General features: G+C 49.7%; 2 protein-coding genes across 5 annotated transcripts; one reads left to right on the top strand and one right to left on the bottom strand.

Annotated features, from left to right (window-relative positions):
- The first annotated feature begins 13472 nt into the window (after window positions 1–13472).
- Window positions 13473–42801, top strand: VPS37C (VPS37C subunit of ESCRT-I). 4 transcript variants are annotated; one of them, XM_041774280.1, is made up of 6 exons: window positions 14355–14415; window positions 34849–35006; window positions 35359–35456; window positions 38808–38979; window positions 39620–39702; window positions 40459–42801. In XM_041774280.1, the coding sequence occupies exons 3-6, from the start codon at window positions 35364–35366 to the stop codon at window positions 41176–41178; spliced, it is 1068 nt and encodes a 355-aa protein (XP_041630214.1). In that variant the 5' UTR covers window positions 14355–14415; window positions 34849–35006; window positions 35359–35363; the 3' UTR covers window positions 41179–42801. The 4 variants fall into 4 exon arrangements, with proteins under 4 accessions (XP_041630215.1, XP_041630213.1, XP_041630214.1 ...); XM_041774281.1 differs by lacking the exons at window positions 14355–14415; window positions 34849–35006 and adding an exon at window positions 13473–13604; XM_041774279.1 differs by lacking the exon at window positions 34849–35006 and having other exon boundaries at window positions 14354–14415.
- Window positions 42802–43822: 1021 nt separating this feature from the next.
- On the bottom strand, window positions 43823–66201 carry CD5 (CD5 molecule). The gene is made up of 11 exons (XM_041774278.1): window positions 66111–66201; window positions 56479–56517; window positions 53826–54137; window positions 53336–53398; window positions 52724–53068; window positions 50417–50710; window positions 49638–49763; window positions 48867–48920; window positions 47902–48021; window positions 47271–47362; window positions 43823–46797 (listed from the first exon to the last, which is right to left on the bottom strand). Exons 1-10 carry the CDS (start codon window positions 66160–66162, stop codon window positions 47274–47276), a joined length of 1494 nt encoding a protein of 497 aa, XP_041630212.1. The 5' UTR covers window positions 66163–66201; the 3' UTR covers window positions 43823–46797; window positions 47271–47273.
- Between the last annotated feature and the right edge of the window lie 59197 nt (window positions 66202–125398).

Here is a 125398-nt window from a genome sequence, read left to right on the forward strand (position 1 = left end):
ATGTGTACATCTTTAGATCCTGATCCCTAATTCAAATCAATAAACTGTTAAAAGGCATTTTGAGAGAATTAGGGAAACTTCTAAATTTCCACAGACAGGACATTAGATGACATTAAAGCTATTGGTAATTTTGTTTGGGATAAAATAGCATTGTGGTTACATATATTTTAAAAATCTTTCACTCTGGACACCTAGGTGGCTCTGCGGGTGAGCCTTTGGCTCAGGTCGTGATCCCAGGGTCCTGGGTCTGAGACCTGCATAGAGTTCTCCGCAGGGAGCCTGCTTCTCCCTCTGCCTATGTCTCTGCCTCTCTCTGTGTGTCTCTCATGAGTAAATAAATAAAATTTTTTAAAAAATTTAAAAAAAATCATTACCTCTTGGAGGTATACAATAAAGTCTTAAAATAAGATGGTAATCTGTGCCTTAAAATGCACCAGTAAAAATGAATAACAAAAATTTTTTTAAATGAGCGCCTAGATAAAACAAAGATTTGCATAATTGCTATGGACTGAGTTGTGTCTCCCTCCTTGTCCCCCAAATTCATATGCTGAAGCTTAACTCCCAATATGATGGTATTCAGAGGTGGGTTGGTTGGGAAGTAGTTAGGTTTAGCTGAGGCCATGAAGATGGGCCCTCATGATGGGATTAGACCTTTAAAGAAGAGTCTCCAGAGAGCTTTCCTCAATCCCACCACCATGGGAGGGCACAGTGAGAAGGGGGCTGTCTGCAAGCCAGGAAGGGGGCTCTGATCAGGTCTAGCCTCTGGTCTGTGGTCTTTCATTATGGCGGCCTGGGCTAGAGAGTAGTGTTGTAATTTTTTATGCCAAGTGATGGTACATGGGGTTCATGACACTATCCTTTTTCACTTTTGTGAGGTTTGAAATATTTTGTGTAATAAGTTTTAGAAACTTGCATTCTGGGGCCCCTGGGTGGCTCAGTGACTGAGCATCTGCCTTGGGCTCAGGTCATGATCCTGGGGACCTGCGATGGAGTCTTGCATCAGGCTCCCTGCAGGGAGCCTGCTCCTCCCTCTGCCTGTGTCTCTGCCTCTCTGTGTCTCTCATGAATAAATAAATAAGATCTTAAAAAAAAACTTGCAATTTGAAATTTCTGCCTTTAGTGTTACTCCAAGAACACTAAGCCTAAGAAGAGCAGACCTGGATTGGACCTCTCTGACTGAGTCACTGGGAGCCTCCTCTGCTCATCCCCTCGGCTCTTCCCATGAGAACTACCCCCTGCCCGCCCCTCCTTGAGACTTTGAGGAGCCATGTCAGGGCCTAGATGTGGAAGGGATGAGGACGTTTTTAGGAAAAACCATCTGGACACCCCCCTCCCTGGATTCTTCTTCTTTAGGGCCATGGGCAGGGTGACAGATGGGCCTGGGTAGGGAGGGAGTCAAGGGGGGTGGTGGAGGTGGGGTGGGGGGATGGAAGTGGAGGGAGATTTGGAAGGGAAGTGGGGAAGGAGTAACAGAGAGGGGTCAGCTTGTGCGGGACCCCAGAGGGACTCCAGTAAATGATGGAGGTGGCATCTTGCTTGCTGGAATTCCTGCTCCAAACTTGGAGGTGATAAGAGCCATAGTCATTGCTAGTGAGCTGTAAGAGGGATAACCATAGCCGGTGGCCCTCCAATTACTGCTCGCTGTCGGCATCATCTCAAGCTGAACAGCAAAAGGGCAGGTCATCCAAAGCATTTAAAATATTGTCTGATTTCTCTGACCTTCCTGTCTTGTCTTGTACCCAGAGTCCTTTTATTGGTATTTATTCCTTTAGGAGAGGTGATTCATCGGCCTAACCTGTGTTTCTGCTGAAGGAATCCACAACCTTTCCGTCAATAACTTCTGCCTTTTAACTACCTGATCTCAGCCCATTCCAAGGGGTAGAATGTTCCGCAGGAGAGAGCCCAGGGGTCCTCCAGTTCATGGGTGGGAGTTAGATGGCATCTGGTCTGTCACACCCCACCCCAAGTTCAGGGAACACATGGCCAGGCAATCTGATCCCTCGATATGGCCTCAGCAACATGCCCGTCCTGAGCAGCATGCACCCCTCGGCCACTTGTCACGCTACTCAGCGTTGGCATGCAGTCTGGACCATCTGCTGTCCTAAAACGAGTCCAATCCACTCATCCTAGAATGAAGCAACTGGAGCCAGGGAGTGTCACTTACCAAAGGTTGCCAAAAGGTAAAATATTGAAGTGTTGGGACTCGAGGCATCTGGTCCTCAGGCTGGGAGAGCACTGAGCTGGGACAGCTCCGAGAAGGCTCAGTGGCATCCACTGCTGCCAGCCCCCATGGGCCCGCAGGTGCCAGGGCTGGAAGTGCTTCCCCTCCTTCTCAACCCTGGCCTGCTTCTGTCACCAGACCTGCTTCTTGGGACAGCAGAAAAGTGATGTTGAGAGCTGTCTCTCCCGGGTGCCAGGCACAGTGGGCACAGCCCCAGCTGGAGTGGCGGCAGGAGACCAGAAGCTGTCCTACAGACGGCACCTGACTCATGCCCAGCTCCATAGAGCCACGGCTCCTCGTTCATGCAACACCAACCCTGCCAGATCACAAGGCACTGGCCTGAATGTAGGGCAACGAACCATTTCTCCCCAGCCTTTGGCAACTTAGACCTCGGGTCATATTCATTCTTCAGGGAATATGTGGCTGAGTCTGAGGTTCTGACAAGCCTGTGTTCAGGGGACTTGTCTGATGCTCAGGAAAGACCTTGGAGCTTTGAGGGCCCTGACTGATGGAATCCACTGCTGGTGAGCTGAGTTCTAGCCACCAGGCCTCCAGATCAGGTACCGACGCCGATGCCCTGTGGCCCCCTTAGGAGAAGGAAACGGAGGGACCAGATTCGGCTGAGGGAGCGGCCACCTCAGGCGGCTCTATGATCACACAGGGGAAGATTAGACAAGAGTGTTTACTTTCCTCTGGGCCCTATCGGCATGCTGGAGGCTCCACCCAGGAGGACAAGCCGACTGAGAGTCTTTGGCGGTGGCAGTAACGTTCCCTGCATCCCCAGAGATAACCAGCTTAGCCACCCAGCCTGGTGCCTAGAGTCAACTTGGCAGCACCGCCCTGGTCTTCCTGCCTCGGTCCGCGGCAGCTCCCGAGGTTCTGGAAATGAAGGTGATGGCTCGTTGCTGGTAACTCACAAGTGAAGGATGTGACAAGGAGGTTATGCTGGGTGACCTGTGGCCTAGACATCTCCTGGTGGGTGCTGGTATGTCCAGGTGTGGAAAGGAGACCAGAGGTGGAAACATGGCCAGTTATGGAATTTGGTTACCTAGGGCTTCTGCAATTGCTCTTCTGTTGTTTGGAATGTTTTTCTCCCAGCCCTTTGCACAGCTGGCTCCTTCTCTGCATTTTGGCCCTTGTCTCCACAGTCCCCTCCTCAGTGAGGCCTTCTGTGGCTGCTCCAGCCTCCCAGGGAAAGAGCCTGAAGACCCAAGTACTCCCTTGAGGAGCTATGGCTAGCAGTGAGTAGTAGAGTCACGATTTGAACCCAGGTCTGCTTGACTGCAAATTCCATGCTCTTGACCACTCTGCTGCCAAATAGTGCTGGGCTTGGGGGTCAGGAAACAATGCAGGGGGGGCAATAGGAGGGGAGGGATGGGAAATGGACGGCATAATTTTAGATATGTTAGAGACTCTTCTTTTAGTGAACACTACTTTTTTTTTCTTTTAAGAGGGAGAGAGAGCTCAGGTGAGAGCAGGGGGAGAGGAGCATAGAAGGGGAGGGAGAGAGAGAGAGAGATAATCTTAAGTAGAATCCACACGCAGTGGCATTGCCTGACACAGGGCTTGATCCCACTACCCTGAGATCTTGACCTGAGCTAAAATCAAGAATCAGACGCATAGCCAATTATGCCAACCAGATGCCCTCAGGGAATGCTTCTTGAAGGTACCCTAAGCCAAGTCCATAAAATGCTCGCTGTGTGGAGAGGAGCCTGGTAGGTGGGGACAGAGTGCAGACTGTACCTTGGACACAGTTGACAGGCCCAGGGGAAGGTAGCCTAAAGTCCAGTCCATAATCTGTCACCAAGCCGTGCCCTGGGGAGCTCATCCACTGGAAGGGCCAGCTTTTTCTGAGTGGGCTGACAGTGGCCCTTGTGGTCCAGAAGTGTGACCAGATTATAAAGGAGGCATTCTCCAGGCATCCTAGGAAGAATATGCCTAATGCTGTGCAGGGGTCCCGGGTGGGCTGTCCCAAAATGTGCCACTTTGGCCTATTGATTATTTTAGTATTTTATTTTAAAAGATTTATTCATTTAGAGTGTGAGCAGGAGGAGGGGCAGAGGGAGAGAGAGAATCTCAAGTAGGCCCCACACTCAGTGAGGAGCTAGACATGAGGCTAGATTTCATGACCCTGAGATCATGACTTGAGCTGAAACCAAGAGTCAGATGCTTAACCTACTGAGCCACCCAGGCACCCTAGCATATTATTTTAAATAGAAATTACTTAAGAGACAGTCTGTACAAGAAGGACACTCAGATTCTCCTCTGTCCCCATAAAAGCAGAAAAATAAGTTTCCCTTGTGAAAGGTACCCTCCCTGCTCTAGGAGACCCTTATCTCCAGAGATGGGAAATTTAGATCCGAGAAGGATATATAGATGATCCTTGTTACTTTTTACTAATTCGCCCCAGTCCAAGTTCTGTTTAGAATTTCTAATCGAGCTTTCCAAGGTTGTTTTCTTTGTCCTGTCTATTCCTCACAGATTTATTGTCTCTTTGTCTAAAAAGTATAAAAACTGCCTGGCATGGTCATTTCTTTGTATCTTAATTTCATAATTTGGCCTCTGAGGGCATGTAATAAAATTTTTGGTTTTTTTCTCCTGTTGATCTGTCTCATGTCAATTGAATCTTAGTCCAGCTAGAAGACCTTAAGGGTAGAGAAGAATTTTTCCTTTTCTTCAGTTGCTTTGGGTGGAAAGTTAGGAAGGCTTCCTTGCACAGGTGGCAACTGCGCTCAGTCTCAGTGGATCAGAGGATTTTGCTGAGTGGGCATGGGGAGCAGAGAACGTCACTCAAAGAGGGCAGTCCTGCCATCCCAGTAAGCTCAAGGGATGGTCGGTTGCCTGGCAAGGTGGAATTGCAACAGTCATAGGCCCAACTGACACATTATATCAGTCAGAAAGGGCAGCAATAACCAACATTCAACTTAAAAATAATGTTTCTTGGGTGCCTGGGTGGCTCAGTTGGTTAAGCATCTCATCTTCTCTCTTGCTATGTCTGTCTCTCTCTCAAGTAAGTAAGTAAGCAAATAAATAAATAAATAAATAAATAAATAAAATCTTAAAAAAATAATTAAAAAAAAACAAAACCTGTTTCTTTCTTGGTCTTTTGTCTGTCCATGACAGGTCATATATATGGGGCTGTGATTGGAGATGTTGCCACTCAGGGATGCAGACAGATGGAGACGTCACCATCTGTAGTGCCCCTGGTTGCCATGGTGGGGGCAGGACATGTGCCAGCTTGTACACAGGCCATGATAAAGTTCACCAGGAGTGACATGTGCCTCTACTGCTCAAATTTCATAGGTGTGAACAAGTCACATGGCCACACTGAATTTCAAGGAGTGTAATCCAGCATGCATTTAGAAGGAAGTCTAGAAAAATCCGGAGGACAGCACCAATGATACAGGGGATAATGTGGGAAGGGAAAGCAAAGATCATGTCATGGGTGGGCCCTGAACACCATGTTCAAGAGCGTGGAATGTATCCCTTGAGATGGGGAGCGCTGTGTAGGTGAGTGAGATGACAGACTGTGGAGCATGAAGGAGGCCAGACCCCAGAGAAGGCTGCAAGAGAAGAAAGAGGTTTTTTTTTTTTTTTTTTTTTTTTTTTTTTTTTTTTTTATGATAGTCACACAGAGAGAGAGAGAGGGGCAGAGACACAGGCAGAGGGAGAAGCAGGCTCCATGCACCGGGAGCCCGATGTGGGATTCGATCCCGGGTCTCCAGGATCGCGCCCTGGGCCAAAGGCAGGCGCTAAACCGCTGCACCACCCAGGGATCCCCGAGAAGAAAGAGTTTAAGAGGAAGGGAGTGCATAAGACAGAGCAGGGGGGCTGTGGAGGTGGGTGGGGGAGCAAGCAGACAGGTCTCCGGAGGGGGGGTGAGGGAGGGTGCCAGGGAGGAGGGAGAGGGCACAGAGGTCCCAGAGGGCCATTTACCTTGGGAAGTCAAGGTTTCCTAGAGGTGGAAAGACCACCCTCAAATCTAAAAGGTTTTTGCTGGGGGATCCCTGAGTGGCTCAGCGGTTTGGCGCCTGCCTTTGGCCCAGGGCGTGATCCTGGAGTCCCGGGATCGAGTCCCGCATTGGGCTCCTGACATGGAGCCTGCTTCTCTCTCTGCCTCTCTCTCTCTCTATCATAAATAAATAAATAAATCTTTAAAAAAAATAAAAGGTTTTTGCCAACACAAGCGACTAGCCTTACTCTACGGCAAATTTTCACAGTGGAACAGGACCACATTTAAACTGTGCGAAGGCAGATTTAACCTGAATTTTGTAACAACTTCTGTTATCAACTTCTCCTTGTTCTTGAACTATTTGCTAAGCACTCTGCACAGAAAGGAGTGTGTGTGTAATATTTGGAAATGTTAATCTCCTTCCTGTTCTTACCGCAGCAGGAGAGTAAGCATGACAGCTTTGCTGAACACTAGAGCTACCCTGCAGAAAACTTGCCCCCTAGCCAGCTCAGTTGGGAGGTGAAGTTCAGTGGGTGCACCCACTGGTGGGCAGGTGGGCTCAGGGACAGGTGTGGGGATGGAAAGCGGGAAGAAACAGGGGTGGTGGCTTCCATGCATGGCCAAAGCTGGCTCTCCCCCACTCAGCTCTGCAGGAAGGGGCAGTAATTGTAGGTAGGTGGGTGCTGAGCATGTGGCCTTCTGAGGAGCTGGTGGGACCCCTGAGGACCGGCCCTTGTCCCTGCCGGGGCCCTGAGAGGGGCACCTGTGTGACCTGCCCAGAGACAGAGGGCATTGGCATGTCACTGTACATAGCTGGGGGAGCTCTGGCTTAAGAGTGACCCTCATGTTGTCTGGACCCCAACCTAATTTTTTCCTGGCACCACAGTAGTCTGCAAATCTCACTGGGTTCTGTGAAGGAGGAGGAAGAGTGGCCTGGAAGGAAGGGAAGCTTGCACGTGAGTTAGAGAAGTGGGAGTATGTGACCTTGCTTACAAAAGGAGAGGGAGGGGGATGATTCCTGGGTGGCTCAGCAGTTGAGTGCCTGCCTTCGGCCTGGGGTGTGATCCTGGAGACCCGGGATCAGGAGGGATCGGGATCGAGTCCTGCATTGGGCTCCCTGCAAGGAGCCTGCTTCTCCCTTTGCCTGTGTCTCCGCCTCTCTCTCTCTCTCTCTCTCTCTCTCTCTCTCTCTCTCTCTCGTGTCTTCTCTCTCTCTCTCTCTCTCTCTCTCTCTCTCTCTCGTGTCTCTCATGATTAAATAAATTAAAAAAAAAAAAAAAAGGAGAGGGAGCAGAGCGGAGCATTTAAGAACACAGCGCTGGAGCCGGATGGACTGGGTTCACATCCTAGCTTGGTCTTTAGTAGCTGTGTGACTTGGACAATTCACTTCCTCTCTCTGGGCCTCATGTTTACCATCTTTATTATTTATTTATTTTTTAAAGTAGGCTCTACGCCCATCATGGGGCTCAAACTCAGGACCCTGAGATCAAGAGTCCCTTGCTCTACCCAGCCAGGTACCCCTCACTATCTTTAAAGAAGGAATAATAGCAGAACCTCATGCATTTGTATGCATAGGGTGCTTCAAATCTTGGTAGGTGCTACGTAAATATTACACAAAGTTGATCATGTAGTTTGGACCTAGATTTATACCTGTTATACTGCTGTACGTGGGAAGCCTCTCTGGGATTTAGGAGTCAAGAAGGAGCTGTGTCTTAGCGCAATGTCATGACTGAGGGGCCATTTGGTTCCATCTCTAGCTTTATAGGTCAAGGCCCAGAGAACAGAAAGGACTAGGCCACGGTCACTTTGGACCAATGCCACTGAATTACAAAGCAACTGGAGCTCAGAGGCATTGTGAGGCCCAAGTCTGAGGCCCAAGTCAGCCTCTCACTAGCTGCTCGGTGTTGGGCTCTGTGGGGCTATCCAGCCTGGGATGAATGGGAAGCTGCCTGACTGCCCTCTGGTGGGGTCTGCCTGGGGCCTGCTGCCTGGAAGAGAGGCTGTCCTTTCATTCTGACACCAGCTGGCTCTAGGTAGGGCCTGGGGAGCTGTGGTTGACTGGGACCTTACCATGGCCCATCCCAAAGCCTGTGAAGATGCGAGTGTGGGGAGCTGCGGTGGGACTCAAGGCTTCACGTTTCTGGGGGCCCAAGCTGGAGACTGAGCCTGGCTTATTTTGCTGAGCACTTCATAACTGCATCGGCAATCACAGCACACCCTCCTTCTTGCTCTTAAAAAACTGGCATGTATGTGTGTGTAAATGAGTAAGCATGTGTATGAATGTGGGGTGTGTGGAGATTTAAGTGCTGAGGTGATATGTGCTCCTGCTCAGCTTATGGCTCTTCCCTGGTTCACCAGAATGTCTTACTCTAGAGGCTAGAAGAGGCTCTCCCCTTTGAGCCCACGCTGGCCAGAGCAGAGGTGGTACAGGATGCCTGGACATTATCTGAGGTTGCATTTTCCCTCGCTTTGGCATGCTTTTGTTTCCAGCAGTACCTGTGACTTGTCTCTGGAGGATCTACTACTACAGCCCTAGGGTCACAAGGTAGCAATCAGGCGGCCGAGGAACTTGTGGCAGTGTGAGAGCCCAGCTCCCTGGCCTTGGGTTGGGCAATTTTCAAGGCAGGACTTACTTTCCAGGGTTCCCTCTGGGAGCAGGCTAGAGCTTCCCTCTGCAGGACTTGCGCAGAATCACACCCAGACTTGGCTTGGTCACTTTCCTATTCTGCTTCCCCTGTCCCTTACTGGTTTCTCTGAGAGCAATTTTGAAATAAACCTCCCCTACATGAAACCTCATCTTTTGGGCTACTTCTGGGGAAGCTGACATAAGAAGATGTAAGATCGTTTTCTTTTTCAGGCAACCCGAGGGCAGGGATTTCACTTGACTCATTCATAAGTCCATGGAAGGAGAGATATGGTTTCTAAAATATTTTATTTATTTATATGAGAGAGAGAGAGTGTGTGTGCACATGCTCAAGCTGGTGGGGGTGGGGAGAGCAGAGGGGAGGGAGGGGGGAGAGAGAATCTGAAGCAGACTCCATGCTCAGCACGGAGCCTGATGCAGGGCTCCATCTCACAACCAAGAGACTGTGAACTGAGCTGAAACCAAGAGTCAGATGCTTAACTTACTGAGCTACCCAGGCACCCTGGGAGATATGGTTTCCATTCTCCACACTCTAATTGTCAAAACAAGGCTAACACATGGATTGGGTATTAGGTTGTAGGTCACCTTCTGTAACCAAAGTCTAAATAACCGAGGGTTAAATAAAATACAATTTCATCTCTCTCATGTAATAACACTCCAGGTGGTTCCCCAGTGAGGGGGGGGGGACCCAAATTCCTTCTCACTGCTTTGCCATCTTCAACATGTGATATTTATCTCTTGGTCTAATGTGGTTGCTCTAGCTCCTGTCATTACATCTGTATTCCACCTAGCAGGAAGTAGAGAAGGGGAGCAGGATATACCCCATTTCTTAAAGAACATAGCCAGTAATTGTAAATATTATTTCTACTCATATCTCATTGGCTCTAATGAAGTCAATGGAGTACTTTTAGGTAAAATAGAGGTTAGGAAATATACTCTTTAGCCGAGTGGCCCTAGGCTAGGGGTTTGATTCCTAAGGGAAGAACGAAACAATTAACATCTCCTGTTATGCTCTCCTCATTCAGTGCAGATAAACTGTTACTCTGTGAAGACATAACAACCCCCAGATCTCAGTGGGTCAACACAACTAAGGTTCATTGCTCATTCCCACCTGACACGGGTTAGCAGGGGACTGCTTGTCAGTCACATGGGGAGAGAAGCTGATGGATGTGCCCTCTTGATGCAAGAGAAATGGATGCACGGCAAATTGGACCCAATTTGTGAAGGCTTCTACCTGGAAGTGACATCCAGTAACCTCTGCAGGTTGCAGGGACCAAAGTAAATTCCATCGTCACAGTAACCTGGGGCAGGGGCTCGAGAGGGGCGGAAAAGCCTGATCCAGCTAGGTTTAGGACAAGTAGTAATGGTCCTCACCTTCATTCGTGTGCCTATACTTTACTTTTCTTTGCTTCTCTCTACCCTGCTCCTCAGCCTCTTTTGGCCAGTAGACTCAGATTTGGATGAGATTATATGAGAGGACATACACTAGGCTGTTAATAAAGGAGGGAGACCGAAGGCAAAAAAACGAAAAGAAAAAAAAAAATCCAAAAGCTATATTTTAAGAAAGCATGTATGTTTATAATCACAATTTTGCATTGATACAAGTGTGTGTGTGTGTGTGTGTGTGTGTGTGGTTTTTTTGTGTGAACTTAATAGAATAATAGAGGAAAGAAATTTGTAAAATATAAATTAATTTACCAAACCCAACCAAATAATAATAAAGCAGTACTATATTAACCATAGCATGTTTAAATTTGGGCACACATAACAAAAAAACCTAAAGTAACCATAACAAGATAGAACTAGATTTTTTCCCCCTCCCACTTAAACCAATCTGGGGGTAGGCCATCCACAGCTTCAATGGTTTCCACTTTTTAGGTCACCTCATGGTCCGATACAGCTGCAAGAATTCCAGCCATCACATCTGAAATTGAAGCAGCAGTTGAGAAGAAGGTGGGGAAGACAAAAGGACTCACATCTCAGGTGACTCAGCTCCTTTAAAGCAGCCTTCCAAATAACTCTTCTCAATCCATCTGTTTATATCACAAAGTCACTCAGTTATTTATCTGTGTATTTATTTAGCAGGGTCTCGACAGGAGGCTTGAACTAGGACCCTGAGATCAAGACCTGAGCTGAGATCAAGAGTCAGATGCGTAACCCACTGTGCCACTTGGGCACCTCTAGTCATCCAATCATAACTAACAGCAAAGGAGGTTGGTAAATGCAGCTTTTTAAAGCTATTGGGCATATTGCCATAAAAGAAAATAAACTCTATTTTTTAAGGAAAGCCAGAGAGTGTATGACTCTGTTGGCAGCTACCAACCCCTGCCTCAGCGGCACAGTTCCCTTCTGAGTAGTGCAGGCATGACTGCTGAGCATGGAGGGGGAGCCAGGAGGAATGGGCCCAAGTGAGAAGCCCAGCCAGAATAATCTGACTTTCAAGTCCAGAAAAAAAATAAGATCAAGTGTTCACTGAAGATCTGAAGGCCAAATTGGGGATTGTGTGTACCACATGGCGAAAGTTCCTTTAAAAACTGCTTATCCAGACAGTTCCTAAATACCACCCCTCCCCCCGCCCCATACCTCAGCTTCTCCAATATCTTCTTTGATACACCTCAAATTCTGACCTCCCTGTCCAGCCCTCCTCATTTCTGTTCACATCACCTTTCAACTAGTCAACCATGGACCTAACAAGATCCTGTTCTGAGGAGTTAAACAAACATACACTTTAGTAGGAGGTAGAGAGGAAACATAATGAATATTTCGACTTTACTATTTTTTTGTTCTTGATCATCTGAAGGACTGAGGTATCTTGGGGGAGGGAGATCTCCTGTGTCCTCTCAAATTCCAACCAGCAAGGCATCTTCCCTGGGGCTGGAGACGGTGTCCTTCTCCTTTGTATCTGCAGTCCTCAGCAGTGAATGAAATGTGGAATGAAAAAATGAGAGAAGAGTAAGGAGCAGTCTTCTCTTGCTCTCTCTCCCCCTCTCTTTTGCATGTTTCAGGGTCACTTTGAAACATGAACGACGTTGGGTATAACTGAGGCACTGTATAGGGACAGAAGTGCCAGGGATTGGACACCACCAGGACCAAAGGGGGTGGGCTAGAGCCAGGTGGGGATGAAAAGAGCCTGGAGTGGAAAATAGGAGGAAACATGTTAGGGAAAGCACCCTCTTCCGTTGCCATCTGCCTCAGATGACTGGAATTTTCTGCCATTTCTCCCTCCCTCCGTCCTTTGCCCTAATTCTCCATCTTTGGTTATTCAGAAGGCCCAGCAGCTCCCCTCACCCACCCACCCCAACGGATGACTTGGCAATGACCTGTTTGATATGGAAAGTAGGCAGTAGTTTGTCTTTTCCCCTCAACACCTTGGCTGGAATCATTGTGTCTGTCACATTTTCAAGTTATTACTGTCATTGTTTTAGGAGTTTCTAGCATTGGCAGAAAATGATGTATAAAATAGGTTCTGCCTGTCCTTACGGAAATACCATCCAGGGGGAGAGAATGGTCAGTTACACAAAAATGTAGTAAATGCTAAGAGACGGAAAAGTGGGGGGTGTTTGAAGAACATGCATGAGGGAACTTTCCCAGTCTTGAGAGTACAAGAAGGGCTTTCCAGAAGTGGAGTCTAATGCCCAAAGGGCATGAGTGACAGAAAACCCAAAACAAGAGTGGCTCACACAAGATGGTTTATTTCCCTCCCCTGTGAAAGTCTGGAGGTGAGCATCCAGCAGTGTCATGAAGCTCCACCGTGTCAGGGCTCAGGCTCTTTCTGTTCTGTTGTGCCTGCAGGTATGGCCACCATTCCAGGGTCAATTCACAGGTCAAGATGACCTCCCAGTGTCATGTACCTATCTCACCTGCCAACACAGTACCAGTGAGTGAAAGGATTGCTGAATGAAACTCAAGCTAATCCATCAGTAGTACTATTTTTTTTTTTTTTTTTTTTTTTAGAGAGCAAGAACTTGGTTGTGCACACGTGCAGATGGGGGACAGGCAGAAGGAGAGGGAGAGAGAAAGAATCCTAAGCAGGCTCCGTGCCCAGCATGGAGCCAGATGCAGGGCTTGGTCTCAAAACCCTGAGATCATGCCTGAGCTGAAATCAAGAGTCAGATGTTCAACTGTCAGAGCCGCCCAGGAGCCCTCTGTTTTCTTTTTCTTTTCTTTTCTTTTTTTTTTTTACTACCAAAGTAACATATGCACAAGATTAAAAATTATATAGCACAAAAGGTTTATGACACAAAGTTAATGCCATCCGCCCTGGTCCGCCCCACCACTCGGAAACAGTTCCAATACAGTTCTCTGAAAGCTGCTATCAACATGAGCTACTCTAACATTATGTGCAAGGCGAGGTGTTTGCCAAAAGCAACCTTGGTATCCCTCAAAGAAGTCAGTAGCTGGGGCTGCCTTCCTCATGATCCGATCTGTGCTCCAGGGGTGGACACTGAGTGAGGCCTGATCCTCTTGCCCAGGGGCCCGAGTCCACAGGCTACCTGGCAGCCGGGAGCTCTGCCCACAGGGGCAGTGGTGGTGCCACAGCCAATCAGATTGTTCTCTCTAGAATCGACATGGAAATTTTGAGACTATCTGCTGAGAAGAATTCTGATATCACAAGAGAGACCGAGTCAGACAGGAGGATGAGCCTGCACGAGCCTGCACACCGCCGTGCGGGGAGCGCTCCCGCCACTCTCCGGTCACGTGACCCAGCAATCCGCGTCCTTGAGGAGCTGCTCGGGGCTGGGTCTCCCTCGCCGGCGAGGATGGTCCTGATTCGACGCCTGAAGGTGGTGGGTTCTGCGAAGCGCTCCTCCTGGGGCCCCGCTTTTACAGGGCCGCTACCATGGGCCCTGCTGAGGGGCGGAGCAGCTCAGGACGGGCCGGCCGGGGAAGCCCGCGCTGGCCCGCTCCGGGGTCATTCTGGGTCCGGGGCGGAGGGTGCAGGAGGCGGCCCGTCCAGCACGGCTCACAGCACGGGCCGCAAGTGCGACCCAGGGCCTGGCCAACCGCGCGGAGCTGCTGCGGGGAACCTGCCGCCAGCTCCAGCCCGCCCGGGAGGACACAGGTCCGCGGCCGCTCGCGTCCCGGGGCCCAACGGCGCGGGCGCAGTCGCACCGCCTAGGGCGCTCCCCGGGTGCTGGGATCTCGCTCGTCTCCTCCCGGGCTCCCTGCGGGCGGCTCTGAGCCGAGGCCCCGAGTCGGGCCGGGGACACAGGACCGCGCCCCCCGCCCGCGGGGCTACACGCGGGGCGGCCGCGCAGGCGCACTCGCCCGGGGGCAGAGTCGGCCCGAGGGGCGGCGCCCCTCCCAGAGGCGGGCGGAGGCCGGCGGGGGCGGGGGCGGGGCCGGGGCAGCGGCTCGCGGGAGGGGGCTCGCGGGAGGGGGCCCGCGGGGACTCCCTCGGGTGTCTGCGGGGCGGGCGCAGCGCGCGGGGTAGACGTGCGGGGCCTCCGGCGTGCTGCGGGGGGGCGGCGCGGCCCCGCTCCGGCCCGGACGTCGGAGGGCGTCACTTCCGGCGGGAGGGGGCGGGCCGGCGGGCCCCGGAAGTGCGGGCGCGGGCGGTGGTTTAACCCGCGGCGGCGGCGGCGGCGGCCGGGGCAGGTGAGCGGACCCGGGAGGGGCGAGGACGGGGAAGGAGGTGGTGCTGGCAGTGGCTCCTGGCGCGCCCCCGCCTGTCCGGTGATTGGGCGCGAGGGGCGCGTGACTGCGCCGGCACCCCTGCCCCTGGCCGCGGGAGGGAGGGAGGGAGGCCGGCGCCCCCGCCCCCAGCGCCCTCCGCTCCCTTCCCGCCGCAGGTGGCGCCTGCGGCCCCGCCCCGCCCCGCCCCGCCCCTCTCCCGCCCCCCCGCCCCCCCCAGCCCCCCCCAGCCCCTTGCCGTCGCTGTCAGAGCCACTTTGCCCATTGCACACGCGGGAGCAGGCCTCGGAGCGGGCCTGACTTAGCAGAGGTCACGCAGGGGAGGCCAGTGCAGAGTAGGGTCACGGAGACTCCTGGCCGTGACTCCTGCCTGTGCCCTTCCCCAGGAGAGTGCAAGGGGCTTTCAGCCTGGGCTCAGTCCTGCTCTTCTGGACCCAGACCAGGAGAGCCCAGCGCCCGTCACTTAGCAGCCCCACTCCTGGACCTGCCGGGTACACAGGCCGTTGCTGTGCCTGTGCCTCGACAGACTGGACACATCTGTGTCCTGTATAGGTCTGGTGCCTCTTGGGTGCAGAGGGCAGTGCGGCGTTTGTGGGTCTGTGTATCCTCCATAGGGACCCGGTTCCTCCTCATTTCTTCCCCACAGCCAATAAAGGTGCTTATTTTCCCACTTTACGGCTGGGAGAAGGAGTTACCTGAGGCTCTGTTGTGAGTTATTGGCACAGATGAGTTTCAGTCCCCAAGGCTGTGCTTTCTCAGCACAGGGTCTGGCCTCACCCACCCTAGAAATGTATTCCTTTGGCCCAGTAAACTTCATAGACTCACTTCCCTTCACTCTAGCAGTGTCTCAGTAATCCTGTTGCTGACTCAAGGCTTTTCCACTTCTTTCATTGGCTCCTTGCCTCTTTTCCAGGAATCTTGTTTACTGCCAGTGCACCCAAGTTGCTGCCACCTGACTCTCAGGACTGTAGGCCCTAGAGCTGAAGGTTTCAGCGTCAGAGGGATTTGGGGAGGAAGGACTTCCTTTGCCTGTCGTGCAAAGCTACAGCCTTGCCCAGGCCTGGACCTTGGGGTTCTGGGGTGGGAGGAGGGGCCTGGTTGAACCTTGGCTGCTGAAGTGAGAGTCTTTGTTCTTGGTGGTCATGGTGCCCACAAAGGCTTTTTTCCTCGATTATCTCGGAAACTGGCTTGGTGCCTTTGTAATTGCCATTAGGTAGAAATTTCATTTTGGATTTCTTTATCTGGACAGCTTTTGCTGGCTGGTTTTTAGGTGGTAATAGCTCTGATATCTTGCTTGACTGCCATGTGCTTTTGGCACTGTTTTAGGGGCTTTGTGAACACAGTGAGTTCTGAGAATACTTCAGGGTAGGTGGTGATCCCATTTTACAGGAAAGCGAGTTGCAGAGATGTTATATAATGGTCACCCAGCCAGGAAGCACTGAGTTGGGATTTTTAACCTGTTAGTCTCATTTCAAAGCTAATGTTCTTGCTGGACCTTAAGAATCATCAGTGATGCTTAGGGGACCCTGGGTGACTCGAGCGTTTACCTCTTGGTTTCAGCTCCGGTCATGGTCTTGGGGTCCTGGAATGGAGCCCCGTGTTGGGCACTGCACTCAGGGAGTCTGCTTGAGGATTCACTCTCTCCCCCTCTGCTCCTCGTCTTGCTCACTCTCTTTCTCTAAAATAAATAAATACTTTTTTTTTTTTAATTATTAAAAATATGAAGCCAAACCTCTGGAGATTGTCTGGAGCAGCGGTCCCAGGAATCAAGTTTTTTCACATATGCACTGAGAGATTCTTTTTGAAAGTCAAATTTGGGAAGCACCAGTTTAAAGAGTTTGTAGATTTACTATACTGGAAACTGAGATTGTTTCTAAGGAATCTCTTTTGCCTTCTACATATTGCTGTGAAATCTGCTAATCTGGCATAAATCTGCCATTGAAAGGGCATTGGCCTAACTAGCCATGTGAATTATTTCCGAATACTTTGGGCCAGTACCAGTCAGCTTTATCCAGCCTGACAAAATCATTGAAAATCTCGTTGAAATCCCACTGGATCTCTGTTGTTCCAAAATTCTGTTAGTTTCTGCTCAGAGTCTAGAGTTTTCTTAAGGTTCCGGTTTGTTCCTGGATAGTTGCCCTATAACTTAGAGATCTCTGTAATGGCAATGCCTTTGAGGATTTGGGTGCTTTAAAAGGCATGTATACTTAGCTGGTGCTCCCTCTACTGCATTTCTCTTCCCCTTCGCTGGTTTCTGTGAGAGACTTAAGCAAAGACCAAACAGGTTCGTCATGATTTTGCTGGTACTGACAAGTGGGGCCCCTGGGGCTTAGGATGGGCTGGAGAAGAGAGAGAAGGAGAGACTCAACCATAAACACATCAAACAGCCCAGATCAGGTATGCCTAGCATCGAAGACGTTTAATGTATCTACTCTCCCCTTGGCTGGAATACAAGTAGTAGAAGATGCAAAGTCAGCATTATACTATTACTTTATTTTCTTTCTGTCCAGTAAACACTGATTTCTCACTTAATTTCTTTGTAAACAGAGGATGTACTTTGTATGATTTGAAATGTTTTAATTGACTGAGACTTGCTTTATGGCCCAGGATAGGGTCTTCCCTGGTCAATGCTCTGTGAACACTTGGGAAAAATATGTTTTCTGCTTTGTTGAGTGGAGTATTGGATCAATATCTGTTAAGTTGGTTGGTAGTGCTGTTCAAGTCATAACTTCTTACTGCTTTTCTGTCAGCTTGTTCTATCAGTGAAAAAGGGTCATTGAAATTTATGACTATAATGATTGATCTGTCCGTTTTTCCTCGTAATTTTATCAGTTTTTGCTTCATGTATTTTGAAGCTCTGTTATTAAGTACATAAACATTTTGGATGTTGTTTGTTTGATGAATTGACCCTTTCGATCCCTGGTAATAGTCTTTGTTCTGAATCTTTGTCTCCTATTAATATAGCCAATCCAGCTTTTAAAAAATTACTGGATTGGTATACAATATATAATACAGAACTACAACTAAAAAAAAAAAGTGATCTGATTAAAATAGGCAAAGGACTTGAATAGATGTTTCTCTGAAGAAGATAGACAAATGACCAATAAGTATATGAAGATATTCAACATCACTAGTCATTAGGGAAATGCGAATCAAAATGACAATGAGATACCACCTCACAGCCCTTTAGATGGCTGTTAAAAAAACCCAGAAGTATGGGATCCCTGGGTGGCTCAGCCGTTTAGCACCTGCCTTTGACCCAGGGCGTGATCCTGGAGTCCTGGGATTGAGTCCCACGTTGGGCTCCCTGCATGGAGCCTGCTTCTCCCTCTGCCTGTGTCTCTGCCTCTCTCTCTCTCTGTGTGTGTGTGTGTGTCTGATGAATAAATAAATAAAATCTTAAAACAAAACAGAAGTGTTGGCAAGAGGATGTAGAGAGATTGGAACCCTCATTATTGCTGGTGGGAATGTCAGATGCACAGCCGCCGTGGAAAACAGTATGGCAATTCCTCAAACAATTAAATATACAGTTATCATATGATTCAGGCATTCCAATTATGGGTATATCCCCTAAAGAAGTATAAACAGAGACTCAACCAATATATTTGTACACTGGTGTTTATGGCAGCATTATTCACAATAGCCCAAAGGTGGAAGCAACCCAGGTGTCCATTGATATATGAATGGATAAACAATGTGGTACATATATAGAACATTGTGTATCTTTAAAAAGGAAGGAGATTTTGACTCATGCTACAACATGGCTGAAACTGGAAGAAATAATACTAAATGAAACAAGCCAGGGACAAAGGGACAAATATCGCATGATTCCTCTTATATAATATTCCTAGACTAGTTAAATTGATAGAGTCAGAAAGAAGACTGGTGGTTGCCAGGGGCCGAAGAGGCAAGAATGGGGAATTAGTGTTTAATGGGTGTAGAGTTTCAGTTTGGGATGTTAAAACAATTCTGGAGGTGGATGGTGATGATGGTTGAATAACAGTGTGAATATACTTAATGCCATAAAACTGTACAATTAAAAATGGTTCAGACGGTAAATTTTATGTTATATATGTTTTACCATGATTTAAAAATGGATAGTGTTTAAAGATCAACATTTGCTTTGTGTATTTCTTGATATTCTTTTAAGTTATGTGTCTTTAAAATGAGTTCTTGTAGGAAACACATAGATAGGTTTTGCATTTTGTAAAATTGAATTTTACAGTCTCTGCCTTTTAATTGGTATGTTTAGTACATTTACATTTAATATGATTATTAATGTAGTTAGGCATAACTATTATCTTGCTGTTTGTTTTCAATTTATCCAATAATCTTTCTTCCCATTTCCTTTTTTTTTCTCTCTTTTCTTCTGATCTCTTTGGGGTTGAGTAATTTTTTTGATTTCATTTTGTTTCCTATGCTAGTTTATTAGCTATAACTCTTTTTTTTTAGCAATTTACTAAAGATTCATAGTATGCATCTTTATTTAGCTTGTCACAGTCGATCATCAAGTGATATTATACCACTTTAAATCTAGTATAAGAACCTTACAATATGTACATTTATTTCTTCCCTCCTGGACTTTGTACTGTTGTTATCACACATTTCGCTTCTACATATACTATAAATCCCACAATTCATTGTTAATATTGACATGTAAACAGTCAATTTATAAAGAGATAAAAAAGAAAAGATATTTTATATTTATTTACACGTTTTTCTTTTCTGGTGTTCTTCATTCCTCTGTGTAGATCCATTTTGTTTCACATTCTTTCTTACTTGAGGACTTCCTTTAATTCTTTCAGAATTTGGGGGTCTAAGAAAGTCTTTATTTTGCCTTTGTTATTGAGAAGTATTTTCCCTGGGTATAGAATTCTAGGTTGACTCTTAATTTCAACATTTTAGTAAGTGGGTCCGGTGTTTCCTGGTTTGCATGGTTGCATATGCATAATCAGTTGTCCTTCTTATTTTTTGTTCTTCTATTTCTAGTGTGCCCCTTTTCCTTCTGCTCTTTCTTTCTTTTTTCCCCTAAGATTTTATTTATTTATTCATGAGAGATACAGAGAAAGAGAGGCAGAGACATAGGCAGAGGGAGAAGCAGGTTCCTCACAGGGAGCCCCATTTAGGACTTGATCCCAAGACCCCAGGATCACACCCTAAGCCAAAGGCAGATGCTCAACCACTGAGCCATCCAGGAGGAGTCCCCCTTCTGCTTTTCTTTTATTGCTGGTTTTAGACCATGTAATAATCATTATCATGTGCCTTGGTGTAGTTTTCTTCATGTTTATTGTGCTTGGGTTAGTTGAGTGTTTTTTGGATCTGTGGGGTTATAGCTTACATCAAATTGGGAAAATTTTCAGCCCGTTAATTCTTCAGATAGTTTCTCTCTTGTCCTTTCTCTCTCTTCTTTGGGGACTCCAAATACAAGTATATTAGAATACCTGAAATTGTTCCACAGCTCTCTGATACTTCATTCATTTTCTCCCCCAGTCTTTCTGTTTTTCTCTCTGTGATTTGTTTTGGATCATTTGTACTGTTTTATCTTCAAGTTCACCTATCTTTTTTTCTGTAGTACCCAATCTATTGTTACTTCCATCTAGTATGCTTTCTATCTTGGCATTATTGTTTATATCTCTGCAAGTTTGATTTATGTCTTTTTTATACTTTTCTATATGTCTCTACTTAACATGCTCAGTTTTTCCTTTAGCTTCTTGGACATATGGAATATTGTTGTAGTGACTATTTTAATACCCTTTTAGGCTAACTCTGTTATCTGTATTTCTGAGTCCGTATCTGTTGATTGATTTTTCCTTCATTATGGATTCCATTTTCTTGGTTCTTTGTATGTCTGGTAATTTTTTATTGATGTCAGGTGCAAATTTTACCCCATTGGGAGATGAATATTTTTGTATTTCTGCAAATATTCTTCGTGTTATTTTGGGACACTGTTAAGTTATTTAGAAACAGTTTCATCCTTTAAAAGCTTGCTCTTAGTTTTCGTTACTTGAAATCAGAACAATCTTTAGACCAGGGTTAATTTCCCCACTAACAAGGCAGTACTTTCTTCAGTGCTCCACGGATGCCATGTGGATTACTAAATTTTTTTGACTCTGGCCGAGACACAAATTATTTTTGGCTCATTTTGAGTTCCAAGGATTGTTCCCTCTAATCCTGATCCGTACTGTCAGCACTTAGCTGAAAAATGGAGGGGGACCCTTTGCAGATTTCCAGAGTTCTTTCTGTGTGTCGCTATCTCCTCTCTGGTTTTAGGCCCTGTAAAGTCTGGCTGCCTTGGCCTCCCAGGACTCCCAACTTCCTTTCCCCAACCCGAGGAGCCTGTTGGGCTCTGAGACTGTCAGGCTTTGCCTAGGCACTCTATCATTGTATCATGGCCTGGAACCTCTTTCTAGGCAGTGAGCTAGGGGCAGTTGTTTGTTCTCCCCTCTCAGAAATCACTTTTCTACACTGGCTGATGTCCACTCTGTGAAAACTGTTGTTCTGCTTACTTTGTCTAGTTTTTCAGTTGGTTGAGGCAGAAGAATCTAGTTCCTATTCCTCTGTATTGGCCCAGAGTGTTTGTCCGGTCAGCACTCATTGAGTGCCCTATGTGTGCTAGGCATTGACCTAGTGCTGGGGTGCAGACCTGAGCGACCCCATGGGCTGTGCCCTTGGGGAGCTCACAGTCTGGCTGGAGAAACATGCTGATTCCTATATCATAAATGCTGGGTGGTACTTACAGAACACCGTGAGAGGGTAGGATGAAGTCTTTGGGAGAAAGATCTGAGATTTGAGGGACGGGCAGGCATTTTCAAGCTAGAGAAGGCATAGGAAAGGGTATTCCTGGCAGAGGGAACAGTAGGAGCAGAGGCTGGGTGGCAGGACTGGGAACTCCTGTGGGCAGGATCTGTGTCCTACTGATCTTTATATAGGTGCAGAATATTTATCAAGTGATTGGAAGCATGCTGCTTGTTCTGGGAATAGTAGATAGAACAGAGTTGGGGTGGGGTGAGCAGTCCATGAGGGAGTGGAGGGAGATCTAGCTGAAAACAAGGTTTGGGGTCAGCTGATACAGGACCTGGGATGCCAAGCCAAGGGACACAAGGTTTTGAATGTAATACCAAAGCCCTGGGGAGTTATGGAAGGTTCTAAGCAGGGATGTGGGAGCTCTGATTGACTGTGTTCTCTAGCGGTTACTGAGGTATGGGGGAGAGGGATGGAGAGGGTGGAGTCTGTAAGAACCAGGCGGGCAGCTGCTGGAGAGGCTGGCTCGGAGTAGGCCTTTTGCTGGAGGATGAAAATGAGTCCAGAGCCCCATGCAACCGCTGATATGGTGTCACCTGTTTGATAATGGTTTTGTGTGTTTGATAATGGCCTTCATGGATCCCTGCCTGAGTCAAGAGCAGATATGAGGAGGCTCTGGACTAGTTTCTCTTTTTCTGTGGCTCCACTCTTGCCCTCAGCACACCTGCCTGCTCGGGGACCTAGAAGTTCAAAGCATTAGGTGTCACTGACAAGGGTAGGGTCTATGGGTGGAGAGGGGAGGGGAGAAGGCTCCCCTCCGCCAGCCTTCTACCAGCCTAGGATGATGCCAACTCAGTGAAAACAATGGTCTCTAACGTCTTGGCCTTTGAACAGACAGACCTTGAGTAACCTGATACAGACCCTGGATATTTGCTGTAACCTTAATCCTGATCCTTCCTAAAGGGATGTTGAATCTGCTAGCTCAGCTTGCCCTGCATAGGTTAGGAAGTGGTGGGGTGGGGTGGGGGGGTGGGGGGTGGGGTGGGGGGGTGGAGTTGACAGCTGCAGGCAGATCCTTTCTGAGTCATCTGAACGGTTGGAGCAAAGGAGAAACACATGGCCATTGGGTGTGGAGTAGTTTAGGATTGTCTTTTCTTTCTCCTTTTCTTTTCTTTTCTTTTCTTTTCTTTTCTTTCTGATTTTGTGTGTTTATTTGAGAGAGACAGAGCGTAAGTAGTGGAAAGGGAGAAGCAGGCTGCCCATCAAGCCTGATGCGGGGCTCCATCCCAGGACCCTGGGATCATGACCTGAGCTGAAGGCAGCCGCTTAACTGAGCCACCCAGGCACCCCTGGAGGATTTTCTTTTCACTGAGCCATGGGCCATAGGACAAAGAAGCTTTGCAAAGTGTCAGGGTTGTGTTTTACTGTCAGGAGGTTTCAAGAATGGGCTACTTATTAAATAACCTGTTTCTTGGCCAGCATATTGACTGAATTGGGACGTTACTGATCTGAGTTACATCCAGCCACTGGATTTATGTGGCACTGTTGATTGATGCTATCTCTGGAGGAATTTTCAGTTCTCTTTCCTCAGCGTCTACAGAGGGTATATGGGTCAGGTGGGAGCTCAGCCATGGGATAAAAGTCCTGATCATTTGTTGAGCCTGGCCTGCGAACTGGACATTAGACTTCCTAGGGACTGATTCATTTCATCCTTGTAAAAGGGCCTGAATTAGAGAAGAAATCAGGATACAGAGAGATGGAGTAGCCTGCCCAAGCTCCCCAGCCAGTAATGACTGAGGGCATAGGGCCCTCTGTCTTCCAGAGCCGTTAGCCACTAGGCCTTCCTTGCAGGCCTGGAACCTTAAGGAGGGGCTGCTCCTGGTGCCCTTGGGAGATCTGGGACCCTGGGGCACTGTATGGCCAGGCCCTATTCTTTAGAAGTCTGATGGAAAATGTCAGGAATATGGACCATGTACTGAGTTTGTACCCAGAGCTGGGTACTGTGTCAACCTGGGCACACACTTGACCAAGAGGCAGCATAGTGCAGTGGGGAGTACAGGCCCCAAAGCCAGGCTACCGCAGTGAAATTTAGACTCTGCCATTTCCTCATTGTGAGACTGGGATCAGGCACGAGACTTCTCTTTAACTCAGGTTTCTTGTCTGTAAAATGAGGGAAGCCAAAGGACACATAGCTGGGAGGGCTTCTTGTGAGGATCCTACCAGCTGCTGCAGACAGGGCGCCTAGGATGCCGCTCGTTACATTGTAAGTGCCCTGAACCTTATGTGTGGTGACCATCATTGTTTCTCTTTTACGGTGACACAATGAGGCTTGGAGAGAGGAACTGAGTGTGGCGGTAAAGCCTGGTTCGACTCCTGTCCTCAAGGAGTTCCCAGCTGTAGCTCCCTGGCTTTGTTCTTGCCTTCTGTCTGCCTGGAATATGCTTTGCCCATCCTGAACATGCCTGCCTGTCCTTCAGATGTCCTCTCTTCTGGGAAGTGTTCCTTGCTCTCCCTCCCCCGAATATTAATTATTCTGTCTCTTGGGGGGTAATCTGATGATGAGGGGGCAACTCTTGACTCCCCTGGGGCTCAATATCAGTGAAGCAAATGTAACTGCTATTACTGATTCAGAAGCAGGCTTGGGAGGGACCCCTTTAGGGGATGGGCTGGGTCCTTAAAGGACTGTAGGTAGCCAGGGGCCCCACCCCTGCCAGCCCTGCCCTTCGGCTCCTACTCTGGCTCCGCTCTGTAGGTGTCCTCTGCTGATGGACTGCCCCAGCCTGGCCAGCAGCCCACAGAGTGGAGAAAGCAGTTTGCTAGAGTCTAGTGCCACTCCCGAATCCTCCTCCCCTGTCCTGTGTTCAGCACAATAAAGGGGCTCACTTAGTAGCCTACCTCTGGGGAAAGGGGAGTTCAGATGGAGTTATTCAGTGGACTTGGAGAGCATGTGGCTGTTAAATAAATAAATATTTATGTAAAGATGACAATTGCCTTCAAAAAGTCTTGTCTTGAGAGGTTGTATATTCTCCTCGTTGATCTGTTGGCATACTTGTATTTGAGGATCTCTGTTCAGATTGGTTTCCAGCCTGTTTCAGAAAGCCACACCTTTTGCCTTCCTGAAGACCTGCCCTCTCTCCTGAGCCTAGCTGGGTGCCTGGCCAGGTTGTCAGGTAGCATTTTGCAACAGTAATAAGGTGTAAATGTGTGACTGCTCCCTACCTAGCGCCTGCTTAGTGGTTCTTCTGGCACCTCTAGATGTTGTCTCGCTTACTTCTCTAAGTCCTTACAACAGCCCACTGTGTTGGTAGTGTTAGCCCCATTTTACCCATGAGAAACGGTAAGAAAGGGGGAGTACTTTGCCCAAGGTCACAGAGCTAGTAAAAGGTCAAGCTGGGATTTAAACCCAGCAATATTTGGCTCTTAAGCCCTGACCTCTTTCTGCTTCCCATCATGGTGTCTTAACTGTTCAGTGTTGGAGGGTGGGGAGGGATTCGCCACCCCAGCCCCAGAAATTCTTTAGAAAACTGAAGAAGGCTCCCTTCTGGCACTTACATGCCTGCTTTTCAAATTGAAGGGAAGCTCAGTTCAGTGGTGCTTTGGGCCAGGTAAGGAGCGCATAGTGGTTTGATTTGTTTTTATTAACTTCTATGGGAAGTCAGGTGACTGAACAGTCTGATACTTGGGTGCCCGGCTAGAATCATTCTAGAAAAAGAAAACTAGATCAGGTCAACAAATCTGTTCTCATTAAGCAGAAGGAATAAGAAGGTTTCTAAGGCAACCGCAGGTGTTTTTGACATGAAGGGTGGGATGGGGCCAGGTCTCTCTAACTCAGGCATGCTGAACTGTGCAGGTTGCTATGGTAACTGCTGCTTATGCTGCCCTAAGTGGATGTGGGAAGCTTGCAAGAAGCCCAACGCCTTTACAATTCTCCTTGCAGTGTGATTTGGGGCTTGAAGTAGCTGGCGAGTCAGCATGGTCTCCTAACGATGAGGACGAGGGAGGTGATAGGAACCTCTGTTTTGTCTGCCAGGGGAAGCTGGGGAAACAGAGGCACCCTGCTCAGGCCCAGTTCCATCTTCTGAATCAGTAGCAGTCACATTTGCTTCACTCAATATCGAACCCCAGGGGAGTGAGTCAAGAGCTGCCCCTCATCATAGGATTACCCCCAAGAGGCAGAATAATTAATATTTGTTCAGTGCTGAGGAGCTTGCAAAGCCCTCTCTAGGGCCCTTTGCTCATCTGAGGCACACGACCCCTAAGGTAGGATTACTGTCATGGTACCCATTTCCAGATATGGAAACTGAGGTTAAGAGACTTGATTGAGGTCATACAGCTGAAGGGTTGTGGAGCCAAAGTGCAAATCCCAGGCATTGGTCCACATTCTGTGCTTTTCTTTGCATCCTGTCAGGGAAGAGCTGTCATTGACTGTTCAGACACATTGACTGTTCAGGCAAAGGGTGCCAGGCATCACAAGCCACCTCCCAGGCTGGCACACCTTATTCTGATCTCAGCTTAGAAAAGACTGTGTTTTGCTTTCTGTCTTTACTTTAAAAAAAAAAAAAAAAAGAGAGAGAGAGAGAGAGATTTATTTATTTACGATAGAGAGAGAGAGAGAGAGAGAGAGAGAGAGAAGCAGAGACACAGGAGGAGGGAGAAGCAGGACCCATGCCGGGAGCCCGACGTGAGACTCAATCCCGGGACTCCAGGACCGTGCCCTGGGCCAAAGGTAGGCGCTAAACCGCTGAGTCACCCAGGGATCCCCCCCCCCTTTTTTTTAAGTTTATCCTTGCAAAGGATCTGATACTAGTTGAAGTTATTTATTTTTGACCTAAATAGTCCTGGCAAAGATCCACATTGAGCAGGCGCCATCCATATGTTGCCTTCTCCCTGAGTTTGAACCCTTCCCAGCATCCCCAGCATTCTCAGCCCCATCTACCCTACCCCAGGGAGTAGTGGGAAAGGGTACTGCCTCTGCTGAGCCCTCCAGTGGGTAGTAGAGTCGCCTTTGGGCCTGCTATCTTCATTCAGTTGAGTTCCCCCTTGCTCCAGGCACGTGAGATCAATTTAGTCAAGATATCAAGGGATGGAAAGAAGTTGAGACTGAGATACAGGGCCATTGGCCTGGGAACTTCTTTTCTCATCATAGTGTATGTGCTCTGGAGGCCCAGGGGCTGCACCCCCAAGCCTGCCTCCTTGGTTCTGCTCACTGCTGTTCCAGCTTTGTCAGCCCCTATACACAGTGCTCAGTGGTGGAAGGTGAGCTCCAGGATGCCTGGGAAATGTCTGTCACTTTGCCCTCCCCGCCCCCCTTATCTGTGGAACCTGTCCTCCAGGCAGGGCAGGGCACTAGTCTCTCCTGAAGGAAGTGGTGTTGACAAAACCATACCCACCCAGTTGTTGTTGTTTTACAAGTTTTAAATTGGCTACTGAAATTTAAAAGTGGAGGGGTGTCACATGGATCTGGATTTCTAGCTTCTCTAGCAGGTCTGGACAAGCTGGGTGCCCTCCTTACGGCAGGAAGTACAGAGCTAGGCTGAGCCCCTGCTTTCCAGAGGGACACATTCCCCACCCTGTGGGTTGGCCTTTGCCACAAGTGCCTGCCTGACCCCTGTAGGTGTCCGGCTTTATGACCTCTGCTGTAGGTGAAAGCTGCAGATGAGACAAAAGAAAAAGTTTTAGTTTTTTCCCCCTTTGAGTTATTGACGGGAAACTGAGACTTTCTCTTCTTGCCAAAGGAAAACAGATTAGCACATGTGTCGCCTTTCCCACTTTGTTCCATGTCTGATCACCTTTGAGTGGATGGCATCACCCCACAAAAGAGATGTGGGATCTCTGTACCTGTGAGTGCTGCATAGCTGCCTGCCTGCCTCAGCAGCCTCCCGCTTCCTTTCTCCCAGCCATGCGGATCTGCAGCAGCCCTTGCCAGGGCCCTGCTGTCCCCTGCCCAGGGTCCTCTGACTCTTGTTCCTGCAGGAGGCACCCCCTTCAGGGAGGACTTGTGGGCTTCTCATGCCCCAGCTCTAGAGCTGTCCCCCCCTCCCCGGCCCTCACTCTACCAGCCCCCACCTGTGTTACATCCCCTCGGGAGCCCACTCATACCTGCACTCTCTGGAAGTGGTGGTGAAATTTTTTTTTTTTTTAAATGGAACTGAGTTGAGGGGAGTTAGCATCTGTTTTTATACATTCAGGTTTTGCCTGGCACATGGTAAGAACTCAGTATTTACTTACATCCCTCCACCCTCCTTTATCTTGCCTCCTTTGATTTGGGGGTCTGGTACAGTCCCTGACATGCAGTGATTGCTCCGTAAATGTTTATTCAGCAGAGGCCTGGAGAAGTGAAGGCAGGTGTGAACAAGGGGGAGAAGCCCTGTTCGTGTACCTCCAGGTCTTGTCTGACTCGTCAGCCAGCTGACCCACCTGTTCTCTCCCTGCGTTGGCCCATTTTCCTGCACGCACTGTTATGAATGGTCAGTGTCTAGGCCAGGCGCTGGGAAGTCAGAGGTGAACAGTCTTCTTGCCTTCAAGCGGCTTGTGTCTTCTCTCCTGTCCCCTTCCACAAGCAGCAGTCTCCAGACACCACCTGAGAAGTTACCCAGCATCCTCCTGGACTATGTGGAAGCAGAAGGGGGTTTTAGTCAGGGCCCAGGGTGCTGAGGGGCCTGGTGATTGCACTTGTCAGGCCCTCTGGGAAATGTCTCAGTAATGTCCCAGTTGTCTGCATGATGACATCCCTAGTGGTTGCGGCCACTTTGAGAAGTGCTGGTTTGGATTTTTCTGGCGTGTCAGGTGACTGGGAGGCAGAATACTGCTGGCAGTGGGTGCCCAGGCTTCGGGGACACCTGCTTTATGGGCCTTGGGCAGAATGTCCTGTGACCCCCTCCTTTTCCGAATTCTGAACCCAGAGAAGTGGGAGCTATGTTCAGTCTCACTGCGTGTCCCTGAGAATCAGAGGAGGTCTCTGTGACTTCTGAAAGAAAGGCATCAGTGACTTCCAGAGGTGGGTGATGCCACAGTGAATCCGGCAAGATGGCAGTTGCCAGCCCAGGCCAAACTGTTGTCAGAGGGCGAGGATGTGAGCCCCCTCCATCCTGGAGGCAGGAACCAAAGACAGGCCTGGGTGATCAGCATGCTTGTGTGGGATTGTAAGCTCTACATCTTGGACAACCTTATAACCAAACTCTGCTTCCTGTGATGGGTGGAGCAGGTGGGGCAAAGAGGCTGTGATGTTAAAACCCCAAGGATGGAAGGGGACTTGGGCCTTTAGTGGTTTGACCCCAACAGCTTGCAGGACCTTGGGCAATACCCTATTATTTGTTTTTGGGCTTCATTTCATCTCTAAAATAGGGGTAATTAAGCCTTGCATTCGTTTTAGTTACTGGAGCAAGTATATAAATGAATGGAGGAGTTTGCAAAGGGCTTTGGTCTCAGAAGAAAGGAGCTACGTGACTGGCAGGGGTTATTGACTTATTTCACAAGTAAGGAAAGCTGAGTTCCTCAAAGGAATGTGTAGTACATTTGAGTGTGGGCTCCCGAGCACATCTCCTTCTGGAAGAAGTGAGAATGTGTGCCTCTTACATGTGCCAGCCATGCCCATGAGGCAGTGTGTGGAGGCCAGGGCACAGGGGAGATGGGGAGCCTGGTGGAAGGAGCAGTTGGCCAGGATCAGTCTCTTGGGCCAGGTGTCCCCTCTTTTGTCAGCACAGGCAAGATCCATGCCACTTGGCCTCAGTGTCCCCACCCGTGAAATGGGCATGGGTGAAGTGGTGGGATGTTGAGGTAGAGGCCAGAGAGGGTGATTAGAAGCGCTATGGCCACCCTCCAGCTGTCGCTGCTTCTGCTTGCCATGTGTGGGGGCCCACTTGCCATCGTGTCCAGGGTGCTAGAACGCATAGGCCGCCCTTGAGAGTTCAACCTTAGGGGGTTGACCTGTAGAACAGAGGTGTTTCAGACCATAGTTCTTGGGGCATTTAAAAAGTGTGTGACCTGTTCTGAAGTCTGCAGTGAAAGGGGATTGACACAGGAAAGAGGTCTTTGGCAACCACAGGGCTGTGATGTTTCTTTTCTGATTATGGGACATTCATCTTTTCAGGTCAGGGAGTGGCAGAGAGAGTCATCGCAGACAGGAGCCAGAACACTCTTCCATCCTCTTGATTTTCCGATTTCAGGAAGGTGTATACCAGGCCTCTTTTGGGCCTCTGAGTGAAGTGGGGATGCCCTTAGCACCTGGGAACATACCCCTGGGGATGAGATTCCCCAGCCAGGGACTTGTGCTAGGAGAGGAAGGTCTCAGAAGGAGAGCTGTGTGCTACATTCATTGCCCGCTTTGGAGGAGAGGATTCTTCTGTCCAAAAGACAGTGATTATTCACACCACCAGTTGGATGTCATGGGGATTTACGTCTGGGATTTCAAGGCCATCAGAGCCAAGTACGGGGCTTTAGATTATAGAGGAAGACTATCATTTGGGGCAGTGGGTGGAGGGGCTGCACACTTCGGTGCACCCCAGAATTATCTGGAGAGCACACATTTCTTGATTGGCCAGTTCTCTTTAAAGGGCAAAATCTCCTTTCTTGCTAAATGTCTATAGTCACTAACTGCCAGGCTTTGATGACAAGTTAAGTGGTGGGTCCTGTTGCTATCCTTGTCCCTCATGAAAGCAGCAGCAGCTCCATGCTGGTTAGCAGCGACAGGCCCCTCTTTGTGTGACCTGGGGAGGGGACAGACATCCATCGAATGCCCACGCTCACTCCTAGTTCAGGGATGGACTCACAGGCTAGATCCACAGAGGCATTGATGATAGGCTTTTGTCAGCCCCAGAGAGAAAACAGTTCAGAATGGTATAAAATACTTGAATGTTTTACCAAGATTTTGTTTGGGTGACTTTCTTCTAACCAAAATACTTCCCTTTTTGGGGAGGAGAAAAAGTGGCTGGTGAAGGTGAGCCCGTCGAAGAAGGCAGTCTTCTTGGCTGCAGGGTTGGTTCTGCAGTCAGGCCAGCTCCCAGTATTCCCAGTGCCTTCTGGGCCTTGAGCCCAGTGCAGACCCTCCCCTTTGGACTGACCCTGACTCGGCCTCTTACAGCGTGGGTCTCCTAGTCTCTAGACACCTTACAGCCGAGCAGGCGTGCTCTTTGTGTGAATCCCTCCATGGAGTTGGCTCAAGCTTAGGCTGTCTTCACAAGAGCTGTAGCCTCGATGTTCCGCTGATTGGTTCAGACACTGTGGTGGGCTGCCTCTCGGCCCTGCCTCACCTGACCCCCAGCTGTGGAGCTGCAAACCTGGAGCTTTGGTTCTGGAGTGGAAGACCCGTCTCATGCTTGGTCCCACCCCACCTTCATGAGGCAAGCCAGAGGCACCTGAGAGAAGTGCGTTTGGGGTCCTGGCAGAGGTCGCTCAGTAGAAACAACACAGGGGATTGAGCTCCATATTCGCATCCTGCCCCCATATGAACTGGATGACAACTCCTTTCCTCCCCAGGGTCTTTGCTTTTCCTCTGTTGGGAGGCTGCACCCACCTGAGATCCCTCAGAGTGCCAGATGAAGGGGAAACCAGGCCAGACTAGTTTGACCCTGGGTAGCTTGGTCAAAATGCAAATTTCGTTAAGAATAAAATTAAGAGTCCTAGAGAGTTCTGGGTCTGGAGGAGGCCTCGGGACTTAGGTGATTTTGAGGTGCAGGCTGCAAAGCCCCCACTGGGGAGAGCACTGCCACCGCCCAGCTGTGTGACCTTGGGCCAGTGGCTTCCCCTCTACGAGCCGCCTTGGCGAGGTCAGGAGCCGGCAGTACTGGCTGCATAAGCTGGTCATGACCGTCCTTGTATTGGCAAGTACTTATGTGGTGCTCTTGCTCGTCTAGTTCCGGGCAGGGTCATCCTAACAGATGGAAGTACTGGGCCACAGAGAGAAGAAACAGCAGGGCAGGGAGGGATTCAAACCCAGGCAGCCTGGCTACAGAGTCCATTCTCTTAACCATGAGGCCAGTGGTTCTCAAACTGTGTTCCCTGGACCCCTGGATGGGGGGGGGTCTTTGTGACCCTTTCAGGCTGCCTGTGAGGTAAGAATGATTCTCATGATCTAAGACATTGTTTCCTTTTTACTGCATTTCTTGCAAGAGTATAAAGTGGGGTTCTCAGAGGGTACACAGCACACGATCACATCGTCCTGGTGGCTAATGGCATGGTACTTGTGTACTCTTGTATTTTAAAAATGTCTCCCCCTGGTAACCGTGAGCATGTTTTCTGTCTTGACACCCTTCTCTTCTTAAGGTTATATAAAAATCGTGTTATATAAGCAGAATGTTCTATAAATGACTTTTCACTCAGAAAAATTCCCTTAAGATCTATTCATGTTGTCGACATCCATTTGTTCCTTCTCACTGGAGAGCCACACTTATTAGTGGAGCTATATAGCACACACTGTCCGGCTTTTTGCTCTTGGGAGATCATTTAGGTAGTTTCTACTTCCTGGCTATTCCAATAAAAGCTACTATGAACATTCAGAAATAAATTAATTTTTTTTCTCACTTTTAATATCTACATATGCAAGATCCACAGAAGGGAAACCTCTTTGGGTTTCTTGCTAACATTAGGGGTGAAAGGTGTCCTGAGACCAAAATGTGTGTTGTGATCTGCCACCCGAGGCCATGCTGCCTCGCGTGGTACTTACCAAGCACGGAGTGGGATACCCGCTGAGGGAAGTGGCTGAGGGAGAGTTGCCCTGCCCAGAGCTCTCCCAGTAGGTGCCTGGCAAGCCCCATGTGTCCGGGGGAGCACACCCGCCTAGGCCTCCCCAGACACCCTGCTGACCTTGCCGTGCCGGGGTGTGTGGTCAGCCAGCTACCTGTGCTGGAGCTTCCGTTGGCCCGGCGCCCTCAGGGCTCAGCCCCAACCAAGGGACCCTGGCAAACACCCTGTTGTGTGCTGGAGCGGGGCCTGGCACTGCCGGTGTGAAGGCCCAGGGAGTTCTCAGTGGGATCTGGGCCACACACTGGAGGCCTCAGTAACTAGTCATTTCTGTGGTGTTGGAGTCTTCGCCAACATTTGTTCTAAGCCGGCACCATGACCGCCTTACCTCGTTGAATGTTACACCAACCCATTTTGCTGATGGAGAACCTGAGGCGCAAGGAGAATCGGGTTGTCTGAGGTCCCTCTGCTGGGAAGCGACGGGGCTGGGACTCAGACTAGGTCTGTCTTTAGAACGTTGGCTCTGGAATGCCTGGGTGGCTTAGTGGTTGAGCGTCTGTCTGCATTAGGCTCAGGGCATGATCTTGGGATCTGGGATTGAGTCCCACATCGGGCTCTCGGCGGGGAGCCTGCTTCTCCTGCCTGTGTCTCTGTCTCTCTCTCTGTGTCTCTCATGAAAAAATAAATAAATCTTTAAAAAAAACAAAAACAAAAACAAAAATGTTGGCTCCGCTCGTCTGTTCACCAGCCGGTCCTGTTCCTGGGAGAGGGTTGGGTTGGGTTGCAGGATGGTAGCAGCGTGTGCCAAATTCCACTCTGTCCTGGGGCCTGTGCAGCCTGCTGTCCTCCTGCTTTGGCTTTCAGGCCAAGGGTTTTGGAAGCAGCCAAGTAAGATGGGGACAGAAGGGGGTTTTGAATTTTTACTCTGCCAGTTACTGACCTCTCTGATTCCCCACCCCTAAAGGGATAGTTGCCCTCCCTGCCCCTGCCCCCCCCCCCCCCCGGATCAGGAGAGACCACACATGCAAAAACACATGCTGCAGTGGCCAGTGGTCTCCACTGTCACACCACCAGCCAGGAGCTGTTGTCTTTCTAGAACCTGGCCTTGGACCAGCTGTATCAGCATCTCTAGGAGAGATTCTGGATTTCTGGACCCTGCCCTGGCCTGGTGACAGGACTCTACAGTGTAGGCTGGGACACCTGCATTTTTTTTTTAATAAATTTATTTTTTATTGGTGTTCAATTTGCCAACATATAGAATAACACCCAGTGCTCATCCCATCAAGTGCCCCTCTCAGTGCCCATCACCCAGTCACCCCCACCCCCTGCCCTCCTCCTCTTCTACCACCCCTAGTTCGTTTCCCAGAGTTAGGAGTCTTTATGTTCTGTCTCCCTTTCAGATATTTCCCACTCATTTTTTCTTCTTTCCCCTTTATTCCCTTTCACTATTTTTTTTATATTCCCCAAATGAATGAGACCATATAATGCTTGTCCTTCTCCGGTTGACTTACTTCACTCAGCATAGTACCCTCCAGTTCCATCCACGTCGAAGCAAATGGTGGGTATTTGTCGTTTCTAATGGCTGAGGAATATTCCATTGTATACATAGACCACATCTTGATCCATTCATCTTTCGATGGGCACCGAGGCTCCTTCCACAGTTTGGCTATTGTGGACATTACTGCTAGAAACATCGGGGTGCAGGTGTCCCAGCGTTTCACTGCATCTGTATCTTTGGGGTAAATCCCCAGCAGTGCAATTGCTGGGTCGTAGGGCAGGTCTATTTTTAACTCTTTGAGGAACCTCCACACAGTTTTCCAGAGTGGCTGCACCAGTTCACATTCCCACCAACAGTGTAAGAGGGTTCCCTTTTCTCCGCATCCTCTCCAACATTTGTTGTTTCCTGCCTTGTTAATTTTCCCCATTCTCACTGTGGGACACCCGCATTTATAGAGGACTTCCCCTTGGGTTCCATTGCGAACCGAAGCTTGGCATTCCTTGCCTTAGAGGCTGGGGACCACATTCAACCCTCAAGAGATGAGGAAACGGTGGTGATGACTCTCTTGGGTTAGCTTTTCCTCAGTAGGGTGACCCTATAATTTGTTGAAACTAGGGCACGCTTGAGCCCCAGAAATGGGTACCATTAACAACTGTACCAGCACGTGAGGAGTAAACCTGCACTTTCCTGGCAAATGAGAGGCTGTCACTGCTTCTTAGTTTCTCCTTTCATCTTTCCAATGACTTAGGGGAGACCATTCCCTTCTGTCACAGACAAGGAAGCTAGGACCTGGAGGTCACTTCTGGCCACACAGGTGTAGCATTGGTCCTTGATTCCAGAGCACCTCCTCAGACCACCGGCCAGTGCGGGCTCATGCAAGCTGAGTACTGGCACCCAGGAGGAAGGCAGCCTCCAGGTCTCCGCCTCTTTGGAATCTAGAACCTTCTGAAAACAAACATTTTTGTAATGAGAAAAACCAACATCAAGGCTGTAGGATGCACATCAGGAGTAACTGGGGAGCTCAGTTGGTTAAGCGTCTGCTTTTGGCTCAGGTCATAATACTGGGGTCCTTGGGATTGAGCCCTGAGTCAGGCTTCCTGCTTAGTGAGGAGCCTGCTTCTCCCTCTCACCCCTGCTTATTCTCTCCCTCTCTCTCTCTCTCTCAAATAAATAAAATCTTTAAAAAAAAGAAAGAAAGAGAGAAAGAAAGAAAAAAGCTAACAGGATTCTGTCCGTAGAAAGGAAGAGCGGTCTGGTTGTGTCTACTTCCTTCTCTTCGTCGCCAGGGCTCACTGCCAGGGCTTGGCTGTCACCCCTCTGTTACACAGACAGTCGCTGTCCCCCTTGGCAGAGTGACAGAGAGGGAGGGCCACTAACACCAGGGCCTATGTCAAAGAAGCTGTTCTATTTGGGTCCTTTGGTTTTCTTTGCTCTCTGAGTGTATCAGGGGCCAATTTGATGATTTTTTGTTGTTCTCCAAGGAGAACCTGCCTATCACAGTCCGTTTCTGTGGCACGCGGAGAGGACTGCCGTTGCAGAGCGTACTTGGGGCACCCCGAGGTGGTCAATGCACTAGTATAACAAGCAGCAATGCCCTTGAGCCTGTGATGTTGAAGCTGCAGAGCTGCTGCGTGTGAAGGTTCGGGTGTATTTCTGGTTTAGACAGAGGGCATGCTGGCATCAGGGCTTATAGGCGCCTTGGGCCAAACTTAATTTCTGTCCACAGTTGCCTGGCTTCTCCTCCTGTCTTTTCCTGTGCGCTCCTTGGACAGCTTTATCTAGCACTGCCAGGAGTCGTGGTTTTGTCGCTGGCTGCCAAGGGCTTTCCTGCCACTCATGGTTTGGTGGGAGGAATGTCTCCCCAGTCTCCCTGGGGACAGTGCATGGCAGGGTGGCCGGACTGTGCTTGGCAGGTGACCCTTGCCTTCCTGCAGAGCGGAAGCATCATGGGGAAACTGCAGTTTGTCTTTCCCTTTGTTTTGTGTTCACAGGGAAGATGGAGACCCTGAAAGACAAGACCTTGGAGGAGCTGGAGGAGATGCAAAATGACCCAGAGGCCATTGACCGGCTGGCCCAGGAGGCCCCCGAGGTAGAGCAAGGCCATCCCAGGTCCCAAGGAAGGCCAGCAGGTGGAACTGAGGCCATACTTTGGGATACTGGCTTGGTGGGAGTTGGGGCCACAACTCTTCTCCCTCTTCTCTGGCCTTCACCCTGGTTGGGACCAAGCCAGAGGAGCCCCTGATATCTGAGTCCGGTTCCTTGGGGGCAGTGCTGGGGCATCCAGGGCCCCCATGTAAGTCCCCACATTGTGGTTCCAGCCTGGATCTGGAGGTGGTTTCTAAAAGGACTGGTACCATCTTGTGGCTGCCTCTCCCCAGGGGCCTTGTCTAGCCCTGCATCTCTGGGAAGAGCCATTCTTGGGCTGGGGCCTGGGCTCATCACCTGTTTGATCCCATTTCCTGTAATGACTGGTACCTAACCATCTCAGCTCATCACAGTCCCTGTGGGAATAAAACAACCATAACTTAGAAAGCTTTTACCCCTTACAAAGGCATTTCCTACCTTCCCATCTTCTGGAACCTGTGACTCCCCTGCGAGGTCAGGCGACTGCATGTGGCCCAGAACTGGGTATTCCCGCAGTCGTGCCTTGCATGGCTGCAGCCTGGCCACTGCTCTGGAAGCTACCCCTGCTAAAGCTACCTCCCTAATGCTGGGGAGAGACACAAGTACAAGCAATGCCAAGTTCATTTGATGAGTATTTGGAATATATTTTTATTTTTGCTGATGAACAGGCATGGTGTGTCTCTGCTGGGGATTCACAATATGTGCTCAGCAACAGGGAAGCCCCCCCTTGCTGCTTCTCCCTGCTTTTTGTAAGGGGGCCGGTTCCCTTGCCCCTTCTTTGCTTGTATTCTAGCTGCCCCTACCTGCCCCTCTACCCAAATGAGCAATCTTTGCTTGGTGGTGGTGAGGGAGATGGGGTAGGGGCAGTGTGTGAGGACGAGTAGGGGGACTCAGTGTGGCACATCCTGCTGCCTTGAGCCTCACTTGGTGAGGACCAGAAGCAAAGCCTATGTTGGTTAAGCCCCAAGCCCATCTCCGTGGTCAGCTAGGCCGTGACTTGGCCAGGGTCTAGCTCACTTGACACAGTGCCAGACACTGTGCAGGTCTCCTCTCCTTCCTCCTGTGTCATGGATTTAGCACCGAGTGTTTCTTGACTTTGTCGTGAGCACGGTGCTCTAGGAATTCCAAGGCCTGCTCTCAAGTGCGTGAAACTTGGCAGAGGTGAGCTTTCATCTAAGTGTAATTAATTGACTTTCAAGCTGAGCAAGCTGGTAGACTCTCTGCTGAAGCGCAGGATTGTGGAAAATATAAGCATAGACAGCCTCTGGGGTCTTCAACTTGAATTTTGTGGTGTATGGCCAGCCTGACCAATTGATTTGAGTTCTCTGAGGGGAAAAATACTTTTGAGATTAAGGGGAAGCAAAGTAGGGCAAGCTACTTAGATTTGCAAAACCCCTTGGCCTAGGTTTCCACCATGGTCTGTAAAAATAATTTGATACATCCTCGTTGCCGTGTGGTTGTGCAGAGAGACAGGAGCTGGTTCAGTTTGGGATGTGGAAGTTGCTTGGAGAAAAAAGAACTAGCTAGTAGGGGGCCTCTCTCCACAGAGGGCAGTGAATGGGGGGTCGAGGCAGGCTGGTGAGCTCTTTTGGGCAGGGTGTGAGGACTGTCTTATTGACCTCTTCTAAACGACTGGTGGAGGGCTTCATAGATTTGGGGGAGGCCGTGGGAGAACAGGCAGAAATGTGTAGGACAGGGGCGCCTAGGTGGCTCAGTCGGTGAAGCATCTGCCTTTGGCTCAGGTCATGATCTCAGGGTCCTGGGATCAGGCCCCTCTCCCCCCTGTTCATGTTCTCTCTTGCAAATAAAATTTTAAAATCTTTAAAAAAAAGAAAAGTGTAGGACAAGGTGTAGGGCAGAATGACACAGTTTAGATTTATTGGTTAAGACCCAGGGAGAAGGCATTGGACACACATGAGGGCCAGTGGGGCCCCCTGAGGAGCAGCTGAGTGGAGAGCTTCAGGCCTCCCACTGTGGAGCTGCCCAGTGGCTCAAAAGGGTGTTTGTGGCAGCAAACCAGACAGTGCAGATGTGGGGGCAGCTTGCTGTTGTGGGGAGACTGGAAAGACCATAGCGTGGCCCCATGATCCCTGGGCCCCAGCAGTTGCACTGTGGAGGGGAGGTAGGTAGGGCATCGCCCTCTCCTGTCTGGAGTATGCAGAGTCGGCTTCAGGCCTGCCCCAGGGCTCAGAGCTCAAGACCCCTGGCTGGGGATCAGCAGGAGGGTTGGCTTCCCTGGAGCCCCGTCTTCCGGGATAGCCCTGGCCTCGTAGGGGATGAGCCAGGCGGTTCCTCAAAGTGCTGACCATGGTGGCTCCCACGTGGGAGCTGCTCTCTCTGATCTGTACCTTGAGCCCTCCACTGGGTGCTGAATGCTCTCTTCTCATGCCACACAGTGCCTTTGCTATATTGTCACTGTCTCAGGGGTGCTAGGTCTGACTGTCTACCCCCCTTGGTAAAGAGGACTCCCTGGCACAGGGATGGAGCTTCAGGTCGTAGCAGGTCTGGGAAGGGTTCCTGTGGTGGTTGCCTCACTGGTGATGGCTGGCTCACCTGGCTAAGGGGAAAGCGCCACTTGGCTTGGGGACGTGCTTTCCAGGGGGCACCTCCAGGGGCAAAGGTTGGCAGGAGGGCCTCAGGTGGCTTGTGTCGGTGGGGGTCTTCTGCTGGCTATGAGACTCCCCTCTAGTTCTTGGGGTCGGGGTTGCTCTGTTAGCTCATCTGCACAGTTTCTCCGCAGGACCTACGTATGGCCTAGGAAGCAAGGACAGGCGTCTCCTGGATCAGTGTCGTAGTCTGGCCCTGCCTACCTCACCCCTCAGAGCAACTGTTCTGAGGCCTCATGCACGTCCAGCCTGTGGTCTGGCTTGGGCCACCTTAGTGTACCTCAGAGTAGGCCTCTTGCCTCAGAGTCTTGGGAATAAGTAGTCTGGGATTTTGGTCCCTTCCCTCCTAGAAAGCTGACTGCTTCCTATTAATTGGCCCACCTGCTTGCTGGAGCCCGCCTGCTCCTCACGTGGCCTCGGGCAATGCTGGCCTTCAGTGTGTTACCTATGCGAATTCTCCTCAGGGCTTAGCAATTCCCTGCGGTGCCTGGGTCAGAGTGTTTGGCCCAGGGTCCATCTGACCCTAGTTGGGGGGTATTACCCTCTTCCCACACTGTGAGCCCTGAGTCCCAGAAGCCTCTGGTGCAGCCTGCTGCAAGCTGAGTGGTGGTGGTGGTGGTGGTGGTGGTGACAGGTCTTTTTTTTTTTAATTTAAAAAAAAATTTTTTTAGTGGTGACAGGTCTTAACGGTCAGTATCCTGTTCTTTCAGGTCCAGGACCTACAGCTGGAACGGGAGATGGCACTGGCCACCAACCGGAGCCTGGCGGAGCGGAATCTGGAGTTCCAGGGTCCCCTGGAGATCAGCCGCTCAAACCTCTCAGACAAGTACCAGGAGCTCCGCAAGCTCGTGGAGCGGTGCCAGGAGCAGAAGGCCAAGCTGGGTAGGGGTGGTCTCGGGGTAGGCTCTGGGGGCTCCTAGGGTAACTCGGAGTCCCCGTTCAAGGTTGGACCGGGGAGACCTCCTGGAATAGTGCAGGAGAACAGGTTCCCTTTCCCTTCCCCAGGGCTGGAAAGGGCCCACAGTGAGGGTGACCATGTGCCTGGCCCTGTGCTAAGTGCTTTACATATATTTTCTCACCACAGCCTGGAAAAGTAGGTAACGGTGTTGTTTCAGAGATAAGGAAAATGAGGCTCCGAGAGCATCAGGAACATGGCCAGGCTTCTGTTGGCTAAATTTGGGATTTGAACCCAGAGAGTCTGCACCCTGGGCCGTTGCCAACAACACTGCCAGCTCAGCTTCTACACTTTACAGAGCTGGTCGGGGCTCTCTGTGTCCCGGGACCTGCCATCTGTAAAGTGGGGGTTTGGGGGGCACTGTCCTGGTCTCTAAAGTGAAGAAGCCTGATGCTTGGACAGCAGACCCCAGGGATCTGCAGTAGACCCTGCTCGGCCCCAGGCCACACGGAACTGGGCCTCAGCGCGTGCAGAGGACATTCTGAGGGGCTTTGCCGAGAGCTCAGCCTCTTACACCAGATCTGAAAGGCACGTTTAGAATGTCGATCTTTCCGCCCTCCCTCCCAGAGAAATTTTCTTCTGCACTGCAGCCAGAGACCTTGTTAGACCTTCTGCAGATCGAAGGCATGAAGATTGAAGAGGAGTCTGAGGTAAAATGGCCATTGTCACCCCCTCTTCCGTGGGTAGTGTCAAGCTCTGGAGCAGGAGCCCTTGGGGATGAGCACGGGTGCCTGCAGAGTTGGGACGGGGGCTTTAGTAATGGCAGGGATTGACACAGTCAATCCTGGTGGCGACCCTTTTGGATGCAGGTCACAGGAACCCTGTCTCCCTGGCTGGAGCAGAAGTGGGCAGCTGGTATGGCTTGGTCAGAGGACTGCTGGCAGACCTGGGTGGAAGGGTGGCACAGTGGGGGCCCTGAGGACCGATGTCAGGCCCCCAGCCCCTCCCAGGCCACCTGGGCTCTCTGTTCCATTTCCCTCTGGCCATCTCGTCAATCCATGGCCAGATGAGCTCCCTCCAGTTCTCCGTGCTCTGGGTGGAAGAAGCTGCCAGACCCTCCCAGCCCGGGGCACTTATGCTGGCAGCCGAGTAGCTAGTGTTCATCCATTTATTCATCACATACATGCAGGAGCCACTGTGAGCCTGGCATGATGCCAGGGGTGGGGGAACTCAGTGGCCACCACAATGCCTACCCTCCGGGAGCTGCCATCCCCATGAGGAGCACAGAACAGTGCAGGTGGAATATGGCAGCGGTGATAGGGCCTTAAGAAGAAAGTCCCAGGCAGGGGCCAGAGAAGACAGGGAGTAGCTGCAGCTGGCTGAGGTGGGAGGCCCACACCCCAGGGAACATGGGTGGCCTTGATCCCAGGCGGGCCCCTGTTGTCACCAGACCTTACATCTTCTAGGCCATGGCTGAGAAGTTCCTGGAGGGAGAGGTGCCCTTGGAGACGTTTCTGGAAAACTTTTCCTCCATGAGGATGCTGTCCCATCTGCGGAGGGTGCGTGTGGAGAAGCTCCAGGATGTGATGAGGAGGCCCAGAGCTTCCCAGGAGCCAGCTGGTGATGCGCCTTCTCCACGCCCACCACCCCCACCTTGCCCGGCCCCCCCGGTGACACCCCCAGTGGCCGAAGAGCCACCCCCACCACCATCAGTAGTGCCTCCCTACCCTTTGCCCTACAGCCTGTCTCCTGGCCTACCTGTGGGCCCTACGGCCCAGGGTGCGCTCCCACCGGCCCCCTTCCCTGTGGTGTCCCAGCCTTCCTATTCCTACAGTGGGCCCTTGGGCCCTCCTTACCCATCAGCCCACCCGGGACCCCGGGGTGCTACAGGCTATTCCTGGTCCCCACAGAGGACCCCACCCCGGCCAGGCTATCCCATGGCCCCCACTGCTGCCTCTGGCCCCGGGTACCCCTTGGCAGGGACCCGGGCTCCCAGTCCAGGATATCCTCAACAGGCCCCCTACCTCTTGACAGGAGGAAAACCTCCCTACCCAACGCAGCCTCAGCTCCTGAACTTCCCAGGCCAGCCCCAGGCCTCAGGCCCCCCTCAGCCCCCTTACCCTCCAGGGCCCACCCCTCCCTATGGCTTTCCACCTCCTCAGGGTCCGACCTGGCCGGGGTACTAAACACAGTCCTGGCCCTCAGCCGTCCTCTACTTCCACCTGTACCTTTGGTCTGCCTCCCACTGAGATTCGAGGTTAAATTGGAAGCGGACTTGGGCACTCCTTGTGGACTTGTGTCAGGACACAGGGGCCTTGGGGGGACCTGGTTGGGAGTGTGTGGGCCTGGAAAGGCAACCAGGCAATGTGCTGGCCAGTCACAGATTTAGCAGCCCCCGCAGGGAAGGAAACACTTCTTTTCAGCCACTGGCTTCAGCTTTTCTGGTGCTCTCCAGGTGGGGGGTGCTCTTTGTGGGTGTCCGTGTCAGAGACCAGCTACACGTGTTTGTAGGCGTCTGCTTGTGCCTGCACTCACAGACACTGGAACCAAATGCAGTTATCTCAGTGACAAGGGGGCTGGTGTCCAGCCCCTGCTCACCCTCTCCTTCCCTCCTGGGATTTAGGACGTTCAATCTGATGCTCAGGGCCGGGGATGCAACTCTGTGTCTGTCTGGTCCTTTCAGGGTTGGCCTGCCCCACGCACCATGGCTGGAGTTGGATCAGGGCCAGGGAACAGTTAGGAAAAACACTTAGTAATTTTTTTTTAACACTTAGTAATTTTTAAGTCCCGTAAAGCCATAACTGAACTCTGATAGGCCAGTGTCAGATAAGTGTGTCCTCTGTTGCTGGTTTGAACGATGGCAGTGGAGCCAGAGCAGCGAGAAAGCTGGGGATTGTGAAGGTGGACCCACGACCTTCCTGGCACTGGTTGGAGAATGTGGGGGTTGCCTTGCCTGGGGAGGAGGGAGCAGCACTGGCCCAGGAGGTCGTGGTCACCCTGGACTCACTTAGGAGTGGAAGGCCATCACCTCCCCAGCCACCCTCTCTTCTCTGGGGCCCATTGACTTCTGGGGTCCCCTCCCTCCCCATCCATCCACTCCTTTAGTGCCTTGAATCTCATCGCAGCAGCACCCCCACCCACTTCATCTCCTCCCTCTGGCTCCCTAGTATTATTGCCCCAACCCCAGCACCCCTCCTCAGACAGACAGCAGGGGGTGCCCAGACAGGGACCTCCCACACGGTGCTTTCTCAGACACCATTGCTCTGTTGGACGGAGTCCGTTTCTTTGCTTCTCTCGCGTCTTCGGAATGTAAAGGGCAGAAGTTGTGACTCCGTGCCACATGTAGCCCCAGCACACTGGGGCTTTTAAGCGTGTTCAGTAATAAAAGACAATAGACCAAAGGGATGTGATGAATGAAGCATTAACTTGGTTGTTCCAGATGGGAACCAATCTCAAGGGCAGATTCTGGAGCTGCTATCAGCTATATGAAGTCATATGTGCCTTGAAATGTCCACTACTTGAGTTCCTAGCATCTAGTGGGCCTGGGGTGCTGGGGGCCCCCGAGGAAACTCGACCTTCTGGTGCCTGCCCCCTGGCCCCGGCCTGCATGCCATCAATGGGTATTCGCCATGAGATGCTCCATTTACACGTACGCTGTCGGTTCCTTGCCAATTGTGCTTGCTTCTTGTAAGTTATTTATAAAGAGAAATCACTAATGGACTCTACTGGTTTGAGAGCTTCTGGAACTGTATGACAGATTGCTGGTATGTTTGTATAATTAGTTGCCATAATAAACTTCAGTGAGTTCAGATCGTGCTGTGGCTCCAGGGGGTTTGAGAAGTAAAGATGTGGCTGCTGGAGGGGAGGGTTGGGGGGCTGGGTTGGGTTGGGGTGGAAACCATCAGGATCATGCTCTGCTGAAAGGCCTCTTTGATCAGGTCCACAAAGCCTCATCTATGTGGATATCCTCTCGGGCTGCTGTCCTCCCGTGCTCCTTTGGCCCTGGCTTGGCTCTTACGACCTTTCCCTTTCTTCTCCTGCACTTGGGTTTTCCAAAATCTTAGGTGTTTTCACGCAGGGACCTGCATTTTCGCCTCTTCTTGGGCCAAGCTTGGGCCATGCAAGTCCACCAGCCCCCACGAGGGGGCGTGCGGGGCCCAGCCTAGCGAGGGTGGCACCGCATCTGCGCCACCTGCTGTCTGCCTGTATGAAACGCCAGGATGCCACCGGTCAGGGCCAGGTCTTCCCTTACAGTTTATAAACGGAAAGAGAGGAGGCAGCGGGCCCCTGGCTGTGAGCCCAGTGGTCTTCGCCCACCACCCAGCCTACTCCCTCTCTAACCCACCCTGAGCTCGGCTGATTCTATCATGAGGTTTGGGAGGGAGTCTTCTGCTCTCCCCAGTAAGGGCAGCTTTGGGGGAGTCAGGAGGCCAGGCTTCTGATGGACTCTCAAGTCAGCCCGTCTGCTTTTCCTTCCCAGCAAAGTGACATGGACAGGCTGCCTGTGGACAACGTGCAGTAGTGCTTTGGACTGCCAGTACTGAATACACTGAATACATGCATGATCTTGTTGGGTCCTTTCGACAGCCCTTTGATCCCCAATTTTAAGCAAGGGAGGAGACTGCAGGGGGTGGGTGGGCCAGTGACCAGGTCTCAAAGCCTGGAGGGGTGGGAGCAGGGCTGGCACCTGGCTGGCTGACCTGGCTGCAGGGGTTCCTCCACCATGCCATGTGGTGTCAGAAGTCTTCCGGTTTCCAGATGTCTTCCGGTTCCCAGTCAGGAAGAAGGTTTGGGAAATCTAAGCCCATGTTGAGAATCCTTGGGCTTTAGTCCATTTTTTATTTTATTTATTTATTTATTTATTTACGTCTGTTGCCCCCTCCTGAACTCTGCGCCTTGCATGTGTCCAGGTTTAAGGACAGGTGGCAGGGTGCATGAAGGGGCTGCCGAGAGGAACCACCACTTTCTATGAAATGGCTCGAAGGAGAGATGCCTCAGCTGGTCATCTGTGCATGAGCATCCTTCTGCTCCTTGCTCTCCCTTCTCCCCAGGCCCTCCGGATGCCTCTTCCCACCCCTGTATCTGCCACATTGAATCACCAGGCGCCCTCCCCCAGACCCCAGTGGGTCCCTGCCTGCAGAGCCAGCTGCCCAAGGACACACCCCAAGCACCAAGTTTAGAGCCTCAAGGTGATTCCTAGCTTATGTGAGAAGGACATTTTGCTGATTCAGCTGGGGCAAGGCCACTTGAAATGTCCCTTTGGCTATGATTCAGTACTCCCAGATCCCAGAGGCATGACGGCTTTGAAGCAAGGCTTGTCACTGGGTACTCAGAGTGAGCTTTCCCATCAGGGCCTCAGTCTCCTTTACACAAAAGGAGGAGAATGTGCTTGAATCAGTCTATCAGGCTGCACACACTCATGCTCCCCAATCCCCTGGCTGATCATGCAGGTAACAATTTAGGGAAATGGGCTGTTGTGGAGTGGGGCGGGGGGGGGGGGGGACATACAGCACTCCCCTCCCTGGTGAAGGGGCGGCCCCTATCTGCTCTGGCAGGTGGCCATAAGGCAAGAGGTTGAACCTGAGGTGGCCCAGGCCACAGCTCAGCATCCTCTGTGGTGAGGGAGGCGGCCCAGGCCTTGTGGGCTAATCCTTCCTGCTAAGGCCAGAGCCTGACGAAAGGCCAAGATGTTTCCTATTCAACTGTTAACCAAACAGGCCTTTGTGGAGTGCACCACCCAGGCCTGCCAGCACTGGGAAAAGCTTTCTAAAGAGACCCCTCAATGCAGCTCCTTTTTTTGGGGAGGGGGTTAAATTGGCCATGGTTGTGTTGAGGTCATGCCTGGTGGGCAAGCTAGGGAGTAAAGAGCTTTTATCAAGAAAGGGGCTGGTAGAGACATTGGGTGCCTCACGGCCTCTGCCCTGTAGGGGCCAAGGGCATGCCTCCCCAAGATGCGCCGCTTTGGCTCATGGACTATTTTGAGCTAAAGGCAATCAAGACTCAGGGCTCGCAAGAAACCATTGCCCCTCCTTTAACTACACAGAAGAATCTATATTGGAGGTCTTTCCAGAATAAGTGTTATTGCTAGAGATCACTTGCACCTGAGTGACCCATCTATAGGGCAGGGCAAACATCGCATTACCAAACACTCCCTCCTCCTAGTGCTCTGTGAAGTGCATTCCTTCCCCTTGCAGTCCCAGAGCCCTGCCCCTTCCTCTTAGTTCAGAATGACATGGAGATCTCTGGGCCTGTCTCTGCAGTTTCCACGTCTGCTTGGGTCCTCTGTACATACTTCTATTCAATTTGATCTTCTCCTGTTCACCTGTCTCAGGTCAACTTGATCCTTAGTCTAGCTTGAAGGACCTTTGAGGGGACAGGAGTTCGTGCTCCCCAATGGCCCTCCCTGAAAGCCACCTCTCAGTTCCCTTTTGAGCAGCCCCTCACCCCTGCTGAGTGTAGGAAGGGGACTGCGCGCCCCTGTTTCTGGATCCCTAGCATGGTTGGGGCAGATCCGAGACTCGGGTTTGGCCACTGGGCTCTCATGGGACTCTGGGTCCCAAGCAGGGGAGGACAGGAGGCCTGGTTGGAAGGTATTGGCAGAGAGCTGACCAGACTCTTCTAGCAAGCTACTGTCCTCAGATCCCCTGATTCTATGAACACCCCTACCCCATATCCTTGTAGTAACACCCCATTGCTCTTCCTGGGTTGGCTTCTGTAGCTTGGGCCATGAAGAACTGTTGCTGTCAGTGGAGACAGTGGCAGATCATGTGGAGGAAGGCCCCAGACCCAAGATGCCTTCTTAGGGAACTGGTGCCCAAGGGCTGACCTGGTGGGGACCTGGCTTGGCCTCTGCCATTACTAGATCTTCAAGCTCCTGTGAGATGTCCCCACTCACTCACCCTTCCTTCCTCACTAAGGACATCCCAGCATCACACGGTAATGTGTGTGTCTAGATACAGTGACTAGTAGAGACAGTTTCCATTGGGAGAATGAATGATTTAACTTCTATGAATGTCCAGCCCTGTTCTCTGCCTCTCGGCTCGGAAGTTAACTGTGATTGGCTGAAACCACTTTGGCTTTGAACTTTAAACTGCTGTGCAAAACCAAACCCCCAAGCACCTCGGATTTGCTAGGTCCTTTCTTTGGTCCTTTCTTCACGGGCCCTGGGGTGGCATGGTGCCTTTGGGCTTGGCAGCCAGCAATCCCAGAGATTTGGTGCTCTCTGTTAGGGCTTGGAATGAGGGGCTGAGGGGCGGCCACAGAGGGGGGGTGATTGGGCCCTGTGTCAGGCAGTGGCTGCCTGCTGTGCTGAGTGGCTCTGTTTCGGGCTTGCCAGCATCCCCAGAAGGGTCCAGAAGCTGGACCCTCGACTGAGGAGCGGAGGCCCTCTAGTTTGCAGGAAGTAGAAAAAGTGTTATTTACAAAGAACATATTAAAAATACAATAGAGAACCCAGTTTCCCCTGCACTCCCCTATCCCGGCGCAGAGGGGAGCTCCTTCCTCACTGGGGTCAGAATCTCAGAACCAATTCCTCTGGGTGCTGCTCCCCACATGTCTGATTTTGAGGGTTGGGGGATTCTTGTTTCTGGGCTATACTCAACTTGGAAGGGCAGCCGAGCTGTGTTGGGGGTTTTCACTGGGCCAGGTTCCGGCGGCCCACAGCTCTAGGGACTTAGGATATGTCTGAAAGCACCCTTGCCTGCGTCCATGTTCTAGCTGGGGCAGAAATTATTTCCAGGCAGTAAATACAGAGTCGTCTCAGGAAACAGGTCTGCCTCTTGATGTTTTGTGCTTGGTACCTGGTTCTGTGGGGAGAGAAGGAAACAGGTCAGAGGAGGAAACCCTGCACCTTAGAGAAGGTTCAGGGAGGTGAGGGATAGGCCCCAAGCCCCCGGTTTGATAACAGGGACAGAGGCTGTCCCTCTGGGCCAGGGGCTACCTCTTCCTGCTGGCAGCTCCACAGGGGTGTGAGTCCATCAGGAAATTCTCAGGGGCTCTTTTGGGTGGCCTTCTAAGATGGAGTTTAGGAGGAGGTGTTCAGGTTGACCATCCTTCTGCTACTATTGCCAAATTAGCCTCCATTACCAATATAGTGCATGTTTGTTTGTTTGTTTGTTTATTTATTTATTTATTTATTTATTGTCTATGAGAGTTAAGATGTACAGATGCCCCCATTCTGGATGGGCAGGGCGGGCAGGAGGTGAGGAATTGAGGGGCCAGGGCTTATCTCTAGGGCTGTTCGGGGATCTCAGGGGGTGGGCCAGGGAGCCCAACTCACCTTTCACAGTCTCTGAGCCCCGTGTAAATCGTAGTCACTATCGGAGGAGTTATCAGGCTGGGTGGAAACACGATTCAGGGCCCCTTCCAGAGCTGCAGAAAGAAAAGAGGCCATTTGCAGCAGGTTTACCCCACCACGCTACAAAGAGAGAGCCCCTCAGAGCCCAGGGCCCCATGGGGTCTGAGGATCACAGGGGCTTAGGAGCTGGTGGGTGGCTTGACAGTCCTGTATCTGTTTTGATAAAAATCAGCCGGTGTTCACTAATGATACTGAACTCTGGGCTCCCTGGGGGCTTAATTGTTAGTGCCAGTCAGGGAACATTCAATTCAGGCCTCCTGCAGGTCTGCAAGGGATCCAAGGGGCCTCATTTACCATCTGGCCCACAAGGCCCTGCAGAGAAACAGGCCTGTTAGGTCACAGCAGTGCTGTGGTTTAATGGCATCTCAGCATATTCTCTCTAGCTGAGTGGCTCATGGTCTCTGGGGGGACAAGCTGAGGCCGGTTAAGGCTGGATCTGTTTCATACCACTGTCAAAGGGCAGTTAGAGCCCCCACTCCCCTGGGGCATCCTGTTTCTGGGTGTGACCTGTGCTCCAGCCTGCCTTCACCCTGGAAGCCTGGCTGCTGCTTACCTGCATAAGCAGAGACGTGGGAGTTCCTGGGAGGCTGGCTGTATTCATTCTCCACATGTGAGACAGCAGGGTTCTCGACCTGGGACCGGACGGTCGCCGTGTGGTTGCGATGGAAAGACACTGAGCAAATGCAGGAGATGGTGTCATTAGCCTTCCTGCTCTGTCTTCCTCTGCTCCTCCTCCCCAACAGGGGCCCGGAATTGAGATTTCTTGTTTCCATTGTAGGATGGGGGGAAGGCCAAGGGCACCCACACCTCCTCACTGCATCCCTCTGCTCCTTTCTTCCCGAGCAGGTGCATTCTTGCGGGGACTCAGACTTCCTGAGCAGCTTGGGTTTGGCCAGCAATCTGGCAGGGTGGGCCTTCAGCTGTCAGTTAGTCATTCATCAGGTATTTATTAGGCAGGGATTGGAACACAGGTGATAGGCCAGATACAGTCCCTCCTCTCCTGGAGCTGAGGGGCTTTATATTGTAAAAGAGACTTCACAGCACACCTTGATTTGCAAAAGGGAAGGAAGAACATGGAGTGGGAGAAGGGCCATGGTTCTGTCCGTTAGGGTGGTCTGGCTGTGGCTAGAGGGACAGAGGATGAAGAACGAGGGTATGGGATGGGCTAGCTGTCACAACATGTTTTAAAATTGGCCTTTTAAAATTGTTCCATGAGAAAATGAGCTTGGACAACCTTTCTTGCAAAAATGCCCAGTACTGTTCTAATAAGTCCTGAAATAAAGAACCGAGCCTCATTTTGCTTACCTCACTGATTTCTGAATCTATGTGATGGTGGAGACCTCTTTTTGGAATACCACCTGCTGACCCCTGTTGACCACAGTCCCACCTTAGATGAACTTGGTGGAGATCAGAGGCCTAAAGTAGCCGCTGGCTTCGTAGGTGGTCAGCAGAGAGCCGTTGACCCCCTGTGGACACTGGCTGGGGCTGAGGGAGGACTTTGCCTTCCGCAACACTTACTGTTCTGGTTCATTCCCGTCGGGCCAATCCACTGGCGCTGCTTCTTCTGGCGGACTGGGTGACAGACAGGAAAGGCACATGAGGCCAGAGGCTGGGCAGGGATCATGGGAGGGAAGGATGGGGAGACTTGTGTGGGGGAAGGTGGGGGAAGGGAGGCAGGAGGCAGCAGGTGCAGCTGAAGGAGAGACTGCTGGACTTTGCCCCCTGAAATCCTCCGGGATCTCAGTTTTCTGACTTGCTCAGGAGGGTGACTGGGCCCATCTAGGGTGAAGGGGCGTGTTGAGGGGGCTGCTTCTCCAGGAGAAACAACCACGGGGCTTTAGAACCAGAATTAAGCCGGGGAGGGCAGTAGGGACCTGGCCAACACTGTGCACCTCCCGGTCTTCTCTTGTGGGCCTCTCTAATCTCACTTCCAGTCTCTGCATAATTTTCTTCGGAGCTCTGCAGGGCAAGGACACCAGCCCCCTATATTCACAACGCGCGCCATCGCCCATCAGGTAGATGAAGAAACTGAGGTTCAGGGAGGAAGCGGCTCAATCAGCAGCGGGCGCCGTCGCTAGGGGGTGGAGCCGGGCCTGGACCCAGACCCCCGAGCCTGGCAGGGGGCGGGGGGCAGGTGTGCGCCAGTCAGCGCTCACCAGACTCCTGCTTCTCTCTGTTCCCACCCGCAGGAGGGGGTGAGCCGGGTAGGGAAGCCCAGATGCTCTCCTGCACACCTCCCGCCCTCCGCAGGGGCTTGAAAGTGAGGGGGCTCGGGGCGCCCGCACCTACATTTCTTCACCAGCTTCCTGTAGGCGTGAGGACCGCACACGACCAGCAGGACTGCCAGGAGCACAAGGGCCAGGACGATGCTCATCACGGTGCCTGCGCCCAGGCCTGCCGGATTTGGGTCCTGGCCTGGGGGAGGCAGAGGTCAGGGGGATCCTGGCTGGGAAGTGGGAACTGTCCGCTCAGAGGGCGGCCGCTGGCTCCCCCGCCCCCCACCCCTTGCTCCTTGCCGCGGTTCACCAGCATGTGCCAGAAGGCAGTTTTCTACTGGCCTCTCCACCTGTCTCTCGAACTCTCTGCTACCCCTTCATCTGTCTCCTACCTGTCATCCAGCTATCACTGGCCACTCTTGTTATCAACTATTTCACTTTCTACCCTTTGCCAGTTGCTTATAAGTGATCACCTTGCCATCATACGCTGATAGCCATCTACCCATCCGTCCATCCATTCATCCATCCATTCATCTATTTCCTCTCTTTTATGCGTTATTCAATGACCATTTCTCCCTTGCTTTTCTAGCTTCCATCCTGGAAGACTAGAAGACAGAAGGAAAGCTCCTTATCCATTATGACCAATCTCCTCTTTATGGTTCATGCTCATTGTTGTCTGAGCACAATTGCCCCCCTCCACCCCCCATTTGCCACCTCTCCAACCTTTTCTAGGACTCCAGGGCCCTCTGTCTAGGCTTGGAGCCTGTCCTTCAGAAGCACACTCACCGATGAGGTCCTAGAAGGGAAAATCCAGAACTGCCCTCTGCCCACTGTAGGCTATGGCCAACTCACATGTGACAAATACCCTTCTGCAGTAGGTTTTTCTCTCTTGAAGCTGGTGGCACTGGGACAGCTTCTCCTCAGGGCAGAAGAGCCCATGGGAGGTTTTCTCGGTGGCATCCAGCACCCGGAAGGAGTTGAGTTTGCCGCAGCGCTGCTCCTGGCACACCTCCTCCCACCGCGCCGTGCCCTTTGCCCGAGGGACGTCGCACAGGACTGCCCACTGCTTGCCCTGGCGCACCTCCACAGAGCCTTCACACAAGCCGCTGCCCCCCACCAGGCGGCTCTGCACCTTGGGCTGGAAACCTGGAGAGGGGAAGAAGTGGAGGGCAGGTGACAGGTTTGGGGGAGCTCTAGCCTACCCTGGCCTGGCTACTGGGGCCCCGTGTCGCTGGCCAAGAGGCGGCCTTGGCAGAGCCCAGCTCGTGGGGAGCTGGGGTCGCCTTCCTTTCTGTTCTTCCCTCCTTCTGGCATCTTCTGGCATTTCCCCGCATCCAGCTCCTTCCCTGGCATCTGTGGGCAGCTGCTGGTAGCTATCCTGAGATGTGACAGCATGGGTGGTTTCAGGGAAGATGCCGAGAGAGTGGCAATGCTCACGGCAGCCACTGGAGGGAGTCAGTCCCCGCACAGGTGACAGTGAAAGAAGAGCTGTGAGAAACAGGCTCCACCTGGGTCCTCTAACCTTGGAGAACCATCCCTGGCGAGGCGGGAGGGCTTTTCAGAAAGGAAAAACTGAGGCCTAGTGGTAGGAAACAGCTCCTGCTACGGGTCCTGGTACTTCAGGGGTGGGACAGAACCCAGGATTCCTGCTGCCCAGCCTCAAGGGGTGGGCTTTCACGAAAGGACTCGGTTTGACAGAGACTGAATCCATTTCTTCTTGCCAGGGTGGGGCCTGGGGTGCACAGCTGAGGCCCACCTGTGCTCAGGTTAGAGGGGGCTGTGATCTCACCCATTTGGCCAGTTTCCATAGGAACATCCATCTAAAAGGCCTTAGTAAATTTTCTAAAGAATTTCAAAGGCGAGCCCTTTTGGGTCTGATTTTGCACGTTGTAGCCTGCAGGAGGGCAGTGGCGAGTGGGTCTGAGAACCAGACTATCCACCCCGCCATCAGGCCCAGAGAGACCCTGGGTGGGGGAGGCTGGGCCGCTCCTACATGGAGGAGGCGGTGTTTCACTAATTCATACCTGGCATCCACCGGGCTAGGGGGTGGTTGCGGGGTGCAAAGGGAGTGGGGGTGGTATGCTTGCGGGGTAGCCCAGAGGTCCAGAGCAAGGCTTCCTAGATTTTTGCACACACACCCCTAGGACCTTGCTGAAATGCGCATCTGATTCAGTAGGTCTAGCGTTGGACCACCATATCTGCATTTCTGAGCAGCTCATGTAGCTGGTGCTGCTGGTCTAGGACCACACTTTGGGTAGCCAAGGCTGGGACCACAGACTCTGGGGTGACATGGCTTGAGTAGAAATCCCAGCTAGTGCTCTGTGATATTGGGCAAGAAATGTAACCTCTCTGCGCCTCAGCTTCCTCATCTGTAAAGTGAGGATAATAATAGTGCCCACCTCCTCAGGCTGTTGTGAAAATGAATGACCCTCCTGGGAAGGTCCCTGTCACCCAGGAAATGCTCGGTAAGTCGGACTTCGTATAGTCTGGACTCCACTAGAACCCTTCTGGTGATGGGAACCCACCCCTTCCCTTACTCTGACCTGCAGTCTCTTCCTCCTCCATTTCCCCAGGGATCCTGGTTTGGGAGTCCCCGAGAGCATCCTCCTTGGTCTTCTCTCCTCAGCCACACCAGATTCACCAGTCTTTTTGTTGTCTTTGTGTAGGAGCTTCCGCAAGCAGCTCTCTGGGGACCTGCCCTGGTCTCCCTCTGCCCGCTGTGCAGGGGGTAGGGTGGGACAACCTCCCACTTGTTACCATTGCTCCAGCCTCCTCTGTCTCTGGGGTTTGCAAACTCCCCTCCTTCAAGGCTGGTCCCCTCCAAGTGCTCCACCTGCTCTGATCCTTGGCACAAGTCCTAATTCCCACCTAAAGAGCCTTCTCTCCTCTGTTCCCCCAAACCCACAAGGAGACCTTGCCTCATCCTGAAAGTCCTGTTGATCTCCCACCGAGCCGCAGCCAAGCTGGCAGTGCATCTGGGCTTGTTCTGTGTTACTTTGTGTGAGTATAGCTCCCCCCCACCCCATCCTGCCCTCTGTTTCCCTCCCATTCTGCTCTGCATGGTGCCCAGGGCCCTGTGCTACCCACAGGGGTTTCCAGGAACAGGTGTTGACTGATCATCTGGGGGCACCTCTTGGGTCCTCACTGAGTCTCACTCACCAGAACAGACAATGGCCAGAGCTTGGCTGCCCTCATAGGGCGGTACTTTTCTGAAGCACCACTCCAGGGAGGCACAGCTCCTGTTCTGGATCTTCCATCGAATTGGCAAGGGCTTGCTCTCCCCTGGATCTTGTGTCCTGGCTTTCTCAGCCTCTGGCAGAAGCTTTAGGAAAGAACCACACTGCAGGGCGGCACAGATGCGGTTCTCTAGGTCCTGGGTCCTGTCCTGGGTCCTGTCCTGTGCCTCATAGCTGATGGCACCACCCAGGCTGCCGTAGTAGAGCTCCACCACACCAGCACACCACAGGCCCCCAGGCCTGGCCACCAGCTGCAGCCTGGGAGGAGCTGTGGAGGGAGAAAGAGGGGAGCGGGTCTGAGTACTGCCAGGCTGGCAATGGGGTCCTCCTTGCTCCAGGCTCTCTGGTTCCAACACACAGACAAATGAAAGACTGGCCAACAGCTGTGGGGGGTGGGGAGCTCCCAAATATTGCATAGGGCATACTTCCGCTAAACCTTTTCATGTTTACCTGAAGTTCAAATGCAACTGGGCATCCTGTGTTTTTATTTGCTAGACCTAGCACCCTGTCCCCAGGGACCTCAGAATCCTCTTACCTGTGGGCTCTGGAGTGGTTGTGGGTGGGGGGCTCGTGGGAGGAGGTGTTGTCTTCGGTGGCTCTGCAATGAGATACTCTGGTGAGGGAGGGGCAGGAGCCCTGGGAGGGGGCTGGAGATGGGGAGTGGGGGAAGAATGCAGGTTGGGGGAGGGCTGCCCAAACCCGAGGGTTTGGAGAAAGACCTGGAACTTATGATTTAAGTGCCACTTGTCCTACACACTGTCTCTAAATCTGCAGGGTGGGCAATACCAGCCCATTTTACTGTTGGTAAAACGAAGGTTAAGAGGAGACAGTAATGTTAGCAATTGGCAGAACCAGGTTTTTGGCCTCTTGATCCCACCAGGCAGGTGCCAACACCCCCCACCCCAGTTCCCCACCAAGGTATTTTTTTGGGGGGTTGTTATAAATCAGGAATGCCCCTCTACCTGCCTGCTGCAGCCTCAGATCCCAGGCCCCAGGCAGCCTCACTGGGGCTGCTGGTTACTTACCCTGGCAGATCAGGCCCAGGTGGTTGCTCTGGCTTGCCACACTGGTGTTGCAGTTGGAAAAGGACCCCACTTGTCCATGGCAGGTGATCGGTTTCTGAGGACTGTTGAAAGCAGGAAAGTAGGCCATGGCCAAGGCCTCCCCACAGTCCAGCCTCCGGCAGAGCTTCAAGGCCAGGCTAAATTCCTCCCAGGGGTTTGGGCTCTGGCTCCAGCTCCAGCTCCGGCTGGACACTGTGTACCAACTTTTCCCGATGCAGACCTCCAGCTGGCCCTGGCACCGTGAGCTGGAGCCTTTCAGTCTCACCTGGAACTCTGGGGGTCAAAGAGGTGTGTGTGTGGGGGGGGAGAGTCTTCTTCTTTCCCAGTCAGGTTCCCCCTCAGCCAGGCCACCTTCTGCCCCATGGGCTGCCTTCCTGGCTCCTGTGAGCTTTGTGCTCCCTGACACTTGGGGTCCCCCAAAATCAGGCCCCAGAGGGTGGGGCTTGAGACCTCAGAGCCCAGGGGAACTCAGAGCAGCAGGCAAGGGGTGCTCAGCACCTACCGTCCAGCAGGATTGCTCCACTCATGCAGATTCTGCTTCCATAGAAATAGGGCCTGTCACCTGTTTTTATTTTTCTTTCTGACTTTTCAAATCAATTTTGTTGAGGTAGGATTTAGACACAGAAACATTACTCATGTGTACTCATTGCAAGAGCCCTTGTTCAGTGGAACTTGACAAAGGCATGCCTTTCTGGAACCACCATCCCCTGGAAAGTTCACTTATGCCCATGTGCAGTCAGTTTCCCTGAATCCAGCCTCATATGCTTCTGTTGCTAGAGAGAAGTTTTGCCTCCTCTCTAATGTTATGTACCTGGAATCATACAGCGTGTTTTTTTGTTTCTGTTGTTCTGTTTTTCTCGTCAGACTCCCTCGCCTTGGCATTTGGGGTTTCTCTGCATCATTGCATGTACCAGCTTCCTTTTTGTTGTGGAATGTCTCACTGTGTGGCTATGCCACCATTTGGTTGCTGTGAACAAAGCTGTGTGGAACATTCACAAACTGATGTTTGTCTGTGTGGGCACGTGTTCCATTTCTCTCAGGAAAATACTGAGGAGTGGAATTGTTGGATCATAGGTAGGAATAGGACTGGTATGATTTTATAAAGCTCCATGAAGTCAAAAAGAAGGATATATATTTGTATCTGCAGAGATTCCAGAAGGAGAGACAAGACAGGAATATATGTGGTTGTTACCTGGGGTGTTAGGATGCAGAAAGCACTGGGCAGATGAGAGACAGAAATGGAAATGAGATTCATCATTGTAGGTTTTTTTATATTTTTAAAATTTTAAGCCAGGCAACTGTATTACCTATTCAAGATTTTTATTTTATTATTTATTTATTTATTTATTTTTACATGTAAAAAGCTTTGCCAAGTGATTGGGAGGCGGAGGTTTTCCCTGGTTGGAAACTTCTAGGCAGGCTACTTTTTCTTCTGGGCTTGGGGATCAGAGCCCGGGGCTAGGGCTTGGCAAGGTCACTATACTAGTTTGAGACAAAGAGGGGTTGTTGGGGCACCACTGGGTGGCTCAGTGGTTGAGCGTCTGCCTTCAGCTCAGGTTGTGATCCCGGGTCCTGGGATCGAGTCCTGCACTGGGCTCCCTGCATGGAGCCTGCCTCTCCCTCTGCCTGTGTCTCTGCCTCTTTCTATGCCTCTCATGAATACATAAATAAAATCTTTAAATTGAAAAAAAAAAAAGGGCTTGTCTAGCACCTGACATTGGCAGAATGTTCTGCAGCTTTCCCTCTGGTGAGAAGACTCACTGAATCCTCACCAGAGAACAGATGGTCTCCCCATTTTATAGGTAGAGAAATTGGGACTCAGAGAGGACAAGTCACTTGCTAGAGCTCAGAGCTAAGATGCCACTGCAGGGTTCCAGATTCTGGACAGGGCCCTCCAAGGCCCCTGTGGTTCCTTCTGGCTGAATGCTTCATAAGACTGTCTGGCCACATTTCTCCCAAAAAACATTCAGCATCATGTGATCTCAGGAAATGTGAAAGAGTGAAATCTGGGGTGAAATGAGTCTGGGAACTGCTGTATTAAGAAATATCAAACACATTTCTCCACTGCAGGACTTCTCAGAGACTTTCCCAGGCTGGTACACACAGTCAGTCTCCAGGGAGTGATGGTGTTGTCTACCTCTTATCCAACATGTCCCATGAGCCCTGTTTGGGAAACACTAGCCTCTTAAAGTCCAACTGTGAAGGAAGGACATGCAGCGTACTTTACAACCTCGTGCAGTCTCTCTCTGTAGCCTCAGCTGCAAATGCATTTGACCAGGAAGATCTGGCAGGGACTAAGTAGGAAACAGGATTTTGCAGGGAGCATTTATGGGCCATTATGTTTTCTGTTCATGGTGAGTGGGTCATAATAATAATTATCATGATAATGAGCATGCGGGTGGTGCTTTATGGCCATCCAGGGCATCTGCCAGTGCACAGGCATCTAAATGTGTATACGAGTATGTGGATGCGCGGGTCTGCATGTGTTGGGGCTCTCTCTCTCTCTCTCTCTGGGGTGGAGTTCACTCTGGCAGGTCTCCCTACAGCCTGATGGAATCACAGCCCTGTCCCCTCACCACCCTCTGCTCCAGACCTCTGTCTGTCTCTTCCTTACCTGAGTCCTCCCAGTGGGGCCCCCCGAGGCAGGAAGTGACTGTAGAAAAGAGAAAAGAGGGTCAGGAAGTGGAGCCTCCCTCCTACCCCCCATCCCGCCTCATACCCACCCACAGCCTGAGCAGTGGCCTCTTCTGCATCCCCCCAAATGTGGGGCTCAGGGGTAGGGAATGTCACACTACACATCAGAACCCCCAGGTGGGTCACGAAACCAGTTTAATGGGCTGCAACTATCAATTTTTCCCCTGTTTTAAAACTTTACTTTTTTTTTTTTTTTTAAACTTTACTTTTTAAATGAGCATCAGTAACATGAATTTTCCTCTAGTGCACAGATCTATGAATGTTAACACATACAGAGATCTGTGTGATCACCATCATAGTCAAGGTGACATTTCCATCACCGCCCACCTCAACATTTCCTCGTGCTCTCCCTTTGCAGTGATATATAGCTTTGCAGCCACTGATTTTTTAAAATTATGTGGTAATGCAACCATCACATTTTTTTTGCAAAATGAAATGGCTCAGAATAAAGAATGTCAGAATACACGGTTGGTTATGAGGTTTTGTGCATTTGGCTGCAGTGTAAAACTGTCATGAGCACTGCTTTCAATCTGAAAAAGTTTGAGCCTCACAGTTGTAGAGAACCAGAGAAATGACCCAGCATGAGAACCCCAGACATCATTTGCTACTTTCTAGTTATCCCCAAGGCAGGATAAGAATGAGAGCAATTCATCTTAAATAGCTCAGCTTCCAGAGGAGAAGTCGAAGCTCAGAGATGGAGGGGCTGGCCCAAGACAGTGCAGCCAGGTGGCACAAAGGAGTCAAGACCACAGCCCCGGTTGATGGTGGGTCTGGGGACCTGGCCTCCCCTCTAACATGGCTCCTGCCCAGGCCTGTTCAATAGCCATGGGGGCCCTTTGAGAAGTCCGGCCTCCTCCCAGCCCTGACTGACTCCAGAGTGGGAGGTAAGCTGGCTCACTGAAGGGATTGTCACAGAGCAGCCTGTGGCTGGCTCATCTGTGGCTGGCGGAGGATGCTTGATTTGGGTGGGCCTGGGCCAGGGTGGCACGCTCGTGTGGCTTCAGAGCCCCATCCCATGTTTGCGGCTCGGCTTTGCCAGCCATGAAGTAGATGTTCTGATTTCCACCTTATGACTCCTGGGCCTGCTTCTCGATTGGGAGCCAGGACAGTCAGGGTGACTACTTTAGAGGGGAAATGACTCCATTTAAGTTGCTTTTGAGAAGTTGTTGCTGTGGGTTAAAAAAAAAATGAAAATGAAAATAGGTGTGCTTTAAAAAGCTTATTTTTGCCTGAGTGTTTTGGAGCTTGTAGTAGAATTTTAAAGGAAGATGTGCCCCGGCCAGCCAGCCTGCCCCCCACAATCAAGACTCCCTGTAATAATGCTGGCACCATACTGTGATGTTCTGGCATTGGTGCTCAGGGCTGGTGGCACTGTTGTGTTGCTGGCTGGGCCTGGGGCAGGCCTGGGGAGGATGGCAGGCCCACTGGGGAGCTTTGCCAGCCTGAGATGCTTGGAGAGCCAGGTAAGAGGGCCCACTCAAGACCTTCATATCCCCCCAAGTCGCCATATTCAACATTCATTATTAATAGCAGCTATCAGTTATTGAGCACCTACTGTGTACTCAGCACTCAGGGTGGCTCCTGATAGATTCCACTGTTAACCTTCCACACAGCTCCATGGTGTGAGTTGCATATATTCATGGTGTAGATGTTGGGAGAAGGAGAATGCCCTGTGCAGGGGGACACTGCCAGCAACTGGCAAGGCCTGGATTCAAACTGTGAGTCTGCCTTCTAAACCTGTGCTCTCTGCTGCCTGCTTGTGTCTCCAGAGTGCCAAGTTTGGGGATGCAGAGATGAACACAGCCTAGAACCTGTCCCCCTGGTTTTTGAGTCTCCAGACATTGGAGCCCCTGGAGGCAGGGACCAGACCAGACCATTCTTGTAGATCTCACATAGGATGGCCCAGGCCCTCCTCAGAGAATGTTTCTGGGAAAGACTGAACAAGCTGGAGAACCAAGTAAAATTCCCAAAATGCTCTGTTGAGGAAGGGCATCTAGGTATCCCCACACTTTGCCTCCCTCTGGGTGCCTGATGTCCTCAGTGGAGCAGCATTTCCTGGCTCATCCCTCCTTCACCATCACCATCACTGTCACCATCACCACCATCACTATCACCACCATCATCACCACTACCACTATCATCACGATCACTATTACTATCAACAACACCATCACCGGCACCACCATCACCGTGACTACCATCATTGTCACCATCGGTACCACCACTATCATCACCACCACTACCATCACCATCATCACCATCACCATTACTACCATCATTACCTCCATCAGCCTAACCATCACCACCATCATGATCAAAATTACCGTCAACAACAATACCACCATCACCATTACTATCAGCCTCACCACCATCACCATCAGCCTTACCATCCCCATCATCACCACCGGCAACACTTTAATTTTTTTTAATTTTTTATGTTTTTATAAGACAGAGCTCAGGCTCTGCCTTTTTTTTTTTTTAAGATTTTATATATTCACTCATGAGAGACACAGAGAGATAAAGAGAGGCAGAGACACAGGCAGAGGGAGAAGCAGGCTCCACGCAGGGAGCCTGATGCGGGACTCGATCCCAGGACTCCAGGATCATGCCCTGGGCCGAAGGCAGGTGCTAAACTGCTGAGCCACCCAGGGATCCCCCTGGCAACACTTTAAGAGTTCACATTTACCCAGGCATTTGTATATGTTAACTGTCTCAAACTTCATTGCTCTATGAAGTAGGCAGTATTGGGTTTTTAAAAAATATATATTTATTTTAGAGAGACAGAGACAGAGGAGGAGAGAGTGTGTGCAAACAAGGGGATGGGCAGAGGGAGAGGGAGAGGGAGAGAGAATCCTCAAGCAGACTCCCCACCGAGCACGGAGCTTGATGCAGGGCTTGATCTCACCACCCTGAGATCATGACCTGAGCGGAAACCAAGAGTTGGATCCTTAACCGTTAGAGCCACCCAAGTGCGCCAGTAGGCACTATTATTTTGATCTCCATTTTATAGATGAAGAAGTGGAGAAAGATGAACTAACATGCTGAGCAGCAGGTTGCTGCTGGGGCTGGGACTCAAAGCCAAGCCATCTGTCACACCTCCTTTTGCCAGTTTACTGCACGTTCATGGTGTGCAGATGTGATGAACAGGAATGAACTTGGAATTTCCTTCAGTTAGTGAAACACGCTGTGGGGAGACTTTTCCATGAACTTGCTCTATGATCCTGGCAAGACACTCGCCCTCTCTGGATGTGGTTTCCTCAACTGTAAAATGAGAAAGTTAGACCCCGCGATCCCTCACCTTCCTCTTGGGCCAGGCTTCTCTGCTCTGTACTCTTTAGTTCCTGCTGTATCTCAGAGGCTGTCAAGGGCCAGGGACCAGTGGACAGTGAGACGTGTGACTGCCTCAGAGCCTTCTAGGTGCTTCGTTCTGTCTGTCCAGAGATATGTTTAGGTTGTCATTGTCCACAACATATTTTCATTCTTTGAGCTTCTCCTCACAGGGGTCTGACCAAGAGCCTCCTTCCCTGGAACCCTGCAGATAACACTTAGGTTCTCTCTGAGACCCTCCGGGGCTGCAGCTCAGCCTAGCGGGCTGCAGAATCTGCAACCAGAGGCCTAGAGACCCTAGGGGACCATGAAACATTGTGTCCTTTGCTAACCTGCCATCCACAATCGCAGCCTAGCAGCTGGGGCCAGGAACGAGAATCCTCCAAAGGCTCCTCTTTCCCCTGCCCCCTCCCCTCGGAGACCCATGACTGGGGCTTGGAGCAGCCGAGCCAAGTTCAGGGCCGAGAAAGCCCGAGAATGTGAGAAGTCATCTTCAGTCTCCTGGCCTCTCTCTTCATCTCCCCATTTACAGAAATTTAGTCATTTTGACCCTACCTGCACCCCTGCACCGGCGGGATCTCTGTGAGAATTCCGTGCATTCCAGAAGGCACCCAGAGATTTTCACACCCTTGTCCCTACCCGCCTGGTCCTCTTGCATCCCCAACATTCCCAGTGATTCTCGCTTTGGTTCTCTGTGTGATACCGCTGGCTGCATCAGGCCGTGGATGGGTTTTATTGGCTCTGCATGCTGCTTAAAATTTTTTTCAGTCAACTTTTAAAAATTAGGTTTCTTTCTGTTTTGTTTGGCTTAAAAAAAAAAAATCCCAAGAGTGAAATGTTTTTGGAAAATAGGATCCTTGGGCCTCATCAGGCTACCTCCCCAAGAGCTCCATGCAGCAACCTGTGGGATCTGGTTTGCCAGCACCCCTGAGGCCCCTTACTGTCACCTTGTGTGTGGAGAGCTCCAGCTTCAATCTCATGATGGTTTCTGCCGAGAGACATGAATTTTCATGCCATATGGGATGTGCAGGATTATAAATAGCATCCCATTCATTCAGGTCAGGATCGGCACCAAAAGCGCTTTCCAGAGATCTGCAGACGTTGTTTGGGTTTTGAAATTGCTGGAGAACGTTTATGGACCCGTGTTGGTGGTTCTACTTGCCGAGCAGTACTCGGCAGAGCCAGGACTTGGCCCAGGCTGGCCAGCCTCTGGCTCACTCCGACACTCCTGGGGCCCATGAACATCTGCCTTTGCAACCACCATGTACTGGGAAGTGGAGACAAGGCAGCAGGGTCCCAGGGAGGAGCTGGGACATGTCTGATAGGAGCGGTGAGAGTGAACATTTGTGGTGCTCCTGCCTCATGCAGACCCCAGGGCAAGCTCTCGGCATGGGGGACCTGGCCCCCATCCTCCCAATAGCCCTGCTGCAAGGGGCTGCTGTCACCCTGTTTCCCAGATCAGGAAATGGATGGACTTAGTGAGGTTTGGATGTCAGATGTTCCAGCTTTTCCATAAACAACAAGTCCCTCTAATAGTCTGCAAACATCTCATCAATTCACAGCAAACACCACAGGTCGGACTGCCTTTTGGGGGGGCATTTTGGATTTTTCTTCCTTTCATCTTCTGATGAGAGGCTGATTAGAAGGTCAGAAACCCCCTTTCCTGAAACGGAGCTGTATCTAACCTGAGTCTGTATCAAGGCTTTAGGGAAACAAGGATGGCAGAGGCCCCCAATTCTGTTTCTTGGTGGAATACTAGATGAGGTGATTGGTTTCTGATCAGGAGTCTTTTTGTGTGCAAAACATGCAGAGAGTCACTGAGTTTATGCCAGGAAAAGCCTGGGGACTGGCACCCACAGAAGGAACAGCAGATTCAGACCTCTAATCCTGCTCACGGGCCCTGCACTGGCCTGTTGATATGAACAGATCCCAGGCAGGACAGCTGTCACAGTCTAAACTGTCATCACTCTCTCACTGGTGGCCTGCTATGTCCAACTGAATTTGCACGTGTTTAATGCCACATATGCATCTCCACTGTGACAGTGATAAGACCTTCATTTTGTTCGGAGCTTCCTATATCCCAAAGTTGTTTCCACCCACAGCACCCTAAGGAAGTGCCCATTCTTATTCTCCTCTTCAGATCAACAAACTGAGGTTTGTTGAGGCTAAGCAACTTGCCCAAGGTCACACAGTTTGCTGATGGTAGAGTCAGGACAAGAAACCCCATCTCCATGACTTGACAGGGTCCTGTGGGAATCTACCACTGGGAGAACCTGGAGCCTGCTCACCCCAGGGTACAGATAGGGGAAATTGAGGCCAAGGAAGGAAGGGCTCATTCTGGATATCTCCATGGGAATCTATGGTGGCACAGGACCCTTTGCGCTTCTGCCAGCCACCACTGATTTTCTATCCTGTCCCTACCACATATGTCTCAATGGTGTCCCAGGGGAGAGGGGCGTTTCAGGGGCCTGTGAGAACCAGACATGGTGATAATGATGATGATGATGATGATGGTAGTGTCTATGGAGGAAGTGGCCTGGGGCCATAATTCCTCATCTGCAACTTAATACCCTAAACCATAAGTCTTTTCTAGTACACTTGGCAGGAGGGTATTTGCAGCCTTTAATGAGTCTCTCTTAGTGTGTGAATTCATGTTTCATTGAATGGGAATGTGTTTGATTAGGGGGTGTTACCAAGACCTCATTGGCACATGATGAACACATATACAGTATGACCCCCAATCTGGAAAATTCTGAATTCCCAAATGCATCTGGCCCAAGGGTCAGGATAAGGGTGTATGAACCTGAAAAGGTGTTGGGACCATTCCTTTCAGGGGTACTCATCACTCTTACTCCTCTACTCTGCCCTCTGCCTGGATCATCCTGCCCAGGCCCACACAGTACGCTCACTCACTTCCTACAAGAATTTTCGCCCAAATATTATCTTCTCCCTTCCTGGATAAGCACAGCCCCCACCCAACCCCACCCCACTCATGACCTCCCAGCATCCATGCCATCACTGTATGTCTCCCCATAACACCCCAACTCCCATATTGGATCCACCAGGACACGGATTTTGATGGTTCAGCTGTGCCCCCAGCACTTAGAATAGTGGCCAGTACATAGTAGGTGCTCAATAAATACTTACTGTCTGAATGAGTGAATGAATCAGATTTAACAATTGCATTGTCCTGTAAGGTGGGCACGGTGGTCATCCCATTTTATAGATGAGAAGGCTGAGATTCTGAGAAGTGTTCTTGTCATTTGTGAGTGGCTCAGCCGAAGTCAAACCCCAATCTGTGCAACTCCAAAGCCCCACAGGCCTTCACACACAAGTGCGCACACACAACACATACACACGAGTACACACACAGCATGCACACATGTGCTCACACATGCACCCACACTCATCCACACACATATGCATATATGGAATAGGCGTATGCATTTTATCAATTTTCTCAGGTAGAGTTGAAATCCCTCCTTGGTCTTGAGCTGGGCAGAGTGACCAGAGGGGCCAGTACCAATCCCTGAGCCACCAGGTCCCTGTATTCCCCACTGAGGGTGGGGAGCTTGGGCCACTGGGACCTTGCTGGAATAGTGGGCCAGGCAGCCTGCTCGAAGCTCGAGCCCATGTCCCCCTGCCTCCTGTGGATGCCTAGCCCCTCTCGGGCCTGTCCTGCCTGTTGTGTGTACGCTTGCAAACCCCTATGGACCACGTCCCTCTTTTGCCTGCCTGGCTGGCTCTTTCCTGCATCTGTGTCTTAGAAGAGATGTCACTTCCTCCGAGAGGCCCTCCCTGCCTACCCAGCCCCTGGACTGGGCATGCTCCTCAGGGAAGTTGGCCACTGAGTCCCACCTGCTCTTGTGTTCTTCACTGCACTTACCACAATACTTAGGAATTTGTAACTATTTCGGGTGCTTCCTCCATTAGGGTAAGGATTCCCATCTTGTTTACTATGATCCCAGATGCTTTACAAGCATTGGGCATATAACAGATGCTCCATAAATATTTGTAGTTGGATAAATGAAGGTGTGAATGACCCGTGTAAGAGGGCTGGGGAGAGGAGATTCGATGGCCAGGCTGGCGTCTGGCAAGACTCTCTACTGGGTCCGACCTCACTTTGTTCCCTCCGGACTCTGACCTTCGTGATGATGAGAGTAATAATTACTATGACCATCAGTGCTTACTGAGCACCTACTATATACTCTAAACCAGCATTCCTACTAAAAGCTCTACATTCATTAATTCATTTAATCCTTACAAATCTCTGTGAGACATATACTCTCAGTGACTTTGTCCTGCCCCAATGCTGGCTTCTGCAGTCCTGGTGGCCAGGCCTGACCCTCAGGGCTGTCTTCACACACCATTGATCCAAGAAGGTGAGCCCCAGGCAGGCTGGGGTTGAGGGCAGCAACAGAGGGGACCAGCTGTCATACCACCCAGGCATGTCGTGGGCATCTGTGTGCCCCAAAGGTCCCCAAGTCACAATCTGGATGGCCAGCCAGGAGTCCCCAGCCCTCAGCAACCCTGCCCTTGGTGGGGACATGTCTGCAGGAGGTAGTTGTGATATGCAGCCATTTCTCTATTTGTGGGAGTGGCTTTGGTGTGTCTGTATTTTTAAGGTACAGGGGGCCTCCATGAGAGCAGGAGTGCCGGGCTGGAGTTGGCCCTGCTGCTTACTAGCTGCTATGCCCTGGGCTTTGCTTCTTGGCTCTTCTGGAACTCAGTTTCCCTGACTATAAAATGGGGGCAGTGGGCCCACCAACCTCATGAGCTGTTGTGAAGCTTACAGAAGAAAGTAGCTTTGAAAGGTACTTTGTAAGCTGTGATCCATCGAACAGTGAGAATGTTTACTATCTACCAGTTCACACAAACACCGGAAAGCATGAGCTCCTGGGTTTCCAGACGGTTCTCAGACCCCCTGGGGAAGGTGCTGCCTTCCAGTCTCCCTGACTCTGGGCTCTGCTGGGATAGGGCAGCTGCTGGATCTGGCCAGGAAACTGGTCCGGTCCCATGATGGGCTTCATTTGGGAGCCCCAGAAAACAGGACTCCATTCCCGTTCTCGGCGGTAAGCCTGGCAGCCTCCCTGCCCTGGTGGGGTCAGCGGCCACAGGTCGCAGCTCCTCGGGAGGATCCTATCTCTAGGCCTCTGCCCTGGGGACAGAAGGCACTCGGTATCTCTCGTGGGTCCATGTGAGAAGAGCTATGTGAACATGTGTGCACCTGCGCCATCATCACATGCACGGACAGAAGGTAAACCTACATTTGGAGACATGTCTGGCCCATGAAAACACACACAAATATTTAAATACACACGTTCACATCTGCTCACACTACACACCAGCCTCTCTAAGAGGGACTGAGGCTCCCTGAACAGGCAGGCAGGTCATAGCCCCTGGGTTCTTTCCCTGAAAATTGGGAAGCCGTAACACTTCCTTATCCCCCGGTCAGGCATCTCTCTTGCCCACAGTGCCCTCCAAGCCCTTGAGAGGTGGTCAGACCTCATCCAGTTCACCTCTGCGTTTCATAAATGGGGAGACCGCCAGCTTCTACCACTCCCCTCCAGTGTACAGGAGGCCCCAGGCTCAGCCACCCCTGGCCTTATCCCGGCCAACTTCTCAGAGGCCCGGGTGCTCCTGCACAGCCTTGGAGTCCCGGTTCTGAAGCCCTTCATCTGGGCCCTGAGTGAGAGCAGCCCCAGGGTGCACTCCACCCTGGCTGGCCAGCCTCCTGGGACTCCTCTGGGACAGAGCTGGAGAATGTGGACTCAGGGTGTGTCTCCGATTCATGCTCAGCTGCGTTCTCAGAGGCAGCCCTCTGTGCCTTGGCCCCATGTGCTCAGAGCAACATAGAACTGCCCAGGAGACAGTGAGCTACGTATGCCTGGGCGCATCTAGGTAAAGGCCAGACGCTCCAAGTGCCATTGCGGGTGGGGGCACGGCAGAGGAAGCTTGCACTAGAGGGGGGCTGGATGACTTGGTTTCTAGGCTGAGAGTCTGATTTAGCATGGGTCCCACCTGGAAGGGTGCAGGAAGACCTCTGTAGTACAAGAAAGAAGCAGAGCTGGGGGGGGGGGGGTGGTAAAGGGATGGAAAGGACCAGTGGAGTGGCCCCGACCCTTCCTGATGCTCCAGAGAGGTCACATATAGGCCTGCGTCAGACTGGGGCGAGAACCAGCATCTCTTCCCTTGCATCCCAAGTCCCAGTAGCCCAGTACTCACCCAGCACCCCCAGCAGGCACAGGGCGGCCAGCAGTGGTTGCTGAAACCCCATGGACGCAGCCTCCTTCTGCCTCAGCCTTGGCAAGCTTGGCATCCCGTGGGTGAGAGGAGTCTGGTCCTGAGTCTCCCTTTCGGGGAGGAGGGGGTGGGGCGGGCAGGCAAGGGCAGGGTATGACAGGGAAGCAGGCGGTGTAGGGCCTGCGTCACCTGTGTTTGAAGTCGAACTGTCAACTTCCTCCTGGTAAAACCATCTGCCCCAGTTTGAATGGCAGCCCTGGCTTCCTGGGCCGGGGCAGTACCCCTACCACCACCTGACGCCAGGACAGGCCACAGCTGCTGGGAGGGAGAAGGCCTGGCCCCACGAGGGTGGGCCTGAGGGGTCTAGGGGGTCGGGGACAAGGCCATCAGGCAGGGGGACCTGCCGAAATGGCACCCACCGAGCTGTGCTAGGAGGTGAGAGCCGGAGGTGAGGGATGCCACACCAGTTCTTGCCACAGGCATAGTGTTGAAAAATCAGATGAAACCCCGTGTCTCCCCTTCATGGGGGTGAATTGGGATTTTACCAACAAGCACAGACAAGGGCTCCTCTGTGAATGCTTGGCTCATGTCAGGGTGTGTGTGAGTGTGAGTGTGAGTGTGAGGAGTGTGAGTGTGAGTCATTTCTGTGTTGATAATGTGATGCCCATGTCAGTATGAGTGATTTCTATGTTGATGTGTGTGATCTCCACGTCGGCATGTGTGTATGATTTCCACGTTGGAACGTGTGATTTCCTTGTCTGTATGTGTGGTCTTGGTACAGCATTGCTCTGACAATAGCTTCAACCTCTGACCTGTTGGGGAAAAGGCCTGGTGGCTGGGTTCCTGTGAATTAGCAGGGGGAGACCTAGCCCAGGAGAGGGCTAGGACAGCGCAGACCTAGAACCAGGCTCCTTGGGGCTTCTCGTGATCTGAGCTGCACCAGGAGGCATGAAATGATTCAGAGGCACATAGTTGGCTGTGAACAAGTGTGAAGCATGGAGTGGGTGTGAAAGCCTCCCAGCCACACCCTTCCCACCAACTTCAGCAGCTCTAGCTCCTGGGCCCTTCCTTCCCTGGCGTCCTGTCTCCCCTGGGGGAGTTTCTGGTTCTTGCATCTGCTCACTAGAGGCAAGAATTGAGGCCAGATCAAAGACTGCGGACCCCCATGAGAGCTGTAATTGGGACCCGCTGACCGCCTCAAACAGGATTCTCAGGGCCTCTTCCCCTCCTCAAGAGCTGATGCTGCTTTAGCTCAGCCAGCCCTCTAGGCCCTGCGCCCTGCCCTCACATCCATCTCACCTGTCCTGAGACTCAGGAAATCCCAGACTTTTCTCTTCCTTTTTTTTAAAGAGAGAGAGGGAGCAAACATGCATGCAAGAATGGGGTGGGGAGGAACAGAAGGAGGCAGAGGGAGCTAGAGCATCTCAAACAGGCTCCACACTCAGCACGGAACCGACACAGGGCTCAATCCCACAACCCTGAGATCATGACCTGAGCCGAAATCAAAAGTCAGACACTTAATCAACCACGCCCTAAAATCCCAGTCTTTTTATTCATTAATTAATTAATTCATTCAACAAAATTTCACCCGAGGCTAACCATAGGAATGCAGAGATGGGCCAATGCTCTGCTTACACGCTGAGGACCCCCCTGGATAATTTTTCTCTCAAAGACTCAGTGTTTCAAAAGCGTTTATTGGTCACACTAGCCCCATATAGCAAGTGGTCCTTCACACAGGCCTGGTGACACTTGGTTTATATAACTACACTGTGAAAGGGAGAGGGATTCCTCTGAATGCCTAACTGAGCCTGGGGTGTGGCCTCTTATTTTTCTCAGCCATCATGGGAAGTGGGCAGTGTTCTATTTCACAGATGAGGGGACTGAAGCTCAGAAAGCAAAGTCCTTGGCTTCCGGAAGCCAAGACTAAGATTTGAAGCCATGTTTCTCCCTCTTCAAACCCCTGCCACTCCCCTCCCTGCCCTCATGGACCAAAAGAAAAGAAAACAAGCAGAAAATTTGGCTTCTTATGTGATCCCGGGTCTTATCACAGGCAAGGGTGGAGTTTCTTATCCTTTTGTTCTTTTTCGGAAGATAGAAGGCAGCTTAGGGCCTTGGGGCTTAGTCTCTGCCCCATCCCAGTGGAGGGAGCCTCCACCCAGGCCTTCCTCCCTCCCCCAGGCCTAGTGGGCTCCCTCCCAGGCCTTGGGCCTCATCCTGCCTTCCCTCTGGGTGCCTATCCTGCCTCCAGGCTTGCTGTCCCCCACTCAGACCCCAGATCCCAGGCGGGAGCTTCCTGTTCTCATCACCACACTTTCCATGACACAAGAGGAAGTCAGCTGAGCTGGGGCCGGGTTTTCCAAGCAGCTCAGCCAGTGTGGGGCCAAAGGTTTGGGGCAGGGAGGGGGTTAGCAGCCCCCAGGGCCCGGGTGTCAGTACATCCCAGGCCTCTGCCAGAGAGACACCTGCCTGTGCTGCCCTGGGCCCACACCAGGTAACCCTGGGGGTGTGCATGCATCTTTCAGCTGGTCAATCAGGCTCTCTGGGCTCTGTGACTCTCCAGCACCCCCAGAATTTGCCCCGTTGCCAGTGCAAAGGGGCCACGGTGCGGGTAGATGGGGATGGGAAGGCAGAGGAGCTGAGCACTGGGAGGCAGGTAGGAGGGACAGGAGAAGAGAAAGGGGGCCCAGAAATGTGACCAGTACCCAGTAGGACCTCAGTGTTTATTGAATGAATGAATGAATGAATGAATGAATGAATGAATCTATGGGATGGTTGCCAAAGACCTCAGGATGGCCTGGTGGCCGAGGAGATCTCGCCTCTGCTCTGTGAAGGGTGGGAAGAGCTCTGCAAGTTTGTAAAATGACCTGAATGCTTGAAAACCTGAACTTGGCAGCTTGGGGTGGGGGTGGGGCACCCCGAGGGGAGCAGGCTTTTCAGGAGCATCCCCTCCAAATCAGGAAGTGCACCTTTTCCCTCAGCTTTGCTCCCTGTCAATCAAATCACTGGTGGAGGGGGGATAATAGGGGGAGGAGAGGAAAGTGGGACCTGATGAGATCAGATTCTAGTTCTGGAGGGACAGCTGGGGGGTATGCAGGTATGGGGAGGGGCTCTGGCCCAGGCTGGCACCTGCAGGCAAGTCCCAGCTCTGCCCAGATTGCCAGGTGGATGCTCAGGGCCTCAGGTGACTTGTCTATAAAAGACGGGGCTGGATGATCCTGAGGCCAGTTCTCTGTTCTGAGACCTAAAGGGTTCGACTCTTTCTCTTGTGTGAGAAGGTATTGAGTGTCATCTACTGTATTTGTTTAACAAGAGGCACACCCAAACCCATAGACAAGCACTTTCAGGATCAGGGTTTTTCTACTCTGCTAGTGGGCACTCTGAGTACCTCCAGTCAGTGAAGGAGGGGCCCAGGCACACCTCAGAGGGCGAATGCCAAATAATATTGGCACTTTTTTGACAATTTACTGGGTGTCCAGAGCTCTCTTATGATGACTTCTGTGTGTCCAATAATCTGGGCCCATTGGTGGGAGGTTTGGAGGAGCTGGCTGTGTTGTAGAGATGAGGACAATGAAGCTCTGGGGGATGGGGGGTCAGGCCCAGGTGGGATCAGCCTTGGCCTGCAGGAAGAGACAGGTCAACACAGGCTTCTGGAGGGGGCCTGACTCTGGCCTGGGATAGAGGGTGAGAAGGTACAGCCCAGTGTCCTCCATCCAGTCTGTACCCATATGGACCCCTTACCTGGGTGTGCATCCCAGCAGATCCCAAAACTTCAGAATGGGTTCCATGTTCTGAGTGCTTTAAGCTCTGCTGAGTGCAGGGCCATGTTGAGTTGGCCCCATGAGATGGTCTGGAAGAAAGTATTTACTGATTCTGTGTGTAGTGATGGTGATGATGGTGATGATGTTGGTGATGATAGTGATAATGGGATAATGGTGATATTGGGAATGTTGGTGATGATGGTGAGGGTGTTGGTGATGTTGGTGATGATTGTGATGATGGTGGTGATGATGTTTACCACTTACTAAGGGCCTGCACAGTGCTAGGAGCTGAGTAACCCATTATTTTGGTTCTTCCCAGTGTGAGTATGCAACCATCACTGATATGGAGGATAATTTGAGGTGGCTCATAGATGACCATTTTCATCTTAATAGCTCTATGTTTAACATAAAATAGATAATTTAAAGAAAGTAGATAATATGCATACCAGATCCATGACTTACTTATGAGGGTGATATAAAATTTCATTTTTAGGTTATTTAGCAAACATTGCTGAGTTGATTTAAAAAGAAAATATTAATACCTGGTGCTTGGATAGGTCAGTATGAAGGTAGGACTTAAATAGTTGACATTTAGGACCATTAGAGGCAGAAACCATTATTAGCTCTCTTTTGCAGAGGTCAGAGTGGAGAGAGTTTAACTGGTCACACAATATGCAAATGGTGGAGCTGGGTCTTGGCCCCAGATGCCAAATTTAGAAAATATTTTATTTAAATAAAGGATACACACAGAAAAGTGCACATATTGCACACGTATAGCTTCAATGATTTCACAAATTGAACGCACTCATGTAACAAGCACCCAAACAAAACCCAGCCGGCACCCAGAAGCCCCCCTCCTGTGCGCCCTTCCAGCCACCCCTCACCACCTGCTCCTCAGGTATCCAGACTTCCATCACACAGATTGCTTTTGCCTTTTCTTGAACCGTATCTAACTGGCATCACACAGTTTGTACTTTTCTGCATCTGGCATTATTTTAGTTAACACTGTGCTCAGAAAGTTCATCCGTGTTATGGTGTGCAGCAGAAGCTGGTTCTTCTTCCTATGGTGTGCTGGTATCACAATTTATTTACCCATTCTACTGTGATGGCCATTTGGGTTTTGCAAAGCTTGAAGCTCTGCTGCCCTCCACAGATACCTGCACATCACACAGTAAACAGGACTTTCTCTAAGGAGCTAGAGACCAATGAAGGTGTGAAACACAAACCCACAATTACAGAACCGGTGCTTTCCCAAGTACAGAGTGGCCTTGAGGTTGGCCAGGGTGGTGAGTGGTTTGGACAATCTTAGTGCTTATCTGTGGCATTGCACTTTATAAGGTACTTTTTCCCAGCAGCGCTTCATAGCCCTGTCCGCAGGTAGTGGGTGCCTTGTCCCCATGCTATAAACGAGGAAAGGGAGGCCAACAGAAGTGACTCCACCACCACGTGGGGAAAGGAAACAGCCCAGATCTGAGCTCAGATCACCTGACACTAAATCCTTGGCTATTTGTACCTCCTCCCAGCTGCCTGGTAAATCTTGGGGTGGGGGGGCCTTTCGAGCCAGAGGCCAGGGAGACCCCTGCCAGGGAGACCCCTGCGGCAGAGGCTGCCTGCCAGCTGCTTTCTGAGAAGGATCTAAAGCCAAACCAAGTCCTTGGCTTTTTGGTCTGAGAAGCTACCTTCCTTTGAGCCCCACTTTCTTTCATTTGCAAAACAGGGGGAGGGTCCCTGCCGCCTCCCTGGAGAGGGGTGTGATCACCATGACCCACAACACCTACCTGCCACCCTCACTGAGCAGAGTGGTGAACTTTCACATTCATTATTTTTTATTTATTTATTTTTTTTTCACATTCATTATTATAGTGGATCTCATAACCACCCTGGGAGGCATGCAGCACACATCACATTTGCCCCATATTTCGGAGAGGTGGAGTGACTCACCTATAGTCACAGGGTCCAGTAGGGAGCCAAAAGGGACCCAGGGCCCAAGGATCTACTCCCTCCTACTTGTTCTTGCCTGGACAGGGAGCCCTGCTTTTAGGACACAGCCCACACTGGGGCCTTGGGACCTGAAACAGAGGGACTTGGGGGCCCAGTGAGGTTAGGGGGCTGCCTCAGGATGCACTACAAGAAGGGTCAGGCCTGGTGAGAGCCTGAGGCTCCCGCATCCCACTGCCTGCAGGATGGGGCCAGGGTGGAAAGCCTGGGGTGTGAGAGTCCCCAGAGAAGCCCAAGACAGATTGGCTCTAAGGCAGGCTCCCTGGTGGGGATAGGGGTTAAACGAGCTTCTAGAACCCCCTTTTTTTTTAATTACTGGAAAGCTCTGCCAGCCTAGTAACCTCTGTAAGATGAGAATAAAGTATTTTCTGGATTTTCATGAGGATTAAATGAGGCAAAGCCCAGACCGGCTCCTGGCATAGAGAACACTCCCTTGCTCTGACCCTGCTAATGAGGCTCAAGGCCTGTGCCCCTGTGAGGTTGGTTTGATGGATATGCAAGACTGGCTTAGGCCCTTGATGAGACTGGCACTGGGGAGGAAGGGCCAGGCTCAATGCTGGGGCAATACACCCAGGGGTGAGGCCTGGGCGAGGCATGGGAAGCAGTGTGGGGGACGGAAGGAAGCTGGAGCTGGTCCTGCCCCGACTTTTCCCCTCTGAAAGTCCCCACTTTCAGCCAGGCCTGGGCCCAAGGCTTCCCCCCCATCCCCAGGAAGCTCTCCCCGGTTCCCACTCTGCTGTGAAGTATGGCCTGCCTCATCTCCCTCTGTCTCCTTTTCTCCTCTCAGCTTCCTTCTGACTTCTCCTCCCTGATAAAGGGGTTAGAAAGAAAAGCTAAAAGTCTAAAATTCTGTAATCCTAAGAGCTCATTTCTTTCCAGGCTCTGCTAAAGGCATGGCCAGTGTGGCCACAAGACATATCGAGAAGTTTTGGGTCAAATCCAGATAGTAGTTGGTAGAGAGAATGGCATATTTAAAACACGAATGAAGATTTTTCACAAGGGCTCCCCTGTCAGCTGGGGGTCCTCATGGTGCCTGGGTGCCTGAAGAGGGAACCTGCAGGCTCATGGCTGGGGTGAGTGGGGGAGGCATCAGGGAGCAGAGGGGTTTCCCCAGCACATTGGGGTCCAGAATGGTGTAGGACACAAATCTGCCACCTTTAGGGGTGGGGTCTTTCAGCCCAAGCTTTTTGGGATCCAACTACCCACTAATTTCTAGTTGTAAGTGAATCTGGAGTGGGGGTTCTTTGGGGGCCAGCTGAGAAACTCCCTTTCCCTGGCCAGGGTCTGGGGGCCCTGGGAGAGGGGATGAACCAAGATGGGTGCCTCAGGTCCCAGAGGCAAGGATGAAGCTGTTTGCCTAGGCACACGGCGGAGAGCTGCTGTTTCTGCCTCCTCTGGGGGCTGTCCCAGGCTGGAGACATCTTCGAGGGTGCCCTGAGCCCAGAGTGGGCCGGGGTTCTGACCACCACGGGGCCCAGCTTTGCACTTCAAGGTTCCACGGGCTCTGTGCGTGTGGATTTTTCTGGGGTGAAAGGTCAAACTTTCAGTGTGCATCTTCATGCTTCCCTCATACCCCAAGAGGTCCTAGAACCTCTGGGGCAGGATCAGCTGTGTGACATGGAAGTGTGGTTTTGTGTCTTGTTTGCTGGTTTTGCTGCAGAGAATGTGCCTTCTCCCCACTTGGCAAACCACTGCTTGGGGATGCAGGCTCTGTGCTCTGTGTCTGCAGGGTTCTGTGTGCATCAATTGTTCCGCCAGAGATTATAGCTCAGCTCATTTGCACTTCCATTGCCTCCCTGAGTCTGGCCCTTTATTAGGAGCCTTTGGCATGCTTCTGGCTGCTAGGGCTGGGAGGTGGAATGAATCCTGCTGCACAGAGAAGGAAACCGAGGCCCCCATGGGCAAGTGGCCAGCACAGACACACATAGCCAGTCCAGACTGGCAGCTGGGACTTCCTCTTCTGAGTCCCGGGATCTTTTTATCCCATTATTTCCCAACCTCTCTGCCTTCCCTGTTGCCATGGCAACAAGAGACCAAGGGTCCAGGGAGTTAACTATTTACCAGTACTTTCTAGGCCTCTGCTGCTCATGGCAACCCTGCAAGCCTGGGATCTTGTCTCCACTTTATGGTTACTGCCCAGCGTGGATGGCTTCTGCCCTGTTGTCTTACCCGAGAGCCCCTGTGAGTGCCACAAAACCATGCTGCTGCCTTGCATTTGTGTGCACCAGCACGGGCTTCTCACATTCTAATCTGTAGTCCACTCATTTCAAGCAAAATTGTACATTCAGTGTGTCAGCACCATGTGGCCCGAGCAGATCTGCTCCCCGCTCCTGGCCGACAATGAGGCTGCCCCCACTTTGTGGGTCGCCCTGGGGAATATGGGGAGCCCAGGGATCAGGAGCAAAAATCACACAACAGAGCCCTGTCTGGTAGAGAAGAGTGGCCAAACCCCATGAGGGGAGAAGTGGTCTGTCCCTGCTCCTTTGGTGGCCTTTTGGAAGTTAAAAGGTTTTGTTTGTCTGTTTTCTCTTTATTGTGTGTGGCCTGGGACCTTCGGGTTTGGGGCACTGAGACTAGCCCAGCTCTGGAAGGGCCATGGGAGCAGGGTGGGGACTGCCCCTCCCAGGTATTCAGGGGAAGAACGCTAAGTGACAGAAATGTGATAAATCTGTTATCAGCTGCATTGACTGTGATATGTACATTATTTCCCTGTTCACTCCCACTGTGAAAAAACTCACATTTTATGGGGAGCTGAGGAGATAAACAGGGATCCCTTCCATTCCCCGATATCTGGCATCACCACCGAGGTGTGTTTGCAGCTGTGCTGTGTTCCAGCCCCCAGCCTCAGGCCCAGCAGGGTGGGCCCCTCCAGTCCATGGTCTCTGTGCCACTGTCCTCCTAACACTCAGGCCCCAGTCCCTCAGTATGGGGGGGAGGTGGTCTCTGTGTGACTCAGTTTCCTTCCCCAGTCGAGGTCAGGGAACCTGGTTTTCTTTTTAAATACCTTTGTGTGTGTGTGTGTGTGTGTGTGTGTGAGATTAGAAAAATTAAGACCTATTGAATACTCCTGTACAAAGATTAGAAGATATATAAAATACACAGAAAACAAATTTAAATCACCTCCCAGAATCCCATCACCCAGAGATGCTCAGGGTACCCCCCAGGAGCAGCAACCCCCCCACCCCCCCACCCTGCCCCAGGGTCTCATTTCTGTGCTCCTGAGCGCCCTGGCTTAAATCTGACCTCCCTAGCATAGCCGGTTAAACTTACTTATTTAAGTGTTGGCTCTTTGTTTTTTAAAGATTTTATTTATTTATTCACGAGAGACACAGAGAGAGAGGTGGGGACACAGGCAGAGGGAGAAGCAGGCTCCCTGCAGGGAGCCCAGTGAGGGACTGGATCCAGGACCCCAGGATCATGACCTAAGCCGAAGGCAGACACTCAATAACTGGGCCACCCAGGTGTCCCGGATCTTTGTTTTTAAAGCATTTTTATAATTTGTAAAGTTTACATGCTCACTGCAGAAAATTTGGGAAGCACAGAAAGAGATTTTCTTTTCCTCATAATCCTGTAGCCCTGACGTGACCACTGTCGGTTTGGAAAAGCTCCTTCTCATCTACTTGGATGCTTTTTAGAGCATATGTAAAGCGTGTTTCCGTAGTTGCGAGCATGTGTTATTTAGAGGATTCTGGGTCCTGGTCTGTCCTGCAATAGTGTGAATAACGTTTCCCATGTTCATAAAAATAGTGCCTTGTACGCTCTGTTGTATGCTCAGACTTTGCCCAGCACTTTGCAGGCCACAGCTCGCTTAGTTTTCTCATGACCTTTCAAGGCAAGGGTCTATTGTTAGTTTCAGAGGCGAAACTGAATTGACCTTGTCTGAAGCTAGAGAGCTATAGCCCCCTCGGCCTGAGGTCTGTGTTCTTTTTTTTTTTTTTTCTTTAAGATTTTATTCATCGACTCATAAGAGACACAGAGAGAGGCAGAGACACAGGCAGAGGGAGAAGCAGGCTCCATGCAGGGAGCCCGATGTAGCACTCGATCCTGGGCCCTGGGGTCCCCACACCCTGAGCCAAAGGCAGATGCTCAACCACTAAGCCACCCAGGTGCCCCCTGAGGTCGGTGTTCTTAATCACTACATTATGTTTCCTAGTCTGAATTTGTTATAATGTTTCTAGTTCCATTGAAAAGCAGCAAATAATCATCCTTAACAATTCAGAAATTTCTGAATAGCATAAAAAATATTCAGAATCCCATTGCACTAATGTTTATTTCTGACCTTTGTCAGCATTTTGTGCCTGTATTGTCCCTGTATTTTTATAGTGGATGTTACCCTCGCTGGCTTGTTTTGAATGATTAAAAAAAAATCTTACAAGTATTTCTGAAGTCATCAGATCCTCTCAGAAAAAGCTGATCTTTATTGATGATTGATCAGTCCATCGAGTGGGGGTAATTACTTCCCAGAGACTGGACTTTCAAATTGGGTTCTCCTTTTGAATTTACATATAACCCAGAGATAATTAACTTTCTGCATAAAACTGTTTCTGAATTTATATTTTTTAAGGATATATTCCCAGAAACTGAATTACTGGGCCAAGGGTTTTTATCACTCTTAATTTCTATGCCAAATTATTTTATAGATGGTTGGTAACTGTTCTTCAATTAGCAACATGTACTTTACTCCTGAATGGATGAATATAAAATGTTACTTTTGTTTAATTTGCATTCTTTTTATTCCTAATGAAGTTGAAAAATTTTTAAATTAATTAATTTTTTTTTGAAGTTGAAAATTTTAATGTGCTCGTCAGCCACTTGTATATGTTCTTTTGTGAATTGTCTAAGTGCTTTGCAAACAAACTTTTAATGAGGCTAGAAATGGTCTGTATCTACAGTATCCAATAGAATAGCTGCTAGCCAAATGTGGCTATTGAGCACTTGAAATGTGGCTAGCTTGATTGAGAAACTGAATTTCTAATTTAATTTAAATATAGATTTAATTTAGTTTAAGGTTTTTTTGTTTTGTTTTTTAATTTTTATTTATTTATGATAGTCACACAGAGAGCGAGAGAGAGGCAGAGACACAGGCAGAAGGAGAAGCAGGCTCCATGCACCGGGAGCCCGATGTGGGATTCGATCCCGGGTCTCCAGGATCGCGCCCTGGGCCAAAGGCAGGCGCCAAACTGTTGCGCCACCCAGGGATCCCTAGTTTAAGGTTTTAATTCAAATCTAAATTAATTTAAATAACTACATATGGCTATTGGCATTGACGTTGGATAGCACAGGCCTAAGCCTTTCCCCAATTATATACTGGTGACTCAGTGGATGTTTTGTATTGATTCATATGAACTCCTTATATATTACAGCAATTAATCTTACATTACAGCTATTAATTTTCTGTTGTATTTGTTGCAGATAATTTCCCCAGATTGCTAACTTGACCTTTACTTTTCTGTTCATGTTGTTTACAGAGTATCAAAATGTTAGGTAGTCAAATCTCGTGATCTTTTCTTTTGTGGTTTCTCCCATAGCTTTAGGCTTAGAAAGTCCTCCCCCTCACAAAGTTTGATAAATTCTCTCATCAACTTTATTCGAATCTTTCTGTGATCTTTTTTCCTTTAGCTCTTTAATCCACCCAGAATAATTTTGCTGTGTGTTATGTGGTATGGTGTGTCTTAGTCATCTTTATGCCTGGTGTAGAATGTATATTCAATACATTTTATCTCAGATGAGACGCTTTGGTGCCTAGCAGGTTAGGTCGGGTCGGGAGTAGGTAAGCAGAGTGAAATTAAATAGTGAATAAAATACCACTCCTTAAAACACTGATATGTTTTTAATTGTGAGGCTTATGAAGGTGTTAATGACCTGAGAAAATGCCTCTGATACAATTTTCAAGGAAAGATATAAAATCATACCTACAACGTAATAGCAATTATGTTTTAAAAAAATAGTGAAAATTTGGAAGAATTATTGCAAAATAGTAATAGTAATTGGTTTTTTCCCTCCTTGCTTCTTAGTATTTCTATACCAGGTACAGACTCCAGGACTTGAATGGTCAGAAATGTTAAATACGGTGCTTGGAGAAACAACAGGCAACCACTTGCTTCCCCAGCCATGGCCCACCAAGACAAAACTGACACGCACTGCTCCAGGGCGGGTGGGCTGCAGAGGGGGACAGTCCTCCCTGGCTTTCGGTTCAGGCAAGTTGAGACTGAGCTCCGTCTTAGCACTCATAATTATGAGTGTCTCAGGCAAGTGACATAACCTGGGACTGTTTTCTCATATCTAAAATAAAAATAATAGCAATTTTGTGTGGGGGCCCTTTGACGATGCACTGTTTCGTTGTTAATTTCTGCCCTCGCCCCCCCCGACAGGCACATTATACATATGTGCAAAGTCACACGTATCACTGAGATATTCAAAGAACACCAACATAAACTTTCAAAAAACAACATCATCTCAGCTCTATCATTCTCCACAAGCCTGCTTGCTGCCCACATGTAACCAGAGCTGAAAGTTGGGTCTGAATCTTCATTCATTTATCTATTCTACAAAATGGGATCATAATCTACTTATTACTATAAAATCCTTCCCCCCGCCCCATGAATTGTGAGTGACTTTCCCCAGCAGGACGTGCGGATTATGTCTGCCCATCATCCACAATACGACTGTGCCCTGATTTCTCTTATCCTTTTCTTTGTCAACATTTATTGGGCCCCCTGTTACAAGGAGAGCACAGCAAATGTGTCTTGAGGCAGCTGTATTTAGTTATCTTTTAGGATGTATCTCCAGAGGTGATGTTGCTTCATGCACAAGAGCATTTACAGTTTTGAAAAACAATGCCAAAGTGGTTCTTTTAAGACAGTTGGAGAAAAAAAAGACAGTTGAAGAGGTGGACTCAGTTACGCTGAGGTAGGAACTCTCATTGTCCCCCATGTCTTCAATTTTGGGTACTGCTGATAGTTTTAACTTTTACCACTATGATAGATGTAAAATATCTTACTGTGTTTTAAAATTTATTTTCTTTAATTATCAGGGAAAGTGAAACCTTTTTCATATGTTTTGTGGACATTTATATTTCTTCATTGGTTATTTACCTATTCATATTCTTTGCCTTATTTGGGGGCTCCCTCTTCCCTTTTGATTCATAGAAGCTCTTTAATATAATGGCTATAAATTCTTTGTCTATTATACAAATATTGCAAATATTTTGTCTCAGCCTGCCCTGTTGTTTGTGACAATTTACTTTTATGGTGTCTTTCACTATTCATAAGTTTTAAATTTGTAGAGAGTCAAAATTCTTTTTCTTTCTTTTTATGGTGTTTGATTTTTATGTAATGCTAGAAAGAGCTTTTCCACATTGAAATTATGAAAAATTTCCTTTATATTTCCTTTCAGGTTTTTTTTGTTGTTTTATTATGCAGACATCTGCATAATAACCCCCCTGGCATGGTTTTTGAATATGGTGTGAGATGTGACTCGGCTTAGTTATTTAAAATGGTCTTTAAAGTTTTTACATTTTAATTTTTTCTCCCAGAAGGAAAGCATTTGCTTCAACACTACTTTTTGAAAATGGCACATTTCCCCCACTTGCACTGCCACACTGTTGAATTTCTTTATAAATTTGGTTTTTAAAAAAATCTTTCCTATTTTCCATTAATTAATCTATCCCCCAAATGATGCACACAGTTTTAGTTCCTATAAATCTGTAGACTTAACTATTCCCTTGATAGGTAGAAAGACATTATTTTTCTTCTCAAACTTCTTTATTCTTGCTCGTTTTCAAATAAATTTGTCAAATTTCCTACCCTGAAAAATCCCACTAGGTTTACATCTCAATGAATGTACAGATTGATTTGAAGTAAAATTAGCATGATTACAGTATTGAACCTGCCTAGTTGAGGTTCTTGTATGAAACGAAGTAAAATTTATGTGCTGGGCCTCCGTTTCCCCATTTGTAGAGAGGAGATTGGATTAGATGTGAAGTTTTCTTCAGGTTCTATAATTGAGAAAAAACAGGAATAATAGGATTATAGAGCCAAAAGCACCATGCTGGGCATGAGGACACAGAGATAGAAGGGACAAATCCTGATCCTCCAGGGGCTTTTCATCTAAAGGGAAAAAAAAGAGTGGGGGAGATTCAGCACGTGCAGGAAATTATGGCCAGAAGCCTCAATTAATGTGTTCTAGATCCGTGGACAAAAGTCAATAAAAGAAAAATAAATAAAGAAATGGATAGAGGAAGCGGTCGTTGTCCACTGGCCAACAACTACATCCTTGGCAATGTTTTGCCCATGGTACAAATGTTCATTGTCTTTAGTAAAATTTCAAGTGAAAAAAATGAACAGTGGTGCCTGTATCTAAATTTCTGGACAACCACCCACCCTTTGGGGACCCCTTTCTGCTTTTAGTAATCAGCTAGTTTGTGAGTGTTTGTTTTTCTTTGACATAGTCAGAGTGTGTCCAGGCTTGGACACTCAGAGCTTCTTGGGGTCAGATGGAAGTTCAGAGGCCAAAATCTTGCTCATGTTGAACAGGAAAAGGAGTCCCAGAAAGGGAAAGGGAGCGGCTCAAGGTCACACGGGGAATTGGAGCCAGGAGAATTCGGGAAGGCTCCGTGGATGCCTTGCAGTAGATCCTCTTTCCCTTGGGCCCTGGGGCTTGATAGCACAACCCTCCTTAGTATAAAGCAGTTGTAACCCTGCACCCACACTCCAGGCTGGAGAGTCTTGAGAAGCTGTGGAGCCACCGGCTAGGGAAACAGGGAGGGGTGTAGAGTGGGGATTGCCCGCCATGGGCAAGTAGATCCCACATGTTACTAAATCAGCTCTCTTGGGAAGCCCTGACTTTTATCTAGAAATCTCTCCATGGGGTCTGGGGTGCTGGCTTCTGGTCCTGGATGGGATCCTGACTTGGGCAAGTTTCTTTCAGGGCAGCAGAAAGAGCAGCCAGAGCGATTGGCTCTGAATCTCCCTCTGGCATCCGGGCCGCCAGAGCTGGCTGCTCTGTGTTCTGTTGCTGCCCACATGTAACCATAGTGAAAATTTGGAAGAACTATTGCAAAATAGTAATAGTAATTGGTTTTGTATTGTATTTGGATTGTAACAGTACACACATCTCCACTGTTGGTTGGGTCCACGGTTCTGTGTATGTCCATCCTGCTGGCCTGAGTGTGACCACTCTCAGGCTGTGTGTACTGAGGGAGGATGGTGGGCAGTGACCAAGTGGGTACCGGTGTGTTGATGACAGTTGGGAGTGGGGAAGGTTGTGACAGCCTCATGCCTACATTCACTGAGAAGTTGCCTTGATGCACCAAGTAGGCTATCTCCCTGCCAGCCCTAAGCTCTCTGGAATCTACCTCACTGATTCCCAGCACAGAGAAGACCACAGGGGATACTCCATCCCCATCCACTGCCGCCCCAGACAGGGGTCCACAGAAAACTTGAAAGCTCCCAACCCAAATGTCAGCAGAAGAGCCCAGAGTCTTCATTGGGTGGGTGGACATCTACAGAGAATGAGGGGTGGCCCTAATTATCCCGAACCTTTGTGGACTGGCCCTCACCCGCTAAAGGCAGGAAGCTGAGGCCCCGCTCTGTCATTGTCACCTCTCTCCTCTGGGACTGCCCCAGGTGAGGCCCCACTTCTTCCCAGAAGCTGACTCCCCCTCCTCCTCCACAGTGGGGTAGGTGAAGTCCTCTGGCCCCATTTCTGTAACTGGGCCCCATGACTCCACGTCTGGGTTCTTACTTTTTTCTCTTTCAAAACATTTTTTTTTTTTTTCCTTCAGGACATAGATGTACTTCCAACCCCAAGAAGCTCATGAACTGAAATGTTTCTTTTCAAAGCAGTGTTGTGGCACAGCCTTGTGAATGGCTCATTCTATTCATTCATACCTTCATTGAATAAGTATACACTAAATCCCTGGCCTGTGTTGGGCATCCTGCCTACAAAGATGGGAAGAACAGATTCACTGGTTCTGGTCTGGCTTGGATGAGTACCTTTCCCTTGGTGGTGGCAGAAGAGGGCTTTGGTCAGCTTCCCCTGGGCTGCTGGGGGACAAGTCCAAGCACTCCTTGGAGTTGGATAGGATCCTACCGGAGGCTCTGGAGACCCAGTGGGGGAATTCCATGACTTGTGGCCTTGTGCTCACTCTTGCTCCAGACCACATTTCCTACAACAGGGCCAGGCACAGCGTCCCCAAAGGGCTCAGAGTGCCGCCACGCACACCTCACCTGAGACCTGGTGGGCCTGTGGTTGGTTGCCCCTGGCTGCAGCGAGGGCCATGCTGCCCTATGGATCTGGGAGGCCTCCAGAGTTCTATTTCATACTCGCCGAGTGAGACACTGGCTCCCACCTAATATGGGCAACTCTCCTCCCCTGGGACTGCCACCCAGCCTGCTCTGCAGGAAGTGGTTCTTGTCTTTCTGCTTCTCCCTCTCAGTCACATGCAGGGGCCTGAGGCCGCAGGGAGGAGAGGCCAGGCCGCAGGCCAGGGGCTCTGCTTGGGTTGCTCTGCATGGTAGGTGTGATGCTGAGCCCTTGGGAAAGTCTTTGTAGTTTTTAGAGTTTTTTTGTTTTTGTTTTTGTTTTTTTCCTAAAATGGATGCACTTTTTTCTGTCTTATCTACCCAGAATATTGATAGATGTTAATTTTAAATTATTCATAGGATCCAGAAAAGAATGAAAAAAAGAGTAGGGTCACCCTAGGCTCACTAACTAGAGATCACCACCATGGTCTGTTATACATCTTTCTAGATTCTTTTCTGTGCAAATGTTCACACCTTTTTAGAAAATGGGAGTGGGCTCATACACTTTATGGCTCCTGTCACGGCTGTCTCCCCAGGTTAGGAGAGGCAGACCCAGGAAGTCATGGTTTATGGCTCCCACCCCCTGCTGCAGACACTCTGATGGTTCCCATTACTCTCTCTCTCCAATGCTGCTCAGATGGACACCCCTGCCCAGCCACCAGGTGACAGCCTCCAGTAAATCTCTAGGTATGGTGTTAAGGGGCCACAGGCACGTATATTTAAAGGCCAAAGTACGGCTTCCTGTGTCTGGATCGGCATCTGCTTTAGTTTGGGGGTGTCCCCCAGGCCTGCTTGAGCCCCCTGATCCCTCTGCATCCCCCTGTCCAGTGCCTGTCTACTGGTATCTGGCTGACTCAGTTTCCCCTATGGCGAGAGCCGGTTTGCCTGTGGTCTGTCCAGCATGGCCACTGTCCTCTCCTGGTGTTTCCTTTTGCTGCTCCGGAGGAAGCAGCGGGCAGAGACGGGGCAACCAAGTGAAAGCCAAGCTTGGTGTCGGGATGAGGGGTCTGCCTCCACTCTCTGATGTGTGTTGTTAGGACTCCTTCACTGGGGCTTCCTGGCCTGGGTAACAGGGATTCTGGGACATTGCTCAGCATGTCGGTGTGAGCACAGCTGACACCATGAAGGCAAAGTTCTTTGTAACTTGCAAAAGGCAGGACAGTTGTGACAGGGACAAGGAGGCCAGGGACATCTTAGAGGTTGAATGAGGGGAGTGGGTAGAGCCATGGGAACCGAGGGGGTCTGTGTCTCCTCAGAAGAGGGGATGTGGGAAGCTGCTGGAAGACATGCTACACCTGGTACTCCACCCCCAGTGTGTCTAGTGAGGAGTTGGGAGGAAGGGAAGGCTTTGCTGCCGAAGCTGCAGGCCCAGAGGGAGGTCGCTGAGCCTGGACTCACTCATTTATCCAATAACTTTTGAGTGCCTCCTGTGTGTGAGACACTGTTCTCAGTGTTGGAGATACAGCAGTAAACAAAAGAGATCAAAGGCACCCCTGCCCTCATGTTTCCAACGTTCTTGTTTGGGGAGAGAGACAACCAACAAACAAATAAAACATTGTGTGTCAGATGGTGATTAATGTTGTGAAGGGGAGTTGGGAGAGTCGCAGTTTTATTTTTTAATTTTTGTAAGGTTTTTATTTATTCATTTATTTGAGAGGAAGGAAGAGCACAAGGGGAGGAAGAGGGAGAAGCAGACTCCCTGCTGAGTAGGGAGCCTGATGTGGAGCTTGATCCCAGGACCTGGGACCATGACCTGAGCCAAAGGCAGAGGCTTAACCCACTGAACCACCCCGGCGCCCCAGAGGGTGACAGTTTTATGTAGGGTCGCCAGGGGTGGCCACAGCTAAGATGAGAGAGGGAGCCATGTGGATATCTAGGGGAAGAGCTTTCCAGGCAGATACCAGGCAGTGCCAAGGCCCTGGGACAGGAGTTATCTAGGGTTTGATGGCAGGAAGGCCATGTGATGGAGATCAGGCCATGTGGTGGAGTTGTAGGATGTGAGACTGGAGAGGTAATGGAACCTGGTTGCAGGATCACCTGGTACACAGTGTGGAGCATGTGCTGAAGTGAGTACAGGCAGGAGGCAGGGAGCCCAGCTGGGAGGGGAGACACGAAGGTGGCCGGACCAGCCTGCTCTCCATGGGGAGTGGTGGGAGTGGTCATAGTTTGGCTACTCATTGAAGGTGGAAGTGGCAGGATTTCTGGGTGGCTTGTGCATGGGATGTGAGAGAAAGAGGAGCCAGGAATGACCTCATGGTTTTTGGCCAAGGCCCCTGCAAGGATGGAGGAGCCCTGTCCTGAGACAAGGACTCTCAGGGGTTTGCTTTAGGTTATATTACACTTGAGATGCCACTGAGCATCCAAGTGGGGTCACTGAGTGGGCAGTGGGAAGGGTAAGGTATGAGTCTGGGACCTAAGAGAGACCCATGCCGCGGACGTACTGGGGTCATCACTGTGGACATGGGAGGGTGGGGACGGGGCCAGCAATCATGAAGTCATTGCCTGGCCTTTCTCTGTCCCTCATTTGTGCCTCAGAGGAGAGAGTCTGAAGTGCCACCTGGAGCCTGCCCTGCTTTGCCTGTCAGCCACTCTCCACTCACCGCTTCTCCCTTTTTCAGGCACCTGCTGTCTCTGTGTGGGTTGTGCAGGGGGGTTGCTATTTTGGCCTCCCCCCACCCCCACTGAACAGAGGAAAGAGCTTTAAAGGCCATCCAGGGCAGACCCAGCTTGCTCCAAAACTAGGTCACTCTGGAGCCCAGGGCCTCCGTGCATGTCTACCACTGATCCGAGACTTGGTGGCCCTGCTCCCAGCAGATGCCATCTGGGCTGCACATGGCTCTGGTCACCTTGCTGGAGCTTAGAAAGCAGGTTCCAAGTGTCAGTCATGGGAAGGGGCATTGCGGTCGTTGCATTTCCATGGCCAGATGGCCAGACTTTCTCTCCTAGAGGAGCAGGAGAGCTATGCTGTAAATGCGGTTGCAGAGTCCCTGGTCTCATTTTTCACAAGAAGGATCCAGACTTAGCAAAATTGTCTTTGGCTGAGCCTTTTCATCTTTTGATCTAGTAGATAGCATATATAGGGTTAGCTCTGAACAGATGAGATGGGTAAACTGTTAATGATTTTCAAAAACCTTACAATGTGACATAACACACACACACACACACACACACACACACACACACACCTCACACCTCACATGGCACATGTACATGTAGTGCCGCTGCCCTGCTTGGGAGAGAGTGTTCCCCTCCTTGCTTCTTGTCCGCAGTACCTCCTCCCACCAAGAGCAAAGCCCTATGCTGGCTTCCATCACTAAGAATGAGTGTTACCCCCTCCCGAGCGTTATATAAATGGAATCAGAGTATGTCCTCTCTTGTCTGGTTTCTTTCACTCCTCATGCCTTTTTTTTTTTTTTTAAGATTTTATTCATTTATTTGAGAGAGAGCGAGAGCGAGAGCGAGAGAGAGCACAAGAAGTAGAGAGAAGCAGGCTGCCCATCAAGCAGGGAGCCCAATGGGGGGGCTCCATCCCAGGATGGCCGGGATCATGACCTGAGCCAAAAGGCAGACGCTCGACCCCTGAGCCCCTCAGGCACCCCTTCGCTCGGTATTCCCTGTGAAATTCATCTGTGATTTTGAATGCAGCAGTGGTTTGTGCTTGTGTATCGCTGTGCTGTATTCCATCATATGAACGCCAATTTTATCTAGTATTAACAATTTTGCTCTAAGCAACATGAAGACCTAGATGTTGTGTGTCTTTCATCATTGTATCCACAGAGTCCGGCCCAAGCCTGCCACAAAGTTTTTCAATAAATGAATGAATCATCCTTCTTCCCTTCAGTGGACATTGGGCAGGTCTGGACTTGAGCCACACAGTGCATGGTCATCTCATCTGTGGACAGCCTCACAGCCATGCTGGGTTACCCATCAGGAAAACCTCTGGGGGTGGGGGGACCCAGAGTCCACGGTCCTTGTCCCTCTCCCTACTCTTTGGAAGGCATGTCCTCTCATCCATCAAGGCCATCGCAGACCACCACCTTGTTATAGTCCTGGTTCTGGGGTTGCATGAGCCCTTGATGTGACCCCTTCGTCCTCACCTTAAGGACAGGACTGGGGACATCCCTACATCAAGTAGCCTGAAGCAGTGCATGCTCAAGGGGTGACATGCCCAAGCTGGTGTGAAGAGACTGGCTGCTAGAGCCTTGCTGTGAGACCGTGGCCACACCACTACCATCTCTGGGCCTTACTTCCCTCATCTGTATGGGTTGTCTGGCTTTGTCTCATTCTGGGTTTCTCGGAGCTTCTGTCCACTGTTGCCACACTTGGCTGTGAGAGTCTGCAGGGTGGGACAAGTAGGGGATGTTTCCAAACGTTCCTTCTCTGTTGGCTGTTGGGATGGGCTGCTGGAATCCAAACTGCTGTCCCAGAATCCCTCTCCAGGCGGAAAGCTAGGCTTGCTGCCTATTAGACCACTGCCCCCAGCCCCGCCCTGGCCTTTGTCTTTGATGGTAAAATGTGAGATCAGGAAGCGGCTAGGTCTTGAGTGAAGTTGTATCGAAATGAATCCATCAAGGGAAATGGGATCTTGATTTATTCTGTTCCGTGGTTGCTGTTTCCTGAGTGGAAACATAAAAGATGACAGGGTGCTTTCATTAGAAAACAAAGTGAGATAGACGGCTGATGGAGTAACTATTTGGTGGGATGTTAAAACCAGGCTCTCAAAAAATAAAATAAAAATAAAATAAAATAAAATAAAATAAAATAAAATAAAATAAAATAAAATAAAATAAAATAAATAAAATAAAACCAGGCTCTCTGTGGGGAGGAGGGCTCCTCCATCAGGTCCCAGATCTTCTGCCTTCATGAACCTGGGTCTGCACAGTCTGAACATCTGGGTGAGCCCACATGAAGAGGCAAGATATTCTATCTACACTGGTAGCACATGCATGACATGCAGTAATGGGGGATCTAGGGTCTTGGGACATCAGAGTTGGGGACTTCGAGAAGGAAGAGGAGGAAAGATGGAGGGCTTGACCCTCTTGGCTCACCTCTTTTGAGTTGGAGCCAGCTGGGGATTCACAAACAAACAAGTACAAAGATGACAACTCTATAGCAACATGCGTCTTGAATCTGCAGGTCACTTTACAGTTTATAGAGTGCTCTCCCAGAGAGTTACAAAGAGCTCCTCCTAACCCTGGAAAGCATTATTGTCCTCATTTTAAAGGTGAGGGAACAGACGCAGAGAGATTCAGTGATGTACACAGTGCCACACAGCTAAGAATGGCCCAGACTGTCCTGGGTGGCCCCAGTGCCTGTGGCCTTCCGGGGTGGCCCCAGTGCCTATGACCTTCCTACCGCCAAGTGAAATGTCCTCATTGATCCTCTGGTTCTCAAGTTCTCTTTTCTACCTCTTACCTGACCACACCGTCAGCGCGTCTGCCTGCTGCCCAGCTGCTGACTGTCCTGGATTGAGCTTGTCAACAGCGTAGGTAAAATGGAGATAGAATCTGTCTCTCTCACTGGCAGTTCTGTGGGGCTCGGCCCCATCCCATCTCCTTGTGGGAAATGACTTTGGGTTCCTTCCCCCCCCCCCCCCGTTTACCCCCAGATTCCTGACATTGCTCCCTTGGTTATATGCTGCTTCAAGCTGAAAATACAGCAGGCAGGAGAGGTTTTCAGGCTTGGGTGTGAAGTTAGCTTGTGAAACACACTCTTGACCTGGTCTCTGCATTTGGTTCACTTGAGCCATGAGTGGAGTCACCTTATTAATGCTGCTCTGCCTTTGAGTTCACCCCTGAGAGCATTTTCCTTATTTTCCCATTTGACTCCCAAGTTATTTTGAGAGGTACGCTGTGGATCAGGCTTCCATCTGGGAATAAACTGCTTTCCAAGTGAGGCTTACATCCTGCACCCCCAGGGAAGAAAAGAGAGAAAAGATTCTCTGCAGACTCAATTCCCAGAGAAGTTCCAGAGAGGGGCAGGGCGCCTCTTATGCGCACTCCCAGTCTGGATCCTGCATGGAGTACCTGGCTCCGAATTGGCTGCCCGCCTCCCATCATATGCTCCATCCGATCTGTCTTCCCCACGGCCACCAGAGTGCTCTCTGGACAGCAGAAATCTGGTCCTGCCACCTTTGCCCTCTCTCTGCTTTAAACCCTTCATTCTAAGCAATTCAACCCCTCCCCTGGCATGCAGGTTACGCCAGGCTGGAGACACACGGGGGAGTGGGGTGGGGGAGTGCTGCAGTGAACTGGGAAGAGGAGGGTGGCGGTACCCTATCTAAGGAGAACCATCCCAACCCTGTTGCTATAGAAGACTATAGGCTCCATGTTCCCAGGTCCTGATTTTCAACACAACCTGGGAACTCTGAGTTTTTATATGAAATCCTACCCCCCCCCCCCCGCCGTTTTTTTAAAGTGGTCTCCCTGCCCAGCGTGAGGTCTACCCCGGGGCTTGAGCTCATGACCCTGAGATCAAGACCTGAGCGGAGATCAAAAGCGGGACACCTAACCGACTCAGCCACCCAGGCACCCCTGAAATCTAATTTTCAAATACTGGTTTATACTTTTCAAAAGGTGCCACATGGGCCACCAGCAAAGGATTTCTGTGGACCAAATACCCACATGTTGTGACCTTTGCCCTTTGCTGTATGTTCACAATATGTCAACGACTTTCCGTAAATGTCATGTTCTTTCATTTCTGTGATTTCCCATGTCCTGATCCTTATGCTGTCATGGCAGGACAACTTATCCTCTTGTCCTCATGCCAGCTGTGTGATTTTTGGACCAGTTACTTAGCATCTTGGTGCTCTTTTCCCTCCTCCATAAAGTGAAAACATCATGGAAGGTGTCTCAAAGACTGGGAAGATTGCATGAGATTGCATGAACGTGAAGGTGTATTGTAGATGCTAAGCCAATGTTAGCTAACGTCGTCACTGTCATTAAGGTGTCATCCTTCTCTTGGTGGTCGCCTCCTCTGAGACATCTTCATAGATGCTTTGAGATCAGACATCTCCACCCGCACCCCCCGGATTCTGTAGCACCCATGCCCTCCAGCCCAGCCCCCATCTCCCTGCTTTTACTGTTGGCCTGTCCATTTTCCCCAGACTGTGAGCTCCTTGAGTAGACAGACTTTATTTTCATATACAACTCCTGGCAAAGCTCGGCCTGGCTGGAAGAGGCCTCCCAAGAGGCTGACTGAATGGATGGTTCTGGAATGTGTGGTGGGTTAGAAGCCTGATGCTACTTGATATTTCAAGCCAGGCCAGGGATGTGTTTCTTCTGAGGCGCAGCAGGTGGGCTTGTCGGCCCTGCCGGGGTGTGCCCTTCATCCCTCCCAGTAGCTCCTGTCGCTGGCTGGTGGGAGCCAGGAAACAGGAAGTGAAATGGACTGACACTGACCGACTGAGTTTCACTTCAGGTGTGAATAAGGGGGCCTGAGCCTCCGGGGGCGGGGGCGGGGAGCACCGGGAGTCATGGTGTGTCATCGAGAGTTTCTTTGGATTCAGTTTCTAGTTTCAAAAGCATAAAGCACTGTTACCATGGGTCAAGGACCTGGGGTGCCAGATGACTAGTGTCCCAAACAGGACGTTGCTGTGTCTGGTAAAGTACCTGGGAGTTTTCACTGCTGTCAGCTGTGGGGCCGCAAGTGACGATACGATGATTCCATACACTAGTGTTTCTGAACCCCTGGGCCCTGACTCATTCTTCTGCCCCTGAGCTGGGGTTTAAAAAAACAAAAAACCAAACCAAACAAAAAAAACACCCTCTGTGGTCGCAACCAAGATGTGATGATAGACTTTGAGCCCGGAGAGTCTCGCCCAGCCCACTGCGGCACGTTTCGGGGATGCTGTGAAGCTCCCCGAGCCGCCTGTCGCCTGTCGTCCTGACGGACGCAAGCGCAAGCGAGGGGTACGACGTGCAGATGAGCCGAGCTCTGTTTCTCGCTGCTGCGGCAAACAGGCCGGGCCGGAAGCTGCCGGAAGCTGCCTCGGTGGGAACGAGGTGGAGCTCTGCGAGGGCCTGTCAAGTCTTTGCTGGGAATGATGGAGGTTTTTCCATCTTCTCATTTTCCATTGCTCTAGTATGTTTATGACCTGGGACTTTTTCTGTGTGGGGTCCTGGTAAATGTTGGTGATGATATTCAGGAGTCCTGGGAGGAGTCGGGTGAGGTGTGGCCTGGGTGAACCTGAAACTTGCCCCAAATTTGTGTTCTGTTCGTCATTATCAAGTACCCACAGCATGTGGGAAGGGTGTGCTCCGGAGACGTGTGGTGTGGCTGAAGGGACATGGCTCTTCCCAGGAGTCTGGCTCTTCCCGGACTCCTGGGGGACTACTGGATGGGACAAGTTCCCCTCCCTCTCAGAGCCCAAATGCTTTTGTGATATAGGACCAGTGGGAAGAAATTCAAGGGCCGTTGTGCAGACAGGTCCTGGGGCAGAGGGGCTGGAGTGTGTTTGCTATCATGGGGCCCCTGTGCCCCTCCCCACACCTCAGGCTGACTGGCTTGGAAGCCAGGGGTCAGCCCCAGGGCTGCCCACCTGCCAGGATTCTTCCACAGCTTATTTTATTTGTGTGCTGCTGGGTCCTTTTCAGAGAGGACACCCCCCCTCCCCCGGCCCCAGATCATAGAAGCTACAGTCTCTACAAAGCTTGGGTCCATTCCTGATCATGTATCATGGATAATGGAGAACTGGATCTATTGATTGCCTGTGAGAATCTTGGCTTCATCTGCAGGTAGGATCCAGCTGTTGACATATTTGTTCATCCTGTTTGTTGTCATTATTAAAAGTATTTACTTAGTACCCCAAATGAGAATCAGCTCCCCAGGACCAGGCATCTATCTATCTGTGTAGATAATAAGTATGGATAGTCCCTGCTGGAAAATGAAAGGTTGAACGTGACATTCCTTTGAATGAGCTCAGTTAAGTGTGAAGGGCTTGGTTCTCCTCAAGAACTTTCTTGGCTGATGGTGACTACTAACACGTACATGGCCCATGGCAAGATCCCAAGGGTAGGTTTTCAATGGGCTGTGAGGTGAGCAGGACAGGGGTCATTATCCCCTGGCAGCAGGTGCACAGATACAAAATGCCCAAGGAGCTCGTTCAGGGTCACGCTGCCACTGAGACGCACAGCCAGGATCCAAGTTCATTACTGAAACTCCAGACTCAGTGCTTTCAGTTGCTGCCGTGTTGCTTCAGCAAGAAGCTTCACATGGGAAAGACCAGGGTGGATTTGCTCTTTATAGAGAGTGACCCCAGTTTGACTCTGGCTATGTGAGTGGGTGAGAGTGGAAGTGACCGGAGGGGTTCGTGTGCTAAGTTCTGTGCCCAGTGGAGTCACCAAGGCCGCTCGTGCGTGTTACTCTCCGGAGGTAAACGATTTCCTCTCCCCTACCTCTTCTCCTTGATTGTCAGGTTCAAGGTCCAGCTGAAGAGGTTGGCAGTGGTGTCTGGATTAGTGCTGCACGTGACCTAATAGGTCAATGTTGGATAGCAGCTGTACCTTGTCTGCCTACAGAGCTTCTTTTGGAATATATTTCAGTGCTAGAGACCCAGATGAGGAAGGGCCCTAGAGTGTCAGGACTAGAAGGGGCTTCTAGATGCGTCTAGTTGAGGGGTTGCAAACTCAGATGCCCACTGGCTCAGGGCAGGTGTCCATGCCAGGTGAGTCAGGCCAGGGACGGATAAGCCAACAGGGAGAGGCAGGGCTGTGACGCTCAAATTCAAACACTTCAACACTCTCTGCTGACCAACAAGACTTGTCAGACTGAGCAAACTTGGCCCATGTGCTATCAGCCCACCACTCAAATGTGGTCAGGCCTCCTCACTCCACCACGGGGGAGCGGAGGTTGGGAGTGGCAGTAACTTCCCAACGTCTCTTTAGGCCACAAATAAATTCATGAGTCTCAGCATTGTCACTGTAAATTAACAACAACAAAAGCAAACAACAACAACAACAACAACAAAAACCAACTACCTTCCCCGCATGTAAGGTTTTAGAGTTTATTATGTGTGGTCACACAGATTATTTCAGTGTGTCTTCATAGTATCCTCACTTTTTAAAGGAGTGAGGATACTGAGGCACAGAGCAGACACCTTCAGTTCCATGTTGGGTGACTGTTAAGTCCTACTTGCTCGGGACAATCCTGATTTTTACCGACTGTCTCACTGTCATTATTAATAGCTCCTTTTACTACCCAAGATGCCCTGAGTGGGGGGCTAAGTTACACAGCAGCTGTAAGGCCCCTGTGGGCTCTGGCTTGGCTGTTTTCTCTGACTTTCTGGGGCAATGCAGCCAGCACTTGGCTGAGTGGCTCTGCTTCCCGTCTGGAGCTCTCCCCTCTGCTATCTCCTCAGGAGAAGGACAGCAATGTAGGTGCTGGTATGAACCCCAGGGAGACGTGGGACAGGGCAGCTGGCAAGAAGAACGCAGGATCTGGTGTCTCTTTGATCCAGGTTCGAATCCAGACCCTGCCACTTACCTGCACAAGTTTCCATATATGTAAAACGTGGCTAGTAACAACAGCGATCTCATGGCTTGGGGGTGAGGATTGACTGCCGGGATGCAGGGAAACTGCTTAGCACACGGCTCGAAGTGACCTCGGTAGCACATGGGGCTGGGCTGTCGATGAGCGTTTGGGGCCATTCACTGCCAATACTGGCACTCCCTGGGGATGATGAGTAACAGCCTGACCCGCTTTCAGGGCCCGAAGCCCTGAGCTGACCTGCATGCTTGGGAGTGAGGGCACCTCATGCCCTGGCCACGTGGGAGCTGGGTGCCGTGGGGTTGGGGAGGGCCCCACTGCAGATCCTTGTGACTCTGGTGGTCTCACGAAGGAGGTGGGTTTGGACTTGCGTAGCCAGAGTGGTGAGTTGACCAGGATCTAATATGGGATCCGGCTTCACATGTTTCCCCAAGAACTGTTGTGGCTGTCAGGGTATAGATGGGACATGGGGGCAAGGAAGGCTCAAAGCAGGTGAGCTTGCTGGGGCCACGGAAGCCATGGGACATGTGGGTTTGAGGGTACTCTCCAAACAGTTCAGGGAAAAACACCCAGAATGTGGTCAGGCCATGAAGGAGTGGGAAATCCAGCCTGGCTTCCTTTAGGGCTCCCTTCAGGATCCATCCCCTGGGGGAGCTTTAAAAAAATCCCTCTGCACCCATGACTGGCAGCTGAACCCCAGACCAGCTAAATCAGGATTCCTGGGCCAACCACAGACATCGGGGTTCACTCGATGAGCTCTGAGCTCAGCTCCCATTCTGCAAATTAGGGTCAAACCCATTTGTCACTGTGACTTTGAATTCTTACTGTGAGCAAATGGGAATAATGCTGGGAAAGCACTGTGTAAGCCATCAGGGGCCATGCGGGCATGAGGCAACCTATCATGCAGCTACCAGGACCTTAGGGCATCACTCTGCTGCTAGGTGAGGCCCACTGGTGCCCCACCTTTGTACTTACTCTTTGGAGAGCTTGTGCCCCAATGTCTGGTCACACACAGTGGTAATGGAACATTGATGAGTTGAGGCAAAGCACTTTTGGGGGCTGCATGATGCTGGTCTGGGGTTTGGGGTTTGTACTGACTCGAAATGGGGTGGTCAATGCCTGGCTTCATGTGGTCCACAGCTCTGGGTTGGCCTCAGTTTCCTCCTCTGTGCTTGGGGAATCTGTGCCTGCCAGCAGAGCGTTGCTGCAAGGAGCCACTGCAAGGTGTTCACTTTGACCACAGCATCTGAGCTGCGCACATCTAAAGCCTTAGCATCAGGCTGGGGCTTCTCCATTTTTCTTACCTTTGACACAGAGAATGAATAATGATCTGTTGACATCTGGATTTTTCTCTATTTGCATTTCTGTTTCCCTGTATTATATGGGGCTGGTGGTTCTCAAACTTCTTCAGAATTACCTGAGGATGCTTTTTAAAATGCAGGTTCCCTGTTTCAGCGAGTTGGAGGTGGGGAGGGTCTGGGAATCTGAGTTTTCACAAGTGCTCTCTGAGTGATTTCTACAGCCCAGTGGATATGGGGGAGGTGAGCAGAGCCCTATTCCCTCCTTCCCTTCCTTTCCTAGTTATCCTGACTTTGCTTAGCCATCTCTTTGGGCACCTTTGGTGTAAACAGCATGTTTGACTCCTGCCCTGCTGCTTACCGCCATGAGACACAGGACGTGTCCCATCCCTCCGAACCTTGGTTCTCTTGACTGTAAAGCAGGGTGACTGCCCAGGCACAGTACACACTAGCCAGCGTTAGGTTTCCTTGTGCCTGCCTGGGCTCTGGGCCACTCAACCTTGGGCTTATTCCTGGTCCTGGACCAGCCTCTACCCTTGGCCCCTTCCCAGGGACCCCACCGTTCCCACCCCCTGAGGGGTCTTTCAGGCTGACCCTACAGGGCCAGTGCTTGGGGAACGGAAAGCATCCCTGTGATGGGCAGGCCCTGGCTCTGGGCTGGTGCGTGGCTGTGAGGAGGTTCGAGATGAATGACCGAGTCTACCCAAAGCCCAAGGGATACTCTAAGGATGGGCACTTGTCTCTAGCCCTGTTCTTGGAAGCCTCCCCTGAGCTAGGAAGAGACAATAATGAGATGCCAGTGACCGAGCACATGGCCATTTGCAAGGTACATACAAGGCGACTTTCAGCTTTACCTCATTTCATGTCTCTGTCAGCCCTGTGAAGCTGTTCCTATCCCCGTTCTAGAGACAAGGGAGCAGAGACCCAGCTAACGAGCGCTAGAGCTGGTTTCTGGTCTGCTGTGTGGTCACACACCCTACCCTCTAGTCTTATTAATAATAGGACTGGCATCTCTGGAGCACATTACAGGTTTCAAAACACTTTTGTTCATGGCCTCTGAATTGACTCTTCACCATCTAACACTAGCCTCCAGGTACTTTTTAAAAAAAACCCACTTTATCTAAGTATTATTAACACAGCATAAACTCACTTGTGTTAACTGTACAATTTAATGATCTTCAGTAAATTTACAAAGCTGGGCAGCCATCACCACAATCCAATTTTTATGATGTTACCATCACCCTCAAAAGATCCCTTGTGTCCACTTGTAGCCTCCATTCCTACCCCAGCTCCAGGCCACCACCAATCCAATCAGGCCACGAGGTTCTTGTGCTGTTACCGTGACATTTTACAGCAGAAGAAACTGAGTGCTGTGGGTTGTTACAGTCCCCATCTTACAGCTGAAATCTCGCTGGTTAACCTGCTGGGAAATGTCAGAGCTGGTCTCGAACCCCATTCCAATTCCAAATCCATTCCGTGATCCCCTAAAGCCCATCCCTTTAGCAGCAAGCCTGGACAATTCTTTGCACGTTTGATTTTCAAAATTTCTCCTCTTCCTTCTCTCCCTCCTCCTGCTCTCCCTCCTTCTCCCCCTCTTCTTCTTCTCATCTTCCTCTGCTCCTCCTCCTTCTCTTCCTCTTCTCCTCCTCCTCTCCCTCCTCCTCCTCTCCTTCTTCTCCTCCTCTTCTCCTCCTCCTATTCCTCCTCTCCTCTCCTCCTCCTTTCCTCCTTCTGCTGCTGCTCCTCCTCCTCCTGCAGCTTTGCCACAGAGATGGGCATGGCCATGCCAGCCATTTCCTGAGGTTGCTGAGGCCTGGAAATCAATTTCAATCAAATAGTGGCTCTCTCCCTCCAGAGAGACAGAGCTCATTTCCTGTAGTGGGCAGGGGTCAGTGATGTGTAGCTGGGGCTTGACCCAGCTTCCCCAGGTAGCTGAGCTAGAAGTACACAGAATGCTGTAGCTCTTTGGTGTTCATCTGTACAGCTCTCAGGTGCCAAGAAACTAAACCCAGAAGCCAGCTGCTCTGGGGCATACAGACTGCATTTTCTGGTCTCTGTTTCCCCTTCCATGATCTTGGGGATGTAGTGCTGGCCATGCTGGAGACTGACCGTTCATGCTGGCCCTGCACCTGGGACATCGACCTACCGAGGTCTCTGGCCCCACCAAGGCAGGATTCCTTCAGGCTCTAGGGATCAGGCTGCGCTGGGAAGATGGGGGCTGGGCAGGGGTCCCCATCTGTGGGTCCACCACTCAGCCCAGATCCTTGTGGTCATGGGGGCAAAGACTAGGCTCACTTTATCCTCCCAGGTTTGGAAGACCTGTTCCAGGGAGACAGGGCTGGGTGGGAACAAGAGCCTGCCTGGAGCCACCCCAGGATGATATGGGGTGCAACGAGGGGTTCAGGTTGGCAAGTGTGTGAGTACTGGGCTTTCCAGCCTTAGATGGATAGGGCCCTGGTCAGGATTGGAAGGGTGGATGTGGTGAAAGTTCCCAACCCCTGATGTCCAGGTGCTGGCTGCACTGAGCTCCTGTCTCAGAGCTGCTCTCTTGGGAGGATATTTATCTCATCGTTGGGTAGGGGATCTGGGACCGGGACCTGGCCAGAACTGGTGGGATCCTGGCTCTGTCATTTTCTGTGTGATCCTGGTCCCAGCACTTTGCCTTTCCCCGTGTCAGTGTCCATATTGGTAGAATGAGCACCAGCACCTGTCCTGCTTCCTGCTGAGTATGTTTCAAATACCGGCAGCTCGAGCCTGTGCAGTCCTGTGGCTGCTGTGCGGCCTGCTCAAGCCTCTCATTTTCTGGGGTTCCTTCCCAGGCCCCAGGAAATGGTGACCGTGGGTACTGGCAGGGCCTGCGGCAGAAAGAGGATAGTTCTGTCTAAGCCTTTGGAGTTGAAATGCTCGCTTTTTCCTCTTGAGATGATTTGTTCCTTTTAGCTGGTGATTTTAAATCAAAGGCCCAAATGCTCAGAAAGCCACTATCATAAAGATTTTAAGAAGACCAAAGGGAGCCTGGGTGGCAAACAGCCTTTTTTGGGCTAGAACAAGGGGTTTCAGTAATTCTCCTACCCTGCCTGTGTCTTTATGGCATGAAGATGAGCAATTAGTTGTTAAAAATAAAAGCTCCCGTGGAGTGAGGATTATGCTGCCGTTAAAAACCACACAACAGCCTGTAACCGTGGGACAAGCTGCTGATGCGATGCGAAATGACATTCTCAAGCTGGGCCTGTGGATTTATGGTGTAATCACAGCTGCGTCACATACTTTAGGTTGTAATTTATAACTGTATTTTGAACTTACAGAATACTAAGCATATAACGTATACATAGAATTAGAATTTTTAAAATATGGGCTACTAATTATTCACTAAAATTGGTGTTTATACTTAGATAGCTCTCACCCACTGGGCAGTCACTCTGTGCCAGGCTCTGTAAATTGCCCCATCCTTTTTTTTTTTTTTTTAAAGATTTTATTGATTCATGAGAGACATACAGAAAGAGGTAGAGACCTAGGCAGAGGGAGAAGCAGGCTCCATGCAGGGAGCCCGATGTGGGACTCGATCCCAGGATCCCGGGATCATGACCTGAGCCGAACGCAGAAGCCCAACCGCTGAGCCACCTGGGAGTCCCTAAATGTGCTGACTCTAAAGGATACAATCTAAGGGAGAGAGATTCTGCGTGTTTCAATGTCTTGTGGACTTGCCTACTGGTTAGGAAACCGATGTGCCACCTCACGTGACTGAGGGAAGGCCCAAAAAGCCACTCAAATTGAGGAGCCATTAAAAATGACTGGTTGTGGGGTGACTGGGGGGTTCAGTCGGTGAAGTATCTGACTCTCAATTTTAACTCAGGTCATGACCTCGAGGTTGTGGGATTGAGCCCCATGTCAGGGTTTGCACTCAGCTCAGAGTCTATTTTTCCCTCTCCCTCTGCTCCTCCGCGTACTTGGTCTCTCTCTCATAAATAAATAAATAAATAAATAAATAAATAAATAAATAAATAAATAAATAAAATCAATCTTAAAACAAAAACAGATGGCCGACAGGGAGGTGGTAGAGCTGCCTGGGGAAGTCCTGGGATGTGACAGGATGTGACACAAGGCAGGACTGAGTGAGGCCAAGTGGGGAAACAAAATCACACAGAGCAGGACCAGAGGTGCCAGTCTCTGTGCACAGTGGCCCATGGGGGACACAATGTGGGCTCTGGGGGGCCTCTCTCTGCCCTGGACTCTGGCCATGGCTGCCTCGTGGCAGTTGTAGAACTTGGAGGAGCCTCCATCAGTTCATTTAGAAAAGGACAACAGAGAAAATAAAACTAGACTAATGATTTTCCATCACAAACTTGTTTCATGACCAAATGAAAAAGAATAGAAAAGTATCCTCTCCCCCCCGCCCCCCGGGGGTGAAACCCGCGTGGTTGGTTGTTCAGAGAGAACAGTTCAGCTGAACACAGGGTATGATAGTGCGTGAAAGATCCACGCGAAGTCATAGTAAGCCCAGAGCACCCACCCTGAGGGTTTGACTGAGCGCTTGCTACCTGCCAGGCGCTGGGCTGGAAGCACCCACGGAGATGGCCACGCTCTCACCCTCACTTGCTGGTGATGATGATCGTACCTGGATCGTCCTCTGCAGTGAGAAGTGCCGTTCTGTGGGCCGCTCCACCTTAGCTCACCTCTGATCACCGCCACGGCCACCCAGGGAGATGAGGCAGCCGACCGGGAGGGAAGGAAACAGCCTGTTAGTCGTGGGGGGTGCCCTGATTACCCACAGCTCAGGGTGAGATGTTAGGAGCCCAAGCCAGCAGAGTCATAATAGCTCAAGGTCAGAGATATGAGTGAACAAGGACGTTGCTGGGTGCCCGCAGTGTATTTAGGAGTGTTTCCTGAGAACCTTTGTTTTGTGATGCTCCGATGGGTATTGGGGTTTCTCTTAATTTGCACCCCCTGTGGTGTAGAGCATTTACCATCTCTCTTTGCCAAGGCCAGGTCTTAAGGACAGCTTTGAAATTGAGTTACAAAGGAAAGGTTGCAACCAGCCAAGCAGGTAGCTTCCTGTGATGTCACTTCAAAGGCTGCTAGCATTGTAAGATCTGGCAGGGCTTGGGTTCCAAATAAGGGACCCCCTCCTTTCTCCCTCCCCCCACTCCTCACCCTCTCCCCCAACCCCAACCTCCCCCCTCCGGCCTGGAGGTGGGGGTGGGAAGTTGGAAGTGATTCCCTGCGTAACTGTGCTGAAGCTTGTAGTCGGTGGAAAGGCATTGGAAGAATGGAGTGCGCACAGGGCCTGGAGGGTTGGGGAAAGCTTCCCAGGGGAGGAGAAGCTCACTCGGGCCTTATGCTGGTGACAGAGACTGCAAGCAGTGAAAGCTTGATGACCACAAGCCTGGGGATATTTATGCAAGATGGTGCAGAAGTGCATCTGAGATGAATTTCTTGCAGTCTCTGCAACAGCATGGGAGCTTTAGAGGGTGAAAGGTTTTTGTTGCCTTTGTTTTGTGTTTGTATTTGAGTTTTTCTCAATGCCCTAGAATGAGGTAACCTGCTAATGTAGAGAGTTCTGGATCCACCCCGTGGCCTCTCAAGGACAACTTTAATTTCCCGGCTTTGTTGCTTAACCTGGTGAGTGAGGAAAACAGGTCTGTGTTGATGGTTGAAGATGTTGGAGGAGGGGCTGGTGATGTGCTTTGTTCTGAAGTTAGAAAAATCTGTCTGATAGGAAAATAAGGATAGAATATAAGATGAATTTTGTGGGCAGGCTATCTACATGAGGCACCATGCCAAAAGTTCTATCCATCTGATAGGTGGTGAAGCTGTGTTTGTTTCTGAGGTTTCCTGGTGGCTAAAGCAGAGAGGTAAACCCAGTGGCCTGAGGACACTCTTTTCAGCCTTGAAAGACATTTTCATTGTCAGCGTGAGCAATCAGCAGCAAGTTTCATGGGGCTTTTTCTTATGAAATCTCTCAATGCCTAAAGTCCTCCCCAAAGCACAATTCTATGAAAGTGATTCTTCAGGGCCAAGGCAAATTAGTGCCTGTTCAAGGGGCCTTAATTATGGTCCCAGCAAAGATTTACATGTTAGACAGAGGATGGGGCCTCTCTAAGCCTGGTTTCTAGAGGCAGAGACACTATAAAGCTGGGATTCTTTTTTTTTTTTTTAATATTTTATTTATTTATTAATGAGAGGCACAGAGAGAGAGCAGCAGAGACATAGGCAGAGGGAGAAGCAGGATCCCCAAGGGGAGCCCGATGTGGGACTCAGTCCCAGGACTCTGGGATCACTCCCTGGGCCAAAGGCAGACACTTAACCGCTGAGCCACTTAACCGCTTGAGTCCCAAGCTGGGATTCCTTTTTATTTAAAGATTTATTTATTCATTTATTTGAGAGGGTGGAGGAGGGGCAGAGGGAGATGGAGAGAGAGAATCTCAAGCAAACTCCCTGCTGAGCATGGAGCCCAACACAGGATTTTATCTCATGATAGGTCATGACCTGGGTCAAAATCAAGAGTTGGATGTCCAACCTACTGTGCCACTCCAGCACCCCAAAAGCTGGGATTCTTGATAAGGGTTTTCCCTGAGTGCCCCAGGAACCTCCCAGGCCTCAGACATAAAGTGATACATGAGATGCGCTTAGAATAGCATCTAGTGTGTAGTAGGTGCTCAGTTAGATTGTATTGTTGTTGCCATTGAGTCAGTGCCATTGTGCCCAATTGAAGGCCACTCTTGTGCTTGCTACACAACATCAAAAGCTCTTTGCAAAGGAGTGGCCCATTTTAGGAGCATCTGCAGTGGCTGTGCTATTGCTAGCAGGGGGATCATTGGGACATTTGCTGCAGAGCAAACTCAGAGCTCAAAGCATCCTAAGGCGTGCATTTTTGAAGCTCAAGTCCTGCAAAGAAGGGCAGGACTGGGTGGGCTGCAGGGGACTATCTTGCCACCACATCGCTTCCAGTGATGCTGCCCTCGTTGAAGATAGAGCTGCATTCCCAAGTGTTTATGGCCCAAGATGGCACTGGAAGGCATTTTCCAGCCACCCTCCAGGTCAGGAAGCAGACCTGGCAGGGATCTGGGGCTTTTCACTGTGTCATTCGCCAGAGAAGCACTATTTTTAGCTGTGCCATTTACTCTGAATTGCACCGAGCACTTTATATTCTTGAAAAATCAGCTGCCGCCCCAAGAAATCAGGGATTGCTGCAGCTGGAGGCATCTCAGAGTTCACGTGACGTCCTCCACATCCTCATCTTAGAAAGGAGGAGACCGGGGACGTGATGGGAATAGTGAACTAACCGTAGATATGACAACTAGCTGGGAGGCCCATTCCTGGTTTGGCTCACTTACTGGTAATATTAATCACTGAGTGAAATGTTGCAAGCAACCTCAGTGTGCATCAATAGGGGATTAAATAAATAATGGTACTTACACCCATGAGATGTGTGGGTAGAAATATTAGAATGCAGACCATTAAAAAATGATGAGGCAGATTGACTTTTATGGATATGGAAGGATGTCTGTGACATATTGATGAATGAAAGAAGCAGTTTGCAAAACAGCATGTGTGTGTGTGTGTGTGTGTGTGTGTGTAATATCTATCTATCATCTATCTATCCTCTATCTATCCATCTATCTACCCATCTATCATCTATCTGTCTCTGTTACTGTACAATAAAATGTTAGGGGTGAGTCTCTCAAGGTGGTAGGATTTTAGGTTATTTATTTTCTTCTATAAGTTGTTTTTTTTTTTTTTTTAAGATTTTTAATGTATTCATTTGAGAGTGAGCCAGCCAGAGACAGCCTGAGCAGAGGGGAGGGACAGAGGGAGAGGGAGCAGCAGACTCCCCACTGAGCAGGGAGCCCAACGTGGGGCTTGATCCTAGGACCCCAGGATCATGGCCTGGGCTGAGGGGAGATGCTTAGACAACCGAGCCACCCAGGCGCCCATCTTCTATAAGTTTTGAGCAGCATTTAGCCTTTTTCTCTTTCAATGAGTATGGATTTGTTATAATAAAAATGTATTACTGTTGAAAATCGTTAATGGCTCATTTAAAATAGGTTTTAAAAATCATCAAAGAAATACATATTCATAGTGGAAAACTATTTAAAAAAAAATCCCACCCAGCCCTACCATCATTGTTTGTCTGCTCTATGTTGTTCGCTGAGATATATAGAAAGAATCACTTCTGAAATTGTCCTAAAATTCTATCTGACCCACGTTCCACAACTGACTGACTGGTTTTCCTAGATGCTGGGCACCTATTTCTAGTTTTTTCTTATGATACAGATGCTAAAGGATATGCTTGTGCATATATGTTCATCCACACTGTGTTCTTAATGGGTCCTAAACGTGGGTCCACCGATCAGAAGCACAGGCATTGCTAGAGCCTTGGCAAGGATTTTCCAATTGCTTTAAAAAGCTGTCTATCAATTTACGTGCCAACATGGAGACTTCTTTTAAAAAATATTTGCTAAATTAATCAGTCATCTTTGAGCTGGCTAAAAATCGGGAGCCTGATGCAGAGCTCTGGGGTGCCATGGGTGGTCACCTACAGTTAGTTGGCTTCACGACCTCCTGCATCCATTCCACTTCAATCCAACAAACATGCAAAAGGCGTGAAGGGAGGATTGGTACAAAGACATCCTGAAATATTGCACAAAAAGACCAAATATCATAACGTAGAGGTTAAAGACAATTATCTCCAAACCCAAATGGTATTCATGTGTGTGTGGTGGGTGGGAGGGTAGATTTTAAGTAATTTTCAGGTTCACCTAAAGGATAAACTGATGAGAATTACCAGGACATTTTTGAAAAATGGGAGTGGTAAAAGAAAGCTTGCCTTTATTATTAAAATTTTAGTGTTTTATAAAAACAAAAGTGGAGGCTAATATAGGCCAGCGTTTATCTGATGGAAGGACAAAGGAAAGGCTTACTTAAACACCCAATAATAAAAAAAAAAAAAAAAGGAAAATGAAAGTAGGTTTTAAAGTTCTATAAATAATTAGGCATCGTGAACAAAAATATAAATTCATTACTGATACCTAAGCACATGCAACATATAATGGGAAGGGAGACTGGTGCAGCCACTGTGGAAAACAGTATGGAGTTGCTCAGAAAATTAATAGTAGAAGTACCCTATGATCTAGCAATCCCACTTTTGGGTATATATCCGAAGAAAATGGAAGCACTGTATATTATAAGACACTCGCACCCGGATGTTCATTGCAGGATTATTTACAATAGCCTAGATATGGAAACAATCTAGGTGTCTTCAATGGATGAATAGATAAAGAAATGGTGGTATATATATGCAGTGGAATATTATTAAGCCATAAAAAATAATGAAATCTGGCCATTTGTGACAACGTGGATGGACCTTGAGGGCATTATGCCAAGTGAAATGGCAGTTAAAGACAAATACCATATGATTTCACTTACTTATAAGTGGTATCTAAAAAAAGAGAAAGAAAAAAGAGGATGCCTGGGTGGCTCAGTCGGTTAGGTGTCTACTTTTGGCTCAGGTCCTGATCCCAGGGTCCTGGGATAAGGCCCCATATCATCAGGATCCCTGCTCAGCGGGGAGCTTGCTTCTCCCTCTCCCTCTGCTTCTGCCTCTCTCTCTTGCTCATGAATAAATAAATTAATTAAATCTTTAAAAAAAATTTAAAAAGAGAATTTAAAAAAAACGAAGACCATCAATACAGAGAACAGATTGGCAGTTGTCAGAGGAGGTGGTGGGATGGGGTAGGGTGGGGTGAAATGGGCAAAGGGAATCAAAAAAAGAAAAATAGTAGGTGGAGGCATTCTCTACAACAGTTTTATGCTTTCATAGATGAAGAAATTTTGATTAAAATAAGATTCCTCCAAAAAATAAAATAAAATAAAATAAAATAAAATAAAATAAAATAAGATTTCTCCATATATTCTCAGCCAATCAATATTTTAAAATATTGCTGCAGAGCTAATTATGTGTCAGATATTATACTAGCAAGTGGTGTGCAATGATAAAAAAAATTGTCATACACTATATTGAAGTTAATAATAGGGGCGCCTGGATGGCTCAGTCGATTGAGCGTCAGACTCTTGGTTTTGGCTTTGGTCATGATCTCAAGGTTGTGGGATCCAGCCCCCGTCAGGCTCCACACTCAGTGGAGAGTCTGCTTGAGATTTTCTCCTTCTCCCTCTGCCCCTCCCCCTGCTCTCTTGCTCTCTCAAAATAAATAAATATATCTTTTTAAAAAGTAATATTGCCCCAATGTTTTCCTACTGTTTACAGTGTATCCTGATGATCCAAAAGGCTATAAATGAGAAAAATTATAGGAAGGGCCCACAGGAACTTGATTTTGGCAACTGTCAATCTATTTCAAAATTAAAAAGGTAATATAAACAAAGTATACAGCCAAAAAGCATCAGGAGCAAAAATTTAAGCCATTTGATAACTCAAAGCACATATTCCCAATGTGGAGGAAAAAGGATGAATATCCCTAGGATTTATTCATTCCCTTAACATTTATTGAGTGCTGTGATGGTTGAGGCATTGTTATAAATGCTGGGTATTCACAAATATATTTAAATATTTTAATATATATTTAAATATAGAAGTATTTAACTTCTATATTTCCATAAGAAAATGATAAGACCTTAATGGAAAACTGGGTAAACATGAGAGCAATTTGCAAATGGGTAGATAGGACTGGCCAATAGGCATATTTAAAAAAAGTTCACTTCTCTAATAATCATGGATATGCAAGTTAAGTCATCAATGAGGCATAACTTGTCAGTCTAAAATAGTTTCAACACTTTGGAACAGTTCAACTGAGTTTTGACCCACTGAAGAGTAGATTGGTGAAAATATTTTGGAGATAATTTGATAATAATTTTTAAAATTATTTTATTTTGTTTTATTATTATTATTATTATTATTATTGTTATTGTTATTTTATATTTTTAGAGAGAGAGAGTGCTCAAGGGGGCAGGGAGGGGCAGAAGAAGAGATAGAATCATAAGCAGTCTCTGTGCTCATCTCACGACCCTGAGATCATGACTCGAGCAGAAATCAAGAGTAGATGCTTAACCGACTGAGCCACCCAGGCACCCCTAGTTTTTTTATTGTTAAAAAATATGTGAGGGGCACCTGGGTGGCTCAGTCTATTAAGTGTCTGCTTTCATCTCAGGTCATGATCTCAGTGTCCTGTGATCAAGCCCCACATTGGGCTCCCTGCTCAGCGGGGAGCCTACTTCTCCCTCTCCCTCTGCCCCACCCCCCACCCCAACTCATGGTCTCTCTTTATGTTTTAAATAAATAAAACTTTTAAAAAATAGGTGAAATTCTAGAAATTCTAGCTCTGGGACTTTATCTTAAGCAATGAATCAGAGATGTAGCAAAGATTTACTGATAAAGATGATTATTATGGCATTATCACACACACATATACACACAGAGAGAGAAAGCGGCTGTCCAAAGTGCTCAACATTTGAATAATAGCTGAATAAATTAAGGTGCATTTACACATGGACTATTAGGTAGATATTAGAAACCTTGTTTTCTAAGGAATTTTTTTAAAGATTTTATTTATTTATTCATGAGAGACACAGAGGCAGAGAGAGAGGCAGAGACACAGACAGAGAGAGAAGCAGCTCCATGCAGGGAGCCCGATGTGAGACTCATCCCGGGTCTCCAGGATAGCGCCCCGGGCTGAAGGCAGGCGCCAAACCGCTGAGCCACCCAGGAATCCCCCTTTTCTAAGGAATTTTAATGATGTATTACTAGAAAAAACATAAGCTGTAAAATCCTATGAATTTTAAAATTATGTGTGTTTAAAAGCGCACAGTGTTCCATACATATATGTAAAGTTCTGAACAGAAGTGGCAAATTTTGGCAAGACGCATGGAAGCTTGTTGACTTTGGGGAAGACCTCTTATTTCTATTTTATTTATTTATTTTTTAAAAAAAAATTTTAATTTTTAATTTTTTTTATTTCTATTTTAAAACCTATATCTTATTTTTGAATTATTGCCAGGAGGAAGTAATGCTTTTGTGAATAAGAGCTATGTTAGGAAGTTAACAAAGTACAATTAGCATCATTAAACACACACAGCCATTTAGCAAAACACACAGGAAGGAATTCTAGCATCTAGTTGATGATTCGAATTTTGAACCATACCTTTATTATTTTTTATATTTTCTGCATTTTCTACAAAGTAAGTATAGCTTTCATGGCCAGGAAGTAAACCACAGCCTAAAACGTCCACATGACACCCCCACCCCCACCCCAGTCATTTTTGTACTCTCCAGGTGTTCAAAATGTCGGGAAACAATATAAGCCTATTTTTTAAAGATTTATTTATTTATTTATTCGTGAGAGACACACAGAGAGAGGCAGAGACATAAGCAGAGGGAGAAGCAGGCTCCCCATGGGGAGTCCAATGGGGGACTCGATTCCAGGATCCCGAGATCATTCCCTGAGCTAAAGCCAGACACTTAACCTCTGAGCCACCCAGGTGCCCTGGTATAAGCTTATTTTAAACCAATGTTAGTTACATTTCCAATCTATTTTCTTCAACCTCTAGATACTTTCTCACGTGAAAGACTTCTACATTTGAAGTAGTGGTTCCAGTTGTTAATCTGAAAAAAAAAAGTGCAATAAATAATCACTATTTCACGGTCATTTCTAGACTTTCTGGGCACTCTTGCTCTGGAGGAGGTAGAAAAACATCGAGCATGGTGTTTGGAAACTTCACGTGCTGTTTAAAAATGAGTTTAGCTGGTAGAAATATAAACATGGTACAACCACTTTGGAAAATGATTTGACGGTGTCATATACAGTTGAACATGCATCTACCATACAACACAGTTAACCCCACTTCTAGGTATTCACTGGAGAGAAATGAAAGCGTGTGTCCAGACGCAGCTTGTACATGGATGTTCATGGCGGTGATGCTCATAATAGCTCTAAACTGGAGACTTTTCATATACCCATCAACTGGTAGAGGGACAAACTGTGGTAGATCCATATATCGTCACAACAATAAAAAAAGACAATGATAACACAACTGCACGATGAAACTCAGAACATGGCACAGAGGGAGGAAGGCAGAAGCAGGGGTGCATATTGCATGATTCTATTTTTGTAGAAGTCTGGAAATGACAAAGTCAGCTATAGTGACACAGAGACTGTTAGTGGTTGCCTGGGGCCAGATGAGGGGGAGTGTGATGGAGGGGATGGGCAGGAGGGAACTTTCTGGGGATAATGAAGATTGTGGTGGTGGTTACATGGATAGATACATTTGTGACAATTTGTTCAACTGTCACTTAAAATGGATGCACCTTATTGTATATATATTATACCTCTGCAAAGTTGATTTCTTAAAAAAAAGATTTGATTTATTTTAGAGAAAGAGAAGGAGCATGGAGAGGCAGAGTGGGGAGGGAGGGGCTGAGAATCTCAAGTAGACTCCTCTCATCATGGAGCCCGATGCGGGGCTGGATCTCACAATCCTGAGATCAAGGCCCAAGACTAAACCAAGAGTCGGACGCTTAACCTTAAGTCTGAGCCAGTCAGGCATCTTTGTTTTGTTTTTTTTTTTAAAGCACCAACATGAAGCTTGAACCCCCATCCCTGAGATCAATACCTGAGCTGAGATTGAGAGTTGGATGCTTAACTGACTGAGCCACCCAGATGCCCTGGTTGATTTTTTTTTTTTTTTGAATGAGCTCATTCTATGCAGAGCCAACTACATAATTAAGAATTATGAAGTTTGGGATCCCTGGGTGGCGCAGCGGTTTGGCGCCTGCCTTTGGCCCGGGGCGCGATCCTGGAGACCCGGGATCGAATCCCACGTCGGGCTCCTGGTGCATGGAGCCTGCTTCTCCCTCTGCCTGTGTCTCTGCCTCTCTCTCTCTCTCTCTGTGACTATCATAAATAAATAAAAATTTAAAAAAAAAAAAAAAAAAAAAAAAAAAAGAATTATGAAGTTAAAAAAAAAAAGAATTATGAAGTTAGTAGCAGAGCATTAAACCATGCACAGTGCTCTTCTGATTGTAGGGCCCTGCATGGGCCCTGCATGGGTCCTGCGCTCATGACGCTGACCCTGGTTCTGTTTCCTGACTTTTCAGATAACTTCAGATACTCTCGTGTGTGTGTGTGTGTGTGTGTGTGTGTGTGTGTGAGAGAGAGAGAGAGAGAGAGAGAGAGAGAGATACTACTTTACATAGATGTGATCTCACTACAGATGCTGTATTTAAATGTATTTTTCCCTCAAAAATATGCTGAAGTTTTCTCTCTAAACCAGTAAATCCAGCTGTACATTGTTCTCTAGAGAACATTCCACAGTGGACTGTGTGCTGTAAATGAGTAAGCAATCTACTTTTGATAGTGTTTAGGATGTTTTCTGTTTTCACCGGTTCCAGCACCCACCCCCACTGTATGGGGCTTTGTGCACAGAAATTTCTAGGCCCTTTCCCAGAAGCCTGGGCCCCTCCCCGCCAGGGTACCATCTCTGATGTGCCTAAAGATTGTTTGCCTTGCCACATTCTTTTTTTCTTGAGCTTTAAATAGGGTGGGTAAGTCTCTATAATCAACTTTCTTTAGCCAGAGGCTTCTGTCACTACTCCCCCTCCAGGGAACCGTGCACCTGACTGCTTGCACCTGGAATCTGTCTGTGGCTCCAGAGGCCTGGTAGGAGGGCCACAAGGCTACATGTTGTGCCACGTGGGGCTCCTCAGGCTCAAGGAGCTGGTGGCCCTGTGTGTAGGGTCATCACTCACTATACCCTGTGTGTGCCCTCAGCCCTGCCATGCCCTAGGAAGTGTACTGAGCACCAGGATTTTCAGAATGTACCATGAGAGGATAGTCTTGTATTCTCACTGGGGAGGGATACTGCCACATTTCAAAAGAAGGGAAGTGTCAACTTATATTTTTACCATATACAGTTTGATGTTGGCTTTCCTTGCCCAGAAGAGTCTCTTGGGCCTCCTGCTGCTGGCTTCAGAGCTGACCGAGGCTAACTTGTGTGCAGTGTGAGGGACTTGGAGCATCCTTCTGTCACTTGGGCACACATTTATTTGGCACATGTCATCATGGCAGGCCACGTAGCCCCATTTACAAGAATTGGGGTTGTTTGAAATGGAAGAGGATGGTGGCCTCTGACTAGCTCTATGCCTCAGGAGAGTCACCCAGTTCTCTCAGCTTCCACTTTCCCTATACAGTTGCACCTTGGCACCAGGTGATCTTTAAGAGTCTTTAGGTTTTCTTCCAGGCAAGTGTCTTCTCCAAATGCAAGTGTCTTCTCTCTCCCCCTCCAGACAGGAGTCTCTTTTCTCAGCTTGGAAGGACAGCTGTGGCTTGTCTCTGCAGGGAGTCTGCCCTGGGCTCCCCAGAGGACCAGCAAATAACTCCTTCGCTAACAGAGAAGGTGAGCTTCCAGGGAACAAGGACATCTGATCAGGGAAGCCTGCTGTTTTATCTCCGCTGGACAGGCTGATCCCCTGTCCAGGGCCAGTGTGAGCCTTGACCACTGCTGAGAAGGACTCTCAGGCCCCATCTGGACTCGGATCCCACCCAGAGAAGAGCACTGTAGTCCATCAGTAGTTTTGCTGCAGGAAGAGGATATGCTAACTGCTGACCTAGGGAAGAGAGTCTGAGGTCATTTGAGCTCAACGGACACTGGCAAAGGGTAACCGAGGGTGAAGAAGGCATGAGGGTGTAGTGGCAAGGGGTAGGGGTGGGAGCAGAGTCAGGGAAATGAAAACTTATAAAAAGCAGGTAAGAGGGTTGATGAATGTCAATGTGGTTAGGTCACCCAATGTCTGCTAAGTGGCATTTATCAAAGTTAAGGTTCTACCTTGACACAGAGGGGAGAGGCCCTGTCCCTGCTGACAACTGCATTCAAAGGAATGGCTCTCAGGTTCTTGAGAAAGACACCTGGGGTGGTAAGAGGTGTGTGGTAATCTCAGAGGGACAGAGAAAATGTTTACAATTTTTTTAGAAAGATTTTTTTATTTATTCATGAGAGACACACAGAGAGAGGCAGAGACATAGATAGAGGGAGAAGCAGACTCCCTATGGGGAACCCGATGTGGGACTCAATCCCAGGACCCCAGGATCATGCCCTGAGCCAAAGGCAGATGCTCAACCACTGAGCCATTCAGGTGCTTCAGAGGTTTACAATTTTAGGTTTTTAAATAAATGCTCCATGGAAAGGGAGCCGGCCTCAGGTATTTTCTGGAACAAATGGTAAATTCTTTTGGCTACCTCAAGCAAGTGTTTAAGACAGGAACTTAAGGAGGCTGGGTCACCCCAGGGATGTGGTTGTAGGCTGCTAGAAGCCATGCGAGCTTGGTCCATCCCTAGTGCAGGGGCTTAGACTGGATAGTTCATGCTGAGGGTCTCTGCAGTTCTTGGCCCAGAAGACCTGCCTTTCTTCGTCTTTGCACCAGGCTGCTGGTCTTCAGATGGGAAGGGACCCCAGGAGTCTTTGGGGACTCTATTTCCAGCAATCTCCTCCCAGACCACGTCCTTTCATGCTCTTTCATAATTTTCCCTTTTCCCCTTACTAAAACCATGCAGACCTAACCCACCCCCTAACAAACTACTGGGACACCCACAAAGAGGATGATTTGATGTGTTGGCCATGGTGACAACCAAATGACTCCAAGAGAACAAATCAAAATTTATAAGTGGGATGACTTCTCATATTTATCTTCAACAGAATCTTGAAAATTAAAAATCTCTGATGCTAGATTACTTTGTGGGGTTTAGCATCTAAGTTGGAAACAGTTGGCAAAAAACTGAGTGGCATCACTATAAAAAAAAATCCCTTCCAGTGTCTTCTGGTCAGCCTGCACATCTATAAAAATGAAAAACAACGCTACTACCTGTCTTGTTTTAGCAATAAATAATATCCATCTATGGATACATTAACTAAATGAGAGGGGTGTGGGGGGTTCTAAACACTTGACTAAGAAAAAGATATGTTTCCAATACAATTTAACCTTTTGTAGCTAATAATCGTTCATCAAAATTTTAACACCCATGTTATTTTTGAGTGCTAAGAATAATGGTAATGACGATATGGTTGAGGAGGTAGAATCTTTTTTTTTTAAGATTTTATTTATTTTTTCATGAGAGACACAGAGAGAGAGAGAGAGGCAGAGACCCAGGCAGAGGGAGAAACAGGCTCCATGCAGGGAGCCCGATGTGGGACTCAGTCATGGGACTCCAGTGCCCTGGGCCAAAGGCGGGCACTAACCGTTGAGCCACCCAGGGATCCCGAGGAGGTAGATTCTATCAGAGTCTCCTGACCACAGGAAATGGTAAAGTTTTAATATTTTAACTTATATATACTTTTGTTTTAAAACACGATAGGATGATTACTATGAGATGTAAAAGCAGGAAAACATATGAGGATAATTATATGGAAGGACGAGAATAAGTGTTCAACAAGGAAGAGGAATGCTGTGGAAGTCCTAACTGCTGAATCAGCTTATCATTGTGTATGACAATTGACCCTTGCCCAACACGGATTTGGACTGAACCCCTATACATGGATCTTTTCCTATCAATATACATATAGCACTGTAAATGTATTTTCCTTTCTTGTGATTTTCTTAGTAACATTTTCTTTTTTCTAGCTTACTTTATTGTAAGAATACAGTATGTAACATGTAAAATATATATTGATTGGATGTTTATGTTATTGGCAAAACTTCTGGTCAACAGTAGGCTACTAGAGGTTAAATTTGGGGGAGTCCAAAGTCAAATGCAGATTTTTGGCTGCGAGGGGGCGGGGAGAGGGGGTTGGCACCCCTAACAATGCCCATGTTGTTCAAGGGTTAATTGTATTTTTGAAACAGGTGATGGCTGTACAGTATGGGGGAAGCTATTTTTCTTTTTTTATGATTATTTTTAAGTAATCTCTACACCCAATATGGGGCTTGAACCTACAATCCCAAGATCAAGAGCCACACGCTGCACTGACTGAGCCAGCCAGGCGCCCCAGGAGAGGCGGGTATTTACCTCTACTGTCTTAGGTTTCTTGCTGGGCCTGACAAACTGCCATAAAATGGATTAGTCCGAAGAAGAAAAGCACCACATTTACGAAAGTGTTTACATGACCAGGAGGTCTCCTGAGGACCCAAGGCCATGGTGGAATCTGTGTGCTTTTATAGCACATTGAACAGCGAGGGGCAATTGTGGGAAAGAAACAAAACCATAGGAGGGGCTAGAGAAAGATAAGAATTATTTTAACAAAGTCTGTTCATACAGAATTTTCTCAGTTGTAACTTCTGGTCCTTGATGATAAGAATATTGCTTTGCTTCTGGTATTCTAAGGAAGACACCTTCCATATGGGGATTTCATCTCCTGCTTTTCAGAAAAAAGAAAGAAGGTCAGAGTGTTTTTCTTGTCCTTGCTGCTTTCCCAGTGTCTTTAACCCAGAATAATCCTTATGCCAAAGTGGTGTATTTTGGGGTGGCATGCTCTGCCTCCCCCCAGTGCCCCTGCTCCTGGCTGCACTATTCACCACAGCTAGAGTGTGGAAGCAGCCCTTTGATAGATATGAATGGATAAGCAAAATGTGGCATAGACTTACAATATTATTCAGCCTCAAAGGCTGAGTACAAAGGGAGGAATTTCTGACACCTGCTATAACATGAACGGCCCCTGAGGATGTTACGCTAAGTGAAATGAACCAGTCACAAAAAAGCAAATACTGTATATTCACTCATGTGAGGTACTTAGAGTGGTTGAAATCAGAGACAGAGACCAGGGGCTGTCAGGGGATGGGGGTGGGGCAGGAAGGGGGTGTGTGCTTAATGGGGACTGGGTTTCAGTTTTACAAGAACAAACAGGCTACGGGGATGGACTTTGGGGATGGCTGCACGTTACAAATGTATTATTACTCTGAACTATACACTTAAACATGGTTAAGATGGTAAAATTTTGTGTTGTAAGTATTGTACCACAATAAAAATATTTGGAAAGAGAATAAGCTGATGATGGATGTCAAAGTTCTATCCCACTAGGTTCATTTAAAAAGATGATGGTAACAGTGTTCTTCTAAAATGTTGGCATCTAAAATATGACACCGAGTATGAAATACAAATCACATCCTGCTTCATTAGACACCTGATGCCACATTTTAGAAGACAAGCAAAGAAGGTATGAGGGCGTCTGATGTAGCTTTCTTGAAACCCTTCCCTGGACCAGGAGCAAACCAACTGTCATCTTTGGGACACTGTCTTTGCCCCAGCCCTCTGGGGCAGGGTTGTGGATGGCCTGCAAATTAAGAATGGTTTTTACATTTTTAAATAAAATAAGTACAAAGAAGAATATTTTGTGACAATAAAAATTGTATAAAATTCAAATTTCTGTGCCCATAAATAGAGTTTGGTTGGAATACTGCCAACCTCATTCATTCATTTATGTCTTGTCTCTGGCTGCTTTCCTGGCATTCTGGAAGAGCTGAGTAGTTGTGACATGGGACTTATGGCCAGCAAAGTTTGGAGTATTCACTATCTGGCCCTTCGCAGAAGATGTTTGCCTATCACAGACTGAGGAAAACCTCCTTGTGGCTCTGGCTTTGCACGTCACTGTGGATAAACCATTCCACCTCTCTGGGACTCAGGCTTCTCATCTGAAAAATTGTGCTGCTTGGACAAAGTGGTGTTTGAGTTCTGTACCCTCTCTAAAAATTTGGCAAGGGATCCCTGGGTGGCGCAGCGGTTTGGTGCCTGCCTTTGGCCCAGGGCGCGATCCTGGAGACCCGGGATCGAGTCCCACGTCGGGCTCCCCGTGCATGGAGCCTGCTTCTCCCTCTGCCTGTGTCTCTGCCTCTCTCTCTCTCTCCGTATGACTATCATAAATAAATAATAATAAAAAAAAAATTAAAAAAAAATAAATAAAAATTTGGCAAGTCTGGGAAAATAGTTCATACTCAGGTACTAATGGGTAACACCTCCCAGGAGTACTCACCTTTAAAAATGACCCCTGTGGGGAGGGTGTCTGGGTGTCTCAGCTGATTAAACATCCAACTCAGGTGAGGATCTCAGGGTCCTGGGATTGAGCCCCCCATCGAGCTCCACGCTCAGTGTAGTTTCTTTCTCCTCCCCCCGCCCCCCCCCCGCCCCCCTTTCTCTCAAATAAATAAAATCTTAAAAAATGAATAAATAAAAAAAATAAAAATGACCTGTGAGGAGACAGCTCCTTAATCCAAAGGGGTGGAGTGCTAATGGCAGGGTTCCAGGCACTGGCCCTGGGTTGGTGGCCACAGTTTTGGTGAAGGGGGCTCTTCAGCATCACTTGATCTCAGGATTTGTGAGCAAAGGTTTGAGCAAATCAAACTGTCCAAGAACAAACATCCACCAGCTTCCCTAGAGGCCACTTCTGGTTTACTCCCAGCCCACAGACTTCCTGAGGAGGCCTCAGGGAAGGTCAGGCACAGAACAGACCTGAAACAGCGCTGAGCTCAAGCAGGACTGGGTAGGTGCTTCTCATTCCCGCTGTCTCTCTGTGGAAAGCCCCCCTTTCTGTGTTGGGTGGGCAGGGAGCGCAGACCGAGAACAGGCCCTCCTGCCTCAGATCCCCCGGAGGGATCCTGTGCAATGTCCCACCCACTCTGGGGGTCTGTGCTGTGGGGTCTCAGACAGAGGGAAGCACAAAAAAGCAGAAGGAAGGGAGAGCTGGCATTCAGGGTCTCCCTCTGACTCGCCCCAGCTTCCCTAGCCAGTACCAGCATGCTCTGCTTCCCCATGGGTCAAACATGACTCCGCAGGCTTTTGGGGAGGGACAGGTCTTGAGGAGTGGGGAGAGGGGGTGACGAACCCAGTGCCGACAGGATCCCAGCCTGGGTGACAAGCAGCCCTGTCCCATCTCAAAAGGTGTCTTCTCTGGCTCCATCCGCAGCTGACTGTAGCCAGTTGACACTTGGGGGAGAGGGGTGTCAACATTTCCAATTTTTCAAAAGTAACCAGAAGTTTGGAATTCAATGTGAAATCTCCTGATTTCCAAACATTGGCAGTTCGTTTAAAAAAATAATTAAAAACACCAAGCTGGCCTCAATGAGCACTTCTGTAGGTCAAATTTGGGCTCCAGGTACAGGATTGAGGCACTTGAGAGGGCAGAGCCTCAAGTCTGCATTTGGGAGCCAGGGTGTGCCTCTGCTCTGGCGCTGCCCGTGTGGCCAGCGGGCCTGTCACTAAGGTCCCCAGAGCATCAATTTCTTCATCTCCCAGGTGAGGTCCTCGTCCCCCACCTCACAGGCATCCTCAAAGTGTCCCTCTTTTCGTGACTTGGAAACTGGAAGTATTTCCTGATGACAAGAGAAGTGAAATTGGGGCTGGTTACCTGGTGGGTCAGAGGTGCTGCCCACCACTCCATTTCTGAATGCTTCTGGAAGGGTGGGCGGGACTTACTGGGGTAACTGCCTCATCTTGAGGGCCCCTCCACCCACCTGAGGAAGCCTCTCAGACAGGAGATGCTTAGATCCCCTGATCGCCACCCTGGGGAGGGGGTGGCGGCTCAGATGGCTCTGATAATATTGTTGCAACTGTTTTCCGGTTTTTGTGTAGGTGTTTTCCCCTTACAGGAAGATTAGCGACAGTCTGCTGTGTCTTCCCTGCTACAGGCTCCCTGACTGTGGCTGTGACTGTGGCCATCCTCACAGCGTCCAGCCCCTGATGTGGCCTGTCAAGGCAGGTGGCAGTCCGTTGGCCTTCCACGCCACGGATCTGGTTTTTTTTGTTTGTTTGTTTGTTTTAAGATTTAATTTATTTATTCATGAGAGACACAAGGAGAGAGGCAGAGACATGGCAGAGGGAGAAGCAGACTCCCTGTGGGGAGCCTGATGCGGGACTCAATCCCAGGACCCCGGGATCATGACCTGAGCCAAAGGCAGAGGCTCAACCACTGGATTTGAATCCTGCCCTTGGCCAGACTCATACAAAGGAGACACAGGCAGTGACAGTGGCCAGGCAGATGTCTATCCAGATCACTCAGGCACCTCAAGTGCCTGGTGCAGAGCAAACACGCAAGAAGGAGGAGCAGGGTGCAGATGGAACAAAAGCAAAGGAGATGAGCGAGGAGGAGGATTCATTCTAAACCCCAGATATGCAAGAATTATTTCTCTCTGCTTTTGGAGTGTGTGATGATCCCCCGCTTCGTGACCAGGCCCCAAAGCCTTGTTCTCGAATTCTGTTTCATCTTTTCATCTTGCTTAATTAAGAAGTAAGATACCCAGGGACTCTGGTGTTCAGAGGCAGCACTCACGGTCCACTCCGGGCTCTGTGCCTGCATGAGGGGGGTCTTCCAGCTAATGCCTCCCTACAGCATGGGGGCTCAGTGACAGCAAAAGGACGACTCTAGGGTGGGTCTGGGACCCTCAGAAAACCAGGCATGGTATGTTGGCAAATTGAACACCAATAAAAAATAAATTTATTATAAAAAAGAAAAAAAGAAAACCAGGCATGTCCAATTGGAGGGCGGCTTGCTGGCAGGTGGTGGGGGGATGAGGGAGCAGGCAAGGAGCAAGGCTGAACATTTCATGGTCTGAAATTGGGGCAGAAGTAAGGGATGACAATGACAATCCTTGACAACTTCAAAAAAACTCTTTTGGGGACACAGATGTTCAGGTTGCAGCACTCTCTATTTATAGAAACACGCATCAAAGGAACCAGCAAGCCTACTTTTCGAATGGAGAGACAATTAACCAGAGGCCTTCCGATGCTGTGTAAAAGCTGTAGAATTCTGTTTCTCAAAGGGCTCGTGTGCCTGTTGCACCTGACTCAACATCTAGTCAGGCATCTCCGTCCCATCTTTTCCCAGCGACAGGGAGAAATGATGACATGGGCCGGCAAGAAGGGCCCCAGGACCAGGCAAGGGTTTTCCTGATAGCTTCTTGAGCCAGGGGGCCAGGGGCATCTCCTTTGCCTTCACTGTACTGGGTGACTAACGTTGACACTGCTTCTCACTGCAACCGAGCCTTTTCCGTTTTCCAGGACACAAGCAAACACCACCAGGAGGTGGGTGGCAGGCAGTAGTAGCTCCAGGTCTCATTTATCCGCTGATATGGGTGATTCCGACGCTGCTCCAAGGAGATGTTTAGAAGAATCTGGATGTGACGCGCGAAGTGCAAGGGTCTGAAAGGTGCTCACACAAAAGTCAAGGACTGCTCCCCTCTTCCTCTTCCTGTCACTCCCTCCCTCCTATTCTCCTTCCCCGCTTCTCTCCCGTGGTCGCTCTCTCCTTCCCCTCCTCAAATATTTATTGACCACCAACTGTATTCCAGACTCTTCTCTGGGCACTGAAGATACAACAAATAGGCAAAAATCTCTACCTGCATGGAGCTGACAAGGCAGTTTGTCTCTCCTCATCCTGTGGTCCTCTACTTGTGATCTGGAAGTCTTGTCACGCTGGGCAGGAGCCAAGATCTTTCATTTAATGTTCAATGAGCATTTATGGGCAGCAGGAGCAATGGGAGAGTCAGCACCACGTCCTACTCATCTTTGCATCCCCAGAGATGAGCAGAGAAAATGGCTCATCATAGACACTCATAAATATATCGTTTATGTTGCTTTTGCTTAAGGACATTTGGTTAGATCTTGGCGTGTAGGAGGTGAGGACAGAAAAAACTACAAAGCTCAGGCTCTGTCCTTGACGAATGTCTAGCCTTCATGGAGAAAATATGAAAAGTCTAGGAAGGAAAAAGAACATATAGAATCAAGCAACCAAAGAAATGGGCAGCAGAGGAGGGAGCCAGCTTCCCATGGCTGGCAGGAGAAGGTTTGAATGACCCAATGGTACTGCCTGGAGTTGGGGGCATTCTATGAGCTCGTGTTTACCTTCACACGCGTACAGGTGGCTCTGTTGGAAGTAGGCTTGTTGACACACAGGTGAGCACACATACAAGTATTTCTTGCTCCGTCTGTGGAGAGGACATAAAAACGGACTTGCCCTATTTCTGAGGTGAGGGTTGTACACAGAGACTCCCTTCCAGAGAGTACGGAGTAAAGGCTCCCACTCAGGGGACTAATGCATCAAGAGCAGTGGCATTGCTTTGAAAGAATTACCTTCAATTTGTAGCAAGTGACACTGGTTTTCCCCTTATAACAACATATTTCTTTTAAATGTGTGCCTGCTTCTGGGCTCACTTTTAAATGTATTTAATTTAGTTAAATTAACTAATCTAATTAACTAAATTAAAAAATATTTGATTTATTCATTTCACAGAGAGAGAGTGAGTACAAGCAGGGGGAGCAGCAGGCAGAGGCAGACGGAGAAGCAGGCTCCCCACTGAGCCAGGAGCCCAACGTGGGGCTTATCCCATGACCCCCGGATCATGACCTGAGCCAAAGGCAGAAGCTCAGCTGACTGAGCCACCCAGGGGTCCCCATTTTTAATTTTAAAACAATCTCAGACTTAGAGAAAATTTGCAAGAATCATATAAAGAATCCCTGGATACCCCTCATTTCTGTATATCTTCCAGGGTTAATATTTTACTACTTGACTACCCCCTCCCTTAGCAACCTACCCCCCAAACAGAGATTATTTTCTGAACCATTTAAAAGTAGGTTGTCACTTTACTCCTAAATCCTTCAATACTTTAGTGTGCATTTCCTAAAAGAGAGAATTTTTTAAAAGATTTTATTTATTTATTCACGATAGACACAGAGAGAGGCAGAGACTACAGAACCCGATGTGGGACTCAATTCCAGAACCCGGGATCATGACCTGAACCGGAAATATATTCTAACACGTCCCACAGAATATTTGTTTTTATATAACCATAGTTCATGTATCAAAATCCGGGAGTTAATAATGATAAAATGTTCCCACCTAATCTGCAGACCTCATTCACATTTCACCATCAGCCCTGGTAATATCCTTTACAGCAAAAGGAAATCCCAGAACACACTGCATTCAGTTGCCAGATCTCCTTAGCTCCTTTAGTTTGAAATAGTGCCTGGATCTTTGTACTTCGTAATACTAGCATTTTTGAAAAGCCCATGCCAGATATTTTGTAAAATGGCTAGATATTTATTTTACAATATATTTAAGTTTTAAAAAGTATGGATCCCTTTAGAGAAGAACTACAGATATACGTAGGATATATCTATCGTAGGTTCATTCCAGAGCGCCACCATAAAGTGAATATCCAAATAAAGAGAGTCAAGTGAGCTTTTTGGTTTCCTAGTGTATGGAAAAGTTATGTTTGTGCTATGCTGTAGTCCATTAACTGTGCCACAGCATTCTATCTTTAAAAAAAAGTGTACATACCTTAATTTAAAATATTGCCCCAAAATGCTAACCATCATCTGAGCTTTCAGTGAGTCATCAGTTTTGCTGGTGGAGGGTGTTGCCTCGATGTCAGTGGCTGCTGACTGCTCAGGATGGTGGTCGCTGAAAGTTGGGGAGGCCTTTGGGCAGCCCGGTGGCTTAGTGGTTTAGTACCGCCTTTGACCCAGGGTGTGATCCTGAAGACCTGGGGTCGAGTCCCAGGTCGGGCTCCCTGCATGGAGCCTGCTTCACCTTTTGCCTGTATCTCTGCCTCAGTCTCTCTCTCTTTCTCTCTCATGAATAAATAAATAAAATCTTAAAAAAAATAATTGGGGTGGCCCTGTCAAGTTCTTCAAATGAGACAACAATAAAGTTTACCGCATTGATTGACTCTCTTTCACAGAACTTTTGGGTCACCGTAGGCTTATGATTATTAGTTGCCCTGATTTCAATATTGTTGAGTCTCTGGGAATAGGAAAGCCCAAGGAGAGGGAGAGAGGCGGGAAACTGCTGGTCAGTGCAACAGTCAGAACACACACAACATGTATGAATAAGGTTCTCCGTCTTTCCTGGGCATGGGTCCTGGATCCCCAAAACAATCTCCATGGTCACATCAGAGACCACTGCTCATAGATCCACAGCAACTATCACAATAATGAAATGCTGTGAGAATTACCAACATGTGACACAGAGATACAAAGTGAACAAATGCTGTTGGCAAAGTGCCGCCGAGAGACGTGCTTGATGCAGGGTTGCCACGAAAACTGAGATTTTTAAGACGCAGTGTTTGCAAAGCACAATAAACCAGACCATAATAAAGCAAGGTACACCTGGATTAAGTAACCGAAGAACAAATAGTCCACCGATAGAGCAAAACCAAGAAGACACACGGAAAGCTGGAGTTTGAGAGATGTTGGTTTAAATCAACGTCCTTCTGCTCCTGGCTCCTCATCCCACCAGGTGAAAGACTGTGGATCAAATGGTGAGACAGAAGCTCTTCTAGACGGCTGGGTGGAAGCTCAGGCTTGGGCAGGGCATCAGGGGCTGGGCTCCCTCCCTAGGGCTGGGCAGAGGCTGGGAGGAAGGCATGCTTCGATGTGGACAGGAGTCATGGGACAAACAGCCCATAACATTGAGAATGAAGAAACGAGCTCAACAAAGCAGCAAGAAGACTTGTGTATGGGTAGGACAGATGAATTCTCTGGAACCAGAGGGAAGGTAGCTCAGGATTTTTACTGGGCAGCTTCAGTCAATGCTGTTGTATCTCCCCACACTATGGAGTGTTCCCCAGCACCCAGAGGAGCAGGATGGCCAGGTTACTTCAGGTCCCACACTAACTGTCCCCAGGGAGGATGGCCTGGGGACAGAAGGTCATGAAGGCCTGTGTGATCCAAGACCCCACTGGGGCCTTCTCCAGGGGAGGGGCTGTTCTGGGCAGAGGGGGAGTGTGGGTGTGACCCTGGGGGTCCTGCAGGTTCCCAGAAAGAGGGAGGGATGCGAGTGAGAGCAGGACATGGGGTGAGCCATGGGAAGCTGGGGTGCGGGTGCAGAAGGGACCACAGGTCTGGGGGAGAAAAAGGATGCTGTCATGGACCTGTGACAAAAGGTATCACTGTGTCTCAGTCACTCAGAAGAGTTGGGGGCTGCTGACTCCAGTCGTGTTAGCGTCTCCTCCTCAGGTGAGAACAACCTTCATGTCAGGCCCAGGTGTCTGAGCAAGGCCCACAGGAAGGCTGGGCGTGCTTCCTCAAACAGGAGGCTTCAGAGGGAAGTATGACCCCTGCTCCTGTATCCCCCAGGGAGAGCGGAGTGTGGCCCATAGACCCAGGTGGGGAATGTGTTTGTGGGTCATTTTTCTCTCCCTGCTGCAAGAGACCTGGAGGGGGATGAGGTGGGCCTGGTCCCTTGCCAGGGGGGGGTGGGCAGTGGCGGTGGCAGGACACCATGTAACAGAGGGGGTTGCTCAGAAGGAAATGAAGGGATGACTCCCCCTCTCTCTTGCACTTGGGGGATGGGTAGGTGGGAGGGGTCAGGGGGACTCTGGGGGAGGTAGCCAGGACAGGGCACCTGCCTTCAGCCACCCTCTGTCCCTAAGAGAAGATGTTTCCAACCCACGATCATTGCTGGGCCTCCTCCAGCCTGTCCCGTCTCAGTCTCCAGCCTTCTACTTGCCCATCCTCTTCCCTTTTCTCCTTCCTGCCTGCATGTGGAATCCCTGCTGGCTGGGGCTCCCTCCGGCCCTAGCAGGTGGCCTTGAGCAAGTTTCATGGTTTCTCCAGGCTCTGCTTTTCTTACCTAGAAGGCAAGGGAGATGGGAATATCTTGCTGCCCTGAGAGCCCTTGAGGGTTAAGTGAGAGTGGATGGGTAAGGGACTAGGGCAGCTCCCAGCGCAGGGGAAGGGAGAGAGGCGGCTTCTTCTGTTCTTTGTTTTTTGTTTGCATATTTTTTTTATAGGAGTTCGATTTGCCAACATATAGTATATCACCCAGTGCTCATCCTGCCAAGTGCCCCCCTCAGTGCCTGTCACCCAGTCACCCCCACCCCCCGCCCACCTCTCCTTCCACCACCCCTTGTTCGTTTCCCAGAGTTAGGAGTCTTCATGTCCTGTCTCCCTCACTGATATTTTCACTCATTTTCTCTCCATTCCCTTTATTCCCTTTCACTATTTTTTATATTCCCCAAATGAATGAGACCATATAATGTTTGTCCTTCTCTGATTGGCTTATTTCACTCAGCATAATACCCTCCAGTTCCATCCACGTTGAAGCAAATGGTGGGTATTTGTCGTTTCTAGTGGCTGAGTGATATTCCATTGTATACATAGACCACATCTTCTTGATCCATTCATCTTTCGATGGACACCGAGGCTCCTTCCACAGCTTGGCTATTGTGGACATTGCTGCTAGAAACATCGGGGTGCAGGTGCCCCGGCATTTCATTGCATCTGAATCTTTGGGGTAAATCCCCAACAGTGCAATTGCTGGGTCGTAGGGCAGATCTATTTTTAACTCTTTGAGGAACCTCCACACAGTTTTCCAGAGTGGCTGTACCAGTTCACATTCCCACCAACAGTGCAGGAGGGTTCCCCTTTCTCCACATCCTCTCCAGCATCTGAGGCGGCCTCTTCTGGCCTGTCTCTCCCTCTGTCTGCTACAGGATATGCTGCCTCCCACCTGCCTCCCTCCCTGTCTCCTCACGCACTCCCAGCCCACCCCAACCCCCGTCTCCCTCTTCTTTGTCTTATTCTGCTGCTATTTCTGTCCTTCCTCGATGATGTTGGTGAGGGGTGAGCCTCTTTTCATGTCAGGATGCCAGAACTGTGTCAAACTGGTAAACAGCTGAAGGATGTGGTGGGAGATGAACTTTCCACTGAGGCTACTTTGAACTCATCCCTTCTTCGATGGGTCTCCCCTGCTTCTCCCCACTTTGGAGACTCGATCCCATCTTTACAAAGCCAGGATGGTGGGGCGGGGGTCTCGGTCTATGGGCAGGGGCAGGCCACACTGACTGGCCACACGGGGCTCTGGCCACCCCTGCCCACCTCCAGGACCATGGAGAGGGTCTCAGGAAGGGCGGGGTGGGGTGTGGAAGCAGAACCTGTTGATGGGGTGGCCAGCAGGGATGGGGATCTGAGCAGGGCTGGGCAGATGTGCCTTGGAGGTGAGATCTCTAGTGGAAAATGTCGGGTGCCCATAGGAGACGCCCGGCCAGGGCAGGGAAGCCCAAGCCCGTGCCCCTGGGAGTGGTCTTAGAGCCACGTGCTGCAGCCTGGGGTGCGGAACAGAGATGAGCCCCTGGATAATCATGCCAAGCCTCCTCCTGGCCTCCTCCCTCGAGCTCTCCCCAATGTCTGGAGGATGCAGATGAGCTGTGAGGCCTGAAGCATAAATGGTGTGGCCTCCTGGCTGGGCATTCAGATCAGTAAGCACAGACCTGAGCCTTTGCAGTGGCTCTTCCCACCTCAGGGGCCCACGTGGAGGGGGAGCCAGGGCCTGGCCACACCATGACCTCCTGACAACCCTGCCGAAGGTCTGGATCTTCCCAAGCCTTGGTTTCCTTAGCTGTGAGGTGGAGATAATGCTCACGGGGCCGCTGTGAGCCTTAATGTGTGAGAACCTGGAATATTCCCAGAAGAGCACCTGATACATAGTGAGTACAGGGAAAGGAAGCTGTTTTCATGTCACTGTCATCTTATCACTGTGGCTGCAGGCTGCCATGTTAGGAGGTCACCCCTCTACATGTGATCACTCTCCACATCCTGAGATCCTTCTCCACCCCCAGTCTTGAATTTGGTGCTTGGCGACGACCCCCCAACTGGTCTCCCTCTAACTAGCCTTCACCTCACAGCAGTGATCTTTCTAGAGTATCTGTCTTGTCCCATCACTTCCCTGCCTTAGAAATTACTCAGGACTCCCCAGTGCCTGTAGGATGACAACCAAACCCTCGGCGGAAGTTATAGACCCTCTGACATTCTCTTTGGCATTTTACCCACTTGTGGACCCCTGTCCGCCCCCCACCCCCAGGCTTCAACCAACCTGTACCATGCTTGCACATGTTGCCACTGGGAATGCCCTTCATTCTCTTTTCTGTCCAGTGAACTGCTACCTCATCCTTCAGTGGCCCACTCATTTGTTCTCTCTTTCGTCCTGCTTTCCCCAGCAGAGTCTGTCAGAGTTAGTGCCTGCTTCCCCTCGGTCCACACAGCCCTCTGGAGCACTGTGTCGGAGATGCACGCCAAGTAGAGGTTGTGTGCTTGGGGAGAACATGGGATGAAACTCGAACATGGTATCACTTCTGAAAATCCCTTAGGAGAGTTTTCTGGCATGCCTTGAGAAGTGAAAAGAAGCAAGGAGCCTAGGAGTGTGGGTAGAAGGACCCCCGTCTTGTATAAAAATAAGCAGGGGCATGGGGAAGCAAGAGAGATTTGTATTTGCTTATGTTTGCACCAGAGAGACAATACTGTCTACCCAGGGAGGGGAAGGGTGACGAGAGAGGGCAGATGGGTGGGTAACAAGATTTCGACGATGTGCATTTGTATGTAGTTTGGAGATTTGAGCCATGTGCCCATTTACTGTTTAAAAGACAGAAAAGGAAAGAAGGAGGAAAAGAAAGAGGAAGGAGGGAGGGAAAGAAGCGAGGGAGGGAGGGAGAGGAAAAGCAAGCTCCCGTAGGAAGCCTCCTGTATCTGAGCCCTGTGCTGTGTCCAGCCACACAGTCCTCCTGCCAGCCTTGGATCGCCCAGACGAAGTGATGGCTTTGTGTTCGGGCCTGCCATGCGTGAAAACGTTTAGTCGTTGGTGACTAAAGTGGCAAGATGCCCAGGCGGTGCAGAGTTCTCAGGGTCTGGGGAAACAGAGGGCCTCTCACCTCTCTCCTCCCTCTGTGTTTGTTCACTGAGGGGGACCGCAGGCTCCATTGTTCCTTTTCTTTCTGTTTCATAGCTGAGCAGATACACTGAAGATCATGTGGGTTAAGTGTGCCCAGGATGCGTCCCACTGTGCAGTGAAGTGGTTTCACACGGGGCTTTGGCGTCAGGTGAGAAGTTGTACCTACGACCTGTGTGACCCCTGGCGTGTCACTTTGCCTCTGGATCTCATTTCCTTATTTATAGATCAGGGAGGATAATACCTTTTCTGAGAGCTCTTATGAGGATTATGTGAAATAACATATGCCTGGTGCATAGCAAGTGCCACTCACTGCCGTCATCACTGCCACCGCTCTCCCGGTGTGTACTGCAGGCGCTGGTTTCTGTGTGTCTGCCCCAGAGACTTTCAAGTCCCAAGGAAAAGGCTCGGTTTCACTCCTCTCTTGCTCTGGGGTCAGCTAGGGCATGGCTCCACGTAAGTGCCCAGGTAGTGAGTTATTTGCCATTCCTGAGCACAGAATCCCCACACCCAGCAGGTGCCTGTGCTGTTGGTGGACAGACAGGCTGGTGTCTCTAGATCCCAGGGCTAGGCTGGGGCTCTGGCTGTGCCCAGCAGTGTGGCTTCAGGGACCCAGGAACAGGAACAGGTGTCCACTGGAAGTGCCATGGTTAATGCTCAGACTCTGAAGCCGGACAACCGGTAAAGTTGCCTCTTTTTTAGCTGTGTGACTTGGCCATTTTACTTAACTTCTCTGGGCCTATGTTTTCCTACCTGCTACATAGAGCTGGTGTGAGAATTGA

Source organism: Vulpes lagopus, chromosome 11 (genome assembly GCF_018345385.1).
Source record: "Vulpes lagopus strain Blue_001 chromosome 11, ASM1834538v1, whole genome shotgun sequence".
Lineage (NCBI taxonomy): Eukaryota > Metazoa > Chordata > Mammalia > Carnivora > Canidae > Vulpes > Vulpes lagopus.

What these genes read in the sequence shown, in the direction of transcription:
- VPS37C (XM_041774281.1), top strand. Translation starts at nt 35,364, where the DNA reads ATGGAGACCCTGAAAGACAAGACCTTGGAGGAGCTGGAGGAGATGCAA. An exon ending in GGAGCAGAAGGCCAAGCTGG is followed by an intron (nt 38,980 to 39,619) that starts GTAGGGGTGGTC and finishes CCTCCCTCCCAG; the next exon opens with AGAAATTTTCTTCTGCACTG. An exon ending in AGATTGAAGAGGAGTCTGAG is followed by an intron (nt 39,703 to 40,458) that starts GTAAAATGGCCA and finishes TACATCTTCTAG; the next exon opens with GCCATGGCTGAGAAGTTCCT.
- CD5 (XM_041774278.1), bottom strand. Translation starts at nt 66,162, where the DNA reads ATGGGGTTTCAGCAACCACTGCTGGCCGCCCTGTGCCTGCTGGGGGTG. An exon ending in GTGCCTGCTGGGGGTGCTGG is followed by an intron (nt 56,518 to 66,110) that starts GTGAGTACTGGG and finishes TCTTTTCTACAG; the next exon opens with TCACTTCCTGCCTCGGGGGG. An exon ending in GCCCCACTGGGAGGACTCAG is followed by an intron (nt 54,138 to 56,478) that starts GTAAGGAAGAGA and finishes TTTGACCCCCAG; the next exon opens with AGTTCCAGGTGAGACTGAAA.